The sequence below is a fragment of the Zootoca vivipara genome, chromosome 3 (assembly GCF_963506605.1).
Source record: "Zootoca vivipara chromosome 3, rZooViv1.1, whole genome shotgun sequence".
Lineage (NCBI taxonomy): Eukaryota > Metazoa > Chordata > Lepidosauria > Squamata > Lacertidae > Zootoca > Zootoca vivipara.
The window spans coordinates 99513477-99657655 of NC_083278.1; the positions used below are offsets into that span (position 1 = coordinate 99513477).

Below are 144179 nucleotides of genomic sequence, written 5' to 3' on the forward strand. Positions count from 1 at the left end.
AAACTATGGAATGGCATTTTGTTGAAGACAATGTCGTGGACAACAAACTACCATTAATTATTTGTAGTTTCTGTAATTCTGTACAGAATGTTACATGGCACCCAATCTCCGAGTGGTATGAGATCCCAGGGGTTTCAGGCGCTTACCCAGGATTCGTGTTTCCTTTGGGAATGAGGCACAATGGAAACTGTGGTGCTTTTGTGATACATGGTTTATAACCTGAGCTTACAATTGAGGGGTTCTCAGCAAAAAGGTCTCGTTTCTCCCATAACCACAGCCTTGGGTTCAAACAGAAGACAAGCGTTGCTCTGCCCGTTTTCCTGGCCTGCTGCTTTTTGCTTCACTGCCATTCAACTCTGCCTTTTCCTTCTAATTAACCGTTGCAGAGTGACTGGGCGGTATCCATTTCTATCTTGCACAGAACCCCTTTCCTTAGTCCTCTTAATAATGGCCCATCACCCAGGCAATTGCCTCATCAAGAAGATAGGCTGGCCTTTATTTTAACACTTGCTAGATTCAGCGGCAAGAAGGGTCTCAGCGTACAGCCTACTTCCCCAAACTCATAACACTAGGAAGATAGTCTCATATATCAGGCATGTCCAACCAGTCGATTGCGATCAATCACGGTCCGTGATCCTGATTGATGTCTCCCCCCCCCCAAAAAAAGAATGGGTAGATCACTGCCAGGTTGTTGTTGTTTTTTTAGTGGGAGTAGATCACAGTGTCTTGGGAGTTGGACATGGCGCGCACACACACACACACACACACACACACACAGAGAGAGAGAGAGAGAATATATATATATAGAGAGAGAGTAATCTCAGGGTCATGGGTTTGAGGTCCATGTTGGATGCATTGCAGCAGGTTGGACTTAGATGACCCTCATGGTCACTTCCAAATCTATAATTCTATGATAGAGGAAGCAGGTGCTGCCCAAAGAAGGGGCTTTTTTAGTGGTGCAACCAGTGCTACCGTAGGTATTGGGAATGCTTAGATCACCTTCAACAACTTTCCAGTTATAGAGGAAGAGTATTATTGTTGTTTCAAAATGCCCTTTCCTCATCCGCTGGAGCTGGTTTTAATTCGCTCTTATTGATTTGATGTCGCCAGTTCCCTGTTGCACGATCAGCGACAACAAAAAACTTCACCGCCTTTTGATTTGCCTCGGACTTATCCTTTCAGCTTATGCTGAAAGCCGGCAACAAAATTTGTTGGCCAACCTACCCCTCCAAACTGACGTGGGAGCTTGGAGTGTGCTTGAGACTCTTAAAACCTCAGGGTCGTGGGTTCGAGCCCCACGTGGGGCAAAATATCCCCGCATTTGCAGCGGGTTGGACTTGATGACCCTCCGGGTCCCTTCCCACGATTCTACGATTCTCTCGTGATTATTTTTTTTCTGGTAAAGAAATGCTACACGATGACAGCCAGGGTTCGGCAGCCAAAATTCATTTCTACCGGGGGTGGGGGGCGGCTATATAAGGAAGGGCCGAATTTCTCCTCAGGCTTCCGGCTGCGCGCGTGGCGCAGAGCTGCGCGTCGGAAAAAGCCCTTTCGCTCAAGTAAAGCGGGGGATGCAGGCAGGGAGGCAGGCCGACTGAGGCGTCCCGCCCTCGGCCTCTCGTGGGCAAGAGTCCCGCAGAGACACGGCGGCCTCCCTCAAACCCGCTCCGCTTGCTTCCCTCAGCCCACCCACCCCCCACCACGTTGGGGTGGTTCCTGCCCAACTCCTTGCCCCCTCGGCCCCAAGTAACAGCCACCCCGGACCGTTGCGGAGAGGCTGCCAAGCGATCCCAAGCCCCGCCTTCCACGCCCGCTGAATGGCCGGCGCGGCTGCCGCTCAGCCCAGGCCCCTTGCCGCCTGCCGGCCTCCCACGGACCGCGGGGATGGTGCTGGTGGGACGGGCGCTGAGGGAGCCTTTGGAACCGAGGCGGCGGCGGCGGCGCTGCTGCTGCTTGTGAGGGACGCTTGAGAGACTTCGTTGAGGAGGCGGAGGCCGCCCGTCCTCAGGTTTGGCTTAAGTTGTTTTTTTGGGGGTGGGGGTGGGGAGCCTCCCTTTCCCCCCTATTCGGGGGAAGTCGAGAGACTTTAGACGGAGAGGGGGAAGTCATGCCTCTTCCCTCCCTCTTCCCTCAAACTTTCGCCTTCTCTCTGCTCTTCCCTTGGCCCAGCAGGGAAGCTGCGGGAACTCCCAAGCTTTATATATATACAGTATATAAAAATCCCTCCGCTGCTGCTGGATGAACTTTCCTCTCTTTCTCTCTGCCTCTGAATCACTGTCTGGTCTATCACTAGTTTCAAGTAGGTAGCCGTCGAAACAAAATGAAAATAAAATAGAAAAATTCCTTCCAGTAGCACCTTAGAGACCAACTAAGTTTTTCATTGGTTTCGTGTGCACGCACTGAAACAGAAGACTACTGGGCTATCACTGATAAGGTAGTGGTGGGCACCTCAGAAGTTAATGGCTGGGCGCCCACAGCAGCGCCTCTGAGCGCGCAAAGAGTTCCTTCGCCTCTCGTCGTCAGAACAAGCAGCTGTGCCCCACTTCTGGGGGGGGGAAGTGGGGTGAGCTGGGGCTGTGAAGTCTTCTAGCCTCCCTTTTCAGACTGCTGATGGGGAGCTGGATGCCAGGGGATAAACCGGGCTGCCTGCGTGCCCAGCTGCTTAAAAAGCCCTTGCAAGCCTGCCAGAGGTGCATTAAAGGATGCTAGAGGTAAAGGTGGAAAATAATAGGTTATGGGGCTCATATTTGCCTCAAAGGCACACAGTCCTAAGTGAGGCTCCCCCCCCTCATTATGGTAGCATGAGGGCTACTTGTGATTATGGGCATAGGAGCCATCTCCTAGGGGCCAAGGTCTTTTTGGCACCCACCTAAACTATTTCAAGGGGTTCCCCCCCCTATTGAATGGGCATTGCTTTTCAAATGGTGTGTGTGTGTTTTGCATCATGTGATTGAATATGCAGGGTGGGTCTTACCTGGCCCCTCAATATTTTATTCAAGGTGGCGCCCCTGGCCAAGGGAAAGGCACTCTGTACGTGCTTGGTGGTCTGTTTATTTAATTTTTTGTATACCCGAGAACCAAATCCTGGTGGATAAAACAGGTTGTTTCCCAGCCCTGATTTGTGCCCTGTTAATCATACTGTTTTGCGGGCTTCATAGCTTTGATTTTCTCTTTAATGAATAGCAGTATGTAAATATTTTTAGGACAATCTCCCGTGCAGGAAGAGAGCAGAGACTAAAGTAGCACAGAAAGCCCTTAACATGACCATCTGCAGTGTACAGAGTCTTCATCCTGAAAACCCACCCCAAATATTCTTTTGCTCCTCATGCTGGCCAAACTCCCAGAACTCTGAACTGTACTTGAGCTGGGAACATGGTCAATGATCTCTTGCTTTCTGATAAGGGGAAAGCTGCAATTGCAGGGAAATTTAAAGGAGCTCAGTGCAAGGAATGATATGGCATACCCTTTTCATTGAGTATCTATTGGGTAGTTTATAAAAAGTTTATAAAATATCACAGACTGCTTTACCAACATCCAGATGTTTTCACAGTTTTGCTACTATCAATTTATGGATAAAAGGGAGAAGGAAGATAAGTTCTTACATTTTTGTACTGTATAAGATGGTAGCTGTTAAAGGAGGAAATGCTGGCAACACAATGTATACCTACAGATTACCTACAGATGACTGCTATACTCTCTAGTAAATTAAAACAAAACAGTGCCTTTAAGTGCCTGCTGTAGAAGTAGGTAATCACCACCTCTTTATCTTTCCATTAAACATTTCCTTGTATATGACAGAATACTCAAGAGTCAGCAATAAGAAAAGTACAGTATTAGCAAGTGGTATCTTAAGTTTCTGCATGGACAAATCCTTGTCATGAACTTCAGTGCCACAGTGTTACACCACTGAGCAATCATCTACTGAACTGATGTGTTTCATGTCACTACCTTATGGTTTCAGCTAGCTTGCAGGTAGCAAATTAAAACTTCTTCCAGTTTTCTGTGTGGAATGCTAGAAATGCAACACTTCGTTTTAAAGAGGGATGTTTTAAGTCACATTTTAATATCCCCTCATGTTAAAAGGATGTGTCTCTTGCTAAATGGGGGGGGGGGGAAATGACCTACTATAATGAAAAGTTCTTCTATTTTCTGTTTGTTTACATTGTGTGCTGGGAGAGTATTTTGGGAAAAACCCTGACCTCACTGAAGTAATTGGATGCTTTTCCTGCAATTTAAATAGGAACAAATTGTCACTCCCTTCTGGCTATAAACTTTCATTTATAGAGTCACTGACAGTTCCATTCCTGTTTCAGGTTGGTGGATCTTCAAGTCTGGATCTGCTTCCTTTGCATTCTGATGCCTTATATGATCAGTTAATGCATGTTTTTGCAAAATATTAGCCCACTGCATAATGCCACATGGTTTAATGGTTTCATAAATATGAAAATGAATTCCCGTATCAATATCATGACAGCTAAACCATCCCAATGTATTCAAGGAGAAATAAAATATTTAATTCTTATATATATCTTCTTGCAGTATATATAAAGAACTTCGCTGAAACAGATTTGTCAGAATTATTGTATTGTATCATGCCATAACTTGTAACCTAATGTTTAACAAACTTAAACTTAGAATCCTGTACAAGGGAGTAAGCCCTGCACAATGTAGTAAGTCTGAGTAAGCATGCATAGGACTGCACTGTTGGTTTATAAAAACTTTTTACTTTGAAAAAGAAAAGGAGGGAAAATGTGTGTAGGTTCACAATGCTGAATCAGAACACTTAGCCCAGCCAAAGTGATGAACTCATTTATTTTCCCTTGAGGAATTGAATAAGAGATGGGAAGTCATTGACTCATAAATAAGACCATTCAGTGAAATTGTAAACAGCATATATTGTGCCAGCAAATATTTCCAAAATCCTTTGCTTTTTGGAAAAAGCAAAGCAAATAATTTGCTGGAATCATAACTAACAAAACCCTCACAATAATAGGGGTCAATTTCAAGCTTTATATGAGTGATATCATATTCGTATCTCAGCTAAATTCTTGAACATTGAAAAATTATACCCTATTTGTCATGTTCATATATTGACTGGAACATCTGCAGAAAGTTTATTCCCACAAACTTCAATTTCCACCTACGTAGAGACTCTAAAAAACCAAAAACATTCTTGATACTGTTTGTTAGTAAGTGGTACCAATTGTTTTCGGTAATTATCCTTGGGATCTTTGAAACTCAATTTTAAAAAGAAAGCAATACAAACAAAATTAACACAAACAAAAACTCAGAAGGCACAGTTAAAATAGGAAATAGATGATCCATCCAAATTGTATTGGCAAAAGTTGAACTGAAGTGCTCTTACAGCAGAAGTGCTGTTAGGAGGGGACTCAACCCCCACGTCCTTTGTACTTGGCTTCAGACCTCCTGCACCCCGTTTATTTTTTAAAATAATATTTTGCTTTGCTTGCAAGCAGGGGTGCTAACTTGAATAAAATATGGGGAGGGAATCAGGTAAGCCCTGCCCCACAGAATCAATCACATGATGCAGCACGCACACCATTTGAATGCCAATGCCCATCAATTTTGTGGGGCCCTGCCCCCCTCAAATATTTTATGGGGAGCTGAAGGGACCTCGGCCCCTAGGAGTTGACATCTATGCTTGCAAGATTTCTGGGTGTGCTGTAAAGTGCAATTCAAGTAAAACCCACAACCCCCACCATCTTAATTGGATTGAAGACTTAAACTTGCATCTATACATATAAATTACAGTCCTGTTTCAGAAGGTTTTTTAATGTTTGATGTTTTTATATGTGCTGGAAGCCACCCAGAGTATGGGGCAACCCAGCCAGATGAGCAGGATATAAATAAAATAATATAAATAATAAAATTATTGTTGTTATGACTAGCATATGCAAACGTGTGTTAAGGGTCTGTTATGTTATCTTTTAGTACTTAGCAGTGTCCCTGGTTACAGCCATGTGAAAGGTGGAAAGTAGAGCTTACATTCCAAACTTTTGTTAGGCCTGATGCAATAATGGAATTTTACTTTTACCTACCTGACCAGAAAATAGCACTGACTAGTTGTTTTACAGTGCAAAGTGTGTTTATGTCCTTAGAAGTAAGACTAGTTAACTAACCTTTTTTGGCTAAAGAGCCAAAATGCTCTAAATAGATAAATAACTGACAAGTTCTAAATAATCTAGGAGTTAACCCTATAACAGTTTCTGTTGGAAAATATTGAAAACTGTTGTAAATGTAAATAATGTGGTAGATAATTAAACATTCTTTCAGCCAATAGTTGTTTATCTTGATCGTCTTTTTCTCATTGGTTTCATAATATAAACAAGCAATATCAGGCAAGCGTCATCCCCCAATACCTTTTAAAGAGCCATAGAGATCTATTTCTCACTTTGGCGTTCAGTGGCTCACCAAGAAAAATTGTCATTCTGTATTTACTTGAGTATGTTAATGCAGCTTGTAGACTGCTTCATGAGATTTTTTCTTTTGCTAAAAAGTGGTAAACATCCATTAAATAGGAGTGTGTTTGTAGTTTGGGGGGTTCGTTTGCTTTCAGAGGAGACACAGGTACCTCAGCACAGGCTTCCATCAGCATAGGCTGTTGGCTCAGCTACAACTCTATTTGGATAGTGATAACTTGATAAAGCTTTTCTATGGCTGTTATGGAGGTTTGTTTTGTGAATTTTGTAATTTCATGCGTTTTTGTGTGACTGTGTTAATATTAAAATGTACGGTATTTTATTTATGCTTATGTTTTTTAAAATGCTGTAAGTTGCTTGGAGACCTTTGTGTAACTAGTCTAATAAAGAATAATAGAAACATTAATTAGTTAAACTGGATCTTTTAAAGTTGCAGTTTGGATATGAAATATCCAGAGTAATAAATGGGTGGTATTTCCTAATCCATCTCTTGTCAATGGAGCTTATCAGTTTGCAAAATGATTTTACGGGAAAGATTTGTACCTAGCCCCAACTCAATAAGTTGAGATCAAACACTGGAGCATTATGTGTGTATGATCGCTCTTTGGATACGTATTACTGAAGTTGTTAAATTAAAATTGTAGTCCTAAACACACTTACTGTATTTTTATGTTGTGAACCACCCTGAGATCTACGGATGAAGGGGGGGTATACAAAATTAACTAATAATAATAATAATAATACTGGAGGACAAACATTGAACTTGGAAGCACTTATCACAGAGTAAACATGTTTACTATGCTGCTGTTTATGATATATAGGAACACCTTCTGCATGTACATAAGAATGAAGAAACAATTATATGGAATATTAAAAAGCTTGTTTTCCCCCTTCACAGCATAAATATGGCAGAGTTGCTAGAGTTTGAGGGAGCTATAAACTGGAAAGAAAGATGCATAGCTCTAGAATCCCAGCTGATGAAATTTCGCCTCCAAGCAAGCAAAATTAGAGAGTTGTTAGCAGACAAGGTAGGTCTTAAACATTCTTAATATAATAATAGTTATTGTTTTTAAAGAATCTATAATTAGCTTAATTAAGATCCAAATAACTTAATAGGTGTTTATTGTGTGATCAGGTTTATCTGGCTGTGGTAATCATTAAACTTTTATTCAAGTTTCCTATTATTTATATATTTATTCCTAAAGAAAATATATGTGTTTTTTAAAGAAGAAATACTGTTCTATATAGGAAGCAGGATTATGGTGGTGTACAGTCTCAATCAAACTAAGAAGATTCAGGTGCAAAATTAGAATCCTACATGCGTATCAGTTGCGGAATGAGGAACTGGTACACTTTCCAATGATCATTAGCATGTGTATGTACAGTGGAAGCTCAGTTTATGAACATCTCGGTTTACGAATTTTCGGTTTATGAACGCCGCAGACCTATCTGGAACGGATTAATTCACTTTCCATTACTTTCAATGGGAAAGTTGGCTTCAGTTTATGAACGCTTCAGTTTATGAACAGACTTCTGGAACCAATTACACCCATGCTTCAGGTTAAGTACGCTTCAGGTTGAGTACTCTGCGGACCCGTCTGGAACGGATTAATCCACTTTCCATTACTTTCAATGGGAAAGTTCGCTTCAGTTTATGAACGCTTCAGTTTAAGTACTCCGCGGACCGTCTGGAACAGATTAATCCGCTTTCCATTACTTTCAATGAGAAAGTTCGCTTCAGTTTATGAACAGACTTCCGGAACCAATTGTGTTCATAAACCGAGCTACCACTGTATCTGAATGTGAATGCTGTATTTCCACAATACATTTCTTTTAAGAATATGTTCATTTGAACACACAATTATATTCTGAAACAACTCTTCATGCTTACATTTTTCGTACAAGTAGAGCTGCACCAGACAGTAGACAGTTGAGCACTTTTTCTTGTCATGGACATTTCATTGTAAGAGTGTGTGTGTGTTTTGAAGCTAAAATAAGTTTACAAACCTTTAGCTATTAAGGATATTTGATTTGTATAGTATTTCCTGTTTCGCAGATAGGTTTTTATATAGCCATTTGGACTGCAAGGGTGGTCTGCTGCTGTTCCAGTTGGCAGGGAATATAGGGGAGAACTGAGCAAAGCAAAATCAGCAAAGTGCTGAAAATTTAATTAATTTCACATAAAGAACTGAAATAATATTTGAAACAAGAAAGGTCTCTTTATTCCAAGGGTGCAGAGAAAGCTCATAAGTGCCTTCCATTTCTCATACAGACTAAACATGTTTGTTTAAGAAAGCTGTAGGGAGAATATTTCCCATCCTTTTTTGCTGGCGGACCACAATATGATGCAAACAGACAAAGACTTGTGTCTCCAAGGTGTAAAGGATGTGCCTGAATGAATCTACTCCCTGACCTATCAAGCAAAACAAACAAGATAAGCTGCAGTATCTATTTTAGAATAATGTCTGAAGGCAAAACTATCACTGAGAGGAATTTGATACAGGGATGCCTAACCTGTGGCCCCCTCCCAGCTACAACCTGCATGGTCAGTGTTTAGGGATTTTGGGAGTTGTAGTCCAGCAATATCTGGAACGTTGCAGGTTAGCCATCCCTGATTTAATGCCTTGTCAGCACAAGCAGAAGGACACGGGTGGTGCTGTGGGTTAAACCACAGAGCCTAGGGCTTGCCTATCAGAAGGTCGGCAGTTCGAATCCCCGTGACGGGGTGAGCTTCCGTTGCTCAGCCCCTGCTCCTGCCAACCTAGCAGTTCGAAAGCACATCAAAGTGCAAGTAGATAAATAGGTACCGCTCTGGCGGGAAGGTAAACGGCGTTTCCGTGCACTGCTCTGGTTTGCCAGAAGTCGCTTAGTCATGTTGGCCACATGACTCAGAAGCTGTACGCCAACTCCCTCGGCCAATAAAGCAAGGTGAGCACCACAACCCCAGAGTCGTCCGTGACTGGACCTAATGGTCAGGGGTCCCTTTACCTTTACAGCACAAGCACAGATGAGAAATAGTTGGTAAGAATTTCCTCAAAAATGAGAACTATTAAACATGAGACAAATGTGGTATCTATACAATGTTGCCTTTTAAAATTATTAAAGAAGTTCTCACTCGGCAGGTTCAGTCTTTTGTTTCTTTCTGAATTCAGCACACATTGGATGATTAACAGCATGACCTTGCAGCATTTATGGGAGAGAATGTGGGAGCAGGAAGCAGACAAGGGAATACAGGCCTTCAGTAGTGGAAACTGGATCTTTTTCGTTCCATTATGTCTAGTCAGGGTGTGCTTTGTAAAAAGTTATATGCAAAGAAAGAGAATTTGTTGAAAATCTAAGCAGAAGTTGCTGCTGCAAGTGGGAGAGGTCTTCATAGGAATTCAAAGAATGGTGTAGAAAGTACCTCTACTGTAACATACTTATGCTGTCTGTAGAGCTCAAGTGGAATTTATTTTATTACTGTCGAGTTTTCTGAATCTGCAAAGTATTGCAAAATAAATAAAAGGAAAACTCCCTTCTCAGGGAAATGTCATGAGTGTTTTCCTGTAAGCTGTGTGCAGTTGGCATTTTACAATGGAAAATACATTGCCTTTCCCTTTTCTACAACATATGTTTTTGTCACAATTCACCTAATACACAAATTACCAAAGTGACAGTGTTGTCACTTATTTCCTCTATCAGGAGCTAGGGCATATATGACCTTGGTGAAATCTAGCCCAGCTCATTCATAATAGACTGTTACCAAGTGCTAAGCGATCAAGGAAAACGAAGGGTTGGGGCATGATAAGGTTAAATACTACTATAGGATTAGACCAGACTGTAGTCCAGTGGAACAGGCAGTGTGCCAAATTCCTTCCTGGAGTTCAACTCCAGAGAGGCCACCCAAGAGAGAACACAGAAAAGAAATGAAGGAGGTGGGTGCAATGTGTGAAACTAAGAACAGGTAACAGAGCATTTTTAAATCTGTCTCTGGAACTTCAATGTATATGCATTTCACACATAACCCTTAAACACACTCATGAAAGAAGGGAAAGCTATTCTATGGGTCGCTAACATGCAGCCTTGGGAATGTGTCTTAAGGGTGGATCTAGGAATTTACACCCACTTCACGTTCTCAATTTGAATGTCAAAACACAAGATTAATTAAAGTGGAGTGCAGAAGGGAAGCTCAGTTGTACACTAAACAATTTGCTACAGTATGGAAAACATAAATCCTGATCCTAACCTTGACTGTTTTATTTTCCTAGCATGAAGTTTGCCTAATTCGTTGATAATAGTGCACACTGCCATTTTCATTGAACTCTCCATCATGACCCCAACATGTTTCCTGAATAGGGATATAAATTTTATATATGTCACTGCCAGTTCAGTCTTTTTGAAAAATTAGGATTATTATTTTCTTAAAGACCTGTTTTTATCAGGTTAAACTCACTTACATTTGTCCCAGGGGAAAGATCATTTCTGCCTCTTAGTCTTGCACACATAGTCTCGCGCACATCAATATCTGCTGAACCACCATTACCCCTTATCCCCTTGTTGGAGTTCAAAGAAGAATGGTAAGGCAGTTTCTATTAAACAACTCAAAGTTAACATTTCATTGCATAAACGGGGTCATCCCATTGTTGCTGACACTTCTGAGTCCATAGTTCTTGGATGTTGAAGGACTGACGCAAAAGTCCTGAGGAAACTGGACCATTCCATGGGATCAGTTCCCCCTTGTAAGCAATGGATTGAGCAATGAATTGAGCTTCACCACATGCTGGTTTAAATCTCTGGCACTGTTAGACTGTGGAAAATAGAAGCTGTTCTTTCAGGTTTACTCTTAAAAGCTTATTTTGGACTTTCCAAAGTGGGATAAAAATACAGTTATATAAAATCAGTCAAATTTTGTTTCCTTGAATTCAAGTACTCAACATTTGAGATTATCAGCAATGTATTTTAATATAACCAAAAAAGAAAAACAGTTAATTAAATTATTTGATGGTGGTTCTTGGGAGAATCTGGGGGAAGGGTTACATTTTGTTTGAAATAATAAGTAAAAACAAACAAACTACAATATCTTCCTGATTCCCCCAGACCAGGAGTTGAAGACTCCTTTTTCCATTTCCTACCAATCGGAAAAGAAAAAGTATCTTCATAGCACAATAGTACACAGGAAAGGGGGAATGTCCTCATAGAACATTTATTTGGTCTCTTTTCCTACTAGAGATGAGAATTGGGGACAAACGTTTGCACCTGCTGGCCTTCCCCATGCACACCTGCAGTTTATTACTGCATAGGTATGCTGGGAAGATGGTAACTGTAGCAATGTTTTCAATTTTAATCAGGAAACATCAGCAGAAAGGGTTAAATCTGTTTGAACCCCTCTGCAGCCTGCCCCCTGTGTGGCACTAGTACACGCTAAAATCGTGTGACAACAGACCTCTTTAAGCAGGAGCAATAGTTTCTGTTTGTATAATCTCAGAACAAGGTGATTTTGTAATTGGTTACAGGGACCCAGGTGGCGCTGTGGTTAAACCACTGAGCCTAGGGCTTGCTGATCAGAAGGTCGGCGGTTCGAATCCCTGTGACGGGGTGAGCTCCCGTTGCTTGGTCCCAGCTCCTGCCAACCTAGCAGTTCGAAAGCACGTCAAAATGCAAGTAGATAAATAGGAACTGCTACAGCGGGAAGGTAAACGGCGTTTCCATGTGCTGCTCTGGTTTGCCAGAAGTGGCTTTGTCATGCTGGCCACATGACCTGGAAGCTGTACGCCGGCTCCCTCGGCCAATAATGCGAGATGAGCGCGCAACCCCAGAGTCGGTCACGACTGGACCTAATGGTCAGGGGTCCCTTTACCTTTACCTTTAATCTGGTTGCATCAATAATGAATTGTGTAGATAGACTTTTTTCTTCTGGGGTTCTTGTATGTGCCAGGATGGTTAAAAGAAGACAGCTGGGAAGAAGTACATATGTACTCTAAAGCTGTTCTGGGAATGGCCTTTAGAAACAATTATTTCTAGGACTATAGTCAAAGATGATGATAATTTTCACACGTGATATTTAAATTGGCTTTGTTTTAAATCCACTTATAATGTGAACATACATTGGTTGGGCAGTGTATTTTCTGGGTTTTTTTCTGAATTCCTTTCTGTATTAACAGTATTTGTTATCTAACTGTTTAATTGTTTTAGATCTTTGCTAGTTTATGAGACAATATTTTCAGTGGAAGCAGCATGCATCGTCAACATTCAGCTTGTGGACTTGTACATGTCAAAAAAAGCAATGGAAAACATATTTAAATACCGGTAAATAAGCAGAAAAGGCAAGTCCCTGCCTTCAAGAAACCTATGGTCTAAATAATGGACATGAGTACTATTATAAAGAGACTGTCTCAACTTGCCCCCCACCTTTAAAGGAACTCTTCATAATTTCTTTTCCAACTTCTCTTACTTAGCATTTCTATGACCTTTCCCCCCCTGGAGACAGCATGGCATTTGGGAAGAGTGTCTTTGGTATGAAGTATGACAGAAGTGCCATTTATGCATGTTTAAAAAGATATATTTAGCCTTTTGTGGTTTTAGTATCTGTTCAATAAGTTGTTTACTGAAGGATGGTTGTAAAAACAGGAAATGGTGAGGGGTAATTTGGCATTTCTATCCTTATACCTTATCAAAACAAAACAAAACCCAGAACTGGTAAAGGAAAAGTGTTTGGTAAGTGGAGAAGAGAGGGAGGGAGGCTGGAAATATTTGTAATATATTATTGCTAGCTATAGGAGAGTCTTATGACTAAATTTGGAGGAAAATGTTTGCTTAATAATTAGCTTGAGGAGTTGAACTTTGGCATGTTTGCCTCTGCTTTTTGGCAATCCGTTTTGCATCTTTAATGCGCATTGTTGAGAAACTTAAATAACTTTGAGACTACTTATGTTGTGTTAGCCATTTCAGTATAGAACCTTTGCTTGCACAAGAATAGCTGAAGCAGCATCCTGTGCCTGGCAAGTGGAACAAAGCAGCTGAATAATTCTACCTCATTTGACTATTGAAAGACTTGAGATAGCCTGATAACTTTTATAACTTGATAGAAGAGGCCATGGGGCCTTCATTCACCTTTGATTCCCTGCAAAGTCCCTTGCATGATTTAGCAGGGCTTCTATACATAGCCAGTAATCTGGTTGCCTGTAAAGAGAATTTCCTTTGAGTAACCAGGCAGAAAAGTTTTATAGAAACCGAGTTTTGTAAAATCATAATAAAAAAATCATAAAATCGTAGAGTTGAAAGGGACCCAAGGGTCATCTAGTCCAACTCACTGCTCAAACCAGCAACCATCTAGTTAAAATCCATGGGCACCGACCCATTTGGGAACGATATGAACGAAGACAAAGTTCCTAATCAATTTTTCCCCTCCAAACATCTTATTTAATTGCAGTGTCAGAGCAAACACTGAAGAAGCCATCTACATATTAATAAAAAGATGCTAATTAATAAAAATGACTACTGTAATGGCCAAAATGATTAATGTCATTATAGTTTATTGCTATATTTGTATAATGCAGTAAATGTTAAATATTTGTTTAATTTAATAATATTGGGGTGAGGAGCAGGCTGTTGTGTGATAATGCTAATACCTTTATCACTTACTCAAATGCAGGACAGGAACAAATAATATCACATTTTCATTAATGCAGATGAAGTGTTTAAAAATATTACCATTTGGTAAATTGGTTGTCTCTTCATTTACTGACATAGACTATATTAAGGAATAATTCAAATACACAGTAGAGGGGGGCATATTTGTTGTTTTTGGAACTAGATGGCATGCAGAATTTTTGTTGATGCAGCTAATGACAGAAGGAGAAATAGCATCTCTTGACTTTCAGGCCTGCAGAGTTTTAAGCCCAGCTGTTAGAAAGTACAAATTCTTTTAAAGTAAACTTGATCTGAAAATTATTGTTACAGAATAAACATGGAACCCTGTAGTGACGTGTTTGTAGAATCAATTTTGGAGTGCAATGTTATTTTAAAGGATCTTGGCAAAGAGAAGTAACACTGTATTGTGACATTAACTGGAGTGTCTGGTGTTTTCTGCTGGATCAAAACGGCTGGAATTTGATATATAATGATGATTAATATGGCTCATTCTGAGAAATAGAATCATTCCAATGAATTCTCAGTGCTTTTGCTGGGTTAATTGGCAAAAAAGAAAGGAATACATAAATATGTACAGTAGGTACTGGCACAGATCTGAGACTAAGATCCTGACAGAGCAGCTGCATATTGTAAAATGATAGCATTGGCTGTTGGAGGAAATTTGTGCCAATTTCACTCTTAAGCAAAAAGTAAATATTATATTGAACAGCCCCACACAGGACGTCTTCTGGAGATCATGTAATTTAAATACTCTGTTGGAATCTGAGTGGATGAAAAAAGATATCAGTCTTTGGGGTGTAAGGAAATAATGCAGAATGGAAAATGACAGTGCTGTCGGAGAGCACAGTGTAGTATAAAGCAGAAGTTTTCTCAGTAAGAAAGCTTTTATCTTTTCTCTCTTTTTTGGATTTTTGGTTTCACTGGTCTGTGTATCAAAACTGAAGAACTGTAAAACTGCAGGTCTTCTAATTGCCTAAGCTTTTGTATTAATTTGTGATAACCCAATCTATCAGCAAACTTGGTTGACCTTATGAAGACACTGTTTGGGTATGAGTGTGGTCATGCTTGGCAGGAGACAGTACGGTAACTTCTAATGCTGGTAAAAACACCTGATGTATTCCAATGTTCACTTTCTCAGTGGCAGAGGTACAGCCGTACCTTGGAAGTCAAACAGAATCTGTTCTGGAAGTCCATTCGACTTCCAAAATGTTCGGAAACCAAAGTGGCAGCTCCTGCAGCCAATCGGAAGCCGCGCCAGACATCCGGCTTCCGAAAATCCTTTGAAAATCAGAACACTCGCTTCTGGGTTTCGATCGTTCGGGAGCCGATTTGTTCGGGAGACCAAGGCGTTCGAGATCCAAGGTACGACTGTACTTTATCCAAACTGGCAAGAAGAAGCTAAGGGTAGAGGACCTAGTAAAGGTCAGGCGCTGTTGGAACTTCCTCTGGAGAACCTGGGAAGAATGCTAAAACCTTGAAGCTTCAGCACAAACCCTGACACCTGTCCTTAATTGAACATTTCCTGCCAAATTCCTGTGTGCACAATAACTTGTCAAGGAAGCTGTGGAGAAGGGCAAAGGGGGAACGAGGTTTTTCATTCCTTCACTCCTTATCTCAAGGGGACAGACTCGTGGTCAGGCAAAGAGATGGATATAGATAGAGTCTGCTTTGCTTTGCTTTTCGCTTTGATTAATATGAAAGGAATTTGCCTCAGACTTTGTAGAAGCTATGGTACATCCCAGTGCAGCGGAGGAGATATGTAACTATACCGACAATTGTCCTGACATTATATGTTGGCCATTGTGTTTGTCTAGTGGCCAGATTAAGGCCCATACATCTTTGCTTATCAATTCAGAGCCACATCAGCTGTGAACTGCAGCTCCCTTAGAATCCTAGCATACATTTGGAGTTTTGTGTCTTCCTGTGAAATCCATGTTCATAAGCTTTCTTGACTGCCTTCCATGAAAATGCACAATAATGATGAATATGTGATTTGTACTCTAGTTGACGCGGGTGGCGCTGTGGTCTAAACTACTGAGCCTAGGGCTTGCTGATCAGAAGGTTGGCGGTTCGAATCCCCGCAACGGGGTGAGCTCCCGTTGTTCTGTCCCAGCTGTTGCCCACCTAGCAGTTTGAAAGCACATCAAAGTGCAAGTAGACAAATAGGTACCGCTCCGGCGGGAAGGTAAATGGCGTTTCCGTGTGCTGCTCTCGTTCGCCAGAAGTGGCTTAGTCATGCTGGCTACATGTGTCTGCGGACAAACGCCGGCTCCCTCAGCCTATAGAGCGAGATGAGCGCCGCAACCCCAGAGTTGTCTGCTACTGGACCTAATGGTCAGGGGTACCTTTACCTTTTACTCTAGTTGAAGTGAGGTACAGTGGTACCTCGGGTTACAGACGCTTCAGATTACAGACTCCACTAACCCAGAAATAGTACCTCGGGTTAAGAACTTTGCTTCAGGATGAGAACAGAAATCGTGCGGTGGCGGCAGCGGGAGGCCCCATTAGCTAAAGTGGTACCTCAGGTTAAGAACAGTTTCAGGTTAAGAACGGACCTCCGGAATGAATTAAGTTCTTAACCAGAGGTACCACTGTACCTTGGTTTTCGAACTTCTCCGTTGACAAACGTTTTGGAACTTGAATGCCATAAACCTGGAAGTAAATGCTTCTGTTTTTGAATGCACCTCGGACGTCAAACTGGAAACACGGCTTCCGTATTGAGTTTTCCGTACCTGTATTAAGATTTCCGTTTTGAGGCTTCTATTTTGAGTTTTCGGTTTTTGAATGTTTCAGAACTCGAATGGCCTTCCAGAATGGATTTAGTTCGAAAACTGAGGCACCACTGTATTTGTAGGGACTAGCTACAATTGCTTTATCTCTTAATTCTTCCCTGTCTTGGCATCTCTTAATCAACTCTTACAATTCAACCCTTAGTAATTTGGCAGGAGCCAATTCTGACAACAGAATAATGTATATCTAAATAATGTATATCTAAATAGAAATTTGCCATGTAAATATTGAAAAAGAGAAAAGTTGAACACAAGATCCTAGACCAGGGGTCAGCAAACTTTTTCAGTAGGGGGCTGGTCCACTGTTCCTCAGACCTTGTGGGGAGCAGGAATGTATTTTTTTTGGGGGGGAGGAAATGAACGAATCCCTATGCCCCACAAATAATCCAGAGATGCATAAAAGCACACAATCTACTCATGTAAAAGCACCAGGTAGGCCCCACAAATAACCCAGAGACACATTTTAAATAAAAGGGCACATTCTACTCATGTAAAAACATGCTGATTCCCGGACCGTCTGTGGGCTGGATTTAGAAGGTGATTGGGCTGGATCCAACCCCCAGGCCTTAGTTTGCCTACCCATGCCTTAGACTGACCATTGCCTATTAAAGTATTGCAATCTTGCTTACCTAGTTGAGTCACCCAACTGTACTTACTGATATTACCAGGCATATATATATATATATATATATATATATATATATATATATATATATATCTTTTTTAGTTTAATGAAAAATTTCCTTTAGTTGGAGAAAATTGATAGCAAATATTTGAAGATCTGATTGAATGGAAGTCATAAACATAGAATAAAATATGATACAGTTTGTGGGATTACTAGAAACAAAAATGCTTCTAAATAAAGTCTAAAGACTTTCAGCTGAACTCTGTGAAATAGTATAAAGTGTTCTATGGAAGAGACTGCAGGGAAGCAGATTGCCTTTGCTTTTGAACTATTTTTCCTTAAGGCATTAGATATTTATTCACATGTGGCTTTTCTCTGTTCATTGTTGGAACAAAAATAACTCACAGAGAATTGTTTGATTAGTGTCAGATGTAGAGTAGTAATTTCCTGAGTTTAGCTGTATTTTAAAAAATCTGACTCGTTTTTGCGTCTTTGAAGAAGGTTTTACTAAGTATGATATATACTGTATATGTAACCATGGTTCCGAGTTTGGGCATTGGATATCAATCAGCCAAAGGCCTGGTTGAAGAGGAACAGTTTTGCCTGGCGCCTAAAGGTGTATAATGAAGGCACCAGCCAAACCTCCCCACAAATGGGGGCTGCAGAAAAAGCCCGTTCTTGTTTTGCCATGTTCCAGACCTCTTATGGAAGAGGCACACAAAGAAGGGCCTCAGAGGATGATCTCAGGATCTGGGTATATTCCTATGGAGAGAGGCGGTCCTTGATGTATTGTGATCCCAAGCCATTTAAGGCTTTATAGGTCAAAACCAGCACTTTAAATTGGCCCCAGATACTGATTGAGCCAGGATCGGTGTAATATGCTCAAACCAGATTGCCAAGTGAGCTACCTGGCTGCCGAATTCTACACTAGCTGAAGTTTCTGCACTATCTTCAGAGACAGCCCTACATATGACACATTGCAGTAATCGAACCTAGAGTTTACCAGAGCATAGACAACAGTAGTTAGGCTGTCCCTGTCCAGACAGGGGCACAATTGGGCCACCAACAGGAACTAGTGGAAGGCACTCTGCACTGTGGAGGCCACCGGAGCCTCAAGTGGCAGCAAAAGATCCAGACGTAAGTCCAAGCTGTGTACCCACACCTAAAGAGGAGTGTACAGTATCCCCATCAAGAGCAGGCAACCTCCCAGCCATTGAGTCTATGGAGCCACCCACTAACAGTGCTTCCATTTTATAAGGATTGACCTTGAGTTTGCATCCAATCCATTACCAAGATAAGACAATAATCTAGCATATCCACTGCCTCACCTGCAGCTGTAAAAAAGAAATAGAGCTGTGTGGCATCAGCATATTGTTGACAATGTACTCCAAAACTCCAGATAGCCCCACACAAAGGTTTAATGTAGATGTTAAACAGCACAGGGAATAAATTAAACCCTGAAGAACCCCACAATTAAGGTTCCGCAGGGCTGACGAACACTCCCCAAGATACACTCTTTGGAAACCAGAACTACCACAAAGCAGTGCCACCGACTCTTAACTCTGACAGCCACTCCAGATGGACACCATGATTGTTGTCATTGAAAGCCACTGAGAGGTTGAGGAGTATTAACAGGGACACATTTCTCATATGTGTGGTGTAGTGGTTAAGAGCGGTAGACTTGTAATCTAGGGAACCGGGTTCAGGTCTCCGCTCCTCTACATGCAGCTGCTGGGTGACCTGGAGCTAGTCACACTTCTCTGAAGTCTCTCAGCCCCATTCACCTCACAGAGTGTTTGTTGTGGGGGAGGAAGGGAAAAGAGATTGTTAGCCACTTTGAGACTCCTTACGGTAGTGATAAAGCGGGATATCAAATCCAAACTCCTCTTCTTCTCTCTCCCAACACATCATATAGGGTGACCAAAGCCGTTTCTGTGTCAAAACAGGGCCTAAAATGTGATTGAAATGGCTCTAGAAAATCAGTTACCTCCAAGAGCACCTGAATCTGGTCTGAGATCACCTGCTCAAGAACCTTGCCCAAGAAAGGGAGATTAGCAACTGGTTGGTAGTTACTTAGATTTTCTGAATCCAGGGAGTGTTTCTTGAGGAGTTGTTTTACCACTGCTTCCTTAAAGCAAGCAAGGACCACCCTGTCTTGCAAGGAGGCATTAATCACTACTGTCCCCTCTCTACTGGTTTTTATCAGCCAAGTATTTGCCCTGACTGATACAAGCACCTTGGCCACATCCTTGAGCATTACTAACTGAAACTCATTCAACACAACAAGACTAGACTGTGTTCTGGACACCCATGAGATCCATCTGATATAACTGTGGAGTTAAGATCCTGGTGGATGCAAGCAATTTTATCCTCAAAATGTTTTGCAAACAAATGACAAAGGGCAGAATTCAAAGTAGACCTGAGGAGATTGCTGCATCAGCACAAGGGTTTCTGCTTGTCTGGTGAAATTATCTCTCTCTCCCTCTGTACAGTACTCTAAGAGTTCTCCTGACCCCCAGGGTCATTTGAGGAGGGAGTGGGAGAAGGAGGGAGGGAGCCCCAGTGTGCTATTGGGACTTGTTCTGGCTCCTGCTAGCACAGCTATTAAGTTGAATCCTGCCCAAATGGTAGATCTCCAAACTGAATTAGAGAGGTAAAAATTTACAATAGAGAAGGAATATTAGAAGGGGTAATAGTTGCTTTTAATAGTTATTACATTGGGTGGCAGTAGTTAAGGACAGTCTGTAATAAAACACCTGAGCATCCTTCTTAGAGCTTTCACCAATTCCTCTTCCTGGTAGTTTTGTCAGCAAAAAAAATACCTGACTTGAAACATTAGCCAGTTTCTACCGTATACTGACAGCTAAAATATCTGTTTTTGAGCATACAGTTAGAGCACCTTGTGCACTGCATGAATTTGAGAGTGTTCAAATAAATTTCCAAGTTACAAGATCAAAGTTTAAATGCTGCCAGAAAGCTGTCCAATACTGTGAACTCATGCAAAAGTACTTAACATACTTTCTTGACACAGTCAACTTTACAAGGAGCTACAATTTGGTATTGGCATTAATTTATTAACTAGCTGAGAACTATTTTCTGAGTGCATGCTCCATTAACAATTCTAGTATGAGGGGAACGGGGACACAAGATCCTATGGCCCACTTTGGCTCATTAAACTGTGGCTAGCATTTGCGAAATATAATGTCTGAATGCTGTTGGATAAACTGGAATAGCTACTCTCCAAACACTTCCCTTAAGACAGGTTCAAATACAAAAGATCAACACTGAGTTTCATGCATGCCATTTGCTTATCAGCTGATATGCTGGCTTTAATGTCATTAACAGCCCGATCATATTTATGTCTATTAAGAAGTAAGCCTCATTGAATTCATTATGACTCCCGTGTAGATATGCATAGAACTACCCTGTTCAGTATAACATACAACACTTGCTTTTTACTTCGGTTCTTTTTGGAGTTACCTTTAGTCTCATTTAGAGATGCGGGTAGTACTGTGGGTTAAACCACTGTGCCGCTTGGGCTTGCCAATCGAAAGGTCGGTGGTTCGAATCCCCGCGACGGTACTGCTCTGGCGGGAAGGTAAATGGCGTTTCTGTGCGCTGCTCTGGTTTTGTCAGAAGCGGCTTAGTCATGCTGGCCACATGACCCAGAAAAACTGTCTGTGGAAGCAGATAAACGCTGGCTCCCTCAGCCTGTAAAGTGAGATGAGCGCCGCAACCTGAGAGTCGTTCGCAACTGGACTTGTCAGGGGTCCCTTTACCTTTATCTTTAGTCTCATTTATAGTTGGTTATGTGATACAAGCTATGAACCAAGAAATATCTTGTTCAAATCTTAGCTTAGGTCAAGGCTAAACTACAGGTGATACTAAATATGCAATTCAGAAGCACATTGGGTTTTTTTTAAAAAAAGTAGGTGCAGAGCCCTCTGATTTTTATCAATACCACAGTGCATAGGGATGGGACGTTTTATCCATCAATCCTGTCGTGACATTGCAATGCTCCCATTAGCTGGGGAGGGGGAGCTTTTACTGACCCTAATTGAAGTTCTTCTCACCCCAAAGTTAAGAGTCGTAGTGCTGTGTGTGGAAGGTGATTTTCTTCAGGATCCCGGCTAGGGAGGGTTAAACCTCCCCTCCCCATGTGCTAGGCTTTATGAGAATCACCTTCCCTGGAGCTGGTATTAAATTTTTTAAAACCTTGATAACCTTCCAAGTGATAGATTTGATCCACAGCCATGAAGTCTCTGGGTGGTCTAAGGTAGGCTGTTAACAATTAGGTCCACCCACCTTCGACTACAATATTGCAATAATATTCGTCTACTTTTATAAGACTGTTGTATGGACCCTCAAGTTAATGTATATGAATCTCTTTGATTCCTTAGAAAAAGTGCTATATATTATGACGAAGAAGAATACTTCCATTGATAGCAACCAAGGGAGCATGCATCTCATTTTTATTATTACTAAAATATCTCTTTACAGATGCAGCAGCTTGAAAAGCAAGTGATTGATGCAGATCGACAAGCAGAAAAAGCTTTTCAGCAGGTATGTTCATAATGCAGAATTATGTACAGTAGCAACAATGTTCTGAATTTAACCTAATGTAAATTTATTTTAAAGGCAAACCCCCCCCCCCGGTTCTGCCCCCTTCCGGGGCTGAAAACGACTCCTGCATTGGTGGTGACAACAATTGGATGAGTGCAAAATGGTCCCCACCTGTATTTATATTTTAAAATCATATTTTAACCCATCATTCAGTCAAGTTTTAATGGGCAATCAAAATCCATGGCTGGCAGGAGCAGGGCTTAATAGATCAGTATAAGCACCTCCACAGGCCCACCACTCCTGCCTGCCAGAGTGGAAAAATGGGGGGGGGGAGCATTTTTGCTATGCCAGCTCCCAGGTTGACACAATAGGGCCAGTTGAGAATCCAACGAATCCTGTACCAGCCCTATTTCAGGAGTTCCGGCAGGCCAACACTGACTGGCAGCAGCTCTCCAGCGTTTAAGCCACTACTAGCCCTTCTGGGAGATGTTATGGATTGAACCTGGGACCTTATACAAGCTGCGCCACTGAGCTATGGCTCTTCCCATAAACCAGGATTGTTACAGATGAATGCCAGAGATTTTCCACAGTGAAGCCAAGTTGTTTCTATTGGGACTAAAGCACTTTTGTATGTTTTAAAATCTCAGATAGGTGTGTGAAGTTCCCAGAAGCAAATAGAAGAAAGGAGGCTGCTCCTTGTCACCTAGTCACAAGCCATTTTTATGGTTGCTTGCCACAATTTCCCTCCAGTGCTGTTGGCATACATTTGTATTTTACCATAGGAATACACCAGAAAGCTCTGATTGGAAATAGAGCCCTTTGTGTCTACAAATTGCAAAACAACAGATTTGGGATCATCATATGTGATGGTGTGCACAATTTCCTACATGAACATGAAATTTGTATAGAAAATGCATCTAGTGTGAAGAAATCCTAGGTAGAAGTGGAGACAGTTCCATAAACTTATGAGATTACAAATTTGCTATGGACAGAAGCTTTGGGTCTTCAGATTCAATGTCTTAGAAACCCTGACGAGTCTGAATTTAAATAGGAAGATAATATCAACTGTGAGCAGCATGATTCCCTCTTGGTATGCCTGCCTTGTAATGCCTTCATGGCTTAGCCTGAGTGCCTCTGCAAATATGCTAGCAATTTATAGAAAACTGAGCCTTGACTTTTATCTTTAGCAGAGTTGTTAAGCATATTCAGCTTTTCCATCACTTGACCACATGCTCTATTATAAGCTATGCTTATATAAAAGGAGAAGAGGGTGTTTTAGGACTTAAATTTATTTATTGTTCTTTTTTAAAATAGACAAGCTCTGTGCCTGTAAATGTCTTTGTTGACAAATTATTACAAGGTTGGCCCTAAAACTTTTTAACTCAATAAATTGGTAGTTTGCAATCAGCTTCTCCTCTGCATTCTGTCTTTTATAAACATTCATGCCCACACATGGTACAGTATAAAGTAGTCAGGGAAGAGTTCAAAATAGTCTTGAGCAGAACTGGTTAGAGGGGCATGCAAATGTTTTTGCCCAGTGAAACTCGCACCCCTTTCTTTTCTGCAATTTTCCCCATCTCTTTGCAAAAAAGTGAAAAAAAATGTTCACAAAGGGATGGGTGTTAGGGGAAAAAGGGGATGCACTCTCAACAAACTACAGTTCCCATTATTCTTTGGGAAAACTTTAAATGTCTGGTGTGGGTATGATCCTCAATTAAGGCAAAACCTTTCTGAAGCAGTGCTGGCATGAAACAAAGCTACCTGTGCAATTGCCCGAGAATGTTGTCTCTGATGTCTGGATATTGTGAATGCTTTCTCTTCAGTTCCCTTCCTCCAAAACGTAGCAGATTAAGTGGAACAATCCATGTGAATAATTGTGAAAGAAATGCAAATGCTTTTAAAAGTCCAAAATTGCATTAAATCTGAACACCATAAAAGTTCAGCGCAGCACTAATTCAAATGATGTTTTTAACTTTGAGTACGAGACTGCTTTCCTTTATTTCATGGAATTTACTTTTAAGTAATTCCCCACCCCCTATTATTTGAGAAGATCTCACAAATAACGCTTTGATTGAATTATCCATGCAACGGTTACCAGGGCACTGTTAAATATTTAGCCAAAAACATAATACAATTAATATTAGACATGTTACATAAGCAGGACCTTCATAATGTGTATCTATGCTGGGAATCTTATCTGTTGTATCAGTTTGGTCACTCCATCTCAGATGTTGCAAAGATACAAAATATACAAAAGGTCAAAATGATCCATGGATTAGAGCACATTCTGTGCAATATTTGGGACTATTTCAATTTTTAGTTTTAGGGCAATTAAGGGGACACTTGATAGAAGTTTGTGGAATTATTTAAATGTTTTGGAGAAAGTAGAAAGAAATGATTTTCTTCCTCTCTCACAGTACCAGAACTTGTGGTCATCCAGTGAATCCATTCGCAGTAGATTCATGACAGACAAAAGAAATTAGTTTTTCACATAATGCATCATTAACTTATGGAATTTGCTGCCACAGCATGTAGTGATGGCTACTGGATTAGATGACTTTAAAGGGGGATTAGACAGATTCACTGAGAATAGATCACTCGGTGGCTATTAACTAAACTTTTGAAGATGTTTAGATTTTGAAGATGTTTTGAATATTGCTGTAATCGGTTCTATTAATCTCTTCCATTACCTTTTTATGTAGTTTTGTATTGCCTTTAACCTTTTTTTTTGTTAGCTGCATTGGTGGGTTTATCCTGAAAAGTACCATAGCAATAAACAAACAAACTAGGGTAACTAAGTGGAATACCTCTGTTCAGAGGCAGAATGCATGCAGTACTAGCAGAAGACCTTTATGCCCTGCTTGCAGCGTTCTGTGAACAGCACTGTCATGTTTGTGAAAAGTAGGGGGTGGTCATTGTGAGAACAGAGTGCTAGAACAAATTGGCCTGATCCAGCAGACTCATAACCTTACAATCCAGCTGCTCTGATTATTCATGGAAGTTCCTCCACTTTTTGCACTGGTTCTTACAGGATCCTGATTCAAAATTCTGGAATTTATGTTTGATGAAATGGGCCAGGAAGAACCGTGATTCCCTTACTAGGCTGAGTATATTAAACAGAATAAAATAAATAAAATAAAATAGCAGAAGGTGGCTGTACAATTTTACTATAAGGAATCCCTATGAAAACCACTGTGGAAATGCCATTTACAGTAAATAGTAGAAAAGCAAAGTAGATCTAATCTCATTTCACATAGTAAACAAATTTTAGAAATGAAGGTTAACTCATGTGATAACTGAGAGTGTTGAGATTGTCAGCACATCCAATGGTTCACTGTTCCCCAACCAGGGAATCTTAGCAAGGGGCCATCACTTTCTGTGTATACATGCTGGTGTTTTGCAGAGGGAACGTGCATGCAGCTAAAGCAGCTGTTGGATTTCATAGTTGGTTAAGCACAGTGCAATGGCAGATGCTAGTCTCAGCTCACAAATGCCCTGAGCAAGCAGGCAACAATATTGGTGGACTAGACAATTTGACTCAGAAAACAGTTTAACAGATTTCTGTCTTAAAAGTAATCTGCTTTCTATTTTTTCAGGAATAGTTAAAACATTTTCTCTATGAGTTCAAAATAAATTGCATGCTTTAAATAATCCCTGCTAAACTTTTTAATAGTAATTATAAAACACTGGTGTTCATTCACCATTGTATGTACTGGTGATTCAGACTATTCTTTGGAGGTACTGTACTCTACTCACAGAACTGTCCTCCTGATGGAAGAAGTGGAAGGTGATTTCTGCTTATTCCTCCTGCAATCCGTGGTGTCCACCCAAAAAGTTATCCCAGACAGCAAGAGTATCCTCCAGAACTGTGTGGGAAATAGACCTGGGGGCTGCAAAGGAAAGGGGGAATTACCAAAATTACCCTCCTCCCTCCAGCAGCTCAAGGCGGCATACATGGTTCTCTTCTTACTTTTATTTCTGTGGTGTAAACAGTTTTCATATATAGTGCTATGTTCTAACTTTTAGGTGCAAATTATGGAGGAGAAACTAAAAGCTGCTAATGTCCAAACCAGTGAGTCAGAGACAAGACTATATAAGAGATGTCAAGATCTGGAGATACTGGTGCAGGAGAAAGATGACATTATACATAATTTGGAAGAGCAGCTTGCAGAACAGGTTGGAAATTATATGGCTGTCCCTCAGTTACCTACAATTATAATTTGTTGTATAACAGATAAGAACCGAAGTAGGGAAAAGAATCCATACCTTCTAGATTTTCTTCCACTGAAAGGCTTGTTGGAAAAAGTACGGTAATCAGATTCTGTAAAGAAATCTATTCATATCTCAAATTTTGATCAGAAATGTAAATGTGGATTACTATATTGCATGGCATGCATCTGAGAAGGAGCTTTTAAATGGGACCTTTTCTAGTTCTTTGGGCCCTTAAAATTGTGTTTTCAAAAATTGTGTTGGGGACAAACTTTCTGCTTTCTTGAAACACTGTATTATTTTTATTTCTGGAGCAACTGTTCCTTTTTTTGAGGGGCGGGGTGGAATTCTTAGAACTTCATAAAGCAGCTTCACAGAAGATCAGACTTGAGACTGCCAACATATATTTATGTGTTGCCATAATAGCACTGATATCCAATCTAGTCCCAGCACAGCAATATCAGCCATAGTGTTGATGTACTGATGTCTTATTCCTGCCCTATAAAACTTGTACAAGGGCAATTGATGCTTTCTCATTAGCTGGAGGAGAGATTGGGGTCACTTTTGTGGTTGAGGATCGGAATTTTTAGTGGAGGTATTGGTTTTTGTTGTTTCTACAAGAGTGGCTTTTTGTAAGGGGATGAGAGTTGTCGGCTGTTTTCTTAAGCACCAGATATTGCTTTAATTGCATAATGGCAATTGTTGGGTGGACAAAAAAAGTTTCTTGGGGTCAAGAATGCAAGTTGCAAAAGAGCTGGGTCTGTCTCATTTTTTTCAGAATCAAATAAGAATACAAGAGGCAAAAATTATAGAAGAAAAAGCTGCTAAGATAAAAGAATGGGTGACTGTCAAGCTCCATGAGGTGAGTGCTGTGAGAAAAATGTATCAAAGATGAGCTGCAAACACTTGAAATCAATAGAAATGTACCAGTACAAGTAGGAAAAAAATTAAATGCTTGAAAATGTAGCCGGCATTAAATGGTTAGTTTTATTCATTATGACGTTCACTGATCCTCTGCCAACAAAATGGCAACTCAAAACTATGCACAGATGAAAATCTTAGTGGACTAATTCATGTTCCATTAGCACTCAACTGCCATTTCCCAACTTATCTATTCACTAGTAAAAATGAAAAAGTGAGTTATTAGCAGCTTTCCAAATAAGTACAGCAGTTTTACTGATATGTAAAAGTATTTACTAGTCCTTCTGGTCAGTCACACATATATAAGTCATCTGTGGGACATAGGCAGTTTGAAAAGAGGATGTGCTATCCCAGATGCAGTAACTGCTTTTCTCCAAAGCGTCAGAGAATGGGAATTTAAAGATATTTAGGATTCCCCCTTTCTGTGCATTCGAAATAAGAAAGTACATTTGATTTAAGGTGGTTGATGATGAAGAGAATGGGTTGGTTTTAGTGCCTTTTTCTGTCTTAAGATTTTATGGCAGCCATAACATGTAGAATTTTTCTGTCTTGAGATTTTATGGCAGCCATAACATGTAGAATTTTTTAAAATGAAGAAATAGGAACCTAGAAACTGAAATCACAGAATCACAGAATTCTAGAGTTGGAAGGGATCACACGGGCCATCTAGTCTTCAATGCAAGAGTCTTGCCCAACGTGGGGTTCCAACCTACGACCCTGAGATTAAGAGTCTCATGTTCTATCAACTGAGCTATTACTTCACTAAATAAGCATTGAGATCAACAACTGCAATTCTGATAAACTTTTGAATTATATTGTTTTCGGATGTGGCAAAGATATTACCTACTTGAAGCGGTATTTTGAACTATTCATACATATAAGATAGGGGGAAATGGCTTTTCTCTGGGTGCAATGTTTTTCAGTGTTTCTACTCATGAAAAGGAGCTTATGTCTATATGCTTTCAGCTAGAAGTGGAAAATCAGAACCTTCGCATGTTAAATCAAAACCACACTGAAGAGATGAGGATATTGCAGACTAAATTGCAAGGTAGATGTGGAAGATTATCTGAAAACAGCTTTAAGTGTTATGTACTGTGTTTCATTATTAGAACATTTGCCAGCATGCCTTTACATTGAGTATGTAAGTCAGGGGTAGGCAACCTAAGGCCTGTGGGCCGGATGTGGCCCAATCGCCTTCTCAATCCGGCCCGTGGACGGTCTGGGAATCGGCGTGTTTTTACATAACTAGAATGTGTCCTTTTAAAAAAAATGCATCTCTGAATTATTTGTGGGGCCTGCCTGGTGTTTTTACATGAGTAGAATGTGTGCTTTTATTTAAAATGCATCTCTGGGTTATTTGTGGGAATTTGTTCACCCCCCCCCCAAAAAAAATAGTCCGGCCCACCACATGGTCTGAGGGACGGTGGACGGGCCCACGGCTGAAAAAGGTTGTAAGTATTTATAACAGGTTGTATTCCATGCCAATGTTTGTGCCCCGGGCACAAGTTGGATGAGGGATGCTTCCCCACCTCTGAGCCTTGGCTACTGTTGCGGGCCCCTTTCTTGAACTTTGCTGCTCACAAAATCAGTCCTTCCACACACCGCTTTTTTCTCCCATTCGAGCCCAGGTCTGCTGCACTGGTACAAGCTACAAGTGGGTTGCCTCGACTCACAGCTAGGCAGTGCCAGGCTGGCTGCAAGCACCCTGTCCATGGCAGGGGATATGGGTGGATGGCCAGACACGTGGTGGTGGCGCCATAGCCCGAGGAGGCGCGCATGCACCACTTCTCTGTGGCTCTGTCTGGCAACAGCAGCAGTACCTCATGGAGGTGCCTTGATGGCTGGGCAACAGCCAGCACCTCCATCCTGCTCACAGCCAGCTTCCTCTGCCCATTGCCCTGAGCTTCAGTAGAGACGCTTCCACTCACTTCAGCACACTAGGGAGCGCAATACCTGCTTTGCCCCGGGTGCTAGCAACCCATGCTACACTATTTGTGAGAATCACCTGGTACATATATTTCTCATGTCCATAATAGGAATATATGAAGTTGGGACCCCTAGCTTCCTTTGCATTATTTATCCTTTGCAATTTTCATTTTTAGGTAGATGCCACAGTGGAATTAGATTACTTGTTTGTGCCATTTTCTAAAACCTAGACTTAAGATTCCTTCAGATGTTGTTTTTCTGCTTATTTTCTAACCATCTGCATAGGAAGTATCTAGAAAATTGCTATATGTACATTTTGTAATGTTGGAATTTTCAGATATGGATGAGTTGCTTGGATGATCATGAGACACGGCCACAATTTTTTATGTGGCTGAGGAATAAATTATTATTATTATTATTATTATTATTATTATTTGGTGGCAATGATTCCTAAATCAGCCTTGAGACACTTCTATGAAAGGAAGTTTCAAATGGCTTAAATATATATAATAGCTGTATCAGTCCTTCCACTTGCATATTCTCTTCTAGTGATAACTGTGAAGGCTCCAGTAGAAAGGACAAATATGTTGCTGATGCTTGAAAGAAAGCTTGTAAATCAGAATTATGTAGTCTTTGTCTCTTCTGATCTGTAGCAATGCTTACAGTCATTATCAGATTGAGGGTTTTGCTGATTTAAAACCAAATAAAAAGATTTTGTAATATACATTTTCAAAACCAGTATAGGAATAAAAGCTGCCTTATACCAAGTCAGAAAACGAAAACAATGAGGATCCCTAGAAGTCAAAGCATAAACAATTACAAGACCTAGAATAATCTATATATCTTTATATAAACTACATCAATGAAGATACAAAAACACAAAACCAAATAATATAAATCTGAAGATAGCACATCAGTAGACAAAAATCTGTTTCAACTGTTTAGTCTTTTTTTTTTTAAATTCAGTCTGTTTTCTCAGTTGTTCATGAAGAGTGTGATAACATTCAACTCATGAAGAGATATCCTGGTTCTTCTTGTTCCTTTCAGGCCAATAAAGGTTATTTTTTCTGTGCAGTTGTTTTTGTCTTGATGAATTGCTTTTTTGCCTTGATGAGAAACAGTTTTTCCCCTACAAGTGCATGTACAGTCTTTGAGTGAAATATTTTATGGTTCATCTTGGCTAAAGAATTCATCAGTGCAAACACAGCTGCTTAGAAAAATGAACCCTTATGGGTCAGAAAAGTACAAGAAGAACCAGGGTATCTTTTCAGGAGTTGAATGTTATCACTCTCTCCAAGGACAATTGAAAAAACAGACTGATTTTTAAAAAAAGAAAAGAAAAAGAAAGAAAGACTGAGTTTACTGATGTGCCATCTTCAGATTTATATTATTTCTTTTTGTGTTTCTGTATCTACACTGATGCAGTTTATTTTATTTCCCACTTCTTCCTTAAATTTTGCTCATTGAGAAACAGAATTGTGCGTGGGTGGGTGGGTGGGTGTATCTATCTATCTATCTATCTATCTATCTATCTATCTATCTATCTATCTATGTCTGTCACTCCCAACTGTTATTCTCTTTTTGTAATTATTAAATACATACAGCGGTACCTCGAGTTACAAACGCTTCAGGTTACAAACTACGCTAACCTGGAAGAGTTACCTCGAGTTGAGAATTTTGCCCCAGGATGAGAACAGAAATCGTGTGCCGGCGGCACAGCGGGAGTAAAAGGCCCCATTAGCGAAAGCATGCAGTTTCGAGTTAAGAACGGACCTCCGGAACAAATAAAGTTCGTAACTAGAGGTCATAGCTGCCAAGTCTCCCGTTTTTTGCGGGAAACCCCCGTACTTTGTTACCGTTTCCCGCTGTTAACCCGAATTGATTATATCCCGTAAATATCCCGTAAAGCTCCTGCCGGCAGCCATGTCCCAGCTCCCGGCTGTCTGCGCATGTCCAGACATGTGCAGAAGCGATTTCTGGTGCCCACACATGTAGACACAGGCAGCCCGGCACCGGAAGTCGATTCTACGCATGTCTGGACATGCGTAGAAGCGACGTCCGGTGCCGCGCCGCCGCTTAGAAGCGACGTCCGGTGCCGTGCAGCCGCTGATCCCGGATTTTTCAAGTTGGAGGGTATGCTAGAGGTACCACTGTATTATGAATTTATTTATTTCCACACTTTAGTCAATAGAAATATCAAAGAAAGAATTTCGGGTAAACATGGGTGCTAATATAAAAATTCTTGGATCTTACAGCATTCAAGATAAATAAGAAATCTTTTAGTGTATAACAACAGAATATATTGAATCTTGGTATTTGAATTATTGCTGCACAGAACTTCAGGGGAAGAAATCTGTTCCTTCAGCACAAAAGCCTGGAGAAGGCCAACGACTGAGCAGTTTGACTTTCGGATGCTTCTTGAACCGAGCAAGAAGTCCTCAGCAAGTTCCTAAGCCTGACGATACAAGCAGCTCCTCATCAAAGCAAGCTGAACTAAGTGAAGGCAATAGCAATCTAGGTATTTGGGGTATAATTTTCAGAATGATCAGTAATTCAATCCTAAACAGATTTACTTGGAAATAATTTACATTGATACCAGTGGAACTTTATTTCTAACTTTATTTCTAGGAGGGCTAGAGACTTAATTATTTTAAAAAGAAGCTTAGAGTCTGGGGACTTTGCTGGGGGCATGGTGCCCACAGATACTGGGTTGGGGACCCTGGTTATCAAACTGCATCATAACAAGCAGGTCTGTTGACCAACTTTGGCCAGAAATACCACCCTTTTAAAAACTACATGCATCTTACAGAACTCATGAGTGAAAACACAATCTAGGTGTTTCCCATGAATTGAAACAGGGATTGGGAAACTCAGGCCTGGAGCCAAATGTAGCCCACCATGCGTCTCTATGTGGCCCTTAGAAGTCTTCCCAGGCCACACATAGCACTGGCCCTGCTTTGTGACTCGAGAGTGTTTTTCCTGGAATGCCACCTGGTCTTGAGAGCGTTAAACTTTTGAAAATCTAATTTAAGTTGAGGAAGAAACTGACGCAGAAATTTATTTTTAATAAACTTCATAATTTTAAGCTTAGTCATCGTGTTCTGCTCATTGTAATATGTCATATAATATTTTACAAGGGTTGCATATTTTAATTTTCTGTCTTGACCAACAGTGTTCGTTTTATCAAAAATTTAAATGTGAACATTAGAACAGTTTCAGTCTTATCTACAAACTAATTAACCTGGGGTCCTTGCATTTGAATAGGAATAGCGTTCTTGTTTTTCAAATGCGTTAACATACTGGTCATAATACCAGCAACTGAGAGCTTAGGATAGGATGAACTCATCTGGCATTTACATTGCAGGGGTGCTACTCTGGATTTGCCAAGTGCAATGATGTTGCTGCAAATGTTTTAGGTTTGAAATGTCACTTAGTTTATGCAGAAGTACTCTGACCTAACTGTTTGTACCTTAGGTTGTAGGTTAAGAATAGTTTCTATTACACTTTCCTTCTGATCCTGTATACTTGGAAGTGAAAGCTGTTGCTTTTAGTTGGTTCTTACTTGAGGAAAGTGTACTTAGGCTGACATACACAGCAGCAGTTCAAGGACTGGATATTTGGGCTGCAGTGCAGAAGAGTCACAGCAGACAACTGGAGAAACTAGTAGAATGGTCAGAGGAGATACGCCTTTTCATTGTTATCATCCCCTCCTTCAGATTGTCTAAAGTAACACTGTATGACATAAAAAAGTAATTAGGCTAGTTGCAAAACCCCAGACAGAGCTTTCTTTGGGTTCACTTTTACACGCTGTGCTCTACATTTTCAGCCTGCAGATGAGAGCCATTTTTGAATGCTCCTCCACATACAAAATTAACTCCATGTACAAAATTTAACCCTAACTCCTCTGGAAATAAGATTCTAGCCTTGCCCTTCTCCATTTTTTTCTATACTAGTTTTCTATTTGCAGGAAGTTGTCATTTTGACAAAGCTAGTGGAGTATTAAAACCAACGTCTCAGTCTACAGGGATTTGGTCCACTTATTTGTAGATCTGACCATATCTTCTTAGAATGAAGCTGCCGATGTTTCACATAATATTGTATACTACTTGCATATTGTATTTTTCTGTGTAAAGACTAGGGTTTTTTTTAACCAAAAAATTAGGTTTGAAATTGGGGCTTGTCTTATACATGGGTAATGCTGAGGGGTGTTTTCTTAATTTGGAGTCCCTCAAAATAGGGGGCATCTTATACATGGCGGCGTCTTATACATGGAACTATACGGTAAGCTGTATATCACAATTATCTTGATTGAAAACAAAGGTGCATTTCAACTGATGAACTTAATGGTTATAAATTACAGCCTGCTGCCTTCACTAAAAGTAGTTTTTCCAAACATATTGCTGTTACTGTTTTTCCAGAGAAAGAAGTCCAGGAAACATCTCTTCTTGGCCAAATGTATGGGAGTAATAGAGTTCTGAAACCTCTACAACATAGCTCTTGTATGCCAGAACAAAGGCAAGCAGTAAAGTCAAAAGACCTAGATAGTAATGTATCAAAGAACTCCTGCATTACAGTAAGTGACTGGAGCTCTGATGAGGAGGAAGGAGGAAAAGGAAGATCAAAATCTAGGTGCGTATCCACTGTTTCAAGTCACACATCTGAAGAAGGCACAGGCTATAGCAGAATTGGAAGTGAAATGTATTTGACAGCATCAGATGACAGCAGTTCTTTTTTGGAAGAAGAGAGCTTCCAAGCTCAGGGAAACATATGCAAAAAACTATATTCTTGGCAACAAGGGTCTCCATGGAAAAACCAGAACCATCTAGTTGGAAAGAGCAACTTGGAATCCTTCAGTGAAAAGAAGGATCATGATAGCTTTTCAGATGAACTGAATAAGAGGTTTCAGTCCCACAGGCTAGATTATTCATCCTCTTCCAGTGAGGCAAATACTCCAAGTCCAATTCTAACGCCAGCTCTAGCTCCTAAGCATCCAGCACTGATGCTGGCAGCAGGCGCTGTGTCTGGCAGACAACTTGATTCTCCATCTAATCTGCCGCCTCCAAAACTGAGGACTCCTAGCATCTTTACTTTCAGTGCAGCATTGGCAAAAAAACATTTCAGCCAGCCTCCTCTATGTTCGGACAAAATGTTTGGCAGAAACAGAAATGCTATAAGCATGATACGTCCTTTTAAGCCTCAGGAGACAGACATAGATCAAGTGGATGGGGAAAGTACAGAAGTTTTGGAGAAGATGGAGATTAGTTGCAATGAGGAATTGTTTACCTATGACTCCTGCGAGACTCATTGTGTAGAAGCCTTGGACTCTAATGATGCAAGGAAAACTACAAGCAGCAAGCCACCTACTCCTCCACTGCATCGATTCCCCTCTTGGGTAAATGAAATCATAATCCAGTTTGTTACATTCCCACTTTTTTGGGGGGAAATTATCCTCTAAATGTTGCTATCAACATAAAAGTGGGCATATGTTGCTTCATTGAAAGCACATGTCATCTCTCATCAGAATTGACCACATATGAAATAGTTACAAGTGTTAATTTTTCAGTGCAATAAATAAATAAATAAATAAATAAATCTTGGTTTATACTTCAGAATATGTGAGAACAGATTAGAAGCTCGACTAGGATCAGTACAAGTTCATGAAATTTGTCATTGACTTCAGTGGGACTAACAATAATGTATTTTAAAACCCTTTATATTTTCCCTTCCTTTTCGTAACAAGTCATATAATTTTACCAGGACGCGACAGCACTATTAGATGAGTTGATTGAAGAGCCTTTACTAGATTTTCCACTTTAACTTTAACTTACTACTTATTCTTATTTAATCAAGGGCTGGGTGTGGGAAGTTAGTGTTTTCCATCTCATATAGTATGGCCAGAGTGCATTTAAAAACGAGCGAGTAGGAAATGCAAAGAAATGTATTTGCTGCCACTGACATGCACAGTTTATAATTTCCTGTGTTTTCCCTTCAGTTACTTTTTGATATTTAGAATATTGCTGTTTGCTGTGACTTACATAGTGAAAGCGATAGGGAGAGTTGAGGGAAAGAGTAGTACAGGTAGTTGTTATTAATATATGCAATTTTGTGGAAGGTTTTTTTTAAATGTATGCATTTGTTCTAAACACATTTAGCTAAACACTGTTCTAAACACATTAAGCTTCTGTCCTAAAAGCACCTTTACTTAAACAAACAAACATCCTGTTGACTTCAGGAACTATAATAAGTGCTTTGGAAATTATAGGTTAATTAAATTTTGATAGCAATATATAGTGGAAAACACATAAATGACTACTAAAGAGAGCTTATGGGCAGTATCCAACTTATTCTATCTCTGGAAGGATTTCTGCTTGCTCAGTGGACCTTTCTCCCCCATGTGCCATTCTGGGGGTTCCTCCAACCCTCCAGACCAAGATGTGGGGACAGCATCGGACACATATGGAGAGAGAAGAGGTGGGAAAGCTCCCTTGGGTGAATGGTAAATGGAAATCTTTACAAAGGTTGAACAAATCAATTAGATACCATCCTAAAGCTTAACCATGATTATTAAACAACCTTAAAATATTACCATATGAAGAAATTGGTATTCAACTACAAATATTTCAGTAAAGAACAAATAAAGCTATGTTGCTAATAATCAAAATAAGCTTTGTTGTACTAGTCAAAGGCCATGACAAAACCATACAAACACTATCAGGAAAAGAAATATCTATATAACTATGTAACTGTATGTAAAAAGCCGAGCCACTGCCTGAACCATCAAAATCATAAAATGCTGCTATTTTTTTTAAAAAAAAATGCAGCAATGTCTGAAAAAAATACATTTTATAACGAATAGCTTCAAAAATAGAGAACTAGAGCAGAAATATGCAAATACGGTAACAGATTATCAATTTTTGGCATCAGCTGTTAAAATGTTTCTTAACGTTGAAAAGAAACTTAATTCTGCTCCCAGTTGAATTTAGTTGCAGTGGGCCATAGGTGTAATGTGAACACAGCCTAAAGTTATGGAAAGGCTTAATCAAATGTATTCTAAAAACCTCTGTTTGTATATCAGGAAAGCAGAATTTATGCTGTAGCCAAGTCAGGCTTACGCTTTTCTGAGGCCTTCAACACGGACTCTTTCAATAAAAGTAAGTGTGAGAAAGCTGTATGAAGATTGAAATCTTAAATTTATTTATCAAGTACATATTTTTCAACTCATTGAGACTTATCTGAGGGTAACAGGATAAAAATTCTTTGCTCGCCTATTTGTGAAAATAAAAGGTCTCAAAAGGGTACAAATCTGTCTTTGGAAAATGTTTTGCTTATTTAATTATATATATTAAGTTATATATCTGATCAAGCATGCTTCTTATATTCATGACCGTTTACATTACTTTTTACTAGCTTTTAAAATTTGCTCTAATTAACTCCTTTTCTTCGTTCAGTTTAAAAATATTAACATATCAAAAATGTATAAATTTCATAGAATGCATTTTGTCCACATGTTGTTTTACCTTCTTAGAACTTGTACATCTGTATCTGACAGTCTAATTCAGGCATAGGCAACCTTGGCTCTCCAGATGTCTTGGATCTACAACTCCCATGATCCCTGACCACTGGCCCTGTTAGCTAGGGATCATGGGAGTTGTAGATCCAAAACATCTGGAGAGCCAAGGTTGCCTATGCCTGGTCTAATTATTCGGCTATTACTTTATTCACTGAAAAATTTCCCTAAGTAATTCAGCATTTTCAGAATATATATATATATTTACACACACACACACACACACACACACACAGTCTGTATATTAATTATTTTTTATTTCAGGTTCCACCTCTTCAGCTTCATATTCCTCATCAGGACTTTACACATCGCTAATCTACAAGAATGTGACTACACCAGTCTATACCACTCTTAAAGGGGTAAAATTTTGATTTAAAAGTTGTATTTAGGGGATGAACTCTTGCGGTCTATTTCAAAAACATTACATTTCAGAGGGGAAAAAAGTGCTTGAAAAGTTATTGGTACTTCTTTGGAATTGTTGTAGTGGGGATCCTACTGTTGGAATCCCAGGTTACAATGATTGACTAGTTCTTTTCCAGTAATCTTTTAGAATATGATGAGCATTAAATTGTTAAATGAAAATGGCAAAATATTTAAGAGGTGGAGCGTTCCAGTCACATACAGTATTATTATTTCATGCACTAGATGTGAAACCTGAACATACCAGTAACATTTAAATACAGTAGAGCCAGAAATACCAATGGAAAGAAAGTGAATGCGAAATACCAAATGTTGGATAACAATCTCCAATATTCCACTTAGCTGTGGCAGGGCTTTTATCTTCTGGTAAATGAAGGTAGAAGCATAAGAGGAGAGACAAAGAGCCAGCCACCAAACATTCCCATACCACAAAAATGTATAGGGTTGCTTCTATGGCATACCTTAATAATTTGGAATCGGGGCCCCATTTCTCCTTTGTACTGATTCCATAACCATCTGAATTTCCTTTGTAAATTGAATTTTATTTTATTTTCATTAATTTTATATTCATTATTAGAAAGCAACACAAATCAGCAACAACCCTTTCTTGGATGACTCTTCTGGGTCTGAAGAAGAAGACAGTTCCCGATCCAGTTCACGGACATCTGAATCAGACTCTCGAAGCAGAAGTGGCCCAGGTAGTCCACGGGCTATGAAACGAGGTGGGCATAAGGCATATGAATGCAATACTTTTGAATCAGTATAAGTGTTCTAGGGGTTCTCCCAATATCTCTCAATCAGTGCATTTTTGGACAAACAATAGCTTGGATGTGGTAACCCAGAGAAGCATTATGGAACATGACTATTGCAGTTCCTGTTTTTTTAGAGAGCTGGGAACTAAAGAGGTTTTCCTGTTTCTGGAACATCTCCAACCTTTCTAAAGGGAAAACTGTTACAGTAATAGTAATGTTCGTACAACTCACATTTGACACTGATTAAGCTCTAACAAGGCTAACAAGGATTGAATTTTGACAAGCAGGAAATATATTATTATCTGCTTTGCATTCAGGGGTCTCTCTGTCTTCAATGACCTCAGAAGGCGACTATGCTATTCCTCCTGATGCCTACTCAACAGATACAGATTATTCAGAACCTGAACAGAAATTGCCTAAAACCTGCTCATCATCTAGTGATAATGGGAAAAATGTGAGTAATGTACAGCCTCTTTTATTCCAGGCCCCTTGGTTCTTTAGGCTATATCTGCACAAGTGATATCCACACTTCTTAATACTTTCTTCCTACATCTTTCTCTATGAGGTTAAACCTGCATAATCTCTCATTATACCTGTTACCTTTTCTTGTACATAATAGGCTACTAAGAGAAAGAGAGTGGACAGAGGAGCAATCAAAATACAATTGAAAACAGCAGTACACTGACAATTTATGCCCATTTTAAAATTCCTGGACTTTCGAGATTTTCCCCACCCAACCACAGATGTTTGTGAGACAAAAGAATACAGCTGTAGGATTGCAAAATGCCTAGGAGTCTGATGCAAGATGTACCAAATTAGAGCATTGGTAGAGATGTGTTCACAATGAGGAACTGGAAATATATGATGGTGGGTTCTTTCTTATGGACAATGAAGCTTTTCCATGGCTTTGGCTTATTAACTCACACAAGTAAGACTTGCAGATCAATCAAGCTTTACACTTCTACATTACAGATAGTTGTATAGCTAAGGGAAGTAAAATAAATCATAATTACCCTTCAACACATTAAAAATGCCTTTTAAATTATAGGAGCCATTGGAAAAATCAGGATATTTGTTGAAAATGGGTGGTAAAGTAAAGACTTGGAAACGACGGTGGTTTGTACTCAAAGGAGGTGAATTGCTGTACTACAAATCTCCGGTAAGCAAGTACTTTATTGTAATTTGCTTATAGTATTATGAGTTTGAATGCATCAATTACTGCAAATTAGCCTACCATTGGGCATCTATTGGTTGGTTGCGGACCTTATGATAGAATAACAATGTCAGTTGACCACTGGAAAACTCTTCTCTCTTCAAAAGGGAGGGAAAGAGGAACATGTAGCAAGTTGGAATTTGGAGACTTCCCCTTGTGTTACCTATCTGATCTAAGCAAGCCAGCTTTAGCCGTGTTGGGAAGGACACAGAAGTCCACCACATCCTCAGTTTTAGTGTGTGCTTCCAAAAGCCCCAGAGTGCATTAGGAGTCTGGCCATAGCCACAGCCTGCCTGGGGACAGCTCATATGCCACTGTTGTAATTGCTCCTGTTGGGCCTTCCCGTGTTGCCAGTGGCAGAGTCTGCGGCACCCCTATGGGGCTCAGGAGCCCAGTTGTATCACCCCTTGCGTGCAGAGCTGGCAGCGTCTCACCCTTTTTTGAACACCTTCCCTTGTGGAGTGTTTCCTCAGCCTCCTCTCCTCGAGAGTCCTCCGGGCAGCCGCTGCTGCCGCCCCTGGTCTCTGAGCTGCCCCCCACCCGAAAGAGAGGTGCCACCTTACACTGCCCTACAGAGGCCTGGGACTTGTCTGTCCATTCCCAATAAAAAGGGCTGGCAGAGTGGTTGGCTGGGCTCACTTGCCCTCTTGCTTACTCTGAGGCCACCTCAGCTCCTGGCAACCAGCACCCCTTGACCAGCCTCAGAGCATCATTCACCTCCGGAGCTTGTAGCCAGGGCTGCTGCAACAAACAGCTGTGCAAGCCTTTGGGAGGCAGATACGCAAGAAAGCATCAGAGGAGGGAGGGAAGGAAAGAGGGACAGAAGCCACGGCACACTGGTCGAAAACCACTAGACTATGGTTATCTTTATGGGAACAAACCTAAGTGATTCATTCATGTGCTTCCTCTTCCTCTACTTGGTTACTTCCAAACCCTAAACTGTGGTTAGCCTATGTTCTCTTGAAACAAGCCAGCTTCATAAGTCAAGATTTTAATTTGGTTTCAGTAAACCACAGTTTGTCCAAAGTTGCAAAGAACAGGGCAAAAGCTTCCAGTCTCCTCTTTGCACAAGATCTAGTGTCTCCAAGGTTTTGGCCCTACCCAATAACACCAGAGAATAAACATGGGACCGTTTTGCCCAAAGCTATGCATGCCCCTTCCCCTATTGATCAGAAGTTTCTGAGCTGTAGCCTTTCTGTTCTCATCGAAAAGAGAATTTCAAAAGGAGATTCCAGTGTAGAACTGATGCATTAGAACTTGTCAAGAAATTTGATTCTGTCTGTTTGGGCCTTCATTACATATCTTTAGGCACCAGGCAAAAATGTTTCTCTATAACTAGATCTTTGGCTGACTAAACAATCTATGGCCTTTTAAAAGTGTGGGAGGAAGGGTTATAGGATTGTTCTTGTTCGTGTTTTATTATGCATTTTGTGTACTCATTTTGCATTTTTGTTATGAAATGCCCAGTGATCTTTGGATGAAGAGTGGTATACAGATTTAAGAAATGATAATAATTAGGCACATTTTTTATTTGTATGTTTAGAAATATGTCAGTCGCTTTACCTTGCCTAGGGCACATCTGTTAGGCACATCTTTTGGGGAGGAATTCTGTCCCCCCAAAATCCTTAGATGACCAGATAAATGGCCCATGACACATTCATTTTGAATGCAAGCATTCTTTAACAAATCAAATATGCACTCCTATCAAAAATGTCCAGAGACATGGGCATAGTCTGTTCAGAATTAGACTGCTTCAATAATAATAATATGACCCAAGTTCCAATAGCTACTGCTACTTCCTGTTATCTTCAGCAGACAAGGGCTAGACATAGCTTCTCTCTGGATTTAAGGAGGAATAACTCACATCTAGAGGTGTGTCTGTTCTTCCTGACCCAACAGCTAAATCCAGAACAGATTTTGTACCTTCTTCATTACAGAATGTGGTCAAATCAAGGTGGAGCATTCCACTGCACAGCATGCATTTGGTGGCATATGCTAATAAATGTTATGTTTTAAACAACTTGCCATGGAACAGCTGAAAGTTCCCAGACATAAATTGTCCTGTTGCTAGATTAGTATCCCACCCTCTGCATCCATAGGACGGGGATGCTCAATTTGAGACCCCACAGAACACAAGTTGGATCTGGAGCTAAAGCATATTCATAAGTCAAATGCATTATCTATTAGAGTTTTATGTGTGGTTTCTGTTTTCAATAGAACATCTTGTTGTGGCTGGAGGATCTTCTAGATGAGTCACAACAATAATTAAGATAACATAAGATGCTGACATTCTTCCAGAACATTTTTGAAAATTTCCAGGGCAACAACATTTGTAGCTGATGCCACAATGAGTTCTCAGCCAGGCTCTGGCTGTGTCATTGGGAGACATACGGTATCTGGCTTCACAGCTTGTCTTCTTAGCCCTTTGTTGGAGGCAAACCTTTTGGTGAGGAGGCACTGAAGTAGACAAGAAGGCCATGCTTTCAGTGAAGAAAGAGGGAAGCTGGTCCTTTTGATGTTTCTTCCATCCCTAGCAGTCCTTTCATCCCATCAGATCAATTAAAAGAGGGGAAAATCATTAGTCTCATTTTTCTCATTTTTTTCTCCTACAGAGTGATGTAATACGTAAACCCCAAGGTCAGATTGAACTAAATGCATCCAGCCGTATTGTAAGAGGTGATGGAAAGCAAACAGTCCAGGTACTTCATTAACTTTCTATAATGAAAGAATTTGGCCTTCTCTGACCACACAGGCAGAGGGACAAACCCCTTCTTAGTGGCACTTTACTGGTGTTGCACAATGAATTTTCAGTAGAACTCAGAGCACTTCCACTCAGCCGTTTATTGACTAGGTGCTGCTCATCCATAGACGTTTTTTGCAGCTTCTACATAATGTCATCCTCATCAAAATACCACCTCATTCCCTCTTCCTCATTAAATCCAGATTTACTGTTTCTGCAGGGGGTGTTTTTAATTACTGGATTTTCCATGAAAATAGTAAATCCAGATTAAAAAGGAAAATAATATGGGATGGCACTTAATGAAGACCAAGTTATTTAGCCATTGAGCAAACCCGCAGGCATGTGAAGCACTGAGTCCACAGTTAACTGCTCCAGGTGTCTCCAGAAGTGCATTAGAAAGCTCCTGTTGGGGTAGAGGTAGAGCATCAAGTAGAAATTTTGAAGGAACTTAAAATAACTTCTGATAAGATTTACAACATTTTTCAGGAGGCTTTGATATGCCTGGAATGGAAACTGAACGATCCTTTAAGAATTTACTCTGAGAATTTTTAACTATCTGTTGATGACTTGTAAAGAAACATTTGTTTAATTAAAATACATAATAGCCTCTCCCCCCAGTAGAACCAGGTTAACTTCAATCTCTTATTACGTACTTGATGTTTAAATGTAGGTACCAGTAGAATGTGGTTGGGATGATTTGTATTACCACAGTTCAAGGTTATTTCTTCCATCACTTTACAGCTGACCACTGAAAAACGAACCTATTACTTGACTGCAGATTCCCCAAACATATTAGAAGAATGGATCAAAGTTCTGCAGAATGTTCTTAAAGTACAGGCTGCAAGTCCACTTTTCATTCAACCAGATGTCAAACCTGCCATGAAAGGCTTGCTTACCAAGGTAGAAATCCTTATTCTCCAGTGCTATCAGCTTTGTTTTTGTAAATTAGCAAATTCTTAGCAGAATTAAGAGATGAAGGTGATTTTCAGAAATAGGAGTTTGGGAATATAGCAACCCCCCCAATTCACAGCCCAAACCTTTTCTAAATTTGAGTACAATGAGTTAGCTACTGCTGGTCAGTACGCTCCAAACAACTTTACTTTTGCAAGGGACAGAGGTCTGATGGTGGAGAGGGCTTGTTGGGGACAGTAAAGGCTTTGTCGATTTATTCTTAAACTTGGACACTCCTGAGCATGCCCAGAAGCGTTATTTCCTGGAAAGGTACATGGGGCTTCCAATTTCTTGTCTCCTGGCCCAGTTCATTGAATTGGAAGCCAAAGGAAATTACAATATTTTTGCACAACCTGTTACCTTGAGGATAAAGTTTGCTTGAGCAAGAACAGCTGGGAGCATTCTTCTCAAGGCTGGGTTTTTGTTCTTTCCTGGAAAAGCTCACCATGCTCCTGGGCTTTTTCTGAGAATTCCCAGGGGCAAACTAGATGTGACATGAAATGCCTCTTTGCGTTCAACTCTTAAGAAATACAAATAATATAAGCTTGAGGAACTAGCAGTTGTGATCAGAGCAGGCATGAAGGGGAAATTTAATCATTTTCTCTCCACTGCAATCGTCTGAATCTGATATTTGCTTTGTGGAGAAACCATTCCAACATTTCTATCATTGAAAATGGTCCCTTGTGTATTTAAAATGAAGTACAGGAATCTCTAGGATCATACTCAGTGCATACTAGGCATTCTTCAATTTATCCACTTGCAGGTGAAACATGGATATTCGAAGAGAGTGTGGTGTATGCTGGTTGGAAAAACTTTGTATTATTTCCGCAGCCAAGAAGACAAGGTATGTCTTTTTAACCTATTAAGGTATTAGAATTTATTTCTACTTACAGTAGTGCCTCGCTTAACAAACGCCCCGTAAGACAAAATTTTCGCTTAAAGAAAGGATTTTTCTAGCGGAGGTTGCCTCGCTAGACAAGTTCATTTTATGAAAAATTCGTCTAGCGAATCGCGGTTTCCCATAGGAATGCATTGAAATTCAATTAATGCGTTCCTATGGGCAAATTTTCTTTTAAAAAAAATTCAATACATTCCTATGGGATTCGCTAGACAAATTTTTCGTTATAAGAATAGACCCGTGGAACGAATTAAATTCGTCTAGTGAGGCACCACTGTACTTGTGACTTCAAGGTCGGAAGTCCCAGGTCATTTCCTAGTTCTCTTGAGACTGTGTGAGTAGGTGCAAAGGGGGTAATTTCATAAATTCAGCATTTATTATCAGAAAACAAAACTTGAATCTGTAATTCTGGATGAAGGAAACATTCGTAGGTAGGAAATGTGTGTATATTATTGCTAGGACAGCGGCAACAATAGTGCTAAACTGGGTGTATCCCCCAGGGGCGTAGGGACAGGCTCCAAGGGACGCCATCGCGGGTGCCACCCCGCCCCCAAAACGTGTGTCACGCCCCTCCGGGAGGCGTGCCCCACCCCCGGAACGTGGACCACGCCCCTCTGGGAGGCATGCCACGGCCCTGGAATGCATGCTCTGCCCCTCCGGGAGGCACGCCCCGCCCCCAGAACGTGTGCCCCGCCCCCGGGAAGCACGCCCTACCCCCAGAATGGGCTCTGCCACTGGTATCCCCTACATGCACATATACACAAACAACCTAGTATGATCAACTAAGTTGGTGTGAGCTTTCGTGTGCATGCACACTTCTTCAGATATCTGAAGAACATATCTGAAGAAGTATCTGAAGAAGTGTGCATGCACACGAAAGCTCATACCAATGACAAACTTAATTGGTCTCTAAGGTGCTACTGGAAGGATTTTTTTTATTTTGTTTCGACTAGGTCAGACCAACATGGCTACCTACCTGTAACTAGAACCTAGTATGATGTTTGTCAGTTTTTCTACCAGTATGCTTTTCTCATTTACCGTACCTGATGTCTTTGTTTCTAGTTTCCTTTAGGCCAGATAAAACTTTGGGAGGCTAAAGTTGAAGAAGTTGACCGGTCCTGTGATTCAGATGAAGATTATGAGGCCAGTGGCCGTAGCCTATTATCAACACACTATACAATCGTCATCCACCCTAAAGAACAAGGTCCCACTTACCTTCTTATAGGATCCAAGCATGAGAAGGTAGCAAATGGTTTCTATGTCTCTAGTCAATTTTTAATAGTGAACATAGAATAATGTATATCAAAGGGGAAAGTAAGCAGCATAGTGCTGATTCAGGCATAATGCTAAACCATAATTGAGTGTTACAAGAAGGAGCTGAAGTGAGCCTCAGGCTTCTTTAGTTCCCCTTTATCCTCAGAAGCTGAGGGTGTGTGTGGAATATTAACATCTTTCAATTTAAGTATTTATTATATGGTCTATAGATTGCTATACAGCTATATGGTATTAATCATGTGGGTGTGTATGCTGGAAGCAAAGCAAATTGGAGAATTTTAGAAATATTTTGATTATGTTGGGATGTAGAATGGGTTTTTATACTTAACAAAAATGGTTTTTTAAATACAAAATGTGGTATTCTACTAAATTCTACTCAGAGTAAATCTTCTGCATTAATTTCAGTGGGCCTCTTCTCAGTAAAACTTTGTTGAATACCAACAACTTACGTTTGGAAGTAGATTGGTCTACAATGGTGTGGTTTTTGCTTATGCCAGATTGTTCTAGTTAATTAATAAATATAAGCTAAAACTGATTTATAAAATGTTTTGTTTTCTAGGACACTTGGCTCTATCATTTGACAGTTGCTGCTGGAAGCACAAATATAAATGTTGGGACAGAGTTTGAACAGCTTGTCTGCAAGTTGTTAAATATCGAAGGTGAACCCAGTAAGTCAGTTTCCTTTATTGCAAACTAGTTCTTATTATATGTCTGTGTAGTTGTTCCAAACTTGGCAAATAAGAAAATAAGCTATTATTCCAGACATTTTTTTAAATTGTAAATACAATGCCACCTTGTAGTTTTCATAAAGCTCACATAGGACGTTTTCTCCCAAATACAAGAGGCTGCAGTCCTTGTCTATTGCATGAGGTTGCATGTTTGAATCCTGTATGGGGCATCTGCATATTCCTGCATTGCAGGGAGTGGACTAGACAATCCTCAAGATCCCTTCCAACTCTACAATTCTATGATTCTACGAGTTGGGCAACCTGTGGCTCTCAGCCTAATTTCACGCAGATGGGGAAGCCCAGAGGGAGAGAAGAGCAGGAGGGGAGGAACGCTGAAAATGGAGGAAATGGGTTAACAAATTCTCTCCAAGCAATCTTTCTTTTCCCTGGCAACCTGCTGGACAAAGAAGGGGGGGAGAAAATGGATGGCAGACAGAGAAAAGGGGTGGCCTCAGCCACTGCCAGCATGGATCCCCCCTAAAAAAAGTTCCCCAGCCCTAGTTAAGGGGAAATCGGGTGCAGTTCTTCAAACTGAAAACCTGGTATATGTAGAATGTTTTCAACTTGTTTCATTTGATTTGCACATATACCTATTTGATTTTATTAAAAATATCTCTTCAACGTACCTGTCATAGTTAGACTTGATAGAAAATCTTTGTCTCAATTAAGCCATCAAAGCTTTAAACTCTTGACACTGTCAGTAGCACTGTGATTTTACTAGACAGGAGTGGTGTAGCAGGGGCCTATTAACATTTTACAAAAATACAGTGATATTTCTGCCCCCTAGAAGTTTGAAACAGTACACACTGAAGCCTCCTACGTAGGATTTCAAATCATCATGTACATCATTTGGGGGTTTGCCCATTCAAAAATAAAATAACATTTAGGAAGCATTGTTGCTACTTCTTTCAAATAGTGTTTTTTTAAATGGTTGCATAATGCTTTGAGGAAAGAGCACAGGGGGGAATGTAGATTTAGTAAAAACATATGTGGTATTATGCTGAACTATTTGTACACACACATCTTGCCTTATGTGAAATGGTTCCTTTTCCCAAGATGACGACGACGAATAGTTTTGTTTATATGCCTCCCTTCCTCTCAATGGAGCCCAGGGTGGTGAACAAAACAATAAAAAGTATGTCACTTGTACATTATAATTTTAATACATTTTTAAACAGCATAGCTATAACAACAATATACAGCTGGACAATAATACTGTTAAGACTCAGGACATGTTTCAAAAGTATAGGCAGACAAATATGTTTGTAGTAGAGAACTGAAACTTAACTGCACAGGGGGACAATTGCATTTTCCCAGCAAAGAAATTCCATAGTTGGGTGCAGCAGAAGGCCCTGTCTCAAGTAACCATACCATGGGCCATGCCCTTGGATAAATTTGTATGTACAGGTATGTCTTAACTTTTTTGTAGAGCAGAGTTGGGGAACCTCAGTCCTGGAGGTTGAATGTGGCCCAGCAGGCCTCGTAGTGTATCTTGATTTCAGTAAAGGTTTTGACAAAGTTTCCCATGATATTGTTGCGAGGAACCTAGTAAAATGCAGGGTGAATGGGGTAACTGTTAAGTGGATTTGTAGCTGGTTGACTGACTAAACCGATCAGCTTGCCAACTTCATGTTAGGTCTCTCTTAAGAAACTGCAAAAGACTAGTTCTAAATAATTGTAATGTTATTACTTTAAATAGATGACTGTGTCTCTTTTTGTGTCCCAGCTTCCCAGATCTGGAGGCACCCTGCACTTTGTCACAGCAAAGATGGGATTTCTTCCCCTCTTACAACCCTTCCATCTGAAGCATTGCAAACAGAAGCTTTAAAATTATTTAAGGTAAAAAAAGTAACTTTTTCTGTGGTTGGGAATGATTTTATTCTTTTAGTATATTTTATTTGAAATGGTATAGAATGCATATTATAGTGCAGCGTTTTTCATGACTGCTCAGACAATAAGTCCCATGAGTTCAATGGGACTTCTAGGTAAGTGAGGCATTATGAAGCTAAACACCTAAAAACATTTAATAGCCTAATTAGAAGCAGCATCCCTTCTGAGTAAACTTACTTCTGAGTAAACACACATAGGATTGTGAATTTGAATACAGTCATACTTCGGGTTATGGCCGCTTCAGGCTGCATTTTTCGGGTTGCACACCACACCGAACGCGGAAGTCCCATAATGGGTTACTTCCGGGTTTTGGCGCATGTGCAGAGACACTAAATTGTGCTTTGTGCATGCGCCGAATCGCAACCCACACATGCACAGGTGTGCTGCTGCAGGTTGCGAATGTGCCTCCCGCACGGATCACGTTCGCAACCCGAACGTCCACTGTATTGACTTTCAAAAACCAGCCTTGCAGAAATGCCTAAATGTGCCCAGACATTGGCTTTGATAGTTTTCTATAGGGAAGGTGCTCCAGAATTATGAAGGAAGTACTCTCTCGTAGCAGTGCACGTGTGTTTCTTTGACTCCCTTTCTACACTTATGAACCACCTTGCTTCCAAAGTGCCAAAGTTTACAATTTCAAATAATGGCTGAGAGTGAGGAAGAGGAAAATATGCAAATTCATAATACAGCTCTTTCATGATGTTATATAAATAGAACTGGGGAAGTGGTTTGTGAAGGAAACATTTATGGGAGAGAACATGGCTCAGTGGTAAAGCAGAGCATATGCTTTGCATGCAGAAGGTCCTAAATTCAGTCCCTAGCATTGCCTCTTAAAAGATCAGACAGCAGGTCATGTGAAAGACCTTTGCCTAAGACCATAGAAGGCCATAGCCACTCAGAGTAGACAGCACTGGGCTAAGTGAACAAATAGTCTAATTTGGTACAAGGTGGCTTCAAACATTCTGATAATTCTGGGAAGGGAGGAGCCAGCTAGCAGTTGGTTCCATAGAACTGATTGCCCTTCTCCAAATTACTATATCTGTACATTAGCCACCCATTGTCAATGAAGACAAAGTTCTTTCAAGTTTAAATTACATATATCTTTGTAATTAAGTTTAAGTTGATATACAATCCCCCCAATTAGATTTAATTAAATTTAAAGTGCAAAATGGAAATAATTATTTTTCTCTTCTCTGTTGCAGACTTGCCAGTTGTTTATAAATGCTGCAGTGGACTCTCCTGCCATTGACTACCATGTATCTTTGGCCCAAAGTGCTTTACAAGTCTGTCTCACACATCCAGAGCTTCAAAATGAAATCTGTTGCCAGTTGGTTAAGCAGACAAGAAGGCGGCAGCCCCCAAATCAGATAGGACCAGTGCAGGTAGTGAACACTCTTACACCTGTCCTGAGGGATGGACTTTGATAAGTTTGTACCAAAACTTCTTGGTTACAGTGTGCAGGTGGAGGATGATCCAGGAGATTACAACATGGGTGGTCTCTGTACAAGGAAGGGAAAGGGGCATGGAAGGCAAAGTGGGCAGCAGAATAAAAGAGATGAATGAGTTCAGAAATGGGGCATCTTCTTTGGCCTACATTCCTGGTTGTTCAATGTCTACTATGTTCATAAGTCTACTTGTGCTTGGAGGCTATTTGATTCTGAAAGAAACTTCAGATTATGATGCTGATCTTTCTCCTTGACCAGGCCTGGCAGCTTTTAGCACTCTGCATTGGACTCTTCCTTCCACAGCACCCATTCCTTTGGCTCATCAAACTTCACTTGAAGAAGAATGCAGATTCCAGGTATACGTTACAGGAATATCAGACCATCAAAGGCTAAAGGATTGCCTTCTCTTATGAGCGAGTATAATTTAATGGCCGTAGAAATGCAGCAGTATTGCTTCTACAGATGTTCTTTTTCATGTTAATTATTGCCATTGCTCCATTGGTATTGGTGTTAATTTACATATTTCATGTTAGTTTCATGGGTTTGCCCATTTATAAAGTGGTAACTCCACTGAATGTTGAAATGGAGTCACCGGCATTACACTATCATTCTGTTTTTCAACTTTGGAAACTGTGATACTGGAATAAAAGTTAGTAGAAACACATGTATTTTACCTGATCCCTCACACCTATGTTAAAGAAGACCAGGAAAATATGAAAAGGACATTATAATATGATCTCAATCAAAAACTCAATTGTTGGTATGCATATTCACAACACCATCCTACGTTTCACGTGTCCAATTCGTATAACCATTCTTAGTAGGGGATGGGAAGAAAGAAGCAGAATAGATTGCCGTGTCACTTGTTAAAAACATTCTTGAACATATTGTTTAACCATTATATGTTAAAATAATCTGTTGAAATTCCTGCTTTTTTCAGTTTGTTATGAAGCCTTGTTTTGTGTTCACAGAACTGAATTTGGAAAATACGCAATTTACTGTCAACGATGTGTGGAAAGGACACAACAGAATGGTGACAGGGAAGCCAGACCATCAAGAATGGAAATTCTTTCTACACTTCTAAGAAATCCCTATCATCATTCCTTACCTTTTAGTATTCCAGTGCATTTCATGAATGGCATATACCAGGTAGCCGTGAACTGTAAAATGATGGTGTATTGGTTGTGCTGTCAGAAATATTTAAACATTCTATGGCTCTACTTTCTTCCTTGTCAACAAACAGATTGATAGTTTTTATCCATTGGATAAATCATTTTTGCTTTTCTTTTTAAAAAATGTATGGTTTGGATCTGAAACTTCCCTTCCACGGGATACCTTCTGTAAATGGAAGAGCATCTTTGGATACAACCTCTGTATGTACCAAGATTTTCACCACGGTACTTGCTTCTTCAAAATCTAAGCTTTGTGAGAACTTATTTCACTTTATGTTTCACTTGTTTTGTCTAGGTTGTTGGCTTTGATGCTTCTACCACAGTGGAAGAATTTCTAAACACACTCAATCAAGACACAGGAATGAGAAAACCAGCCCAGTCGGGTTTTGCTTTGTTTACTGATGATCCTTCTGGCAAAGATGTAGAACACTGTCTTCAAGGAAACATCAAGGTAAACAATCCCTTTAATGAGCTCACAGTCAAAATTACCTTTGAGTTGCAAAAGAAAACATTTTCCTTCTTTAAGTGTGTTTCATTTTTCTTGGCGCACATTGACCGCGGGGAACCAAACAAATGCTTGATTGTTTTAAGCACGAATGGTAGTTTTAGAAAGCTCATTAAAGATAGCTGTGGGAAGAAAAGGATTTATGGGAATATTTTTGGTGACTTTGTGATACATGGGAATGGTGTTATAACAGTTTCCCATATGGGTTTGTGGTGTATTGCTAAACAGGAAGTGGGGAAAGTTCTACACCACTATCCACACAGAGGACACACTGTTGATGTCAATATTTTCCACAAATATTTAACACAAATTTGTGGGGTAAGCCCTACAGCAGCTGTATGGCATACTTTACATGCACAATGTTTTCCATTATCATGATAACAAAATGGTCATAAGTGACATTGATTTCAGTGATAGCTCCAGGTCAGATGTCCCTAGGCTTTCTATGGACCTGTGTGTGTTTACTCATATCACTAAGTTCAATGGGGTTCACCCCCAGAAAAAATTGAATAGAATTACAACTTACGGTAAGTCTTTTAGTGATTATTGCTGTAAAATCAGGACTAACTAAAGTGTACAAATTCTGTTTAGGCATATTTTGCCATAACTATGTTCTGCCTTGTGGTTTTGCTTGTAGATCTGTGACATCATTTCTCGATGGGAGCAGGCATCTAAAGAGCAGCAGCCTGGGAAATGTGAAGGCACAAGAACAGTGAGACTGACTTACAAAAACAGGTTTGTAATATAAACTTGTGTCCCTAGGAATCATTGCTCTTAGATATATTTATAGTCTGTTTGCAGCCAGAGATGAGCTCTCATAACTGAATTCAGTGCCAGGGCTCAGGAAGTCATCATGTGAATTAATAGTTTAATAAGAAGTTAAGTCCATGAGCCAGGAATGGGGAACTTGTGGCCATCCAGATGATATGGGCCAATTCCTATCAAGATACAGATGCTTTAGCAGGGTTATTGTCAATTTAGCATTAAAGAGTATGTGAATTACATTGGCTTATGGAAATGAATAGTCTGTTTAAAGCTGGTAATTATTCCTTCAGGTATTTATACAGAGCATCATTAGCTTTCACATTATCTGACTTCTGTAACTGACCACTGAATAGCACATTTTCAAAACCTTACTAGAACTGATTGTGAATTTTATTTATTTCATAGAAATTATACACAGCTTAATTGAAAAAACCCTTAAAGCGGTTTACAAAAAGATAAAATAATAAAATTGAAGAAAAAATTGCCGTACTTTAAAATATACAAAAATTAAAATTCTAAAACAGATTAAAATCACCTCCACTTTCTAAGCATCTGGGTAGGCTTGTCTAAACACGAATGTTTTAAAAGAGTACAGTGAAGGCGCCTGTTTGATATCAATAGGCAGGGAGTTCCAAAGTACAGGTGCTGCTACACCAAATGATTGAGTTCTTACACATGTGGAATGAGTATTATGTGGCACCTGTAGTACTATTACAGGCATCCCCAAACTTCGGCCCTCCAGATGTTTTGGACTACAATTCCCATCTTCCCTGACCACTGGTCCTGTTAGCTAGGGATCATGGGAGTTGTAGGCCAAAACATCTGGAGGGCCGCAGTTTGTGGATGCCTGTACTAGTACCTTTTCACTTGGTTACTTTGGCATATGCATTATGCAATTTTCAATTTTGTAGTTTGTCACTCTTTCTTTTTGCAGGCTGTATTTTTCAGTTCAAATACGTGGGGAGACAGAAAGGGAAAAGCTGCTGTTGATGTATCAGACAAACGATCAAATTGTAAATGGGCTTTTCCCTGTAAACAAAGAGCTGGCACTAGAACTGGCAGCACTTATGGCACAGGTAAGTATCGTTCGTGGTTGACCAGAATTGTAATTTAAAAAGCACCCTCCACACATTTCTTTTGTAATATGAAATAGTAGATAAATCTAACAATTATATTTTGTATCTTGGGACTTCAGACAGCATACATGGAATTATTCTGTTTTTAATTTACAACAACGCTGTGAGGTAGACCAAAATTGTCTGACTGGCCCAAGGTCACCCAGTGAATTTCCTGACTGAATTATATTAGAATCCAAGTCTGCCCAATCAAAATCCAACGAAGCTGATTTGACTTGTATAACCAAGACTTAGGGCAGAGGGGGGCATGAAATAGGAGAAGCAGATGGGCAGAAGGTGGGCGCTGTTGGTTTACCACCCACCCAGTTGTATAATGGTCTCCCTGACCAAGATGTTGGAGGTAATATTGAACATAATGTTAGAGAACAATAGGGTGGTGTTTCTGAGTGGCTTCAGACCAAGGTTGCTTTGTGTGGTCTAGCTTTGGATTTCATGCCCTGCATGGCAACCATGGGGCTGTCACAAGTTGTCTATCAACCAACTCATATGGCAGTGCACAAACTGGATTTAATCTTCAATTCAGGATGAGTGGGGTGGTGGTTTGAAGGAATACCTAGATCCTTTGCTGGCAGGGGATGGTGGGAGTTGTAGTCCAAAAAATTTGGAGGGTACTAGGTTGTTGTGTTAGACTCTTCCATGCAAATTTTTTTTGTATGTGCCCCATTAATATTCAGCTATTAAATATGAAATAGCTCATAGATTCTTGTTATCACAGCTCATAATTGTATTTATTCAATAAATTTAATATAATTGGCAGATACTTGAGATTTATATAGACTGTAGGTACTGAAATAACATTGAAGTGCGGATGTATGTAAAAACAATCTTACAGTACCTATTTATTTGCATGTCCACTAGGTGGAGATTGGGGACTTTGAACGACCTTTCTCAACTCCAACAGGGCAAATCACTTCCCAGTCGAAATCTAATCAAACTTTAAAGCAAGTTGTGGAAAAGTTTTACCCCAAAAGATATAGGGATGGTTGTTCAGAAGAACAATTGAGGTATGCTACTAAAGGCTTTACTTTCACCCCACCCCCTTTAAACAAATGGCGAATAGTGCCTTAGATATTATAACAACTAGATTCTGGTTGCGGGTACTAGCTTTGTTGTATGTTTCACTAGAAAAGTTAACTTCTTTTTAATAGAAATACTTTTCATACATACATTAGCAAACAGAATGGGGAAAGTGCAGTTTTTAGTCTTTTTCATTTTTTAGTGTTATTATTTAATTAGATTTATTGTCTTACTTATTGCAAAAAAAACCCTCAGATCTCTGAATGATGGGCAATATAAAGTTTTTCAAAAGAAATGACACTATTCTCTGCCAAAACATATTCTAGGATTAACTGCCCTAGCCTTGTGACCTGTAATCATTTTCCGGGCCACATATCCCTATTCTCCAGTTATTTAGAAATGGTCTCCTGTCATTACACCATTCCTTGCCCAGACAAAAGTGCAAATTTTACTGAAATTTAAAACTCCACCAGCAGACTTAGAGTAGGCCTGGGCTTTGGGAAGAGAGAGAAAGGAATGGAGCACTATTTTCAGGTGGCCCATTTTATTATTCCATTTCTTAAGAGGCCAGTTTTAATTTTTAGGCTGAGATAGCAAAGAGGGATCATAATACTTAATTCTCACATGTTGCATTTTGATTTGAAATGCTATTTTGCTTCTCCCTCTCCCTGCTACTTATGACTTAAATATCCTTATGCTTAACGTCAACAGACAGCTTTGTCAGCGACTGTCAACAAAATGGATGGCTCTCCGTGGTCACAGTGCTGCAGACTGTGTGCGCATTTACCTTGCTGTTGCTCGAAAGTGGCCTTTCTTTGGTGCCAAATTATTTGCAGCAAAAGTAAGACTTTCTGGCTTTCTTTCTTTCTTTCTTTCTTTCTTTCTTTCTTTCTTTCTTTCTTTCATCAATTATGCAGGCAGGGCCACACAGATAAATGTGTATACCTGGGTCCTCCTGATGTCTTTGGACTCCAATTCCCATCAGTCCCAGTCAGTCTTGCCAGTGGCCAAGGATGATGGGAGTTGTAGTCCATCTGGGGGGGGGCATTAGTTCCCCACCCTAATGGGCAGGATTGCAGCATGACTGCAATCCTGTATGCATAATGAGACCCATGCACCTAATTGACCCACATTCTTTAATTTTAATGTGTCTACCCTGAGTTAAACTTGTAAGTACTGTAGTAGAGAAGTTGGTGCATGAGGCATTCCACTCCCACATCAGACAAATCTGCTGGATCTGTGGCCAACCAAATGTCTGTGGAAGCCTGCAAGCAGGACATGAGCACAACAGAAGTCCACCCACCTGCAATTCCCAGCAACCAGTATTCAGAGCTATACTGCCTCTTGACAGTGGAGGTAAAACCAAAACGAATTCATGGAGGACAAGGCGATGCTGTTTTAAAAGGGATGTGGTTTCTGGGGCAGGGCGGTGGGTTGTTCCTGGAAGTTATAGGCCAATTAATGTCTGTCCTGGGAGGATTAGTGGAAAGTATTGTTGAAGATAAAATAACCAAGCATATAGAATAACAATCCTTGCTGAAATAGAGTTAGCTCAGCTTCTTCAAGGGCAAGTACTGTCAACAAGCAGAAATATAGAAGCAATCCTTTTGACAATAGTGTACTTGGACTTTCAAAAAGCTTTTGACAAAGTACTTCATCAAAGGCTCCGGCATGAACTTAGCTGCCATGGAATAAGACGAGAGGTCCTCTTATGGATCAGGAATTCATTAGGAAGCATAGAGTAGGAATAAATGTATAGTTCTTCATATGGATGGTTGTGGAAAGGATTGTTTATTGGGACCTGTGCTTTTAAATGCAGTTCAGTGTTAACAAGTATAATGTCCACACAGAAATGGAACTACTGTATATAATACTGATATTGTTTTTCTCTGTCACCTCAGAAATGCAAAAATACTTGCATTGCTTGCCTTCAGTAACTTCTCTTTTTCTCGTATCTGACTGTCCTCTACCTCACTCACTAATTTAAAGCAGTGCTTCAGCTTTTATTCAGTTTCATAATTGTAGCTAATTTCAGTATATCTTCTTTCTAGCCTCTGATAATATCAACATTGGAGAGTTCTTTGATATGGCTTGCTGTTTATGAAGATGGCATAAACATTCTTGAATACAGCTCTATGGTAAGGGAAAATAGTTGAAATGTTGGGTAAAGAAAGGAGTAATACAAATTCTGTGAGCCATGTTAACCAATACAGTCTCTCTCCATTAATCTTTAACAAACTTGTGCAATGGATTAATATGTCTTGTGCACTTAGAATCTGAACTAACAGACTAAGCAGCTAACTATTAAAGGAATTGCTTAAAAGTTTGCATTTTAATAAGTACTAATGTGGAATTATGCTCTTAAGTGCCATGTGCAGTGTTCCGTTCATGTGTGGGAACTTTTGTGTCTCTACCTTACAGTGGCATTAACCCCAAAAAGTATTCTGAAAGGATGGGTTCCTCTGAAGCTGCACCCTATAAGAGGGGCTGCGGTTGCAAGAAAATATGTGCTAATTTTAGTCCATCTCTGCTTTTGTTTTTATTTTCCTAGTATTACTACATGCACACACACACACACACACAAGCATGCATTAATATATACATGTCTTTTAAAAAAGGTAAAGGACCCTTGACAGTTAAGTCCAGTCGCAAACAACTCTGGGGTTGCAGCGCTCATCTCGCTTTACTGGCCGAGGGAGCCGACGTTTGTCCGCAGACAGTTTTTCCGGGTCATGTGGCCAGCATGACTAAGCCGCTTCTGGTGAAACCAGAGCAGCACACGGAAACGCGGTTTACCTTCCCGCCGGAGCAGTACCTATTTATCTACTTGCACTTTGACGTGCTTTCGAACTGCTAGGTTGGCAGGAGCTGGGATTGAGTAACGGGAGCTCACCCTGTCGTGGGGATTTGAGCTGCCAGCCTTCCAATCGGCAAGCCCTAGGCTCACTGGTTTATATGAAGATAAATTTTCTGGATAGAAATACTTGGGCTAATGAGTGATGTGCTGGTAACCTTTGGGTTGTGTTCTACATAGGGCTGCCTCTGAAGGCTGCACAGAAGCTACGACTGGTGCACAGTTCAGTGGGCAGGGTGCTAAACAGCAGTATTAGCAGAACATCTATTACACCTGCCCTCCAAGGCATGCACTGGTTATCAGTTTGTTTCCAAGCTCAGTTTAAGGTGTATGTTACTGTGCAAAGCCCGTATCATTTAAATATCTGATGGAGCATCTTCTCCCATGTATACTTGCCCAAAATTTAAGATCAGTAGGGGAGGCCCTGCTTGCGGTACTGCCACCCTTTGATGTGGAAGGGATGGTGCCTCCCAGATATGGAACTGACTCTCTTAGGAAGTGCGCCTGGCTCCTTGATGGTACTTTATTTGCTGCTTAGTAAAGATGCACCTCTTCACCCAGGCTTTTGGGAGCACATGAATTATTTTAGATCAAATTGTTCGTTTCCCCCCACCGCCGCTCCACCTTCTTCACTGCAGTCATCTTTTGTGTTTTAATTCTGCTTTAAAGTGATATTTTAATATTGTTTTATATGTTTTATTGACTATATGCACCCTACCTGGGACTTTGCAGTGAAGGGTAGGTACCGGATTTAAATAAATAAATATGATGTAGTAGGACATGGGTTGCCAATCTATTGAGACTCATTTGGAGACTATGGAAACCATTGTGGGTACCACACACACTCATTGCAACCACCACTACACAGGTTAGGTTTTAAGAACAAAATAGTTGGGGAGGGGGGTTTACCCACCTGCAACAATTAGGCTTGAAAGAAGGCAAATTGTGGCAACCAATTTTCTGAGGCATTCATTGCCGGGGGGCAGGGGGGAATTCGGGCCCACAGCTGGAAAGAGGGCAGGGTTAGCTCTCCCTTTGCCAACTGTGACCATCACCAACCCGCAAAAAAAAAAACACCCTGTTGCAATTAGGTTTGGAAACAAAATACAAAACATTCTATTGCCTCCAGTACAAGGCTTCTTTCAAGACTGGTTGCAGCAGAAAGTCTTTTTCAGCAGGGTGTGTGTCGCAGTTGAAGAGAGGGCAGTTGAGCCTTCCCTTTGCAGTTGTAACCCCCCCCCAAAGAAAAAACTCCCTCGACTACAGTTAGGCTTGAAAGAAGCCTCCTGTTGGCTATTGGCTTCTTTGGGGCTTAAAATGGCAATGCAGGAGTACCTTTGACTCCGTGGGTCAAAGGATTTATGACCCACAAACAAACATACTACAACAAGGACCAAGAAAGGTCTTGGTTGGCATGCGTAGACTAAAGTATGCAGTGAGCCTGCCACAAAATAGCTTATGGGGACATATATGGTGTTGGTCATGTAATAGAAAGATGTCGGCTGCAGTTCCTGTAAACTTAGCTAACCGTAAGCACACTGAACACAACCAGACTTTCGTCTGAGAAGAAATGCATCTGACTACATGTTTAATTCTCCATATGCCTACATATGGAGATTCCACTAGAATCTTTTTAAAAGAAATTTATAATTATTAATTAGCATACTTTCATCAGATTTTTGTCATGAAGAAATTATATTCAAACTATAAAATCTATTTTTGCTCTTTTTCGTGCTTGCATGAAACATTTTATTTTTTCTTGTTTTTCAAGAGGTTAATAGTGACATATTTATATAAGAACCTAATGACATTTGGAGGCTATCAAGATGACTTCATGCTGGTGGTCAACAATGTGCACACACAAGAAAAGCAAACTGAAAAGTTGCTGTTTGCTATGGCCAAACCAAAGGTTGGTATGTTAACTGGTCCTTTGTTATCTTGCATATAGTATCATAGAATTGCAGAGTTCCACTGTAGTTTCTCATAAGGCTTAGTTTGCAGACATTTGATCATCTTGGTTGCCCTCCTCTGCACACACTCCTTGTCAATATCCTTCTTAAATTGTGGTGCCCAGAACTGGACACAGTATTCTAGATGTGGTCTGACCAGGGGAGAATTGATTAGTACCATTAGTTCCCTTGGTCCGGACACTATACTTCTGTTGATGCAGCCTAGAATAGCGTTAGCTTTTCTTTTCTTTTTGCTGCTGCTGCATCACTCTGTTGACTTATGTTAAACTTGTGGTCCACTAAGACCCCTAGATCCTTTTCACATGTACTACTAATAAGCCAGGTGTTCCCCATCTTATATTTGTACAGCTGGTCCTTCCTACCTAACATTTCTCCCTGTTGACATTCATATTGTTAGTTTGGAAACACCACTTAAGTTCAGCCTCTCAATATGCTGTAAGTTATAGCCCTGTTTGCTTAGAGTTGCAAGCATTTTAGATGTGCAGATGGTCTTCTACATCTCTAATTTTTGCTATTTCTTTTTTTTAGATTCTTGAGATTACACTACTGATTGCTAGTTATATTAACAATTTCCATCAGCAAAAGGGAGCTGCTAACCACCTTTCTGCTCCAGCGACACTGTCTCCACAGGCAGAAAAACAGAAAACTAAAGACATAGGGTGTCATCCATTTATGTTGAAGAACAGACCAACCAAAGGACCTACCTTGTTATGAAAAAATCATGTGCCTGTGAAAATGCATACTAGCTGAATGTTTATGTATTTTGGGTACAACATTGGAAATGGGAAGTCTGACTGAAGTTGGATGAAATACTAGTGGTGCTTACCATGAGCCAATTCTGCTCCCATGCATGACCTCCTTTTTCTCAATTACTCCAGAGGCACCCAAAGTATTAGGAAAACCAGACATATGGACACAAGCATTATATTTGTCTGCCTGGATAGGCAGAAGAAACACTGTGAACCTGGTTAATAATTAGTAGTTAGAAGTGCAGTGCTTTGAATACCAATAGTTTCATACATGGTCCTTTTCAGTTTTCTTAACTTGTTCCTGGAATGAAAACATCTAAAGCAAACTTCTAATTAAGCTGTGTGTCAATTCTGGAAAGATAACGTATCAGATGACAACAGCTACTGTTTGGGGTTAATATTGTTCCCATCAAAGCATTCCGAAAAGACATTCCATAGGCATTAGATTTGTGAAAGGTATTTCTTTTTTTAATGACATTTGCTCTTAAAACTGCAATTGCAGGAGTTCTGCTTAAAAAAATCAGTTTCAAGGAGGAGAGTGGTAGCATGTTGAATCTGAATGATGTGCTTTGGGGCCAGAATGTACCAAGAGAACAAAGGATAATTCAGACTGCCTAGTGTGAGGGCAATTCTTTGACATTATTTTTTTAAAAAAAACACACAACATTAACTTTCAGCTCCATTATACGTAAGGAACAGTAGACTTCACACTCCACCTGAAAGTCATTGAATGATAAGTAATCAAATGCTGAGGTATGTAGTGATGTGCTTTTACATGTAAATTGGGTCTAAGTGACACTGCTCAACTTGAAAACTTGCTTAGTGTTTAAAAAGCCTGATATCCAGTCTCTATTTTCAGATAGATCTCCCTTCTTTACCTTTTCCATCAGCTTTCCTTACCTTGTACAGTTGCACCTTGGAAGTCAAACGGAATCCATTCCGGAAGTCCATTCAACTTCCAAAATGTTCGGAAACCAAAGCGCGGCTTCTGATAGGCTGCAGGAAGCTCCTGCAGCCAGTTGGAAGCCACGGAAGCCCTTTCGGACATTTGGGTTCCAAAGAACGTTCGCAAACTGGAACACTCACTTCCAGGTTTGCAGCGTTCAGGAGCCAAAACATCCGAGTACCTAGGCGTTCTGGATCCAAGGTACAACTGTACTGTAAATCTGGTCTCTTAAATTGGAAGTTTAAATTGGAATCCAAGGAGCTTTTCATTTATTTATGTACAATGACTTGTAGTCACTGTAGAGTATGAGTATTGTGTTTGAGCTGATGCAGAGTATTGTCATCATTGTACACATGCAGATTATCATTTGATGCTGAACTCAAGTGATGGGTATGTGTGCATGAACTCTACTTTTATTTAGCTGTGTAAGAGCAATACGAAGACAGGAGTGCCTGGCGTGCTGTGGTCCATGGGGTCATGAAGAGTCGGACACGACTAAATGACTAAACAACAACAACAAAGAGCAATACAGTACTGTTGTTTAAACAAAAGACACATCTGTCTGGTCAGTTCCTAGTATTTGGCAAAGAAAAGAAGAGAGTAATCATTGGTGCTTTAAATCACTGCTTTATATCGTCAGAGTAATCTACAGATCGTATCATTCAGGCAATATTTATAATTTCCTTTGATAACTAGAATTAGTGACAAAGCCCCCCCCCCCTTTGAGAATATAAACTTTTAATGAAATGTACATATGAAGTCTCTGCTTTTTAATGAGTTGAAGGACATATTGGGCCTTTTCTCCTTTTAAAGGGTCGTAGATAAGGTTTTTTTTAAAAAAGAATGTTTTACAATATGGACAGGATCAGGCAATGTAATAGGTACTAAAAACAAAAAAAAGCTTCAGCCAACTAAGAGAGAGCCAGACCTAACTAATGTACCCCTAACTAATCATCTACCCTGTAATTGCAGATCCAGTCTGCCATCTAATACAAGATAGCGAAAAAGACAAACACGGGAATATAATGAGCACAGAAAGAGTATACACCGTGAAAGATCCCTAAAATGAGATATCTAGAATTAAAGTGAATAATATAGTGACGATTAACTAATGTATAACCATAATTAAATACTCAAAGAAACATAAATAACTCAAAAAACAAACAAAAAAACCCTTTAAATAACCCAAAGAAACCTTAACGAGTTGCTGGCTAAAAATCTTGTTTCACTGTAAATGATCTATCAGTTTCCTCAGAAGGAAAAATACACTTATTGCATTCGTAAAAACTCAAGGTCACTTGTCAACAATTCAAAATAAGAACTTTAAGGAAAACTGAAAGCTCCCAGGCAGTAAGGGGTAAGTTACCCAAAATAAAAAGTCCACGTTTTGCTTAAATCCAAAGTTAAAAAACCTATAAGAAGATTCGAAGCCAAGCTATCATAGTTTGTGGAAAAGATTCAGCAAAGGGCTATGTAAGCTCTCATAGTCTCTTCACTTTAATTCTATATATCTCGTTTTAGGGATCTTTCACAGTGTAGACTCTTTCTGTGCCATCTAATACACACAACTTGGGAATACTGTAGTTATGCATAAGGTTGTACCGTTAACCTCCCTGTTCACTTTCTCACTTGTTCATTATAAGCCTTTTAAGCTAAAGGGGTGGGGCAGAGATGACACTCATATTTCTTAGCCCCCCCCCCATTAAAAAAACCCCGTTACTATACTTGTACAAAACAATAAATACTTTTAAAGCTAACCGTTCTATATTTTTATGGAAGGGTTGGGGTTAAAATACATTTGCCTCCGCATCTGCAGGCTCTTCAATCTCCGAAATAAACTGAAAGTTTTATTTAGTAACTGCAAACTATGAGGTGCTAGTTAAGTTGCTAAAAGTGGTAGAAAGGTTAGAGCATTTTTCGATGTAGCCTGCCACCACTGGCAGACCCGTGTGTCATTTTGTTTTAATCTGGAAAATGAAAATGACACGTCAGAAACCATGTTATATTTAATTTTAAAATATCTATGTATATTCATGGTTTTTATCCTACATATAAAATTCTACATTAGTCGTCATGTTTGTTGCTTCTCTCAGCACATGTTAGTAGCAGCCCCCTTATGTTTCAGTTTTAAATTATCGGAGGAAATTGTTGTATCATACATGACCTCAATCACTCTGATCCAGCAGAGGAGATATGCACACATAAGCTGGCTTCTGTGTGCATACCATGTGCTGGATACCAGCAGCATCAACTTGATGCACATTGGGGTGATCAATCTGCTTGTGCCGGTCTACTGCATTGATTTCAGTAGGATACACATGCATCTCTGCATTCTTGTACAGCTAGTTTCACATACATTTTTTCTCATGTAACTAGAGCTAGATTGAGAGATCTTTATCAGTGATTGGTACAGGAGAACCATTTCTGTAGAGATGTTTAAACTGTATGGGTTCCAATTTATGTGATGCACAAATAATGAATTGCTGAAAAATAACTGCGGTTTGTTAAATTACGTGTAGTAAAGAAATATTGGAACAGAACAGGTACTGAAAGCGAAAAATAATAATTATAAAACATTAATTTATGTGTAAGAGTATTTGTATTTATTTTGTGGATATTTAGCTTTTAATGCATAAGGTATTTTTATATGAATGTAAACCACCTAACAAATAAAGGCATTGTCAAGGAAATCTGTAGTATTTTATGATTGCAGAATTCAATTTATCTGAAAAGGTATCGTACTTTACAGTCAGTTGGAGGATGGATTGTTCTTAAACCCCGCCCTCCCTGCTGTTGCAGTCCACGTGTGTGTGTGTGTGTGTGAGAGAGAGAGAGAGAGAAGTATTCCAACAACATGCTGTAGTCACGTTAAAAAGAGCCCCATGGAAGCAGTAGCAAGCAACTGAATCAATTCTAACTGCATAAACCTATACGTGTCTATTCATTGCGTTCAACAGGCTTTACACACTGCCTCGGAAAAGCTGGTATACCATTTGTGAGTGCATACGTGTATAGTGGACGCACACACAAACTTGTACACTGCTGTCAGCGACTCTCTTAAAAAATGACGGCAGCAGCCTAAGAGCATAAAATCATACAAAAGCCACCAGAAACGACGAACTGAAGGCTAAAAAGCAGATCCGACAAGCCTCCGGGGGTGACTGCCACCTCTCCGATGACTTACCCTAATTAAACATTTTAACTCTGGAGTCGGGTAGCAAAAAGCCACACAAAGGCAGAGGGGAAACTATCTGCAGAGTGCGGCAAGTGAGCGAAATTTAAAGAGCAACATCCCCGTAAAATAAACTGCAATTCTAATCTGTGCTGCAGCTAAAAAAGAAAAATCTACACACATATCGCTTTTTCGCACACGCACAATGCCCTATCGATCTTGCAAGAAGCCGTTTCGCAGAGTGCGGGGAAAGAAAACTCTCGGAAGCGGACCAAGCAGAAAGCCGGAGCCCCGCGTGTTCATGCTCCCGAAGAACTACAACTCCCATGATGCTCCTTCCCGCTAGGCCGCCGAGCAAACCGCTGTTTCTATGGCGACCGGGAGTCCACCGAGGCCTAAGGACAGCCGCGTCGTTCCGGGGACGGCGGGGCAGCGATGCCCGGGGCCAGGTAAAGAGCGGGGCAGTGTGGGGAGGGCTTGTCTCCGCCTCTGCTGCTCCGGCGGGCCTGCAGGCCGCTTTCCCTCAGGAAGGCAGGGCAGGGCTCGCCGCCTGCCAGTGTCCCGGCTTTTAGCTTCTGCAGGCCGCCTGCAGCTTTCCCGGAGGACGGGGGCATTATCTCACTCTCGACATCCGCGCCATGTCTTTCAAAGCGCTCTTATTCCGCTTTAAACGGGCGCCCCAAAAGAGGCCTGGGAAGTGTGGTTCGCCTGGGATACCAACCAGAGTAGGTGGGCCCAACTGGAATAAAATATTGGGAAGGGCCAGGTGAGCCCTACCCCACATAAGCAATCACAGGACACGGTGCACAATCACCATTTGAATGTCCATGGACTTGTGGGGTGGGTGGGTGGGTGGCTCAAATATTTTATTGGGGCGGGGAGGCAAAGGGTCGCCGGCCTTTAGGAGTTGGCACCTATGGACCAGAGCTACAGTTTCCATAAAGGCTGAACAATCACTCCCTCTTCCCTGGGAACTCCAAGAATTGCAGCTCTGTGGAGGGAAGTAATAATAATAGTAATAATAAATTTATTTATTTATACCCCGCTCATCTGGCTGGGTTTCCCCAGCCACTTTGTTGGGTGGCCTTCAACAAAAATTAAAAATACATTAAAACATCAGTCATAAAAACTTCCCTAAACAGGGCTGCCTTCAGATGTCTTCTAAATGTCAGATAGTTGTTTTTTATTTCTTTGACATCTGATGGGAGGGTGGTCTCCTAACACCCTGAACAAGCTACAGTTTCCTGTCCTTCTCCCCATCTCTTCAAAACTCAAAATTGTGGGTGCAACTCAGCAGTGATTTAATTGTATGCTTGTTTCTTATGGGGGGAAAAGTCCACTCCTCATCGGTACTGATACGGGGCCAGGGGGGAGGAGGCATTATAAAACTGGTATAGGGGGTGTTTTCCAGCACAAGTGCTGCATTATTTGTAAGGAACCTTCCTGGGGCTGTGCGTAAAAGGCAGAGGGAAGTGGGTTAATGAACACGCTACGAACATGCTTCATTTCTTTGTACTGTGAGCTTCCGTTCCAGCTGCACAAAATCCAGAGGTTTATGTATGCCTCCCTCCCAGTCGCTCAGTCCATTTAAACAAGAAGCACCATCACAGTTCAAGGAAACTTTCGAATTAGGCAAAAAGTACTAGAGAGCACAGGGAAGCTGATGAGGGGCATGACACAAGGACATAGCTGTCAAGTCTCCCGTTTTTCACGGGAAACCCCCGTATTTAAATCCATTTCCCGCTGTTATCCTGAATTGCAAAATATCCCGTAAATCCCCTGGATTTATAAGGAAGCAGCTCCTGCCGGCTAGGGAGGCTCCTCAGCTGCGTAAATGTACCAGCTCCTGGTTGGCTGCCTGCTCACTTGGCTTGCCAAGTGCTGCTGGAAATCGCCTCTGCGCATGCCCAGGCATGCGCAGAAGCAATTTCTGGTGCCCAGACATGCGGACATGGGCTGCCCGGCACTGGAAGTCGCTTCTGCGCATGTCTGATTTCTGGTGCCGCTCTGCCCGTGTCTGGGCACTGGAAATCGGGCAGAGCCAGCACTGGAAGTCGCTTCTGCGCATGTCTGGACATGCGCAGAAGCGACTTCCGGTGCCACTCCGCTGCTGATTCCTTATTTTCCAATCTGGAAGTTGACAGCTATGCACAAGGAGCATCCTGAGGACCAGACAGAGTGGCCTTGGGGGGGGGGTACAGGTTGGCTCACAGGGTAGAGGTTCCCTGCCCCTGTCATAACGGCTTGGGACCCTCATACTTACAGGATCGCCTCTCCTGGTATGCCTCGCGGAGGACCTTCAGGTCCACAAATAACAATATTTTTGAGATCCCGAGCCATAAGGTGGCTAGATTGGTCTCAACTAGGGCCAGGGCCTTTTCAGTATTGGCCCTGACTTGGTGGAACACTCTCCCACAGGAGACCAGGGCCCTGCAGGATTTGACATCTTTCCGCAGGGCCTGCAAGACGGAACTGTTCCGTCTGGCATTTGGGCTGGACTTAGTCTGACCACTATGTTTTCCCCTCCCTTATGGTTTTGATTTGGGCCATTTTAAAATGAGGCTGCATTTTTTTAAAAATTAAATCTAAATTGAATCCGCATTTTAATCAATTGTTTTTCTTTCTTTTACGTTTTATTGTAATTTTATTGATGTCAGCCGCCCTGAGCCCGGTTCTCACTGGGGAGGGTGGGGTATAAATAAAAATTTATTATTATTTATTATTATTATAAAATAAAAATAACTATCTTTTTCAGGGTGCTGTGAGTTGTTGAGAGTGCTACAAAATTTCCTGGGAAGAAGGATTTATTGTTAAACCACTCTGAAAATTGTAGCTGAGTGAGGAGAATGGGGGTCTCTTAACAACTCTTATCACTGCTAATAAACTGCAGTCCCCAAGATTATTAGGCAGAAGCCATAACTGTTTAAAGTGATATGAGACTGCATTAAATGTAGGGTGCAATTAGGCAGGAATAAAGCATCCAGACAAATATGTATGCTTATAGCAAGTGGGGGTGGGGTGGGGGAATCTAGTGCTAATTTACTAGCTTTCCCAGTATACCCGATGGGCTCCTCGTGACTTATAAACACAAGGCACAATTAGTTTCAATGAGGGAGAAATGGAGTAGAGTGTGTGGTGTGGGAGCAGAGCATCTTTATTAGAAGGTTGTTTTACATGAGGACTTTTTTATTTTTCCTTTGCTAGTGACACCTTGTGGGATATTGCTAAAGCGGATGTTGAAAAAAGAGAAAACCATGAAGGCAGCACAGATGGTCTGGAATGTTGGGAAAGATCACTATTCTTTATAGGAAATAAAAATGGGGTAACAATCTGTTTCATTTCACATTGTTATTATAGATATAAATTAAATAAATTTTGTTTACGTACTAACTGAAATTCTGTTATAGCAACAAGAAATATTTCCTACCTTGCAAAGCTGTATACTGTAATGCCTAATATTCATAGTGTTGCGATAAATGGCCTAACCTTAAATAACGCATGTTCTAGCTTCAGAGAGACTGACTAATCCCTAGAAGGCATCTTTTAAACCTAATTGCATTGTGGGGCAAGATGTTTTCAGCAATGGGGAGAAGAGAGTTAACTCCTTAATTTGTAAAGCCCAACTGCAGCCAGGGATGGGCAACTGCAGGCTAGATGAGGAAGGCCTGCTGGACAGCATCCAATCTGCAGGGTAGGAGATACTGTAGCTCTCCACCTTGGTCTGTTGGGTAATTTCATTTTTCAAAAATCATCAAGCAAAAATAGCCACCTCCTGTTTTTTCACAACTAGACACCAAAAACTGACAGATTCAACAGTACCTAAGTATGGGTAGACAGTGTCCACTTGCAATTTGTCTAATTTACAGTGCAGTTCTATTCTAGATGGATATACTTTAAGTGCCACTGATTCGAAAGAAAATAGTAGTTAAGTATGTTTATCCAGGACGGGAATGGTAAAAATGTTTGTATAACATTATAAAATTAGACTTAAGTCGTTGCTTAATTTATTTGTAGAAACTGTAAACATTAATTTTAAAGATAATTTTCAAAGTAAGCCACTTTACCCAGAACCTGATTTCTTAAAGCATGAAGAAATTATATATTGTTATTATGTATATTTCATGCATTCATTTTATTTCCATTCCATTACTTAAGCAATTCCAGTAGCAGGCGATCATTTGATCAACCTGTTATTTACAATTACCAATGGCGGATACAAATGGCTAAACTGATTGCTACTGTGATGCCTGTATTTTTAAGTTTCATGTTGCCATTACTAAATTTGTCATTTCTGATAATGGTAATAATAATAGCAGTGTAGATACACTCTGATAGAAAGTTGGCAGCTAACTTTCCTGTAATAAGATGACATATAATTGCCTACATTTGTAATTTTCAGGTATTTTATTAGAAATGATTAGAAGAATGCATTACAGCATGTAGAATGATATAATATTTATGCTTTAATGACATTACAATAGTATTCTTTGTTGTTTTTAATTTCTAGGGAAAGACTACTATTATACTGAGGTGCCTTGACAGGTATGTGTTTAAGTTTTGAGAAGTATCTCATATTTTCTGGGTACTCAAAATTCTAAATAACATCAACAGTTTCATTGTTGGAACATACCTTAACAGTGCGCCTTCAAACAGTGGAAATATGTTCCTCAAAACACTTGTCTAAAAACACTTATGATTTATTCTTACCAACACTGTAGCATTGCTCTCAGGGGCAGTCCTATCATTAGGTAGGTGGCTGCCTCAGGTAGGTGATGAAATGTATTGGACCTGCTATTCTACATAGCCCCTTTTGGATGACTATGGGAAGGTAGCAGTCCATTGGGTAAGACAGAGCCACCCTCCTGACCTTGGTGTTGCTTCAAGCTCGCTTGGACAGGGCACAGTGGTGGCGAGGTCAGGCCCATGTAGTTGCCCAGCAGAAGAGATCCACTGCTTCCACTGTTGTGCCCACACAACCTCAGCCTCACTGCTGCCATGCCCAGCCTCATACAGGTAGGTTGCAGTGAGAACAATGTTGAGAGGCTGGCTCCATGGCTCTGCCCCACCTCATAGGCTTCTGCTGTGGCCTCCACTACATATTGACTAGAGTGGTGCATCACATCCGTGATCCAGAGTCATTATGCTGGTTTGGGCCTATAGTCCGAAACACTTTAAAGAGTGATTATACTCAGAGCTGACCCATGGAAAGGAATGCATTTAAGTCCATTGATCTCAATGGGCCTACTCCGAGTATGGCTTAGTTGGATATTACTCGAAATTCTCTCCTCCTTTCCCAGTTGCTCTGCACCTCATATTTTGTAATGACACAGAATGGGAGACAGGAAAATGGTAACCCCTCTGGAATCCACCATGCATAGCAGTTTCTTCACCGCTTCCTAAGGCTGGCTATGATCTTTCATGCTTCACAGATTTCCTTTTCTCAGTATTTGTGATTGTATAGGTAACAAAAAAAAAAACTTTCCACACAGAGAGGCTCTTATTATGGTGTGGAATTCCTCTCTCTAAAATCTTGTGATATCTTCTTCTCCCTAAAATCTTGTGATATTTAATACAGTAGTGCAAGGTTTCAGTCGCTGGAGGTAAACTAATGAGGCATGGCATAGCATGACACATTGTATGCGAGGAAGTTGGTGTGCTTTTTAAAATATAAGGTATTAGCATATACCTTGTTTCTTTACGATGCAATCATATGCATGCCAACCCTCTTTCAATGAGACTTGGAGTACAATCCTAAGCAAGGGCGGATGGGATGGAGCAGCGGATTCCCAGCCTCACCTGCAACCAGCTCCTGCTGGGCTGGGAGATGCCTGCAGCACCTTCAGGCTGGTACAGCAGAGGATTCCAGATTGGGTTCCTCAGGAATTAGGCTGGCTCTGGATTTGTCACCAGCCCTGTTTTGCCCCACAACACCCCACTTTGGGGCCTTAAAATGCCTACAGCCAGCAGAAACACTTCCAACAGAAATGTACACTGCCCCACATTTCAGCAGGTTCAGAGGAGGCCCCCTGTGGCAGCATAGCCCCCCCAAAAAAATTGATGAAGAGCAGCAGAAAAAAACCCACCACATTCTAATTTCTTCCAGCATTGCAGATTTGAGGGGGTGGGGACGGGGAGGAAATATTGCTCTGTTCCTCCCAGCCAGGTAAGTAAGTATAGGATTGCAGCCTTTAATTTCCAGCATCTCTCTTATTTGCAAGCAAATAAAATTTCTGCTCAGCTCTGTATTTAATCCTCTAACCCTATTTTGCCAAATTTCCCAATCTTGGGAGTACTGTACTCAGATAAAACAGTTAGTTGTGCAACAGTTAGTTGTGCAAAAATATAAACAATTTACCCTTTTATCTTGGGTCATATCTTTATTGTATATTGCCATGTTCTAGTTTTTACATCTCAGTTCTCAAAAATGATTCACTAAGAGTGTGGGGTGGGTGGGCTGAATCCTTTTCAGTTTTGCCATCCCATGCAAACTCACTCCAAGAAACTTGGGAACCATTTTCACTGTTTTGTTTCCCCCTGTTGTTTGTAAAAATACTGTGTTGATAATAGGGCAAAATTAATTTTATTAATAAGGTTAAGGGGTGTGTGTGTAATCTTAATTTTTTCCAGGGATGAAATTCCAAAACCAACATTAGCTTTGGAGTATACATTTGGAAGAAGAGCAAAAGGGCACAATACCGTAAGTATACTGACAAACTAGATTATATAATCTCCTTTTGGTTCATCAGTAGTGTTATGTACCTCATCAAGCCTGCCCCTGGCATTTATGCAACCACATTCCAGACAGCACTCTAATTTGCAGTGGCCTTGATAGCTGGAGAAAGATGTGCATTTTTCAAACTTATTTATTTTAAAAAAATATCTATATACTGCTATTAATAAAAACAGCATTTTACAACAATCATACATAAAACCATGCAATAAAAACCAAATAAAAATTTAAAAAATCAGCTAAATATTATGGAAAGATGTATTCCATAATTGCCTGCATAAACCTAGTGAAATCATTGCTCTGCCTACTTTTGCCTCTGTTCCTGTCCACAACTAGCCTGTGGTCCCCAGAACATTTCTCAGAAGGTAATGTAGCTCCTAGGCAGAAAAAGGTTCCCTATCCATGACTAAGTGTGAAGTGTCTCTTAGAAGATCTTCTCACGTTTCATGTGTAAATCTTATATTCCAAAACCTGGTCAGCAAAATCCACTGCTGGCATTCTTCTAAACTCCTGATAAGACAACCCAACCTTCTCTGCTGGGTTTCTATCTGATGTCAGATCAATCATACAAGATGCATATTGCAATGTATGTTATGCATCAAAATCTTGTGCAAATGATTAATGCAAATAAACTTTTTTTCCAGCCCAAAGACATTGCTAATTTTTGGGAACTAGGTGGTGGAACTTCATTGTTGGACTTGATTCCCATACCAATAACTACAGCTCACATAAGGTAATGAACCAAGAACTTGGTAATTTCATAATTAATCTCCACTATCTTTTTATAACAGCTCAGTTCTTCCATTGAACTTCAAACTTCAACTTTACTCATTTAGAAATGTTTATTACTCTTCCTCATTTGTGGTCTCTAGGTTTTTGTCCTGCACATGTGGGACCTGGAATTGAATACATGGCGTATAGTCAATACATGTTCCACTGGCGAACAATAGTCAGTCATACCTTCATCTGTGTCAGTTTCACCACTTTGTCATTCATTGCGGCTGGAGATCTGTGCATACTTACCGGAAGTGAACTGAATGGAACTTACTTCTGAGTTGACATGTATAGGATTGTACTTCCAGTTGCTGTTTGAAATTTATACCCTCTACTATCTATAGAACTACATTCTGTAGTGGGGTGTGATGGTTAGAACGCTGAGCTGGGACCTGGAAAACCAGGGTTTAGATCCCCACTCAACTATGAAGCTCACCAGGGGACCTGGAGCCAGTTTCTATCTCTGCCTTACCTACCTTACATGATGGTTCTGAGGATACTAAGACGGGGGAACCATATTTGCCGCCTTAAGCTCTTTGGAAGAAAGGTGGCGTATAAATGTAGCAATAACATTTTGAAAAAATAAAGATGGTTTATTAAAAGAAAGATACCTGGCTCAGAAAGTAGCTCTATTTAAGGAAAAAAGAGAAAGACATATTCTCAAAACACCAACTACGAGAAAATACAGAAAATACTACTGTTGTGGAAGGAGACTAGCTTCTCTCCCAGCAGCTGTAAGCTTTATTCATTAGAAGAGGAAGAAGAAGAAGAAGAAGAAGAAGAAGAAGAAGAAGAAGAAGAAGAAGAAGAAGAAGAAGAAGAAGAAGAAGAAGAAGAAGAAGAAGAGTTTGGATTTGATATCCCGCTTTATCACTACCCGAAGCGGCTAACAATCTCCTTTCCCCTCCTCCCCCACAACAGACACCCTGTGAGGTGGGTGGGGCTGAGAGACTTCAAAGAAGTGTGACTAGCCCAAGGTCACCCAGCAGCTGCATGTGGAGGAGCGGAGACACGAACCCGGTTCCCCAGATTACGAGTCTACCACTCTTAACCACTACACCACACTGGCTCTTTCATCTATTCTTGCAAATATCCCAGAGCAACATTTTAGGTTTCCAACAATGCTTGAGATACAAGGGAGAGATAGGGACTGGTTGAAGACCAGCTGCCATTGCACATAATTGCTTAATGTAGATTTAAAACTAGCTTTCCTTTCAACCCAAACAAACCACCTAACCAATAAATTTTGTGTTGCCTGTCAATACAAGTCAATGTACTGGTTGGCTTCCTTCTGCTCTCAACGGGACATTTAGTGGGGAAAGGCTATATAGGGGCTATTGTGGAGAAGGCCCTAGTCCTCTCTTCTCAGTGTAGTTACACTTGAGGGAAGATATTAAATTGATTTCTGTGTGCATAACTGTGAAAAATCAAAGTGATTTTCATGTGGATGGGTAAGATAGTTACCTGGTGTTTTTTTTTACAGCTGCTGCAGATGAATTACAATTAAAATCAACATTAGGGTGTTGGTGTGGGGAGACGCGGACCACTTTTTGGTCTAAAGAATTTGAAATGATGAACTTAGGCTAGCCAGATGCTTTGGTCTGAAGTTCAAAGTTTCATGCAAGCTAGAGCTCCTATTTCCCCTGTTTCTTAAAAATTTTAAGAGGCTGGTTGAGACAGCTTTATTCATCTCTTAACTATTATAACTAAAAGTGTCACCTTGGATATTTGCCTTTTTTAGATGTGTCACTAACCCATGGTGCAGCACTACATCAACAATTGGAAGCAAGTGTCAGGTGTGCATGCTTCTCCACCCCAACACAGTTTCATTTTTGAACTAACCACAGTTTGTTGTTGTATATTTATTAATTTGTCCATTCAGTTTTTATCTCACGCTTACTCCTCAAGGAGCCCAGGGCTTAACTGTGTGAACTGCAAATAACTGGTTAGTTTAAACTATGATTTGTTGAAACAAGCAAGCATCAGTGCTTGTTTCCTTGTTACTTGTCAAGTTCATAACTCCTTACCTCTAGCAATGCTACTCCATCTAATTCTCCCAAACAGTTCACTCAGCCCATAGTAACCAGGTTTATAAATTCAGCTAATAAAATATCATGACAAAGAATTTATAGTAGAGTACAAATCATGTACCTCTTAATGAGGGTGAAAGAGGAGAGCGCAAAATATGGTCTAAAGCTAAACATTAAAAAACTCAGATCATGGCCACTGGTCCCATCACCTCCTGGCAAATAGAGGTGGCAGAAATGGAGGCAGTGAGAGATTTTACTTTTTTGGGCTCCATGATCACTGCAGATGGTGACAGCAGTCACGAAATTAAAAGACGCCTGCTTCTTGGGAGAAAAGCAATGACAAACCTAGACAGCATCTTAAAAAGCAGAGACATCACCTTGCCAACAAAGGTATAGTTAAAGCTATGGTTTTCCCAGTAGTGCATAGTTAAAGCTATGGTTTTCCCAGTAGTGATGTATGGAAGTGAGAGCTGGACCATAAAGAAGGCTGATCACCAAAGAATTGATGCTTTTGAATTATGGTGCTGGAGGAGACTCTTGAGAGTCCCATGGACTGCAAGAAGATCAAACTTATCCATTCTTATTCAGCCCTGAGTGCTCACTAGAAGGACAGATCCTAAAGCTGAGGCTCCAATACTTTGGCCACCTCATGAGAAGAGAAGAATCCTTGGAAAAGACCCTGATGTTGGGAAAGATTGAGGGCACAAGGAGAAGGGGACATCAGAGGTCGAGATGGTTGGACAGTGTTCTCGAAGCTACGAACATGAGTTTGACCAAACTGCGGGAGGCAGTGCAAGACAGGAGTGCCTGGCGTGCTCTGGTCCATGGGGTCACGAAGAGTCGGACACGACTAAGCAACAGTAACAACAACAAATCATTTTCTGGGCAAACATTGTTTCCATATTTAATGTAATTTGCTTAGCTTGTGTGGGTTGGGAAGTTTGTTTTTTGCTCATCCAAACTGCTGTTTAGATGCCAGTGTATGAGATACAACTTGTGTAAAGAACATAATAGATGTCTTTAAAAATGTTAGGATGTCTTTCTGTTCTTTTTGTAGGACATTTGCTATCGTTCTTGTCCTGGATCTTTCAAAGCCAAATGAACTGTGGCCAACCATGGAGAGCCTTTTACAAGCCACTAGGAAGCATGTAGACAGAGTTATAACAAAACTGGGACAAACAAATCCTAAAGCAGCTACTGAAATTAAACAGAGAATATGGAACAATCTGCCAAAGGATCATCCAGTAAGAACTAGTATTTTCTCCAGATGTCACAGGCTCATACACAGTTAAAGATAATCGCTTTGAGAATCATAAACAATTCCTTTAGATTTTTATGCATGACTGAAAATCCATTTGATGTAGAAGAACTTGTTCAGTGGAAAATTATAGCAATTTAATGAAAATTCAGTAGGAGCAGAAACAAGGAAAGAAGGTTTCTTATATATTCTTGTTAGACATCTAATGTGATTGTTATGGCATGTTACAACAATCAAAAGAAACAGTTTTACAGACGCAGTTTGATATTGATTTTATAATCTCCTTTTGAAATGAAGGTGAAAACTAGAATGTACAGAAGTTATCTGGCAAAGCAACTCACTGAAGCTACAGATTTGAGGAAAGGGTGTAGTTATAACAGCCTTCAGCACGACTCTATACTTTGCATTTATTCAAGTGTCTATCACAGACTCAGTGCCTTTTGATAATGTGACAACTAATTAAATTATAAAATTTCAGGGATGTTAACATAAGCCCTTGAAATTCAATTGCTAATGTGCTCTCTTGAAGAAAGTAAAATAGATTGCCGAAGATGCAATTGAAAAGGTGCCTGGCATCATGCATTCATCTTGTACAAATGTTGTGTGTATGCGGTGTCTAAACAACGTATATATATATATTCTATAGTGCACAATTCAAGGGTGTAAAAATAATACTATAAAGTAGCTATTAATGTGAGCAAAAGATGAACATGAATAAAAGACCCAATAGATACAGATTTGCTTCCTTTATGACTTTCAGTAGCCCAGTTCATCTTTTTTTTAAAAAAAAGAAATATTTTTCTCCCTTGCTTCACCTATCACACTGATCCTAACTCACACTCCTGAATGGAAGGAGTCACACCTTGCGGTGCATGAATTTCAACTAGATCATATATGATAGACGACCACCCAACAAGAAGAAACTCCTTCCAAGACCCCTGCTCAAGTTTCATCCATTGCAGCTTCTGTAGATGCAGAATTTCCATGTGCAGCTCAGTTGAGCTTATATTGGAGGAGAATAAGAAAGAGGATTTCTTCCTACCTCTGGTGGAGCAAATCCTAGCTGCTCTGCTTGTCTTGAGCTTAAGCATATGTAAGGAGTGAAACTTCAGGGATTCATTCCCTAGGCTTGCCTCTTTCCATAAGGAAGAGCTAGCATGGAAAACCATTTGTAAAGTCAATGTGCTCTTGCCACATTGGGGTTTTGGTGTACCCGTCTAAGTAGGGGTGAGGCCCCTTCACAGGTTGGACTGAGTTAGGGTGAAACTAATTTGAATTCTTCCTACTTAAGACATTGGTGACTTACTTGAAGTTTATATTTACCCATAATACATTAATGGCTGTACGGTCTTAAATTCTCCTTATTTCCAAAAAATTATGCAACAATGGAGCCCATGTGTGAACTATTTTGAAGCCATCTCAGCATGTTCTTATCTGAAAAAAGGGATTGCAAAAAATGTTATATAAGTATTGCCACTTTCTTAACAGGATCGTGAACTGATTGATCCGTTTCCAATTCCACTAGTCATAATCGGGAGCAAATATGATATGTTTCATGTAAGTAATATATCTGTTACAGTTTTTCCCCTCCGTTATATTGTGGTAGCCAAGAATCCTTTTTTATTGATACTTTCTCTCTGTGTGTCCAAAATCAGAAGATTAAAATGAACAAAATGGCAATTACAGCCATATGTAATTACCATCCATAGCATTCATCCTCCAGAAACAATAATAATATATTTATAATAATGAAGAAAATAAGACAAAATATGAATGACATATGCTAGGAATATACCAACAGTGAAATATTTAATTATGAATGGTATAGATTAAGTTTATCTCACCTGTAGTATACCACCATTCAGCTCCACAATAGAGTAAGGTTGAATTGTATCATATTATCTTATTGCTAATTTTTAGACCTTTCCATTGCATATTATACCCACTCTGCTCGCCAACCCCTTTTCCAGTACCCTTCCTGCATGCTTGACCAAACTATCCTCCCTTTACACCTCACCCACTCCCTCACCTATTCCCCCCAGCTCACCCCAAGCCACTGTTTGAAGTCCTGCCCTCCCCTTCATTAAACAGTCCTCCTTCTGGCCTGCTGTTTTTCATGCCGGAATTGGCATGGCAGCATAGGAAAGTATGGGGAAGGGCCGTGGCTCAGTGGTAGAGCTTGCATGCAGAAGGTCCCACTTTCAATTCCTAGCATCCCTTGGTAGGACTGAGAAACCCTAATGTGCCTCTGCCAGTTGGGTTAGAATTAGACGGTGAGTCTGGCTCTGTATAAAGCAGCTTCCTGTGTTCCTATACATTTCCCCTTTTTTTATGTTGACCTTCAGGTCCCATTCTCTCCTTTAGCACATGCCCTTTAGGTTATTTTGTAGAGTTATCTTTGAAGATGAACAGCCTGTTCATATGCGGCGGTGGCGTTTCTGACAGACAGTATTTATTTTTAGCTGAATCTTAAGCTTGCCTCCCCAGCAAATGTACGCAGCCTGCCATCACTTACCCACTGACTGGAAGTATAAACGTGTCTGAGATGACCTGCTCTCCCCAGAACTGAATTGTACATAAGTCTTCTAAACTGCTGCTATTGACAGCTGTCAACGGATATTAGCCACAATGGCTATATTCTGCCTCCACTGCCAGAGGCAGGATGCCCTTGAATACCAGTTCCTGGGAATCACTGGTGGGGAGAGTGCTTTCAGGCTTTCCATAGGCATCTGATTGGCCGCTCTGAGAACTGGATGCTAGAATAGATGGGCTATTTCCCTGATGCAGCAGGTAGTTCCCAAGAAGATGTGATGTATGGTGCCTTTTAATCTGGTCCCTACCTTGCTTGATCTTAACTTAGTACTATCCTCAAGTCCTTTTACTCTCTTACTCCTCCCTCAACTGGGCCAACCTCTGCACACTTGATCAATAGAAAACACTTCGTTGTACTGTACCTGTCTCTTCACAAGTGGTGATGATTTATCATCAGATACGTATGGTGATGCTGGTTCTTTCAGAGTCTGCTTTTAATTCATTTCTCATCCTTTTTGTTTTTATAACCACAACACCAAACTGCAGTCTTACCTTTCGTGCACTGTTTGAGCACATGCAGGCAGGACATGTATTTGGAGAAACATTCATTCTTGGTCCCCTAGGTGGCAGCATAGTGCATTCTAGGCAAGTCACCTGTTATTGATGCATAATTCCTAGTAGCGCAAGCCTAGGTTTCTTTGTTTGCTTCCTTTATTTAGCAGCCAACGTTATTGGTTGCTTCTGAATGGAGTATAAATGACATTTTTCCAAGATTGTTAAGCTGCATTCCTGTAAAGCAGAATAAATAAGCCCTTGTGAGGCAAAGCAAAAATGTGTCTCTTTGGGAAATATATGCATATACTATTGAAATCCTTTGCTCTTCCCTGGTCATCCTCTTGCTGTGCTCATCTAAGCTATGGTTTAGTTTAGCAGGTCATCTAAACCTGAGCTTGTGCTTTAGCTCTCTTCGGACAAGCTGTAACCAAGATTTATCCTATGGCCTACACCTTGTGCTGTGCCTGAGTGAGCTGAGCCATAAGCCTGGGTTTAAACAATACCAAACCATGGTTTAGCTTAGCATAGCACAATAACAGAATGACCTGCGAGGAACAAAGTGGTCAAAGTCTACTCTCTGGAAGCCCACACATTTATTTGTTAGCAAATGTTGACTTAGTGTTACATGCAAAGGAGGGCAATGTTATGTCGCATTGTGAAAAACTGTAAAATTATTAATTAGATTTTTTTTTCCACCCTAACCGCCCTCTTTTTTTAAAAGGAATTTGATTCGGAGATGAAAAAAATAATATACAAGACACTTCGCTTTGTTTCTCATTATTATGGAGCATCTTTAGTGGTATGTATATTATTGTATTTCATGGGCACAACCCTGCCACAACCCTTTCAACTCGTATTCATTTCCCAAACAAACAAAGAAAGAAAGAAAGAAAGAAATTAAAATAAAATAAAATAGCCCAATGTGTGGGTTAGTCTTACCATGACCTGATGATTGTTGGCTTGTGATGGCACAGAGGTGAATTTTTTCACTAGTAGCACTGGTATTGTGAAATGCACTCCCTACTGAGATATGAGAAGCCTCATCTGTATTGGCATTCTGCCGGCTTTTGAAGACATACAGCCATTCCTTTAATCTCTTGACCTGAGTCTCCTGTTTTAATTGCTGTTGTTTAATTTTGTTTTACTGCATATTTTATTTATGGACATTTATATGTTAATGTTTTAATGGGATTGTTTTATTGTGTGTTTTTGGTAACCATGTATTATAACAGTGTTGTGCAATAGTTTATTATTATTATTATTATTATTATTATTATTATTATTATTTTGGGGCATTAAGCGGTCCTATGATGAATTTTGAGTGACTCGGGAGTAGTATTTTACTATGCTTACTAGGAGAAACATAACACAAGTTTTATGCTTTGTTCACAGTTCACCAGCAAATCTGAAGCTCTGCTCCTGAAAACGCGTGCTCTCATTAACCATTTAGCATTTGGCTTTGATAGGAGGTAAGCTAAACAATTTCCTACAATTGGCAAGCTCTCCCAAAACCTTCTATTGGCTGGATACTGGCAATTTGTAAAAAAGGAAAAGGAAAAAATAAAATCTGTCAGCTTTTCTGTTTAATACAGGATTCTTGCTCATAGATCTATATAAAGGCTGATAAAACAGTTTCAGGAAAATGCTTTCAAATGGGCTTGTTGGTCTAGGTGGGTGGCTAACTTGTGGCCTTCCAGCATGGCCGATGCTCAGGAATGACTGAAGTTCTAGATCTAGCCCAGCAACATCTGGAGACACCACAGGTTAGCCACCCAAGGTCTTAGGGGTGTTTCTCCACTTTGGGTGTGAGAATCCTGGGCAAAATTACCATTGTGGGAAAGAGGCCTATTTTCATGTGAAGGACACACCAATAGCTCAGTGATAGAATTTGCATGTCCAAGTCCCTCAGTTTAGTTTATAGCATCTCAGATGACAAGGCTTGAAAAGGTCCTGCTGAAATGTTGGAGATCTGCTAATAGAGTAGACTCAGGCCCAAACAACGCAGAATGTTGATTACATGGTTTGTCCTTGAGTACACAGTATTTCTTTCAAAAACAAGGTGGGCGGTGGGTCCAGACTGGGCCTTTGGCACTGGGGAATTTAGCACATTTCCCTCTCCTCCAGTCCTGATCTGAATTTGGACCTCCATGCCTGCAAGGGTGGGTGAGGGGAGCTCCCATTCAATCCCATTTGTCAGAAGGACTGCTGCTGAAATAAAAATAAAAATTGGAGCTTTATAGAAAAAGCTAGGAGGGGAAATGGATCTGTCAAAGCTTCCATCAGCAGAAAGTAAACTTTTGCTGTCCATCAGTTCTATTGATTTGAATGGGACACAGTTGTAACGGGGGGGTGGGGGGTGGAATACTGAATTTTCTAAAAGAAAAGAAAAGAAACAAATACAATTACAGTCAAACAATACAAAATAAATCATAAATTAGGAAGGCGAGACAACTGGTGGTTGGACCAACTCAGTTCTCATTCAAGCAAATACATGTGTTTAAGGTCATAGTTGTAACTTGCCTTTCTTGGAGTGTGCTTTTTGTCAGTTTTGGTAAATTCTGATCTATATTCATTTTGTTCCGTTCATGGTTTTTAAGCAAATCCATGTCAGTGGACCAGAACAAGCCACTCTTTATCCCAGCAGGAATGGACTCTCTTAGTCAAATAGGTGGGTGATTTTCTTATCCAGCATATTATTATTATTATTGTGCATATAGCTTTTACAATTAAGAAAATACAAGGCTGAAGCGGACAAAAGTGAACAATGAATTCTGAAACGTCTACAAAATGTATTTGTGTATAATGATTACTTGAGAAAAACGATCAGAAAGTTTTAAGAAGGTACAGCAATGTTTAACAACAACGCTATACATATTTATTGAAAAGTAAGCCCTGCTAAATTCAGTGGGACTTACTCCCAGGAAAGTGTGTAAAGTACACAAAGGATTGCAGCCCTAGTATAACAGCTTCTATGTTGAAAGCTTAGTGCTTATCTTCAGGAACCTGTTTCTTACATATCTGCATAACGACCTTCCATGTAGGACATTTTGTACTTTCTTTTCATCAGTTTTGTTAAATTATTGAGGGGAATACATTCAGACAAGTAGCTTGTTTGCCATTTGAATGATGGAGTGACCATTGTTACAATTCTTATAATAACTAGGTCCTCCTCCTGCTTCCAATAGTGATATTGGAAAGCTGCATGCACAGACACCTATGGATCTATGGAAAAAGGTGTTTGAGAAGGCATTTCCACCAAAGGTGTGTATACATTTTTAGTTCTTTAATGTTCTTATCAACCTTATTTCTTTTCACGGTACTTGTTAATTCTTGTGGCTGCACTGTTGTGCCCAAGCCAGATTATTCAGAAGTAAAGTAATTTCATTGGGACTTCTAGTTACGGAAGAATTGAAACTTTAAGCTTGGTACTGGCTTTGCTTTTTGTGCACAGCTGTTTTCATTTCCTAATTCATTGATCAAGATTTAAACCTTGAGCCAGGGGTTCCTAGTTTAGATGTAATAGGAACCTGCAGCTTAACCCCCGCACCCAAGTGTTCAGCTGTGGACTGAGTGCCTGGGCACAATGCTGATTCTCACTGTAATAAATCATGGTTTATTAGGCCTGAACTTTTACATCTGAACTGGGACACTATGTCACAGAGAACATAGACACAAGTCACTTCTTGTGATCTTTGTAGGTTCATTCTTGTTGTGGCAAAATAAATGCAAGCTGATATAACCTTTGTGAACTGAAGGGACTAGGCCAGGGGTCCCCAGACTTACCCGCCTTCGGGCTGGAGGGCGGGGGAGTGTGCGCGCAGTGGGCCGGAGGGTGGGGGAGTGTGCGCCAGTGCGCATGCGCACACCCATTTACTGGCGCGGTGGCGCGCTTCCAGGCCGGAAAAATCGCCGAAAATTGTTTGTGCGCATGCGTATGGGCCTCCCCCGACCCGGAAGTGCACCTCCCCCGACCCGGAAGTGCACTGGAAATGACCTCTTCTGGGTCGGGAGAGGCCCATACGCATGCGCAGAAACGATTTTCAGCGATTTTTTTCAGATCTGGAAGCGCGCCGCCGTGCAGCGCGCTGCAAGAGCGGGCAGCGGGCGGCGGGGGTTGTCGCTGGCCGGATTGGGAGGCCAATTGAGCCGCATCCGCCCCCCGGGCCGTAGTCTGGGGACCCCTGGACTAGGCTGTTTCATACAGTTGTCTTTGAAACATGTGGACCTGCTGGAGGGGTTCACAGTGTCACCAGGATCACTTGGAGGTGCCTGTTACATGAACTAGCTTCTTTGCACAGAGGGTTGAGTATTTTACAAGGCGTGTTTAGCCCCCATAAGGAAAAATAGTGTATATATGTAGCACATCCCAGCTTGGTTGCAGTCATGCAACTGGTCCTTCATTACACATATAGAAGAGGGAGCTATATGAACCAGCCTCTGCAGTTTGTACAGGTTGATGCCTTAAACCTATCTATGGCAGAGATGCAAGCTCTAGGGATATTTCAAGTCACACCTGGGGGAAAGCATGGGGCTACATTTTACTCTTTCACCTGCCCTTATTTTAGAATGTCGGAGTTTTCAAAGAAGTCAAGGACCCAGCTCAAGATCCACAATATGGTGAATATGAAGTCGATGCTATGCGTGCTCAGAAGAACCAGGTATGTCACCATGCTACAGCAGTCGTTCAATAAAATAAAAATAAAAAATCTCACGGGTATTTCTCAGGTGCTGTAGAACTGCCCAGATGTATGTACCTTTGAACATTCATTTATAGCTGCAAGTCTCATTTTAACCATAAAGTTTGCTCAGGTGGCCTTGGACACACCATCATCTCTCAGCCTAACCTGATATTATTGAAGGTTATTCTATAAATAATTCAGATAATTCTTTTAAGCAACCTGCTTCTACAGCAAAGTAAGCCACACTGACAGCAGTTGCAGACGTGGAAGAACTTTGAGTGTTACCTCCAGGGTTTACCTCCAGGGCAGTTTTCCAAGTTGCATTTTCTAAAGGGGAAAGGTAGCTTTGCAAAATGCCACAGCATAGTTCTTAAACTAAAGTAACCCCATATTTTCTCTGGAAGTTTCATAACGCTCCAGCTAAGGTTACTCAAGTTTAGTTGAGGTTCACATCAGTGAACATGCCTACAAACTTGAGCCAGTAATTATCTAGTTGATTTCACAGTTTTATAGTATAGTATAATCTACAGCAAAATAGACAAACTCTAGACTACTTCCAGTATTGGAAAAATTTGTTTAGGCTGCCAGGTTTATTCCAGGGCATTAATTTAGAGTTACCTCTGCAAGTATTTCCATTTTAAGTCATTTTGCAAAATTAATCTCAGTTGAAATTATTTCTTGTAGATTGCAAGTAGTGTATAATTAATGACTAATGTAGTCCTCAGACATTCTATTGAATTGATTTTAATGTGTCACCCAAAATAGAATGTTCAGTTTAATTGCTTGTACATACATTTTTTGCTTTACATTCATATTAAGGTTATGATTTTGGATGGTATTTTTATTAAGTAAAATAGGCTACTAGTAAAAGTTGATTAAATCATATTGAAAATTAATATTTTCCCAGGTGTTTCCTAGTTTCAGTGCTCTTTTCTTTTATAAAGATTTTAATCTGTATTGATGCCATTGGAAGTTGCTGTAGCTTTTGTTGTTGCTACTATTATAGCGAAAAAATGGTAATAGACAAGTTTCTGTAAAAAGAAAATTATCTGCAGTTATTTCCCTAAAATTTCCATCTTGGAGTTCAGTTATTATAAGATTATTATAACATTTGAACTGCCCTTTATGAAAACATTTTGGGATTTTTGTATTTCATTTGATCTTAAAAGCTGCGAGATAACCCTGTATATATCTGCAAGAAAACAATTCCCTGGCTACATTCAGTTTTTAAATGCATTAGGATTTCCCATAATTATATGAAAATTGAGAGTGAAATGGCCCTTATCTCAAGAAGTAAGTATTAAATGCTTCAGAAAAGCTAATCTTTTTTCCTTCCTTTTTGTACTCCTTTGTTCCATACATAAAGCATTTATATAGAGAGGAGCATTTATGTTAAAGTTATAGCGTCAAACATAATGCTTTGTATTTCTGTTTCTTGAAGGTATTCATGCATGGTAGCTTTTTATTCCAATTGAAAAGTAGACTTTTGTGCATTTCTTCCTGATCATTTTATGTTGCTCTTTGGACTCAGAATGACTATCTGTAGAGTTTAATATACTTCTCATAGTGCTGCTGACATTAGGGACCACACACCTGCAGACTGTAACCAGACTCTCATTTCTTAGCAAGCTTTCTTAACAGCAATACATAAAAGAAACGGTCCCGTTCCCCCTACCCAACCCCCTGCCGGGCATCCATTGATCCATTAGAGCTTATTTGGACCTCTCTCTTTTTTTGGTAGTGATCTGCACCAGACACATAGCCTATTTCATCCAGACGTTAGAAATACACCATTGCTATAATACACCCAAGGCCCCAATCAGGATGCTTTTCCGTCTTTCTCGTGGTTTTCTCTGGCCTAACAGTTTGCTCACTGTACAATGATAGTTGTTCAGATGCTTGAAGGCCATTTAATTGTGCTGTTGAAACTTTAAAAACCTGAGCAACCTAAGCAGCAATTGTAGCTCCTTTAACCTAGCTCCCTTCCAGCACCCCCAGCGCAACCGAATACCGTAAAGAAGCATTAACCTGTCCTTCCCCGCAGCACTCTTGATACAGGTAAAATCATGATGTTGGAGGCATCAGGATCATTTGGGAGTACAGGCTTTAACTGTTTCCCCTCATCACTCCAGATGCAACTAAAATCTCTGTCTCTGAGCAGCTGATAGCAGTGGGAAATTGCATACAAGGGCCCAGTCCTATGTAACAGCCACAAAAAAGTGATGAAGGCACACGACTGTAACAACAATGTATTGATAAGTTTACAATTAAGTAGGATGAAACATCATTACAATTGCAAGGTGTGAATGAACTAATGAATACTGTATATGGATTGACTGGAACTACTAGTCAGATGCACAAGAAAAATTAGAAATGAGCACAATGCATTTCAGAAATTATATTTATTTAATAAATCCATATGGCACTTCTTTTAAAATACCACGGCAGCTTACAACTTATAAGAACAATTCAGAACCATATAAAATATCAAGCATTCACTACTTCCAAAGACACTTCTGTCAGCTAGTAATCCCAATAAAAAATGAGGCCTCTGCCAAGTTGTGCAAAATTACAAAAAGAATATGGGTGCTGATGTAAGTCAACTAAAAATGAAGTTAAGTGTGATGAAATGACCATGATCATATAAGTCTGATCTGCCAGAAATATAAACTATGTGGTTTTTGTAAGTGGTGGTGGTAAGTACCTTTCTGCTATCCATTCACCAAGGGCAAACCAATTGTAAAAGACTTGTGGAGATTTATGGATATGTGAACCAAATGGTGTTGTGCAGAAGAAAAACCCACCTCCACATCTGTGTGGTGCTCCTGTTAACACTGCAGAGTGCTCAGCACTGGCAGCTCTGCCAAACCCACTTTGGACAGGAAAAACTGAGTCCCGACACTTCCCCAACCCTTAAAGGGTGGTGCATACTGCTACGCCTATAGGAAAGATACTTGCAGCAGCATGCAAAGCATCCCTGCAGCATGGGGGTGCTCTAGACTGCGCTAATAATCAAGCGGGTCACATCAAGGGGTCCAGTTTCTAACAGGTGACATTCAGATGCGTTTGGAAGATTCCAAGCAACATATGGAAGCAAAGACTGGTTGGTTTGCCCCTGGAATATGGTGTTCATAGCTATATGCATTTGATGATAGAGCTCCCATTTAGCAAACTCTGTGTTGCTGGTCACTTGGGAGATCTGCATCCCTAGGCTGCACTTGAGGGAGCAAGTGAACATCATTTCTTAGTTTAGTAGCAGGTGGATAATTGCTCTTTGAAACCACAAGTAGTAGATAATGAAAAGTAAAATGATACGGGTACAATTAGAATAATGGACTTCAGTAATTTTGCGGTGGATCTCAGTATTAGAATGGCATATACAGCATGACATAAAAAGATAAACTGCCGTGTGTTTAGTGTTATGAAAGGCATACATGAGAGCTGCTTTAATCATGGCTAATTCGCTGTGTGCCGCAATCTGGATTTCTTTTACAACTCATTCATAATTAAGATATATAGATACCGCTGATACATTCCATGCAGTTTAGACCCTGCTGGGTGTTTGGGCTTATCTTGCATACAGTGTTTCTAAAATGCCATCTTTTATGTCTTTCATTTTTTTATGAATACTGATTTATATGCAATGATGATAGTAATGATAGCGGAGACTGGATGAGATCCAAAATTTGCAATATGTTGCAGAATAATAATAATTTATTACATTAGACGCTTTTTTCTTCAAAAATGAAACTCAAAACTAACTTACAAAAAACTAAACATTAAAAACTGTTTCAATATTTGTTTCCATTTTAGGAACTAGAACAGTACAAAAGAAATGCCTCTAAAACCTGGAAAGAAATGGAGTTTGATTCTTGACTGAGAAGATTTGAAGCTGCATTTCATACATTTGAGATTATGTTTTGTACACTTGTAAAATGCGTTTAAAAAAAACACCATCATAAATACTTAATTGTGGTCATTGTTGTTTAGTAGATTGTGCCAGAATCACTTCTCTTAGTTAAGCTCAGTAAGAGATGACTCAGATGTTGCAAAATATTTGAAGAAAAGCAGACACATACTGTGTCATTTAACATCAGATAACTGGTTTGTGAAAAGTTCAAAGGACATTCTGAACATTAATCTTAACAGCAGGTCGATGCCCTTATCCTCAGTTTCACCTTTGCTGCATCGCATTAAGGTCAGTGTGAGATTGTGAGATTTTTTTCCTCCAATTGAGACACAATTCTCTGGATTTTGCCAGCCTAATATGATAAAATTTGCATTTCTACTTAGACTATTGGAAGGTTTGGGCTGTTGGACTTTAGTTTTTAACCATTAGAAATTCTTTATGGATTTTTTTATTTGCTTGTTTGAATTGAAGTATTCAGCAAAACTATATGATCTTAAACAGAATGCAAAGGAAATTTCTATTTTTGTATGACTTTTGTAAACTGCTGTTTTGAACCTTTTTGACATTTCCACAAATTAATGCAGTTGGTCATTTTTAAAATAAAGATGATCCCCCCCCAAAAAATAATTTGCTCAAACACAATGTGAAGAGGAAAACAAAGCAATCAGTCGGGGGGGGGGGGGGGAGAAATAACTGCACCAGTCAGCTGTTCAGATAGAACTGGGTTTGGGGTGGAAAAACTAAATCCAGCACCCACCTCTTGAATACCTAAAAGGCAATATATGACTGTTGCTTTTCTTTAAAAGGGTGCTGTTCATGCAGCCCTGGCAGTTGAATTTGCAAGAGATACAGCTGGAAATGCATGCTGTTCTACAGCTGGATTGCTGGTTTTGTTTTTTTGTAATATTAGCACTTAAGGACTAAAAGTAAATAATGGGGAATGGTTTAGATTTCATAATTCACGCTGTACTTTCACACACTGCGAGAGTGAAAAAGCATACTGTATAGACCATTTAGTGTCACTTCTATTTCCTGGCAACAATTTTATCTCTTATTTTAAAACTGATAATTGCTAGAATTATGGCTGCTGGGACAAAAGCATATAATAGTAAAAAGTCCGATGTGAATCGGGATGCTGCACCGGGAAACATCATTTCAATGAACTGAACCCCTTGGGAGAAAGGACAGGGAGCCCCAGCCGCAGTGGAAACGTTGAAGTGACCTATCAAAAGAAAGGTTTTCAGATTACAGTGCTGGTTTGAAGATTCTAAAAGGAGACTTTTATATTCTCAGAAAGCCTTGCCACTTGGTTAGGGGCAGCGGCTCCAGCTATGGCAAGATTTAAGTCCATCCCACCCCTTCTTGAGGTGATTTGTCCCACTGGCCCAAGTAGCTGAAAGCACTTCTTCAGGGTCTCTGCTGAGATGTTCATATGGAAAGCTCTAGACTTCCAGGAAGCACACCTGTCCTTTCAGGATCAGCTGATTCTCAATAATAACTTTGCTATTGGTCATGGTTAGTGTGGAGAAAGTTTAACCAGGAATCCCTGTTGGAGCAGCATGCTAGGCCAAACTTTGGCCTGGCTCAGGGCATTGCAGCAGTAAAAAGGACCAGAGGGGGACCCGGTGGCTGTGACTGAGCTCCTCTCCAGGAGGTTGCACATTCACACAAGCTTACTAAACCATAGTTTGGCTTACTGTGCTGCCAAACCACGCCATTGTCTTAGTTTCTCCCATGTTTGCTTTTCCTACATATTATATATCACATGTTCTGAATGGAGTTACTTACTTTAGCCCAAGAAACAAAAATAAGGCACAGTTGCAGTAACCAACAAGTTTCTGTGTCCAAGCCTTTTGCAGCGCTTTGAGAACAATTTGAGTTCCCAGCACTTGTGCCTGGTGTTGACTAGTTGAAAACGTGTTGTGTTTGCAGATGTGCACCTGGCTTCTTCACTAGACAGCTTTCTGCAAATGCAACACACCTCTTTCCCCTGGCCTTAGACACCTGATATATGTGTTTTTGTGACTCACACTATTCCTGTTTTAATTCTGAATTTTAAATTGTTGTTTCCTGCCCTGGCAGGTAATAAATTTAATCTTCTTCATCTCTGTTGCTGGATCAGGGTAAATAGATTTTCTGGTTTCTGCTCTCTTACTGGAAGCCCAGATGACCTCAGTGGCGAAGATTGGCTTTTCCCACCTCTGGCTTGTTCACTAGCTATGGCTGTTACTTTGGATAACTTCCACTAATAGTTGCCATTCAGCCTGAGATAATTTCTGATGAAGGGCAGGATATAAATCTTATGAATAAACTATATAAATAAAATTAGAGGTAGTATGTTTTCTTTTTAGTACTTACCACATGTAAATTTTAATTCAGAAAACTCATTCACAACAAGAATCTCACTGGCGTACTTGTGGAACGTAAAGTAGCTTAGAATGTTAATCGGAGTTGGCATTTCCTCCAAATTCCTTCAGAAACAAAACGAAAGTCATGTCCAAATTATGTAATTTTGTTTCCCATCTCACAGCACAGCATATATTAAACATTTATAAGCCTCACGTATCTCAACAACGGAGGCAGAAACCATGATGGATTACATGGACCTTTGTTGCATTTTTATTAAGCTTATACATAAAAGGGGTGGGTGGGGTATTAGGGGAGGGGCAGTACTTCTGGTGGATGACATCATCGTGTTCCTTCTGGGGTAGTTTGTCCACCTTTGGTCCCCGCCCTGCACTCAGCTCTCGCCTGTAGTTTCTAGATGCTGTCAGCATGCAACAGCAGCCACACCTTGGGGACAGCTTCAACTGGCCAGCTAAACCAGGTGAGAGTAGCCATTGGGTCTCAAACCCTCGGTGAGTTAGGGACTTCCCCTGCCTGTGAAGACAGGCTCTGGCAGATAGAGCGGGCAAGACCGATACTGGGTCCAATGGTCAAGAATGCAGTTTCTGTACGTGGTGTAGAGGGAAGTGAGAGGCAGATGGAGCTCGTCAAGCTGGGAAGGTAACCTGGGAAAATCTCTGAACCAAAACCTCTGCTGCCCTGCAGGACTTCTTTAGGAGAAGAAACGGCTAAGGAGTAAACCCTACACAAATCTGGAGTAGAGTCCTAAGACAGTTGGGTGGCATCCCATCCGCTTCCTTCTGGCAACTCATATAGCCAAGCTGGTGCCAAATGTATTGCTCTGATTTCCTTTGGAGCACATCAGCGAGGTCAAGAGGGGGGTCTTGTTGTCTGGGCAGCCCAGGACATACACCCTGTCCAGGCTTGTGCCCCGGAGATATCACTTTGGAGCTGCCAGCGCAGCGGTTTGACTGCACCCCTGGAGGATAACTCCATTGTCTCTCGAGACAGGTGGATGCCAACTATACAGGTTATCTTGTTGAGCCAAATGCTCTCATTTCCCATCATTTCCCAGCAATATCTTAATCATTATAAACGCAGACCACTGTTTCAACAATATTGTGCAACTGTATCTTTATATTTGCAAATAACTCTTTCGCTTACCTTACAAGTCCAGTTCCAGCTAGGGCACCTGCCATGTTAAGTAGCGTCGCTACTCCACTGACCACATTGGGATTTTGAATGATGCCAAGAAAAGTAAGTGTCACCAGTTCACCTACTATATGAGGTACTACGAGGGCAGCAAAGAAATATCCAAAGCTAGAAGCCACCGGGTAAAATCCCATAGACCTGCAAAGAAAAATGGGTGTTTTAAAAAAGAAGCAGCACCAATATGTTTAATATTCCATCTTTCCACTCAGATAAATAAATTGGCCGTGACTGAGCAGAAGAGAAATGGTGGCTCTAGGGAGGTCAAGCTTGGCATGAGACTCTTAATCTCAGGGTTGTGGGTTAAAGCACCACACTGGGCAAAAGATTCATGCATTGCCGGGGGTTGGATTAGATGACTGACCCTCATGGTGCCTTCCAACTCTATGATTCTATCATTCTTCACAAGCCACAGCTGTGGGGAAATGAACATCAAGAGGCAGTTTGGGTAGAAGCCACATGTGGTGGTGGTGGGGCTTTCCATATGGCTATACCATTCTATGGAGTATTTTTCACTCCATAGGACGCACCTGACCATAGGACACACCTAGTTTTTAGAGGAGGAAAACAAGGAAAAAATGTATTTTGCTTTCTTGAATTGTCCTAGGCAAAGCAGCCAACTCCTAGAGGCCTAGGTGCCTTTGCCCCCCCCCAAATAAATATTTGAGGAAGCTTCTTTTGCAAAGGGGGAAAGCTCCATTTTTTTAGGATCAGCTCAAAGTTGTTGAGTTTCATTGCAAAGGGAAAAAATCCTGTTTTTATGGGGTTCAACTCACAGTTCTGCAGCTTCTCTAGGAAAGGGACCCATTTCTACAGTTTCCAGACAGATACAGTGGTGCCTCGCTAGACAAATGCTCTGTAAGACAGATTTTTCCCTTAACGAATAGGTTTTGCGATAGGAGGTTGCCTCGCAAGACAACAAGGTTTTCTATGGCCGCCGCTTCGTCGTGCGAAGCGTGGCCATTAAAACCTCTGATCACAAAACCTAGCGAAAGGGGCATTTGTCTAGCAAAAGGGGAACCAGCTGCAGCAAGGGAAGAAGGCAAAGGAAGATCAGCTGAGAGGCGCTGACAGCTGGTTCCCCTTTGTGTTCAGCTGGTCTCTGCCAGTTGCCCCGAGCAGTGAGGGGCAACCGGCAGAGACCAGCGGAACAAGGCAAAGGTCTTCCCCCGCCGCGTGTCCGATCCAGGTGGGAGGCAGCAGCGAGGAGAAGAGCTTCTCCCACCGCCGCCTCTCGCCACGCACAGCCAGCATGGAGCGCAGCTTCGGAGGTCTCCATGTCGGGGAAGGCAGGCGGGAGGCGGGAGAAGAGCTCCCGTCGCTGCCTCTCACCACGCACAGCCGGCATGTAGCGCAGCTTCGGAGACCTCCGAACCTGTGCCCCATGTCGAGGAAAGCAGGTGGGAGGCGGAGGCAGGAGAAGCTCTTCTCCCGCCACCGCCTCTCGCCGCGCACAGCCGGCATGGAGTGCAGCTTCGGAGGTCTCTGAAGCTGCGCTCCATGTCAGGGAAGGCAGGCGGGAGGCGGCGGCAGAAGCTCTTCAGGGACCAGGGACCACGCATTCGCTCCATAAGACGCACAGACATTTCCTCTCACCTTTTAGGATGAAAAAAGTGTGTCTTATGGAGCGAAAAATACAGTACTTTTTGGAGAAAAAAAGTGTGTCTTTTGGAGCGAAAAATACAGTACACTTAAAATGGCGATCCCTCCACCTGTCCCTCCAAATTGGAAAGGATGAAATGTTTGTCTGACTCACAGTAGCTCCATTTAGATTAACGACCATGTCTAATTTAGGGCCATGTCTAATTTAGGGCCATTTGTTTCAGTGAGTCTACTCTGTGCAGGAGTTAGTTGTTGCAACTCTTGGGCAAGTTTATTCTGGAAAATCAGCAATTTAGAGGTGATAAAATCTCCATCTTCAAATACTGAAGGTCTGCCATAGACCAATGGGTTCAAAGCAAAAGGATTTAGACTAAACACTTGGCAGATGCTAGGAGCCACACAGGGTTCGGAAACTGACAGCCTGAAGGGTCCTGAACAAGTTATAAGATTTTTTTGCTAGAGGCCAGATTTGGGATCTATTAGGGATGCTGAAGTAACGTGTTTCCTGCAGGAGTTGACGTCCTTTCCATCTCCTGCTAGATATCTGAGAAACCAGAGCCATACAGAATGAATCCTGTATTCAACAAGTAAGCTCTGTACAGAAAGATTCACCCGGCATACCAATTGCCATTGCACTTACCAATAGATAAGAGTACTAAATAGTGCAATGCTGATGATGCTAAAAGGCAGGAAATGCAGTATGTAGGCAAGCAACATTTGCCACTTCTGATATAAACCATCTTGGCTTTCTTGGTCTCCAACAGCCCGCAGTGCAGGAACTGAAAGGGAAACAAACAACTCTATACCGGAGAATAATAAATACACACGGTATTTCTACACATTTTAGGAGAATTTACATTCAGGATGTCCTCAGTGCCAGTGCTTGGGGACTGCATGGAGGGTGTGTGTGGCTTTAATAAACCAATTTAAAGATCAAATAAATACTATTTTTATCTGTTGTTGCAGAGCCCCTAAAAGATGGTGCCTACTCTGCCTATTTGGTAATCTGGTGCTGGGAGGAGGAGGAATAATAATTATCTATCTATCTATCTATCTATCTATCTATCTATCTATCTATTTCCACCCCACCCATCTGGCTGGGTTCCCCCAGCCACCATACCTGCCAAGTCTCCTGCAGAAAAATATGGGATCAGCAGCAGCGGCAGCACTGGAAATTGCACTAGAAGTTGTCCAGCGGCCATCTTGGGGGTGGCTGCATGGCAGCGGCGATCTTAGGGGTGGCCATGCGGCCACCTCCAAGATGGCCGCCGCCATGCGGCCACCCCTAAGATGGCCGCCGGGCATGCTTAGAAGCTATTTCTGGCGCCAGCGGTGGCCATTTTCTGGTGCCCATAGATGGGCAAACTGGCACCAGAAATATGGCTGCCGGCAGGAGCGGATTTAAGGGAATTCTATGGGAGAGGAGCTCAAACAGGAGACCGCAGGGAAATGGTAAGGAAAAACGGGGGTTTCCCGGGGAATACGGGGTACTTGGCAGCTATGCCAGCCACTCTGGGCGGCTCCCAACAGAATATTAAAAAAACGATAAAACATCAAACATTAAAAACTTCCCTAAACAGGGCTGTCTTCAGATGTCTTCTAAAAGTCAGATAGTGTAGCCCCACATGGAGAGCATTGCAGTAGTCCAAGCGGGAGATAACTAGAGCATGCACCACTCTCGCGAGACAGTCTGCAGGCAGGTAGGTATCTCAGCCTGCGTACCAGATGAAGCTGGTAGACAGCTGCCCCGGACACAGGAAGGGTGAAAAAGATTTGCATACCTTTGTATTGCTGTGTGAGATGGACAGGAAGCTTCTCATAAGCTTGATCTCACTGTCATAGCATCAAGGCGTCACCACAGACACATAGTCTCACACAAATATTGCGTACTCCATAGTCTCCAGCAGTCTACCTTCCTACTGCCTTGTCCTTTCTCCTATTGCTCAATTCCCAGCTCTTATCTAAGCCATAGCTGCCAAGTTTTCCCTTTTCTCGCGAGAAAGCCTATTCAGCATAAGGGAAAATCCCTTAAAAAAAGGGATAACTTGGCAGCTATGATCTAAGCTCACAACCTTACACAGATTTCCGTGGTTTTTGTCCCCCACCCCTTCCAGTGGGGAGGGCAATTTCACAAACCTCTAGGTTCAACTCGGACTAGACTATGTGTAAAATGCATGAATGCATTTAACATGTGAGTCCCCCCCTTTAAAAATAACAGCCTTGTTGCGGAGGGGGGAGGAATTTAGCCTGGGATGGATTTAACCCAGGCATCCCCAAACTTCGACTCTCCAGATGTTTTGGACTACAATTCCCACAATCCCTGACCACTGGTCCTGTTAGCTAGGGATCATGGGAGTTGTAGGCCTAAACATCTGGAGGGCTGCAGTTTGGGGATGCCTGATTTAACCATTTCCCCAGCACACACAGTGGTTTAGGGGCAAGAAGCAGTTCTCGCCCCTCCCCCAAGCTCTCTTTGGTGCCAAGAAATAGTAGCTTTATATGGGGTGCAATTTTCTTTGGGACCATAGTGGAGGGAAAAGGTTCATACCTGCCCCATGTGATACTAATAATCTCTCCCATAACCTTGCAGCATTAAATACATCCATTCATGTACCATGTCATCTCGTTGATTCACAGATTGATCAGAATGGCCCTCATACTGATTTATCTCAGAGAGCTATTCTGCAGGTTGCTGAGATAATGTGTGTGAATTTGACAATTCTAAAGCACGACATAGGTGTGATGACGATTAATATAATTTATTTCCAAAGAGTTATTGATGCAGTCCAGCCTCATGTTGCAGTGGCATAGCGTCTGTGCTCCAACATGCACAAAGGTTTCCAAACTAAACCCATAATGTAGCCATTGTACTGTTTTAGAACACCCTTTCTCCCTACAACCATTACTGATGCAATAGAGAAACTTACATAATGACAGAGCATTGAGTATTCCTGCGTGTGGTGGAGCGCTTACACACTGGTAAAGGAGTCCTACGCGATCTTGAACTGCTCCTTTAAGAACATCACTGGACAGTCTCAGAAGGAAGAATACAAGAAAGAGGCTGAAGAACAGATTTTGGAAGAGCCGCATCAGGATTCCGATCTTATCTCTGGATAAATTCCTTGTTGTCCTCCTGAAAGTGAAGAGGAATTACTGCAATTGCAGGCAAAGATCATTCTTGCTGTGAAGGAGACCAGAAATAGGAGGCCTTGCATTCATCGCTCCTGAGCTGTGCTCCCTCACCTGAGCAGAATCCATAGTTTGAAGAACACGTTGGGGGCCTTTTTGCATTTAAAGGGTATTGACGGCAGCTCCTTCACCTTGCATTTTGTTTCTTCAATCGCCTCCAGAGTTCTGCAAAAGATTTCTGAACTTTTATAGGCGGAACAGATGGTTTGAACTCTGCTGTAAGTCTCCAGTTCGCGCTCTTTGCTTCGGCAGTCTACTGATGTGAGATCCACTGCAAAAATTTACCCGACAATATTGAATTAGTCCCTAGCCTCCAAGTGTCCCAATTTCCCAGGGAGAGTCGCAGAATTACGAAAGCGATCCCAGAATGTCCTATTTCCCCCACCAGCACTGAGCTCGGGGAGGAAGATGAGCTGGCGCTTTTGTTGTGTGGTGGCAGCAGCAGTAGTGATGGCTATTATTATTATTGCAGTAGTAGTTCCTGTTATTAAATATTCATTCAATAACAATAATATCAGCAAACACATCAGAAGACAAACAACAGGCAATCTTAAAAGGCGCCTTGCTTTCATACCTCTAAGCCAGATTTAATATACGGTACACCTTATATTCATCCATATGATTGGGCTGTCATACATCTGGAATTTTCCGGACATAGCCAGTATTCAGCCCTTGTAAACAATTCTGTGCAGGACATATGACAGCCCATGTCAGGGTTTTTTGTTTGTTTGTTTTTTAGATTTTGCAAGAACTCCCCCCCCCCAAAAAAAGAAAATGCTCAACTTTTGTGCCCAGATTTTCACTTTTTTAAATATGGCAACCCTATCATATGAGGTTGACCACCTTCATGTTTTTGGACATAATCCTATGCAAACAAAACATTCTAGTAACACAGCAGAATAAAAACAAATGGCATGCTTTTCCCCAACCCCCAATTTAGCTTGTTCACTATAGATCTTTGAATTGAAAACAGTAACTAATAGCACTCTGCTCTTTGAATGCCTGTGATCATGCATAGTTTCCAACTAATGGGACCTCATTGAACTCCATGAGACTGAACAAAATATACTTGCATAGAATTGTTTTTGCCAGGGAACTGGAAGGATCTGTGTTTGTGAACCTAGTTGAGAAGCTCTTACCGTAAAAATCAAAAGGGCTGGAATGTTCAGGGCACGTGTAGCCACAGTTGGTAAAAAAAGTGATCATGTCTGATGAATCTCCACAGAAAATCAGTTCTCCAGAACTCATGATGCAGATTTTATCAAATACCTTGGGGGGAACAAACAAGCATTAATGTGCAAATGTTGCTACGATAAGAATATTAAAAAATAGAGAATACCTAATGACAAAGGAAGTGTACAGTTTTAATATTTGTGTGATGAGCAAAAGCTCTACACATCTGTGTGGTGTATTCCTTGAGTCAATTAAGTCCCTCTATAGCTTCATATTGTTGGCATCTGTTTGTCTCAGGCCATTGGAAGAGTGCGTATTCAGGGGTGAAGTCAAAGTGTTGGAGAGTTGCAGAACCTTATAGCAGAACTACCATTCTGATAACAAAACAGTAGGCTATAGCTGCAGAACTACCACACCAATAACAGAAATGTAAGATAGCATTTTTGAATAAGCTTTAAGGGTGCCTCCTTAATCTGGGATTATATTGATTTGAAAGGAGGTCTCTCCCAAAGAAATCCATTGTTCACCATCTGTTTTTCCCAACCTATGTGAATGCAATCTGTTGAAGGTTTAGCAATAATTTTTAAATGCTCGAGACCAAACCTGTTGTTGTTCCTGTACAAAGCATACCCATGATTAAAACGTGGTTAAATACAAGTATTCTTTACCTGAAAAAGTTCTGATCGTGGCTGGTGTATTGTAATAATCACTATCCTGCCTTTATGAGCAAGCTTTGATAGTAGCAACACAATCTGATTGGCCGTCATGCAGTCCAGACCTGTGGTGGGTTCGTCTAGCAAGATGACCTCTGAAAACAACAGGAATAGCTCTTGAAACCTCACATAATGGTGTGTTACTGCAGTTCTGTGTTAGCCTGATAATGCTCCTGGTTAGATTACCGCAATACTTCGTTATGTGCCCAGGGGTCAGCAAACGTTTTCCGCAGGGGGCCGGTCCCCTGTCCCTCAGACTTGTGGGGGCTGGACTATATTTTTTGGGGGGTGAATGAATTCCTATGCCCCCACAAATAACCCAGAGATGCATTTTAAATAGAAGCACACATTTTACTCATGTAAAAACACGCTGATTCCCGGACCATCTGTGGGCTGGATTTAGAAGGCGATTGGGCCAGATCCAGACCCCGGGCCTTAGTTTGCCTACCCACGGCCCAGACACTTAAGTTGGTTCTTTTTTTAAAAAAAGACTGCTAGAGACTGGACATTGTGGACATTTTTTCATCTGAATCCATTTTTGGCCCACTTATGCTTTGGTTGTTTGTTGTTGTTTTTTTGAAAAAGAGGAAACGCGTCATCAAAAAGAGGACACATATAGACATAACATTTAATAAAATCATAGAGTTGGAAGGGACCCTGAGGATCATCTAGCCCAGGGGTCCCCAAACTAAGGCCCGGGGGCCGGATGCGGCCCAATCGCCTTCTAAATCCGGCCCGCAGACAGTCCGAGAATCAGCATGTTTTTACATGAGTAGAATGTGTCCTTTTATTTAAAATGCATCTCTGGGTTATTTGTGGGGCATAGGAATTCGTTCATATTTTTTTCCAAAATATAGTCCGGCCCCCCACAAGGTCTGAAGGACAGTGGACCGGCCCCCTGCTGAAAAAGTTTGCTGACCCCTGATCTAGCCCAATGCAGGAATATGCAGCTGTCCCATCCCATGCAGGGATTGAACCTGCAACCTTGGCGTCATCAGCACCATGCTCTAACCATGCTCTTTCCCAACCGGGGCCCATATGGCCCCAAGATATCCCAAGGGGGCCACAGGTGAAAATTGCATGAATTGTGCATAAGTGAGAAGTGAAGGGGAAAATCTCTCTCTCTTTTTTTAGTCCTGACTGGCTGGCTATCCACTTGGCCAATCACAAATGAGTAAAGGAGCCTAGCACTCCTTTCTTGCCACTTGCCTTTTCCTGGAGCAGTCCTGGTTTGTTTCCGGCGGAAGATGGCGATCGCTGAGGCTCCTATTTTGACCAGTAGAGCCCAGAATCCAGAATCCCCAGTTCAGGTAAGTGGGGTGGCAATGGGTAGGACTGGGACAGCCAGATCTGCTTATTGCTGTCGCCAGTGCTGGACCCGGTGGCAGCCTGGGCCCAACTCTGCAAGGCGCAGGGTGCAATCCACCCCAGCAGATCAGAGCCTTCAGATGTTGCTGAGGGGCACAGGGCACATCGGCAGCGTCACCCGGCTCTGCAAGGCATGGGGTGAAATCCCCCCCAGCGCCTAGCCAAGCAGGGTCATCTGGTGCTGCTGACTTGCATCTAGTAAATAACCAAGTGTCTACTCAGAAGAAAGCCACACTGAGTTCAGTGGGCCTTACTCCCAGGTAAGGGTGTGTGGGGCTATATATTTTTTTTTTATCTAGGCAGCCAGGGCTCCTTCAGGTCTTTTTGCACCAGGTCAGTGAGGACCACTTGCCTTTCAAAATTATCCCCTATATACAGAATTCCCTGTGCGCCTTTTGGACTGTATCTGTAGGGTTCCCCCTCTGTGTCAAATGACTGGGATCAAATAAGTGTTGTTTACTTTTTATAATACATGGAAGATTAATCTCTCCTTCCTTGGAGGTTTCTAAGCAGAGGTTGGATGGCCATCTGTCATAGATGCTTTAGCGGAGTTGCCTATGTTGCAGGGGGTTGCACTAGAAAGATGACCCCTGGGGCCCCTTCCAGCTCTATGTGTCTATGATTCTATGCTTTTCTGCTTCAGCAATATTTCATTGTCTTTCTATCATTTCATTTTGTATAAAATTATAAACAATATAAATAAAACATGTTCTATTTACAAACAAGACATTTAAATAGCTACCTTTCTACCAGTAGGGTGGGTGGCATGGGCATAGCCAGGATTTTTTTTAGGGGGGCAGAACCTCAGGTTTGTATTGATTTTTTACTTATTGGGGGGCAGCTGCCCCCCTTGGCTACGCCCATGGGGGGCACAGGAAGGAAACAAGGTTGGAAGAGGGCCATGGTCAGAAAAAGGTCGTGAAACACTACTCTTAACAGTCTGAGCTATCTAGCTTCATTTGTATAGATATAAAACTTAAAAACAAATGCTCTAATAATTATAGTGGAACCACAATAATGATAACAGATTGCAGGTTCAATCCCCAGCTGCACATTCCTGCACTGCTGGTGGTTCGGCTAGATGATCCACAGGGTCCCTTCCAACTCTATGAGTCTATGATTCTATCTCACCATAGTAATCAAGCGACCTGTCCCTGTTCAGTTTGCTTTTTCAAGTGCTAGATGTTGACGGGCGACTTCAATGGCTCTCCTGCCCTTTCCGTTCTTTGACTTTAAACCAGGATTGGCTACAACACCCCCTCTCCGGATAGAGGACAGGCTGCCCTTCCTACAGAGGATAGTCCTTTGTAAATCAGAACGCACATCAACCCTATCCTGATCAGTGGAACCTCGGGTTGTGAACATGATCTGTGCAGGAGGCACGTTCGCAACCCGCAGCGTTCGCAACCCGCATCTGCGCACGCGTGGGTCATGCTTCGGCGCTTCTGCGGATGCACAAAGCGCAATTTAGCACTTAACTGCACACACACACACACACCGAAACCCGGAAGTAACCCGTTCCGGTACTTCCGGGTTCGGCGCGGAGCGCAACCCGAAAAAATGCAACTTGAAGCAGCTGTAACCCAAGGTATGAGTGTATATCAGTCAGCAGCCCTGCTTTGGGAAGGTAAAGGTAAAGGGACCCCTGACCATTAGGTCCAGTCGCGGACAGCTCTGGGGTTGTGGTGCTCATCTTGCTTTACTGGCTGAGGGAGCCGGTGTACAGCTTCCGGGTCATGTGGCCAGCACAACTACGCTGCTTCTGGTGAACCAGAGCAGCACACAGAAACACCGTTTACCTTCCCGCCGGAGTGGTACCTATTTATCTACTTGCACTTTGACGTGCTTTTGAACTGCTAGGTGGGCAGGAGCTGGGACCACAGCGCCACCCATCCAGAATATTCATATGATCATTAATTAGCAGTGCAATGTGGGAATTAGCCATGTTAGAGCACGGGGAGCTTGCACTAAACACTGTGCAAAGGTAATATTTGGTAAAAAAAAGATCTCTGGTAGCTGATCTAAGACCCAACCTGAGACTCTGAAGGGCTATTGACAGGATCACTGACAGTGGTGGACTTTGGGCTTTAAAATTTCAGTGGTACCCCTTATGATGCCTAAATTTGATGCCCCTCCCCACCTCTTGTTTGTAATTTTTGGCCCCCTGTCAGCTCACTGCCCAGGACCGGTCACGCTCCCCTAAATTCAACTCTGTCACTAAGCCATAAAACAGTTTCTTATATCCACTAGGGCAGGCTTCCCATGCTATTTAGAGGGATTGGGTTGCTGTAACAAATTCACCTAACCTGGGGATTTCTAAATCACAAATCCCATCAGCGTTCGAACTGGCATCAGCCGGTACAAAATACCTGCCAAGTAGGGGAGGACACGTTGCGCTCTTTGTTAACTACCCTTGTTAGATTGCGCCCCTGTGACAGATGAAAAGTTCTATTGGGGAAAAAGGTTGGGGGGACACGGGTGGTAGATGGATGTGCCAAGTGACAGTTAATCGAAAAGGACAGAGTGTTTGTTTTGCTCTCAAACACTAGGCGCCATACTCACTGGGATCTTGTAATAGCTGTGCTGCGATTGAAACGCGGCGCCGTTCGCCATCAGAAATCCCCCGAAATGTGTGGTTTCCAATTACACTGCATGCAACATGACTGAGACTCAGCTCAGCCATAACAGCATCAACCTGCAAAATACAGAGACAATTCAGGAAGAACCTGGGGTCTTAGATTGTCTACGCAGCAGCTCAAGCATCCTTTTGAGCAGTACATATTTTTTTTAAGCTGTACGAAATGCAAGTCCTAATTCAGAATGATCACAAAATACACTGCCCGGATAGTCTTCGAAATAGAAATATACCATCGTACAACTCCAGGTAGCTAATTCACTAAGCTATTATTTGAATTCGCATTCAGATGGTCCTGATTTCAGGGGCATAATTTTAAAGCAAGTTATGAGCCAAGAAGGCCCAATTTGAATCTCTCCAGCAATTCACTAGGTGGCCCAGGTAGGTCATGTTTTCTCTGCTTTAGCCCCACCATTGTAAACAGGGGTCTAGAACAATACTGACTTATCTTTTAGAGGTACTAAAAAGATTATCAAGAGAATGTCTGTTAAGTGCTTTAAATGTCTGCAGCTAAGGCATTCTGCTTTAAACAATCTCAAGCACCTGTATACAAATGCTAACCATTATTATAATCGTTCTTCACAACCAGAATACGCAGAATCCTTTCACCCAGACTTGGACCGGCATGGATATTTTCTCGGCAGGGTTGCTGTTGGGGGGAATCATTCCCATGAAGTCTCCCAATGCCCCTGATTCAATGCTTTTCATTGTGCTACTCGACTTGATTTAGCAGGCACCCCCAAACTGCGACCCTCCAGATGTTTTGGCCTACAACTCCCATGATCCCTAGCTAACAGGACCAGTGGTCGGGGAAGATGGGAATTGTAGTCCAAAACATCTGGAGGGCCGAAGTTTGGGGGTGCCTGCTCTATAGTTTACTGACAGAGTGCATTCTCTGCAGGTAGAATAGTCAATATTTTTGCAGAAAGGCAGGGATGCAAAACCTCTGGTCCTTCAGATGTTGCTAGATAAGCCTTATTACAGTGTTTCCCAAACTTGGGTCTCCATATGCTTTTGGACTACTGTTCTCATCATCCCTGACCACTGGTCTTGCTAGCTGGGGATGATGGGAGTTGTAGTCCAAAAACAGCCGGGGACCCAAGTTTGGGAAACACTGCCTTATTTCTTTCTCTGTTGGCTCTTACAGTTTCTTACTTTCTGCTTGCAGCCTTTCAGCCAGAAAACATCTCCCAGTTCATGCAACATACTCCTCATTCTCCACATCTGACACCATGTAGCGCAGGCATCCCCAAACTGCGGCCCTCCAGATGTTTTGGCCTACAACTCCCATGATCCCTAGCTAACAAGACCAGTGGACGGGGAAGATGGGAATTGTAGTCCAAAACATCTGGAGGGCTGAGGTTTGGGGATGCCCGATGTAGCATTTCTGGGTCCAACAGCAGGCCCTCCTTCACTGGGGGCCGGATGGCCGTCTTTCGGGAGTGTTATGGTTGCAGATCCAGAATCACAGATCCTGCATTGATCTGGAAGTTGAATTAGTTTACCTCCAAATGACCTCTATATCTCTAAAACACTATAATATCTTGTGAACTGTAGTTTTTTGGGGGGTTTCTTTTAGTGGGGGAGCAGTTCCAGTATGCTTTTTGATGGAAAGGATTGAAACAGCCTAACCATAGGAGCCAACTCCTACGAGCCGAGGTCCCTTCGGCCTCCCAAATAAAATATTTGAGGGAGCAGCCCCCCCCCGCCAAGTTGATGAGTATTGCCACTCAAATGGTGTGTGTGTGTGTGTGCTGTGTCATGTGATCAGTTATGTGGGGCATTATCATTTATTTGGTTCAAGTTGACACCCTTGAGCCTAACTGTGAGAGGATCATACAGTCTTGTCTTCAGTCTGCTAACTTTTGATAACATTATACTGCAGTACAGACCTTCTTTTTTATAAAGTTGCTGGAGTGCTCCTGGAGTGCTAGCAAGGCAGTATAAGTCAAAGACTCTTCTATGGTGAGGTAGCTTAACAAGGTATCATTCTGAAAGAGAAGGGGGAAAGCATTCAATTTAGCCCTGTGGTGATGACAACTGAAATGCATTGGGGCCATAGCTCTGTGGTAGGCAGAACAATCCCAGATAAGGCTAGGAAAGACAGAGACTCCTATAGAAATGCAATTAAAACCAACCTACCTGGAGAACATAGGAAAAGCAGTCCTGAAACTGCTTTGGCTTCAGCTCCTGTCCGTTGACATAAACTTGGCCAGAAAAGTTTGTTTTATGGCTCAGCCTTCCAGCAATGGCATCCAACAGAGTTGTTTTCCCCGATCCTAATGCAAATTGGAAAATTCAATATAAGTATTGCTATGAATGGGGGGGGGAGGCAGACTAGCCCATAATCCCTGGATCTAGTAGAAGTTTGAATTAATCAAGGTTTGATTAAACTTTGCCAAAAGCGCACTTCAGGTTAAGAATGGTTTTGGGTTAAGAACGGACCTCCGGAACGAATAAAGTTCGTAACTGGAGGTACCACAGTACTTGAAACAAATAACTGTGCTCATAAGTCTTTAACTCTATATATTATGTCTTTAGCACTAGTTTCTGGTTGTGGGTTCTAGTAAGAAGCAAAGGAGCGTCTGTAAGCCTGAAGTCTTTCCACCCCCATTGTAGAAGAGAAGCCAGGCACTTGCATTGCCACAGCTAAATTTGTATTAACCTGACTTCTATTAAATATGGTATTAAGTGAAGTTGGCGCAAGAATATACCAGATATCCTGAAACAACTTGGGCCAATGGATAGGGGCTAAACACTCATCAAGACTGGTTTATGCAGATCTTAAAGCGAATTTCTCAAAAATGGTACTTAACAAGATTTTATAAACGTATTTTAGGAATGCCTGATCATTCATGTTTAGTTAAAATGTAGGTGTATATACTACTCACCAGAATTTCCTAAGATCCCCATGATCTGGCCACTTTCTGTATGAAATGACACATCTTTAAGAATCTGCCTGTTCCACTTCTTACGGTATGATCGAATATCCCACCAGGGTCCCACACGCTCCCTTTGAGGGAAAGGGAGAGAAACTCATGTGAAATGACTTTGGAAAGAATTAAAATACAGCAGTGTTTCAAAAACGATCAAAGGATCGACAAAGGATATTGTTCTCGTTCTAAAAATGAAATGTTACGTGGGCAGAAATTTTCATAACCCTACAAGCTTTGTTTTGCAACTTGCATGAAATATGCTATGCCAAGATTTAACAGGTGGAGTTGCAGGAGGTGACAAAAAAATGCCTTTAAAATTTCCTGTATATCACTTTGGGAGCTTTCAGCCAACAAGCAATATTATCATTATTCATTCAATTGCATGCTTTCAAAAGAGACATGTGTCGAAAAGCTGTCTGCAATGTTGAACCAAGAACTGTGCTGGAACATTCTGATCTACATGTTATACTGGGAGGTATAGTTTAAGTAAAGTTCATATTGGAATACACATAATCAGTCTTGCCGTTTACTTACCTGACTGCATAGGAAACGTTCAGGATACTGAGACTGTCGTGCGACATTGAAGTCATCTGCCTGCCTTCACCCTGTGAGCCTGGGTTATTCTTTGCCATCTCCATGATGCAGACCCTAATAACTGGGAGGATTTTCCTAATGATCTCTCAGTCACTGGTAAAACAAACAAATTAAAGTTAAAACAAATTAAAAAGCAACTTCCCTGTAAACATTCATAACAAGCAGCTTCTAACTTTCTGTGACCCTGCTCTGTTACTTCTCAATTGTATAATAAACATGTATGTTTCTGTAGCAGATGATAGGTCAATCGTAATTATTATCTGATGAACCTTTACCCTTACTATAGCACAGTATTTCAGAAACAAGTGTGTTTTAGGCTATTCTGTGTTGCCTGTAAGGTGTGTTTCTGTGGTTCAGCACCTGCTTCACTTGGAACCAGTAATTTGGCAGTCATAAAGGCACCCTGAACTACACCCCCACCTTGCTTTTGAGAAACCGATGTCAGGTCTTAGTAGGCACAGCATCCTTTTCTGTGTGCTTCTTTCCAGTCCGCAGGGACCTCACCTGTTCTCCAGGAATTCTCTTTTTTTAAAAAAAATAATAACAATAATTTTCATTGAATTTTACATAAAGAAAAAAAGGAAAAGGAGAAAAAGATTTTTTTAAAAAAAGAAATACAAAAATACAAAAAACAAAAATAACAATATTATCACACCTTATCTCTTCAAACTTCTTCACTTCCCCTTCTTACAGTCCTTGTTGATAATTAACTCTTACCATTTCCAGATCTTAGCTAAACATCATAGAATTACGTCCTATCTCCCAATTCATGACCTTATTCTTAAATAATTTTTATTCATTTTATATAGAAAAGTGGAAGAAAAATAGAAAGGAAAAACCAAAACAAAAATAAAAAAAGACATAATCATATTATCCAATTTCTAATCTAAACATTTCGGACTTCCTCATTCCCCCTTCTTGAGTTCCTTATTAATAACTAATTGTTGCAGTTTCCAAATCTAGAATTACATTCTTTCTCCCAATTTAAAACTTCTTTTTAACCGTTTACCCTTCATACTTCTCTTTACCTTTATTACCCAATATTCTCTACCCCAAAATATTCATAATTAATTTTCAAAATCTTTCCCCCCCTTTTTATTGCCACCCTCGAAACTAAATCTACCCCCTTTCCTTGGAATCGATGTCTCCAGAGATTTCAGGCAGCTCCTTAATACTTTCCGAGTTCAAACCGTGTTTTATCCACCTATAAAAATTACCCCAATTCCTCCTCACCCCACTCCTGCTCTGTCCCAGTCTAAACTTTGCTCAGCCCTTCCCCCCCTGCTGTATTCCCAACATGTTATCTTCAATCTCATTCTCTTTCTGCCCCCCACCTGCTTCCTTCTCCCCCTCTCTCACTGGGGTAACAACCTTTTTGTTTTTCCCTTTTGGGGGGGACTTTTGAATCGAATCCCTTCCCTGTTCCACCCCTCCCACCGGTGAAACAGTCTTCTCTCCCGTAGTTATTGCATTTCCTTCAGGATTGCAGTTCTCCTCTGTCATTTCCAGAATTTTCCCTAAAATCAAATCACAGCATGCGTCTTCTTCTAGTCCTTCCCCTAGTCCTTCTTCCTCTTCTCCCTCTTCTTCCTCTCTGAATTCATATGGATCATCTATTTCAAAATTCAGTTCTATTAGTTCATCAGTCCTCTCATCCATGCTTGTTGCAACACCTTTAGGATTGCGAATCTCCTCTATCATTTCCAGAATTGTTATCAAAATCAAGTCCCACTGTGTACCATTCTTCTCACAGTCCAGAACCTTCTCTTCCTTCCTGTTAGTGCTCTCCGCCTCCATAATTGTGGCAGAGCAGGAAGTGGTATTGTTGTTGTCCTTGTTTTATATTTTCCAAATATAAAAAGCATAAAGTCCCGTCTGAACTGGATCCAACCTCTATTTCTTTACTTTTTCTCTTATTATTCAGTCTCAAATTCAGCACTGAGTAGCCTTGAGATTTATTTTTAAAGCTTCCTCTTTTACTTGTCTGCAGCTCTCAGTCTCAGACTCATACAGACAATCACATTCTTTTCTATTGTGACGCCATAAAGACGGCTAGCCGGTCCTTCCTTTGACCCGACTCCAAATTCACGGGGGGTTTCCCCTTGTCAAATCACAGTCTTTTGCAGAGATTTATGCACACTTTATCTTTTTCCCTTACTCTGCATCAGGAAAAAGTTTTTAAAAGAAAATTTCTGAGCTTTCCACAGCTTTACTGCATCGTCCATTACTCAAGTGGGGGGGGGGGCTGACTTCCCTTTTAAGCCTCCTCCCAGCGCCAATTACCCAGTCCAATTCACAAATTTTTGACTTACTTGATCCAAATCTCTTCTTTTTAAAGGAAAGAATCCGCCACTTGCAGGCTGTAGGCTTGGAGCTTTGCTTCGTGGAGGTAACGTTGGTGCTCAAAATGGCTCCCCCGACTGCAACTCCGCTGGCTCTCGGGGCTCTTACGAGCTTACTGGGCAGCGGGGGAGTCGCTCTGTTCTCCAGGAATTCTCAAGGATTAGAGGCTCTGAGATTGCACCTGCAAGATCTTTTAGTACCCTTGGCTGTAGCCCATCAGGCCCTGGAGATCTGAATTCATTTAAAGTAGCTAGGTGTTCCCTTACCACCTCTTTTCCAATCTTGGGCTGCAGCTCCCTCCTTGCATCATATATTCTGCTTTCTCCAGGTTGGGCATTGCTTTCCTTTCGGGTAAAGACAGAGGCAAAGTTGGTGTTGAGCAGTTCCGCCTTTTTCTGTCACCCGATAGCATTTCTCCATCTTCTCCACTCAAGGAACCTAATACTTGCTTGTTTTTTTGCCTCTTGCTTCACTCTCAGCTTCAGCCTGCCTGACCTCCTTGAAACTGTTGGCTATGTGTCTATTCTTTTCCTTTGTGATTTCTCCTTTCTTCCATTTCTTATACATGCCACTCTTACATCTTATATCATCTGTAATATTATGCAGCCATACCAGTTTCTTTTGGTGCCTCCTATTTTGTTTCTTGTTGGAATTGTCTGCATTTGTGCCTTCAATATTTCACATTTAAGAAACTCTCATCCATCTCTGACTGCCTTTGATTGTTTCTGACCATGGCAGCTCAAAGTTCTTTTAGCTTTTTGCAATCAGCCTTCTTAAAGTCCAGAATGCATGTCTGACTACACTCAATTTTCCCTTGCCTTTGTATAATGAAACCCAAGAGAATATGATCATCTCCTCCCAAGGTTCTCTGTACTTTCACTATATTGATCAGTTCCTCCCTTTTGGTGAGGACTAGGTCCAAGAGTAATGATCCGCTTGTTGCTTCTTCTACCTCCTGGGAAATGAATTTCCCCTCTCCTACAATATTTACCCATACATAGCTGCCAAGTTTTCCCTTTTCTCGTGAGGAAGCCTATTCAGCATAAGGGAAAATCCCTTTAAAAAAAGGGATAACTTGGCAGCTATGTACCCATATACTCTCAATCTGCCTTCCATGCTCCAAGTCATGGATCACTTCACAAATGTACACATCCTTTACATATAATGCTGCTACTCCTCCTTTTCTGTTTGGTCTGTTCCTTTTGAACAGGTTATACCCCTCAATTTCTACACTACATTCATGAGTTTCATCCCACTAGGTTTTAGTAATGCCTGTTAGGCTATACCGGTATTTATCATCCTTTATTAAGCACCCAAATTGCTCTTGCTTTTCCCCATACTCTGTGCATCAGTATAGAGACAACTGAAAGCATGAGATATTCCTTCATACACTGCTGTCTCTCCCCCCCTCTGAAGTGAGACACCTTCCACCACTAGACATCTCTTTCTTTTCTGGGGAGTGGCAGGAAATGTTCTGTGCACTGTACCTTCCACCACCATCTTGGTGTGTTCTGAGGTCTGGGAGCTGTTGTGCTTGTTCTTCTGACCAAGGATGGGTGTCTGAGGTGAGGGCATGGAATTGATTTTGCAGCTGCAGAGACACAGCATGGCTCCCGACAGTCCTGCTTTTTTGTGTAACATTCCTCCAAGGGCCCATCTCCTGCATTGGGTGATCTCCCTCCCTCCCTAGGGGCACCCTGCGTGCATCTCTGTTTCAGGACAATCCACTCTGGTCTAGTGAGAATTTCCTCATGTTGCCACAAAGTGGTAAAGGGGCCTCCCATTGCTGTACCTTCTCTTCCAGCAAGGCAAGCAGTCTGCATTTGTTGTAGACGAAGTTTTGCACGTTTTCAGACAGGAGGACAAACATGGCACAGGTGTTGCAGGTCACTGCAACTGCTCCCTCGCTGTCCATCATGCAAAACCTGAGTGTTCTGCCATTTTCCAACTGGCGCCGGATAATTCAACAAAAATTGCACAGGCGCAGTCTCTCCCCCACCAGCTCCTGGGAGCTTCGCTAAGGAGGTAAGATAACACTTTTATTGGGGACATAATGCATCTTGCTAGCTGCCAAATTTATGAATTTCAGGATTGCTATAATAGATGCCTCCAGTCATGTTTTTAAATAACAAATTAGGAACATAAAGGGTGGGGGACTTCCTTTGCAGGTCCTCAGATCCCTGGCTCTCAACAAACCAGGTGCTAAGCCGAAAGGAGAAACCTCTATAGTTTTTCAATGTATAATAAAAAAATACATTTCTGTAGCAGGTGATAGGCAAACCATAATTATTATCTGATGAACCTTTACCCTTACTATAGCACAATAGTAAGCACAGTATTTCAGAAGTGGGTGTGGTCCAGGTGTTTTAGGTTACTCTGGGTTACCTTCTTGGAGTGAGCAGGAGATGTGGGTTAGTCTTGAAAAAGAGAGTAGAAAACACACAATCGGTTGAAAAGGAGGTGAGCAAAAGTTACTGCTGTGGAGAACGAAAGGATGGAAAACTCTCAACAGGAACATGCCCTGGGGGAAGAAGAGACTGAGAAAGTGAGTGAAATTTAAGGCTGACACTTGGAGGGGAAGAAGGGTGCATGCACACAAAAGCTTATACCCAGAACAAACATTGTTGGTCTCTAAGGTGCTACTGGACAATTTGTTAATTAATTTATTCATTTTGACTGCATCAGACCAACACGGCTACCTACCTGAACTTGGAGGAGTGGCAGAGTGAAAGTGGTTTCAGATTTTAAAACAAAAATCGGACTAATAAATGGAATAAAATTAAGAAATACAGTGAAGGAAAAACTTCATACTTGAATTGAAAGATTAATGATTGAATTAGTGAATAGAACCTGTAGGATATGTTATTTGTTTTAATTTATTATATTTCTATCCCACTGTTCCTTCCAAAGGAGCCAAACACAGCAAACAACCAGCAATATAACAGTAAAGAACAATTCCAATACACGAGCAAATATCTCAACTGGGATTGCCAGTTTCATGCTATGCTATTCATGATTTAAATTGTACAACCATAACTGTGCAGCTTCTTAAGGCACATTGGGAATTTATTGTAAAGTGTGGAAAGCGAATGCATCCCTCAACACACCATGGGCACACATTCAAGAGCCAGAGACAACCATGAATTTGTGGTTCAAATGGATCAAAATCCCCAACCCTGCTGTAGCTGCTATAACATCTTGGTTTGTTACACGAGATGCGGCTCTAGCTGACGAATGTACACCATCTGTCCTTCCCTTCTTTCTTTTTAAAATAATTGGAAGCTTTATCCAAATAACATATTGGCTATGATTTCCATACAGGTAAATAAGAGATTCCAAGACAGCATTTTTTGCTCGGACGATGATAACAGCCTCTATTTCACATACAGTGGCAAATCAAATGTTCTAGAGGTCAGAGACCTCAACTACCAGGTAAAGTGGGGAATTTATTTAAATCCATAGAGTGAGGTAGAGTGCTTGGTAATCATCTGCTTAAAACATTTGAGCTGAAATTTTAAAAAGCAATTAGCGATTTTTTAAAAATCCTAATGAAAATTCATTAGCATTTTGGTTTGAATTCCCTTTATAAACACATTTTTGGTACACAGTTTTGACAAATGTGCACATTTTTGCAAGCAATTTTCCTAATATAATGCATTTGTTAATGCATTAATATATTTCATTTTTATGCACACTTTTCATTAATATATTTCATTTTTATGCACACTTTTCCCCTAATTTATGCATTTTGTAAATACTGTTGGAGAACTAAAACACAAAATTCAGCTAACTGGCTGTTTTCCAGTTCTCATATTGTTTCAAAAAGTGTGAATTTGATGGTCTCACCTTTAAAAGTGGGCTGAAATGAATTTCTCCCCCATCCCTATTGCAGGGTATAAATGGTTCCACTTTGATTGGAAGGGAATGCTGGCTTAATGGTGGGAGAATAAAATGTCAAGGGTAGGGTTTTCATTTTAATGCAAAACTACCAAGCCTGTACTTCCCAAAGAAATACACAGACCAAACTCTGGATCTCCTTCGAAATACACTTTTCTCTGAATTTTGTAATGCATTTCTCTAGCCAAAGAATATGTTAAAAGATAATAATGCATATTTTAGTAGAAGCAAACACATTCAAAATTGAATGTATCTAGGAATATCTTTAATACTGCAAAACTGCTTACAAAAATTCCTATAGTGGGGAAAATTGCATAACAATATGTGTGTGTGTGTAGAAATCTGCATGAAAATACAATTTTTCATGAAGATGTTTATATTTAATTTTTTAAGTGTATGCAGGAATAGGGCAAACCAAATTTAAGAATGGAAAAATAAGAAATGGAAAGAAACTGAAATTGCCAGATTTCTTCATCCATAACTAAGCGTGGTCCGTGATACGAACTCAATGTATTTCTCTTAGACCTCTTAACAGTCAATATGTGTCTACTCAGAAGTAATCTCCATTGAATTAAATTAAACAGACCTTATTCCCCAGTAAATTTGCAGTCAAAGATAGTCACACTGACAGTAGCTCTAGTAATGTTAAAACATAGGCCCATTAACCTAAATGGATCTGCTATGAGTAGAATTTAGTTCAACACAACCTAAAGACTTTTAAATGTGCCTGAATGCATTTCTCCTATGTCTTTTAACAAATTGGTATTGATTATGTTCATTACTCATTACTCTACATTGCAAAGCAGATACTTAACAGATCTGTCTGGGCAGCTTACTGGAGAAAGATACTGGCCTGATGATTTTAGCAGTCTCTGTTTCTGCAGAATCCAATCTTGAGACCATAAAACCACAGGACTGGAAAGGACCTTAAAAAACCCTTTTAGCCTAAGCTGAAACGCATTGCACTACTAAATGAATGGATTGTGTTTTTAAAAGTGTGTGGGGGGGTTAATATCTGCCGGTGCTCTTGCATACATGCTGGAAGGTGAAAGCAGGTTTATTTCTTAGTAACAATTGCATTATATCTCCACAAAGAGCTAGACTGCAATCTTGAGCATCTATATAACTTCCCTGTTTAGGGAAGCTTTTAATCTTTAAGAAATTAGTGTATTCTAATATTTCTGTTGGAAGCCGCCCAGAGTGGCTGGGGAAACCCAGCCAGATGGGTGGGGTATAAATAAATTATTATTATTATTATTATTATTATTATTATTAATTATTATTATTATTATTACTACAGCTAGATAAGAGGACATCCTTGCTTTTTAATAAAATTAAGGTTAAGCATTTAGCATGAGGGGTATTTCTGTGGCTACAGTCCTGAACATCACACCTGAAATTTCACCTGGAAAAGCACTGATTTGGGATTTGAATTTAGATATTGGTGGATTAAAATACTGTCCAATAGACCTCCACAGCTCTAGACTTGTTAGAAATTACAATGAACTCCCCCTTATTTCATTTGAAGCATTCTTACTCTACTTTTCAGATGATAAAGCCTTCTAGAGCAATTGACAAATCATCATCATCATCAAATGTCAGGCATTTCTACTTAACAAAAACACCATTCATCTTCCATAGGTTAATATAGCCTCACAGGTTCCCTGGTATGAGAAACTAGCAGAGATGAACATTCCTGGGATGTGTGGCCTGGACTCCGATTCCCATGTGGCAGCTATACAAAATATGAGTTTTAAAGTCAGAAGTGGGCGGATGCTGGCTCTCATAGAGAGCTCTGGTAAGAATTAAATCCCTTTTTAATCTGCGCAGTCTCAGCATTTGTTTGCTATATTTTCAAAGACAATAAAACAAGGGGTGGCCCTACTATCGAGCAGAGTGAGGCAGCTACCTCAGGTGGAGGGCAGACAGCACTTTAAGCCAGCCTGGGGTCTTCAAGTTCAGTGGAGAACCCTTTCCCATTACCACTGTCAAAGTAAGATTCAGCTGCCGCCAGTCTAACTACCTTCTGTACAAATAATTTAGATTTGAACAGATCAGAAAATGTGGATGAAATTTGGGGTGAAGAACCTAAAGCAGCCGTTCTCCCATAGATACTTAAACATCTGGACCTGTTATATTTGCAGCTTGCGGAAAGACGTCTTTGTTTGACGTGATTACCTGCAGGGACCACGGAGGCAAAATTACGTCAGGTGAAATCTTGATCAATGGAAAACCTTGCACTCGCCAGCTGGCAAAGAAATGCATTGCCCACGTACGGCAAGAGGACAGACTGCTACCCAACCTGACAGTCAGAGAAACGCTATTGTTCATTGCAAAATTGCGTCTCCCCAAGATGTTTTCAGATTCACAAAGAGAAAAAAGGGTAATTAGAATGAAAATTAAGTTGTCAAGAATGTATTTAATAACATTAGCTAAGTGGCTGTATGAGTTGTTTGGATAAAGAAAAGCTAATCTGAATGTGATTATTCACCTTCTTTTCTTTAATCAATGATAGAGCATGTTTTACCTAATATCTCCTCTTTTTTGGATGGCTTGCAATTTTACTTTGTTTTGTGCTCTTTGATGGAAAAATATGAATTGGCACATTGTCATGCCAAGTGCTTGTCTAACTCTGGAGAGGCATAGATAGGAAAAGAAATGCCTTGATAGAAAAATTGATTCTTTAAAATGCAAATGGCTACTGGCTGTGTGGGGCAGAGGGCAGGATCGGCCCTAGCAATGTTGGGCCTGAGGCAAAAACTCCAAGGTTGCGTCCACACGACAGCCCTTCAGCACTGCAGAGTGATTGCTTTTCAATTACCTGGAAACAAAGGGCTAGATACAACATAGTGCTAAGGTGAGCACTCTGTTAGTGCAAGGACTTCTCCTCGTGCAACGTAGCATTCTCCCCTATGCCCCCCAATCTGTTCTGGAGTTCCCTCCAACCTTCCCCAGAAGATTTGGGGACTCTGCAGGACACATACAGGAGAGCAGAGAGGAAATCCCATTGCACCCTTGTGCTAGTGCAACTAATCAGTCTCATACTGCCCCAAATTACAAACAGAAGGAGAGCTAGTTCAGCTTCCTGTTTCCCAGAGTGGTCAAGCAGATGCTTCTGGGAACTCTGTAAGCAGGACATGATGGAGATAGTATTCAGGAGGCATCTTTCCGAAATTAAAACAGTGTTTCTGCACAGAACTTTACATAAGCCAGAAGCAGCTCACTAGGTGGTAGCTAGCCACTATGCTAGCTTACTGGGAGGGAGAGGCAAGGCAGTGGAAAGGTCAGCGCAGTGCAAACGCACTGGTAGGAATGCTGGATTTAGTTATCACGGTGCATTTGCACTGTGTCAACCACCGTACCCTTCCTCGGCAAGCCACTGCTGAGTATAGCATTATATTCTACAGCCAGGGCTTTTTTTCCAGCTGGAGCTCAGTTCCGGCACCTCTCAGGTGGGTGCTGTTACCATTATAAAAGAACAAGGGAGGCGTTCATAGTGAGTTGCAGCACCACTTTATCTAGAAAAATAGCACTGTCTATGCACAGCAATGCCCTTTCCATGGCCAAGATCCTTCTATAACAGGCACCCCCAAACTCAGCCCTCCAAATGTTTTGGGACTACAATTCCCACCATCCCTGACCACTGTTCCTGTTAGCTAGGGATGATGGGAGTTGTAGTCCCAAAACATCTGGAGGGCCGATTTTGGGGGTGCCTGTTCTATGATGTTTATTTGCAAATGGCATTCCACGGTACTGCTATGAACACTGTCTTCTCATTAATTCTTCAGGTAGAAGACGTTATAGCAGAACTGAGATTGCGGCAATGTGCGAACACAAGAGTAGGGAACGAATATATCCGTGGTGTTTCTGGCGGGGAGAGAAGACGAGTGAGCATTGGGGTCCAACTGTTATGGAATCCTGGTAAGAACTTCCGAAAGCATCTCTGCTGTGCTTCCTTCCCAGGGCTGTGGTTTGGGTGCTGAATAAAGGAGGGTGCTGGCATAGCCGTGGGTGAATATGGGTGGCTACCTACCCCACAATGTTCTCTTTTAACTTTCAAGTGTATGACTCAAAAAAGGTTGTCTGTAGCATCTGGCCACATGGCAAAGTACATTTTACCATGTCTTTGTTACTCTGCATTTTCAGATACCTGCAAGGGCATTTACTAGCTCTACAAATGGTCCTTGATTTTCAGGTGGGCACATCATAAAGTTGTTTGTGGCCAGAAATACCTGTTGGCCAGTGTTTTATCCAGGCAACTGAAATGAGTGTACTGTATGTGGGGTGAGGGTCTTGTAGGTATGCGCCCATGCCCTGGGTGAATGTGGGATCAGGGTGCATAGCACCACAAGAAAGAGATGCTTTACAGCCATGGCCATTTTCTTAGGTTTAAATTATGTTTGCGCAGAAGAGAGCAAGCTTCCCTTTTCAAACCTTTGTCCCAACACAAGAGGGGTGGAGCAAGTGAGGATGTGATGACAGCAAGCAAGACCCCCATTCTGCCCCCTCTCTGGGCTGTAATATCATGGATCGGTAGAGCATGACACTCTTGATCTCAGGGTTGTGGGTTTGAGACCCAAGCTGGGGGAAAGGTTCTTGAATTGCAGGGCATTGAACTAAATAGGATCTCTTCCAACTCTACAATTCTATGGTTCTATGAATGCCTAAATATTTTGTGTGTCGTATGCATTTCAGGCATAGTCTTTTGCTTTCCAGATGTTGTTGGATGGTAACTCCCATTGGTTCCCATCAGCTCCAGCCAGGGTGGCTAATGATCAGGGATGATGGGAATTGTTGTCCAGCAACCTCAGGAGGGCAAAAAGTTGTCAAAACTTCCGTTTTTTCCTCATTAACTCATTAACATGTTAACTCACTGAGATCCAGCGCCGAGGGCCTTCTGGCGGTTCCCTCACTGCGAGAAGCAAAGACACAGGGAACCAGGCAGAGGGCCTTCTCAGGAGTGGCGCCCGCCCTGTGGAACGCCCTTCCATCGGAGGTCAAGGAGATAAACAACTACCTGACATTTAGAAAACACCTAAAGGCAGCCCTGTTTAGGGAAGTTTTTAATCTGTGATATTTTAATGTATTTTGGTATTTGTTGGAAGCCGCTCGGAGTGGTGGGGGTTACCCAGCCAGATGGGCAGGGTATAAATAAACAACAACAACAACAACTCATTCCTCATTAATTTGTCTCTGAAAAATAATCTGCCTGGATAAACTGCTGGAATAGGCCACCAAGCTATGTAAGAACATATTTAGGATGAAGGTGAAAGCTACCAACCTAATCAGATACATACATAACTCACTGCAATTAACTTTGCTTCCCCTTTGGCAGGAATCTTGATACTCAATGATCCCACAGCTGGACTGGACAGCTTTACCGCCCACAACCTCGTAATACTGCTGTCTAGGCTAGCAAGAGGAAATAGGTTAGTTCTTTTGTCAGTTCACCAGCCAAGATCAGATATCTTCCAGCTTTTTGATTTGGTTCTCTTGATGACATCTGGACTCACAGTCTACTCTGGTGCTGCCCAAGACATGGTCCAATATTTCACACAAATGGGATATCCTTGTCCAACATACAGCAATCCTGCAGATTTCTACGGTTGGTATAATAAGTTATATTGGGAGGGTTATTGTTTGTTTAAACTGAGGGTTTGCAGATAGCCAGCGATGATCAGATTATGTTGTCTGATTGACTATTGACTAGAAAACTTTCCCCTCTACCTTTAGAAGTGGCAGTGGGAAAGGCAGAAAAACAACACCAAAGTTTGATTTGGGAGCAGCCCTGGTGCCAGCAATAGGCCAGATCAGGTACTGGCCAAGGATCCCAGAAGTTTAGAAAGGCCCCTCACTGTCCCCAAGCAGTTGTGCTGCTATTCACTGCCCTCTCTCTCAATACCCGCCCCAAGATGCTTTTCAGTGGCAGGTGGCTGTACCATTTGAATGGGAGCCAAGCTAAGTTCTCATCTGCTGTGTTCATCTGCCATTTTAAGTTACCCTCCCGCACTAAAAAAAGCCCACCTCTACAACCTGTTTTCCAATATCTATAATCCAGGTACAGTCATACCTCAGGTTACAGAAACTTCAGGTTGCGCGTTTTCGGGTTGCGCGCTGCGCCGATCCCGGAAGTACTGGAATGGGTTACTTCCGGGCTTTAGCGCATGTGCAGAAGCGCTAAATCACACTCTGCGCATGCACAGAAGTGCCGAATTGCAACCTGCACATGCACAGACGTGGCGCTGTGGGTTGTGGATGCTGCGGGTTGCGAATGTGCCTCCCGCACGGATCACGTTCATAACCCGAGTGTCCACTTTAGATCTATAAACTTAAAGTTCCCCTGTGCCACCAGCATTACTTGGCCTGCCCTGGTTGGGGGTGGGTGGGCTGGGAAGGTGGAGGCCCTTAGTGGGCATCATACAAAGGACCCCCCTGAAGTTTGACACCAGACCAGTTTGGAAGACAGAGATAGATAGAGGCAGAAGGACAAGTTGATTAAAAGGGAGGCAGTTATGCAATGAAACAACCACTCTCTTAGGCAGGCATAGACAAACTCCAGCCCTCCAGATGTTTGAGACTACAATTCCCATCATCCCTAGCTAACAGGACCAGTGGTCAGGGATGATGGGAATTGTAGTCCCATAACTTGTGGAGGGCCAGAGTTTGCCTATGTCTGTCTTAGAGAAAGTAGTAGGGTTAGCAGTGGTGCTCTAGCCCTAATAATCTGCTTGTTTAGTTATAGAGAAAACAAACACCACATCTTAAAGAAGGATTAGAATAAACTACTAGTAGACTACATAATGCCTTGAATAAGTTGTGGATTACAATCCCCATCATCCCTACTTGCCATATATTGGCTGAGGCTGATGGGAGCTGTAGTCTATAGCATCTGCTAATGAACCACATTGGCTATCACTGGGCTAAACATTATCAAGAATTTCATGATGGCCTCTTCAAGGGTGGAACAGACTACAAGAGAAGCTGGCAGCCTCTCCTTTGTCAGAGTTTACTAAAAGAGTGAAGACAAACAATAGGTTCTTTAAATACACTATTAGTAGCAGGAGAGCAGCTGGGGAGGCTGTTAGACCCTTGGATGACAAGGCAGTCTAATGTATACTAAAGGAGGACAATGAGATTGTAGAGAAACTGGATGAATTATTTGCATCAGTCTCCGCAGCAGAAGAGAATAAGTTTCTGAATACCAGGTGTTGGAAATCACAGGAGGAGAGAATGCTCTTGAGCTCAGGTCCCACTTGCAGGCTTCCCATAGACATCTGGGTGGCAACTGTGAGAACAGGACACTAGATTTGATGGACCACTGGCCTGATCCAGGAGGTTCTCAGTGTTTCTGGATGGTCACCTATCAGGGATGCCGTTATCAGTGGGCACTTCATTTGATGCATGAAGTGTAATCCTAAATTGACAAGCAGGGAATTTAAACAGAATTGGAAGATGGGATTCAATTACCTCTGAAAAGATAACCGTAAATTCAGGTACGAAACTGAAAACGTTTGAGCAGCATGTGTGGGTTATATGATCTTACTCAGGATCCTGTCTTACAGTTGATTTGATCAGCATCGAGAGGCAGAGTGAAGAAAAGGAGATGGAAAGCAAGCAAAGGGCTCGCTCACTTGCTGCCATGTTTCATGAAAACATTAAAAATGTGGATGACCGCTTATGGAAAAGCAAACCAAGAGACAACATGGTCACTGTTTCTGCACAGAGGTAAAAACAAGAGCTGTAAAGAGCTTTGATGGCGGTATATCAAGGCAGTATATAAAGAAATTGGTTTCAGAATAAACCCATCTCCCATTTCCGTCCATTTTTGACAGCTCTACTACGTTCATTTTGGAGGAGAAAATTACTGTGAACTCTCATTCGGCCGAACAGTTGCCAGGATGGTTACAGCAGTTCACTGTTTTGCTAAGGTAATGTTGTTTCAAGCCCTGGTAAGAGTACAAATATCAGACAGGAATATTATTATTATTATTATTATTATTATTATTATTATTATTATTAATTCAACTTATACACTGCCCTATACCTGGAGGTCTCAGGGCGGTTCACAACAAGACCACAACATATACGGTAAAATCAAACAAAGCAATCACTCAATAACACCCCCCCCCCAAAAAAAGCCACATTCTAAAAGGGTGTTGGATCAACCAAAGGCCTGGTTAAAAAGGAACATTTTTGCCTGGCGTCTAAAGGTGTATAATGAAGGCTCTAGCTCAGGCATCCCCAAACTGCGGCCCTCCAGATAGATGTTTTGGCCTACAACTCCCATGATCCCTTGCTAACAGGACCAGCAGTCAGGGATGATGGGAATTGTAGTCCAAAACATATGGAGGGCCAAAGTTTGGGGATGCCTGCTTTAGCTGAACTTCCCTGGGGAGAGCATTCCATAGACGGGGAGCCACTGCAGAGAAGGCCCGTTCTAGTTGGTATACCTATTTAATTCCTGGAATATCAGTATCAGACATGACCATCTAACATGGTTAATGTACACTTCCTCCAAGCTTGATGGCATTATTAGTTATGGATATGGATTGAATGGTCCTCATCTTGTGTCCTAGGGCCAAGATTATAGGGATCTGGTTGGTTGTAGCAAATAGAAATACAGGTGGAATCTATTTAGGTCCAAAAGCACAAACTTGACCTATTAATCATGCTGAGTTAATCAGCAGAGGCCTCCCCAAGGCGTTTAAGGTGGGCATCATTCATTGTAGTAGCCATAGATATGTTCTCCATCCTGAAGTGAGGAGATAATTTAGGCTCAGAGTTGATAATGTTATTTCTTTTTGTAGCCGCCAGATCTCCAATGATTTCCGAGATCTCTCAGCATTGCTGATCCGCGGATTTGAGACTCTTCTAATGTCATTGTTAATGGGATTCCTATATTATGGCCATGAGAAAAGTCTGTCTATTCCGGATGTATCGGCACTTCTGTTTATGCTAGGAGCTCTGATTCCTTACCTGGTGGTTCTTGAAACTGTAGCAAAATGTAAGTTTTACAGCGTTAAGAGTTTTAGAAGGGTTTTTTCTTTCTTTTAGATTTTAACTTTTTTTAAAGACGTTTGAAAAAGAAGTTTTTAAAAAAATTCAGAAACAAAAGCAATGTTAAAAAAAACATGGCAGTCTGCAATTCTAACAAGAAACACAATGGTTTATTTCTGCTTTCTGCTATAGGCCATTCTGAAAAAGCTGTACTGTATCAGGATTTTGAAGATGGGCTGTATCCTGTTAGCCCATATTTCTCAGCCAAGGTAATTGGCTTCCGTTGTAGCAAGATGGCTTCCAATCCCTTCTGATCTATTGGAAATGTTTCTGGGACATGGAGAGCCATGGGCCACCATTTGAGAAGCACTGAACTATTAACTCTAGGAAAGATTATGATTAATTGTAGAATGAAAGCCAGTAATGGGTTGATGCTGTGCTGTAAGGAAGAAGAAGAAGAAGTGTTTGGATTTGATATCCTGCTTTATCACTACCCTAAGGAGTCTCAAAGTGGCTAACAATCTCCTTTCCCTTCCTCCCCCACAACAAACACTCTGTGAGGTGAGTGGGGCTGAGAGACTTCAAAGAAGTGTGACTAGCCCAAGATCACCCAGCAGCTGCATGTGGAGGAGCGGAGAAGCGAACCCGGTTCCCCAGATTACGAGTCTACCGCTCTTAACCCCCACACCACACTGGGTTTTGTTTTGTTATGTTATGTTTATGTTTTGTTAGTGTCCCAAAGAAGAGCCACAAAATGCAAGCAGCTGTGCTGATCCACATAATGAAATAAATAAATGCAACCCTCTCCCGCCCCCACCAGCAGCAGTATGTAGGATAATACCCAATTAATTAGGATCGGGTGACGGTCACAGAAAAAGGTGCATATAGAATCAATTTACATTGTAAAACACCTTGAGCTTTAACCAATGATCTTTAGCCAGCTGAAATGCAGCTTTTAAACAGTCTCGCAAAATATGTGTTACCAGCGCTATTTTTCTAGTAAAAGAGGTGCTGGAACTCACCATGAACTCTTATATTGACAATGGCACCCACCTGAGAGGTGGGTTCTGGAAAGTTCTGGCTGCGTTCTGCCACCTGCGTTATGTCAAGTTCTGGCTGAAAAAAGCCCTGTGTGTTATCTTTTAAGACATAAGCAGGAACCTCAGCAAAGAAAAGAAGTACCTAGCCCTTGCTTAATTTTTCCCTCTGTCTTTAATTCCTCCTTTGCTAATCTGTTCCAAACTAAAGGAAACAACAGAAGTCTCTTGACCAGCTCATACACTTGCCACATGGAAAATCCACCCATTATCCTGGCATTACCCTGGCCAGATGATGGCAATGCTCCTGATCTGAAAAAAGTAAAATGCCAGGACCTCTCTGCTATGTGTTCCCTCTCCACTGTCCCATCAAAATCCAGCATTAGAAAGTTAGAGAAACAATGTCCCATTTATGTCACAATTTTTGGGGGCCTCAGATATGGAATAAATTGGTCAATGGTGTTTCCTTTCTCAAACAGGTTTTAGGAGAACTTCCAGAACAGTTCTTCCTAATGATCGTTTACGGAGTTCCTACCTACTGGCTAGCAAACCTCCGTCCGGAACCAGAATATTTCGCCCTTATGCTGCTGCTGCTTATGCTAGTCACTTTCTGTGCCCGGACCATGACAATGTGGATGTCTGCCATGCTGCCAACATTTCCTATCTCGGCCTTCCTTTCCAATATTCTGTTCACAATGTTTTTGATGAGCGGAGGCTTCTTCATAAGCTTGGAAAACCTATGGACAGGTAAGCTGGAAACATCAGGCACCCAACAAGCAGAAAGCTACATGCACAGAAGCAGAGGAAGCAATGCCCTGCAACCTACAAATGCCTAGCTGGGATGCCATATTTCATGGGTGGAAAACCATTTAAGCATCTATACGGAAATATCTGAAGGCAGGCCTGTGTCAGGAAGTTTTCTGGTGTTCCATTGTCTTTTATATTCTGTTGGAAGCCACCCAGAGTGTCTGGGGCAACAGATGGGTGGGGTACAAGTAATAAATTACTATGATTCCCTTCCTGACAACTTTCTGGGGGTCACATGCTAGCATACCCATCAATTGCACCGGAAAAAACGGGACATCCTGTTTTTCCTGCGAGAGCATGGCAGCCATTTTGGGCACCATGTTCTTGTGCAATTTCGGGCAAAGATCTTGCCCCCGAAAAAGTGTTTATTTGGGTCCACGATCTATGTTGAATTAGGCTCCCTTTGCTTCCCTCTTTTTCCAGTTCCAGCTTGGATTTCTAAAGTATCTTTTGTCAGGTGGAGTTTTGAAGGATTAATGCAAGTTCAATTTAGAGGACGCATTTACCCGATGACGTTTGGCAATATCACCTATCCAATTCCTGGGAAACTAGTAAGTCACTTTTTTCTAGGTAACATTTCTCATGAATATAGCTATTCAAATATTATGCGCACAAGTTAACCACAATTTTGGGTTAGTGTTGCGTGCGTGTGTGCGCACACACACACACACACCCCAACCCACAACTTACATGCATTTAACTTGTGCACATTCAGCTTCATGGATGTTGCAAAAAAGAATAAAATAAATTTAAAAGGGTGGAAAGGGGACGCAGTTCCAGGAAAAATGACTTTGGCAATCCCACCTGCCAATGAACTCAGTGGGTTCTGACTTTACAGTAAGTCTGCTACTTGCACAAGGGTTCAGTTCTGGGAACTGTGCTCAGAAGCAAAAACACATAAAGCCAGGAGGGCCCCCTAAAAAAAAAAACCAAGCTGCTCCTCTCATTCTCAGACCACCTCCATTTGCTCAGATCACCTTTCCCGTGCTCACGTAAGAAAAGTGAGCATAAGTTGCAGGCTTACTGTACACGATTTTGGCTTTAGGTTTGACCCCTGGAACGTAACCCCTGTGCAGGTTGCAGACTTAGTGTACACAGACACACACACACACAGAGTACTCTGGAATTGTACCTTTTATATTTATATTATTTTATAATATTTTTATTGATTTTCCAATATCGTTCCAATAGCAGCCTCATTATATAACAATACCAATTTTATCCAACAATTATTAATGCCAATTGTTTCTTTTATTTTAAACTATGAAACACTGAGAGGCCTCTGTCGATAAGCCAGTATAGAGTTGCCTAATGAAAGGCAATTAGTCTTACTGAGCACTAGGGGCACTCATCTTTCTGCAACACCCTACAATTATAAACAGATGCACCTGGGTGCCAGCCCCCCTGACTATAGGTTGGTGGCAAGAATGCAGCTTCAAAGGAGCTCCACTCCGTTGCCATTCAAGAGGACTGCAAAGGAACTGCTGCTAGACACTGATAGTGTTTCCCCAAAGGAGCTACCTTTGGTTGCTGAGACCCCTTCGAGATCCATTTCTGCTCCCTCTCAGCATCCAACCCATAGCACTTTTGCCAGCACCCATCAGCTGATTGGCTCTGGTCATGCCCCTTTGAAGATGCACACTCCACGGACCATCATCTGATCGGTGCTGAGAACAGTCAATTCAGCTGCACAGGAGTTTTACAGGAGGGGATTTTGGGGGGAGGGGGGAATGGAAGGTCATGGCACCTCCCCTCAATTCACAATATGTACAGTGGTACCTCGGTTTTCAAATGTCTCCGTTGACAAACATTTTGGTTTTCAAATGCCATAAACCTGGAAGTAAATGCTTCGGTTTTCGAACACACCTCAGAAGTTGAACATGTTTCACGGCTTCCGCTGAGAATAAGATCCTGAGGCCTAGCTTTTGGCTGTTGAGTTTTCGGTTTTCGAACATTTCAGAACTCAAACGGTCTTCCAGAACGGATTATGTTCAAAAACCAAGGTACCACTGTATATGTATATATGTATGTGTGTGTATACATATACATATACATACACACACATACACACACACACATATTCCAAATAAAATTCCAATACCCCTGTACATATTTTCATATTTTTAAAAAGATTTTTCTTTCAGATTATCCCATCCCATTTTCCATGATGTCCCCCCCCCCCACTTGCTGTGCCCTGTCTTCCTTCTTTTTAAACATAATCATAGCACAATAGTCTGATTCTTTCTGTTGCTCCTAGTTCAAATCCTCCTTACGGATTCTTCAAGCTATAATATTTCTTTAAATTATCTGATAAAGGCTTCCATTCTTCAACAAAACAATCATCATTAAGTTCTCTTATTTTAGCTGTTAACTTTGCTGATTCAACATAGTCCATCAGTTTGGTTATCCATTCTTCTTTGGTGGGAACTTCTTCATCTTTCCATTTCTGAGCGTAAAGAATACAGTGTATATTCCTAGCAAGCCCCATTCACACAACCGAGACTCTTCAATCATGGCTAGCAGCTGAGGTGGGGGTAACTTTCAACTTGGAGCCTGTAGCTATTTTTCTTTAACCACCTGTGCCTGCTTATGTTTTGCTGTGGCTGCAATTGTCAAACGACGAATGATGGGGAAAATTTGGAGGGATGGTTGTTTTGTTAAAGCAGCAATAATTCCCTTCTACACACCTCAGCTGTGAATTTGCTGGAAAACAGTGTTTAGAAATTGCACTGCACCACCCCTCAAATGATGCTCATGCACTCATCAAGAGAGATGTCACAGTTCTTGCAATGACAGACAGTCGTAACTGAAGAGCCTCTTATCTGAACTTTATAGATAGCTTCCGCAAACCGTGGACACAAAGAGAAACAAGAGCAATGTCAAAAGGGGAATGGGTTTGCTTCTTTCCTGAAATGTATATGGAAGAAATTTTAAAACAGGACGGGGCAGCATTTAATTCAGTAGTGACTGGGGCCTATTGAGACTGGTAGGGCGTAAGGCAGGAGGCCAACAGTGGATGGCGCCACAGCAAAGGCAACTAATTCTATGTTTCTCCACATCCTCCTCCCTGCTGAGTTTTACAAGTACCAAAGAGCAAATGTGTTTATACCAACTTATACAAACTCAGACCATTGATCCATCTAGCTCAGTATAGTCTATCCTGCCTCATAGAAGCTCTCCAAGATTTTCGACCGGGGACAAATCTCCCTACCTGGAGACTGGACCTGAGATCTTTTATATGCAAAGCAGATGCTCTACCACTGAGCTGTAATACAGACATACTCCTCTCAGAACAAATAATGGTTTCATCTTCAGATCTACTGTTTCACTTGCATGCATTTACCGGATTTTTCGCTCCATAAGACACACTTTTTTCCTCCTAAAAAGTAAGAGGAACTGTCTGTGCGTCTTATGGAGTGAATGCGTGGGCCCTGGAGCCGAATTGCCCAGGGGCAAAAAGCAGATTGTGCTTGGCTTTTTTTTTTTTTAGAAAGAGCTAAAGGCTAACAAGAGGAAAGGAGAGTGTTTAAAGGAACCAGCTCAGCAGCTGAATTCAAGAGATCAGGGAGGGAGATAAAAGAGCTAGCTCCCTTCCCAGCCCGCCCCCTTGCCCAGGCCTCCATTGTTGTGTTTCCCCAGCTGACATGTGACTGGCTGATTACATTATCTGTCTGGAAACTGTAGAAATGGCTCCCTTTCCTTTTCTAAAGAAGCTGCAGAACTGTGAGTTGAACCCTATAAAAACAGGATTTTTTCCCTTTGCAAGGTAAGCTCAACAACTTTGAGCTGATCCTCAAAAATGGAGCTTTCCCCCTTTGCAAAAAAAGCTGCACAACTGTGAGCTGATTCCCCCCAAAAACGGGGCTTTCCTCCTCTAAAAAATTAGGGGCGTCTTTTGGTCAGGTGCGTCTTATGGAGCAAAAAATACTGTGATTAGTTGATTGAAACTCACTAATAAATAAACAAATACATTTTATTTCATTGGAATTCAAATTGATTAATTGGAATTTGATCGACTTACAGGTACTCCAGTCAATGGACTTAGACCTCCAGCCCCACTACGCAATTTACCTCATCTTGGTCAGCATTTCCACCACCTTCTTGGTTTTATACTACTTATCTCTTCGGTTCATCAAGCAGAAATCAAACCAGGACTGGCAATAATAACATGACACTATTGATTATGGTGGCAGGAGTGAAAGCAGGAGAGAGAGTTCACACGGGTCCATATTAAATGCCAGATCTAACTCTTGCAATAAAGGCAACACTTAAAATGGACCATAAACTCTTGTTTGTGCTTATTAAAATGCTGCAAAGATTACTGTATATTCCTGTGTGTGAGACTACTTTTTAACCCAGGAAAATCTTCTCAAAAGTCGGGGGTCGTCTTATACGCCGGGTCGTATTTCTTATACGGCGCGTATATCCCAAACTCTATATTTTAACTGGAAAAGTTTGGGGTCGTCTTATACGCCCAGTGCAGTGATTTGGATTAGCCACCAGATGGCAGCAAAATACAATGGGTTAAAATGCTGAATTTCTGTCCCTGCCACGTTCTTCTTGTAGCAGGGGATGAAGGAAGCCGGTTGTTGAGTAAAGTCTTCAGGATTAGATGACATAGATAGTTGTGTCACTGGTAAGATCTGTGTGATAATGTATGGAATAATAGCGGCAAGAGTACTAGTCGCGAGAAACTGGAAAGGCTGTAACACACCCAACATACCTGAGTGGCAACTTTTAATGAAAGAATATGCACAGCTAGCAAAATTTACGGGAAGAATTAGAGGGCAGACAAAACAGAAAATAAAAAAGGAATGGAGGATTTATGACGATTATATAATGAATAACTAGATATCCAAAATCTAATCAGCAGAATACAACTGAACCCAATACAAATTAAAGAATAGATAATGATGTAAATAGGTTAAGATTTGTGCGATATAATAAGGTTAAAGTTTACAAACTACAGAGAGGTAAACTGGAAGTCAAAATAAAAGAGGTGTAATTGATGTGCATTTAAAGATTTTCTCTGTTTTTGTCCAATACTTCATGTGTTGTTTTTGTGTGTGTGTTTTGTGTGTGTTCTTTGTTTTTTCTGTATTCTTTTTTTGTGTAAAAGAAATATGTGGATGAAGAACGCTTGTGTTTGTGTTGGTAATTATGTTGTTTGTTAATGTTTTTAACAAGAAAATTAATAAAAAACCTATTAAATTTTTTTAAAAGGTAATATCTGCGTGATTTACATATAGAAGCATAATTCAGAGAATGGGGCGATTTTCTAAAAAGGTTCTCAATAAGTCACAAAGTAATACACCTCTTACCTTTAAACTCTGACCCTCCAGATGTTAATGGCTCCCATCCTCCCTTGCATCTCAAGGCAGCCCTGTTTAGGGAAGCTTTTAATGTTTGATGGATTTCTGTATTTTAGAATTTCTGTTTTTTTGGAAGCCGCCCAGAGTGGCTGGGGGAACCAGATGGGCGGGGTATAAATAATAAATTATTATTATTATTATTATTATTATTATTATTATTATTATTATTATTATTATGCCTTTGGGCTGATGTGTGTTGGAGCCAAGCTCTGGAGGCTTAGAGGCCTAGTCACATCTGCCCTATATAAATCAACTGTGTCAAAGGATGGCAATAATCTAATCTAATCAATAATCCTTATTTGTATTTCTTTGGGGTAACATAGAGAATTGAGAAGACCCTTTCTAGGAAGAGTTACAGTACAACCAAGAATGCTTTGTTACGTAGCAAATTATTATTATTTATTTGAAGAGAACCTCAGGATGTAAACTGAATTTCTATTGCCTTTTGGAACCAAACTTTTGTTGTTATTGTAATCCAGGCTTTGACAACCTATCGTTTAATCCAGCTTTCGCCAACCTGGTGGTTGGAGCTGATGGCCAGCCCAAAATGTCTCAGGGCACCATATGCCAAGCCTGATTTAATGTATTTATGAGTTCAGTGGGGCTTGCTCCTAGGTAAGTGGGTACAGGATTGCATCCTTAGTAAGGGATGGGATATCATGCAATAAAAAAGGATTCTCCTTTTTTTTCCCCCTTGTTATTTATGCAAGTCTTTTCCCTTTTTTAAAAAAATAATTTTTATTGGTTTTATAATATAATACAAAAAGGAAAAAGACATAAAAGACAAAGACTTCTTATACATATCCATCCGCCTCCCCCCCCCCACAGGTCCCCTTCTGCCACAAGAGAATCCCGTGGGAAGTTGGAAGTCGAAAGCAGTCCAAATTAAAGATGGGTTTATCCTCTCCTCCCCTCCCTGTCCCCAAGGCCTCCTCCTGCCACCAAGAGACCCCAGTATAACAAGGTGGGGTAAGGGTTGGCATCCCTGTCCAATTATTTATAGTCCCATTCAATAAAATTATAAAAAGAAAAGAATAAAAGAAAAAGAAAAAAACATCCATTTCTAAATTCTTAGTTTATAAAATCTAATTTTTGGTGACTTCCTCAAATCCCTTCTTCCTGATTTTCCTAGTTTCCTAATAACGATTGCAGCGGATTCCTTACTCATGAATAAAATGATTTAATGTATTTATGATATAATTATTTTGAGCAATTCACAGCACAGTCGTGGACATGTCTACTCAAACGTAAGTCCCCCTGAGTTCAGTGGGGCTTGCTCCTAGGTAAGTGGATACAGGATTGCATCCTTAGTAAGGGATGGGATACCATGCAATAGAAAAGGATTCTCCTCAACCCCCTCTCCCTGCCCACCATCAAGAAGTACTTTACCACAGTGTTTTTCTATTAGACCATCACTCAAATTCTGCTGGAAAACTGGGAGCAGACTGGATAAGCCCTAACCTTACGTTAAAGTCATGCTTTAACCCAAAACTATTCAAAAGGACATCACCAGGTGCTATAGGAGAAACTGGGAATTGCCCCATATATTAACTTGTTAGTTTTAAAAGCAACTCAGCCCTTACAATTGATATGTCTTTTAGAAAGCATTGATATATTAATGTTGTTTGCTTATTGTTAACGCACACAAATATCACATTGTTGACAACACAGAAAGCCCATTGTTAAAAATAATTGTAGTCTATTCTGTTTTTGAAAAGTTCCAGAAAGAAGCAAGCAGTATCCTCTCTTGTAAGTTTTAAAAAATAAAATAAAACAAAACAAAAACATTACATTTCGGTTCTGCGGTCGTCGTGCTAAGGGCAATCCACAGCACCAGAAAACCACATGCAAGATAGATGTGCTCAGGGAGAAAGGATCTCAGGCACAGGGCAGGTGCAGATGCACATCTGGACCAGGGTGCTGATCCAGGTGCCGTCTTGATGGCTAGATACACCACTTAATTCAGATAAGAGATTAGGGGTAGTGGAAGGGACTGTCCATTTGGTTTCCTAATAATAGAATTCATAGCACAAAATAATATTTAGAAAAGGGTTGGTTTAAACAAATTCCTGACATTCGTTCTGCCCGGACACTGAGGTCCAGTACCGAGGGCCTTCTGGCGGTTCCCTCGTTGCGAGAAGCCAAGTTGCAGGGAACCAGGCAGAGGGCCTTCTCGGTGGTGGCGCCCGCCCTGTGGAACGCCCTCCCATCAGATGTCAAAGAGAAAAACAGCGACCAGATTTTTAGAAGACATCTGAAGGCAGCCCTGTTTAGGGAGGCTTTTAACGTTTAATAGATTATTTTATTTCATTTTTCTGTTGGAAGCCGCCCAGAGTGGCTGGGGAAACCCAGCCAGATGGGCAGGGTATAAATAATAAATTATTATTATTATTATTATTATTATTATTATTATTATTATTATTATTTATTTGCTAAGGTCCAATCCCAAATCTTGTGTCAGTGCATGCATGTTTAGAACAAGGTGGGCTATGTCTTCTTGTTCTTCTTCATTGTTTATCTTTATATTTGTTAGTCCATTTTCCCCCTTCAAAAATGAACTCCAAGTGATTTACAAATAAAAGGATTAAAAACAGACATAAAAGAAACCTAAAATACCCATGCTAATATGCATGAAAGAGGAAATCAACACAACCCCCTGAAAGAAAAGCAGAAAATTATGATACGGAGGCCTGAGTGAATAAAAATGTTTTCACATAATGGCTAAAGACACACAGTGATGGTACTAGTGGGGAGAGCATTCCACAACTAGGGAGCCACCACTGAGAAGGCCTGTCCTCAACAGGCCTCAGAGGACAGAACCAGATGAAGAATGCTTGCTGCCCCAAGCAATAAACAGTATTCCTGGCACCTACAGGTTAGAACAAAAGGAGCCAACTGAGTTTCCCTGGGGAGGATGTTTAACAGAAAGGATCTTATCACCAGTCATCGGCCAGCTCACCTCAGACGTTGAGGGTACCAAGAGCAGGTCAAATATTCACAACCAAGTGGCAAGGAGTGGTATTATATTTCATTTTCTAAAGCAGCCCTAGCATTTTCAATGGCAAAGTGACTGCTATCAGGCTTGGGATTTTCATAGTGTACAGGGGGGTTGTCCACAGAGTTTGCCCTCTTCGTTTCAGCGAAGGAAGCAAATGATCTTCAGCCATCTCAACCCTTGCTTTTTCATGCAAAACCATTTGCAGTCGTTTGCGGTCATCAACAGCTATCAGTCAGTCAATCACCCATTTCCACCACCCTTCTGAGTGATCCCCCCTCCCCATCCCCACCCCTCCCCACCCCTTCTCTACATAAGTGCCTGGAAACTTCCATTTCACTGTATCTGAAGAAGTGTGCATGCACACGAAAGCTCATACCAAAATAAAAACTTAGTTGGTCTTTAAGGTGCTACTGAAGGAATTTTTTTATTTTACTTCGATCCAGACCAACACGGCTACCTACCTGTAACCAGATCCTGACATTTGTTTCATGTGAGTCTTTGGACATTTAGTACCTTTTAAAAAAATGGAGAAAAGTTTATACCTCGGTTAAAACCAGATAAGCAGAGGTGGAAATGTTTTGGTTCGTTTGAAAAAAATTATGAACTAACCAGATATTTTTTTTAAGGAGTAAGCTTAGAAGGACAGAGAGATGAAATCATTTTATTGTGTGTGTTTCTGGTGAGGGTACCTACATTTCTTCTAGGGCTAGGCAATGTTTCATTGAGAACCACCAGGTCTCAAGCCAAATTGGAAATCACAGCACCCAGCTTAGGAGTCATCCCTCCAGTGAATGGGCAATGGCTGAAGCAAGGGACTGAAGAGGAGGTTGAGATTCCTGCATTGCAGGGGGTTGGACTAGATGGCCCTTGGGGTCCCTTCCAACTCTACAATTCTGAGTGGCACATGCATACACAGCAGCACATACCAAAGGGTGACGACTTCGTTCCTGCCTTCTGTAGCAGCCAAGCACAAGTGTGTTTGTATGTGTGTATGAAAAGTGAAAAGTAAACTTCAATGATTCTGAGACTGTCTAACTTTGATTTGTTTTTTATTTTTAAAGAGAAAGTAGTAAAGCCAGACTTCCTCAGTCTTTCGTGGCATCATTAAACTGTCAAGATAGTGGGCCATTTGGTTCTTAATTATTCTTTTTATTATATTTAAGACACTTTAAAAAATGATTTATGCTTCTGCATAATGTTCTGTTGTGATTAGGATCTCTTTTCTAGTAGTATCCAGACTTCTTTCTTTCTTTCTTTCTTTCTTTCTTTCTTTCTTTCTTTCTTTCTTTCTTTCTTTCTTTCTTTCTTCACACACACACACACACACACACACACACACACACACACAGACTAAATTCTAGGCTGACTCTCTGTTGTGAATGCAGTATGAGGCTCAACCCCCCTCTTTTTAAGGGGGGCACGTGTGGAGGGAGAGAAACAAAAGGGGCAAATGCAAAAGCCGTATGGGACCGCTCAGAATTCAAGGGGCAAAAGATATAAGGATATGACATTATCATTTACTTCCTCCTTGAGAGCTTCCTTCCTTTTGTGAAATGAGTCAGGCAGCTGACACCGCTTAAACAGTCTTTTTAACGTTTCAAAATTCCACCCTCTAAATGTTCTGCGAAAGGGACTAAGCTGTGTGAATGTTTCAGAGGTGGTGTTATGACAAAAGGAGAGACGTACATACAATAGGACTCGGTGAGAGCAGAGCTACAACAGCTTTCTGGTACTTTAGAGCTGAGACTCCTCACAGGAGGCGACCATGCACACGCCGTTCCATTAAAAACATGTGCCAGGTCTCGTATTAATACCCCCCCCCCTGTCCTTATGTGCACAGGAAGACCGATGGATTGCTAGCGTACAGATCAGGAATCAGATGCATGCAACAGCATCCCAATCTGTGGGCAGGCTGTAAAAAGTAATATACCACCAACATGGAACAGCACAATCCTGGACATGATGACTCAGAAGAAACGGCACTGTTTCCAGTGGGGCTTAGTGTCCCTAGTAAAGATGAGATGGGTGGAAATTCTCCCCATGGATGTGGTTCCCCAGGCTAAAATGGCATATTACATTTTGGGGGAAACTGGAGGGGGAAAGTTCTACGGAAGATGTGAAGGTTAACTGGTGCTGAAATAATGTTGAGGCTAACTAGGCAGGGCTGGCTCTAAGGCAAGGCTGGGTGGCGCAATGCGCCAGGGCACCAGGGGGCGCCGCGCTGCTGTGCCTGCGGCAGCCGCGCTACACGCTGCGCTCGCCAGACAGCCGCACTGCGAAATGGGGGGGGGCACGCCGGAGGGCTCTTCGCACCAGGGCGCTAGATACGCTTAAGACGGCCCTGTAACTAGGCATGCACCTGATGAGTGCTTGGGTGGGAGAAGAGTGGGAGACTCATTTAAGCTGAACTTTTTAAGAAAAGGAAAAGAATGATGTATAAAATTTCTAGGTTACATTTATTTGTTTTAGCTTAAGATGCTTACAAATTCATTTCTCCGCCCCAAGGCATGGAAATTGTAAGCTTTAACTTTTGCATCACTGAAGCAATAAACACTTTCTACCATCTCAAATGTTGTGGCCACTCGCACCCATACTTTCCCCTGGTCCTTCAGCTGAATCCCCCCCCCCAAATTAGTACAGTGGCGCCTCGCTTAACAAACGCCCCGTAAGACAAAATTATCGCTTAAAGAAAGGATTTTTCTAGAGGTTGCCTCGCTAGACGAATTCGTGTTACGAAAAATTCGTCTAGCAAATCACGGTTTCCCATAGGAATGCATTGAAATTCAATTAATGCGTTCCTATGGGCAAAAAAAAAAATTCAAAAAAATTCAATGCATTCCTATGGGATTCGCTAGACAAATTTTTCGTTATAAGAATAGACCCGTGGAACGAATTAAATTCGTCTAGCGAGGCACCACTGTACAAGCAAATGCATTTATGCCATGCTATTTAACAGCATAATGGGACACAGGTGGCGCTGTGGGTTAAACCACAGAGCCTAGGGCTTGCCGATCAGAAGGTTGGCGGTTCAAATCCCCGCAACGGGGTGAGCTCCCGTTGCTTGGTCCCAGCTCCTGCCAATCTAGCAGTTCGAAAGCACCTCAAAGTACAAGTAGATAAATAGGTACCGCTCCAAGCGGGAAGGTAAACGGCGTTTCCATGCGCTGCTCTGGTTCACCAGAAGCGGCTTTGTCATGCTGGCCACATGACCTGGAAGCTGTACGCTGGCTCCCTCAGCCAATAATGCGAGATGAGCGCCGCAACCCCAGAGTTGGTTACGACTGGACCTAATGGTCAGGGGTCTCTTTACCTTTACCTTTACTTAACCACATAAAAGCTCTATCAACTTCAGCATTCTACTTCCAACAATAACCAGTCAGATGGAGGAACCAGAAATCGCACACACGAACGAGGCATTTCACAGCACCACTGGGGATACAATTGCACAAGCACATTTTTGGCGTGGTGGGAGCAGACCTGCATTTGAAGACATGTGCCTTCCGCCAGGATGTGCAATTTCGGCCATTTTCAACTCCTCTGGAAGTTAACTCTGAGCCCATCTAATATCCTAGCTTGAGCATGGGACAAAACTAATAAAGGGAGTTTAATTGACAGGTTAACACACTCTAATAGCACCCCATAAATATCCCCACGGAAATCTACAATGAAAGAAAGACTGCTCTTCCTGCCCAGTTTGAATTTGCACTGGTTTGGCGTCTGCCACATTGAACATGCACACATTTCATTGGATGCCACACTGAACAGAGGAAAGGCGCAAAGGATGTTTCTCTGTAAGTACAACAGAGGTGTGTCCTTTTCCCATAGCTTCCTCCATTTTGTGGTCCTGTCTCTTTTTCAGGTCCTTCAGATGCGGCAGCCGTTTTGTGTTATGCCACACACTGTGGAGTCCATTACTTCCCCCCCCAAAAAAAAAACCCCAAATGTGCCCACTAGACCCAACACCTGGGTTAACTTTATAATTTCTAAGCTTCCATGCTTTAAATACACAAAATAAATACTGCGTTCCCAAGGCAAGACAACAAGTGGCAACTGCTAAATATTCCAGTTTTAATTACATGTGAGTAAAACGAGGGCACGTACAATAACTCTTCATACCAGGATAGTGAGCTGCAAAATGTGGGGGGAAATATTTGGACAGAATGCTTATGGGTTCCATTTTCTGCATTTCTTTGTATAGAACATTCTGGCAAGAATATACAGCCTAACAAGAGAAAGCGCTTTGTGTTTGCTTCCCCTTAATGGTTTCTTTGGCCTGCGTTCCGAAAGTCAGCTCGTGTTTCTATTTCAAGATGCATGAACTTCACTATATATTTATCTGAGCAAGTGAAAACACAATCTCCTCCAAGGGCAAGATTACTTGTGGATTATAGAACATTGACAGTTTCTTCATTCTGTGTGTCTAGAATACTTTCCTCTCTCTCTCTCTCTGGGCCGTCATTCTCCATAAACATCAGAACAACTTGAACTTGATCATAAAAAACCATTCACACAAACTCTTGTTTGGAGGTTTTGATCCTGTTGACTTTATGGTCCCATAAACAGGCATGAAGATGTGTGTGGGGAAAATAAATAAGCCCTCCATATTTGTAGCTTGTGGTACTACACAAAGCACTAAAACATGGTTTTTAGTACCCCTACATTAAATTCTAGCTTTTGATGTCTGGAAATAAAGATGGTAATACCTATATCCCATGTTTTGCTGGCACAGGGAGATGATATTTGATATTTTCTATTATATTTGGTGGAGTACAACCAGACCCAGCCTTACAGAACTGGCCTCCACAGTCACTTACGAACCCATTGTTAAAACCGTGTTTATGGAAGACAATCTTACTCGGCTACGAGTGATCGCCAAAGAAGAAGAGGACATTCGAATTTGTTAGGGCTTTCCAAAATAATGATTTGGCTTTTGGAATCCCAAAGCTGAGCATGGAGGCTGTCTCCTTAAGAGATGTATGCAGTATGATTGGCACCAAAAAGCCATGTCCATGTGGCAGCCAGATCATTTGTAAGGACCTGATTAGGTGAATCAGTGGTTTTTCATAAAACATCTCCATGTCCCAAGGGAGCTGAGACATCAGCAGTGCCAGATTTAGGGGGGGGGGTTGGGCGGTTCTCCCACACAGGGCTGAAAAATATTAGTAATATAGAGAAGATCCATGGAAAAAGTGACTGTGGAAATATTGTGAAAATAAGAAATATGCTCCCTGCTCCGTTTCCATGTATAGAAGCTGAATCTTCAAAACAGGTGACAAGGGTGTAAGGGACAGGCCACATGGAACCATCAGCGCTGAGTTTCAACAGAGGGAAATAGGGGGGGGGAGCTTTAGAGGAAACCCTGCTAACTCTTCTCCCCTGCCAATAGGGATGGGGGACAAATGCAATTCAATTCACATTCCAATGATCTAATCTGCACTTGCTGAAACCAATTGTGAACCAAATCACACCCAGCCTTCCAAAGTCGCTCTTCTCTGAATTTTGCAACGCAGTTCTTCCACCAAGGAATGTGTGCAAGAATGCATATACTCTGCTAAAGTGTGCAAAAAAACCCCGCACAATTTGGTGAAAATAACAAACGTGCATTATATTGTGGAGGATTGCTTTGCAAAACTGTGTATATTGGGCAAAACTGCGCACACAAATGTGTATATCAGGATAAAAAAATTCCTTCAGTAGCACCTTAAAGACCAACTAAGTTTTTATTTTGCTATGAGCTTTCGTGTGCATGCACACTTCTTCAGATACCTTCTTCAGATATTCTTCAGATATCAGGATAGTTTGGCACCAAGACACCGAAAATAGTCCAGCAGGACTTTAAGAAAAGAATTCTCAAACTCTGTGTAGAAATGTGGAAAACTGAATTGATGGCTGGGGGCGGGGGGAAGGAAGCGGAGGAAAATCAGAATTGGGTCCATTCCTATCTGGCACTTGAGAGGGCCAGCTCACTCCTGCCAGCCCTGAAAATCACACGCAAGTACCATACAGTGACAGAAAAAGTAACAGAGCACATATTGTGAAGCAGAAGGTCTCTGCTAGTAGTGGTGGCTGGTGTCCATTGGAACTGGTAGGGCAGAGGGCAACAAATTCTAGCTTTGTCCCCATCATTCTGGCAACACTGAGATGGAGGAGGAGGAAGCTAATAGGCAGGACCAATCATTGGGGCTGATTGTAAGTAGGATAAGGTTGCCAGACACCCCCCTTTCCCAGGGACAAATCAGTCCCCTGACAAAATCCACCTACTTAGTAGGAAGTTGAAAAGTGTTCCCGGATTCATTGAAAAAAATCTGGTCACCTTAAAGTAGGAAGGCAGGCAGGCAGGTGAAGAGCAGCTCAGGTCAGACTGAGGTTGTTGGCACAGCGCTCCTTTTGCTCCCCTCAACTGGCAAGGGGACTATGTGGCCTGGTGCAGTTTACGATAGATTCCCTCCCCCCTTTAAAAAGCTGTATTTATGGGGGTAAAAGGTAAAGGTACCCCTGACCATTAGGTCCAGTCGTGGCCGACTCTGGGGTTGCGGCCTTCATCTCGCGTTATTGGCCGAGGGAGCCGGCGTACAGCTTCCAGGTCATGTGGCCAGCATGACAAAGCCGCTTCTGGTGAACCAGAGCAGCACACGGAAACGCCATTTACCTTCCCGCTGTAGCGGTTCCTATTATCTACTTGCACTTTGACGTGCTTTCGAACTGCTAGGTTGGCAGGAGCTGGGACCGAGCAATGGGAGCTCACCCCATCGCAGGGATTCGAACCGCCGACCTTCTGATCAGCAAGCCCTAGGCTCAGTAGTTTAACCCACAGCGCCACCCGCCTCCCTATGTATGGGGGAGGAGGGTCTAAAAAGAACTCCCTCCTGCATAAAGACAACTTTTTGTTGTTGCTTTTCAGCAAGCTAATGGAGTTCCTTGGACCACCCACTGCTTGGGATGGTAAGTCAAAGCAACTAAAAGATGCCTCTCCGCCTCTTTGTCCTGGAGGTGAGGCTCCAGCTACAGTTTCATCCATACTGACTTTTACGGTTGCAAGGTGGGCGAGAAGCAATAATGTGCGTGCATTTCTCTGACATGTGGCTTTTTAAAAAAAATTAAAAATAAAATACCTGTGAGCCAAAGATGAACAACAACAGTTCATACAGAGCTAGCAACCATTAATTAAGCAGACAACGTTTAAAGCAGTGGGTTGAGATGTATTTCCCCCCCCCCAGAAAAAAAAGCTCCTTAACCCTTTCAGTGGTTTACAGCTGACTGCAAGGTAGCTGATGAAAATATATATCCCTTCCTTATAATGCGGCATAACTTTTGGAACATTGGGGTGTCTGTGTTTTGAAATGGCAGCTGAGCTTGGTGTTTTAACGTGGAGTGCTCTTGGCAATACTGAAAAGCTACTTATCCTTTTGTTGATTCCCCCACTAAATTCAGATCTTACATATTTACTACAAACTGCGGCTCAGCTTGAAATGATTTGACTTGCACTTCTTTAGAGTACATGTCGAATTTCTTGTTCCTACTCTTGACAGGAAAGTGAGCTTTAATAGGTTTCACGAGGAAAGGGGTCTATATGGATGTGTGCGCCTGGAAGATTGACTCAATGTACAAAAACACATTCGCTATATTGGTTTTTGCCTCATCTAACTTGGAAACCATTTCCTTCCTTCCTTAATTAATACTGGATGACTACCTTAAACACTTTTTACATAAGTATTTTGCTTGAATGAAAGTCGATTTCCTCTCATCCCTTCTCTTCTGTTTGCTTTTCCATAAATATTCTAGCAAATGAGTTTGTTGGCAGCTGAGTGTGGAGAATCGGCATAAATATTCAATCGGAGGAACACGATTCCAAGCGTTATAGTCAACCAATAGGAAAAGGTGATCTATGGAAACACCTCCAAGTGTACAGGATGCATATTCAGATTTCATTGCTTAAGCAGACTAAGGATTATTTGCAGAAAATATTTAATGAATTTTAAGTAAGATAGAATTGCCAAGAATGGCTAAATTCACCTTCAGGTTCAGAACTTTAATATTCCTCCTCCTCCTCCTCCTCCTCCTCCTCCTCCTCCTCCTCCTCCTCCTCCTCCTAATAATTTATTATTTATACCCCGCCCATCTGCTTCCAACAAAAAAATGAAATAAAATAATCTATTAAACATTAAAAGCCTCCCTAAACAGGGGCTGCCTTCAGATGTCTTCTAAAAGTCTGGTAGTTGTTTTCCTCTTTGACATCTGTTGGGAGGGTGTTCCACAGGGCAGGCGCCACCACCGAGAAGGCCCTCTGCCTAGTTCCCTGCAACTTGGCTTCTCGCAACGAGGGAACCGCCAGAAGGCCCTCGGTACTGGACCTCAGTGTCCAAGCAGAACGATGGGGGTGGGGACGCTCCTTGCGGTGCGTTTAGCATTTCTCAGCTATGAACAATTTCACAAGCGTTAAAATCGGTAAAAAGTCTCGCTTCAGCCACAAGGCAAAACCCACCCCCACATTAGCCAACCAGAGTTGAACCATGCAAGTCAACCCACAAGAAGAGAACAGATGTATAAAATATTCTGTGATTCGATACAATAAGCACACAATAAGGGATGCAAACGAGGAGGAGGAGATTTCAAGGAGCACTGATCCTAAAAACATTAAGACCGACGACAACAAAATATTTAAATATATTGGTAATAGGAGCCGACCTAGGAAGGTAGATGGACCTTTCAAGGGAGACAAAGGTGTGCTAAAGGAGGACAAAGAGATTGCAGAGAAGCCAAATTAATTATTTTCAGATCTTTTCACAGTGGAAGATGTAGCCCAGGGACAAGCTGAAGTTGGGGATGGGGAGATTGGGGATTTGGAGATACTCACGGGACATTGAAGGACATCAAAGGGGTAGAAGACGGTACACAGGAGCCAGGAGAAGGAGACACATCTCCAGAACCAGTGGAGCCCCCAGTTCCATGGATATTGGGGGTTCTGAGGCATCAGGAACAGTGGGAAGTGCCCTTCAGGAGACTGAGGCAGGCAAGCGAACACAGCCCAGCTCACTAGTGGACCAGGTGACGATCATGAGACTTGTTAGGTCTGGGAGGAGGTTGTGGTCACTCAGCTGGATTAGGCTCAGGGCTCAGGTGAGGATCACATGCTTTGTCAAGTGGAGAAGCACAGCTGCTCAGCTGGAGCAAACTCAAGTGCATCAAGCAAGTTTGAGAAAGATACAAGGGAAACAGAATCTGCTCAACTTTCGCAATTGATGGAACACAGCTCCATGCTTTGGGAATGCCACTGGACCAGCATGACTTCAGGACTTACCCCAGGTGTGCCAGCCCTGGATCTTCTACAGAGGTGGGAACCTGGCCTTACAGATTAATTTTAAACTTTGTCTGTTGTCTTGGACCTGAACTGGTATTTGACCATTTGGACTGTCTGACTACTCTCTAATGTTGCCCTTGGGATTGTGTGTCCTATCAGGAATTATTTCAGGGTATGCTGAGGTTTAGGACATAGAGTTGGAAGGGACCACAACGGTCCTCTAGTCCTAACTCCCTGTAAGGCAGGAGTCTTTTATACAACAACAACAAGTATTATTATTATTATTATTATTATTATTATTATTATTATTATTATTATTATTCCCAATACGTGGCCGTCTTTGGGTGTCTTCTAAAAGTTGTGATGGGAGGGCATGTGATGGGAGGGCGTTCCACAGTGACGGTGCCACTGCCGAGAAGGCCCTCTGCCTGGTTCCCTGTAACTTTACTTCTCGCTGTGAGGGAACCACTAGAAGGCCCTTGGAGGACCTCAGTGTCCGGGCTGAGTGATGGGTGTGGAGATTTCTCCTTCAGGTACACCTGGCCGTGGCCGTTTAGGGCAACAATATTGGTTGCATACCTTTGAAATATCAACAACCTCAGATATGCTGATGACACAACCTTGATGGCAGAAAGTGAGAAGGAATTAAAGAACCTTTTAATGAGGGTGAAAGAGGAGAGCGCAAAATATGGTCTGAAGCTCAACATTAAAAAAACGAAGATCATGGCCACTGGTCTTATCACCTCCTGGCAAATAGAAGGGGAAGAAATGGAGGCAGTGAGAGATTTTACTTTCTTGGGTTCCAAGATCACTGCAGATGGTGACAGCAGTCACGAAGTTAAAAGACGCCTGCTTCTTGGGAGAAAAGCAATGACAAACCTAGACAGCATCTTAAAAAGCAGAGACATCACCTTGCCGACAAAGGTCTGTATAGTTAAAGCTATGGTTTTCCCAGTAGTGATGAAAGGAAGTGAGAGCTGGACCATAAAGAAGTCTGATCGCCGAAGAATGGATGCTTTTGAATTATGGTGCTGGAGGAGATTCTTGAGAGTCCCATGGACTGCAAGAAGATCAAACCTATCCATTCTGAAGGAAATCAGCCCTGAGTGCTCCCTGGAAGGACAGATCATGAAGCTGAGGCTCCAATACTTTGGCCACCTCATGAGAAGAGAAGACTCCTGGAAAAGACCCTGATGTTGGGAAAGATGGAGGGTACAAGGAGAAGGGGACGACAGAGGTCAAGATGGTTGGACAGTCTTCTCGAAGCTACCAACATGCGTCTGACCAAACTGCGGGAGGCAGTGGAAGACAGGAGTGCCTGGCGTGCTCTGGTCCATGGGGTCACAAAGAGTCGGACACGACTAAATGACTAAACAACAACAAGGGTGTGAATGTAACAAATAAAACAAACAAATCAATAAAGGGGCTAGCACAAATAAGTGGGGTGGATTTTTTCTGGCCACGTTATAGTTTCAGCATTGCAAGGAAAAGAAGACCCCTGCTGGGTTAGACCAAAGGCCCACCAAGTCCTGTATCTTGTGCCCATAGTGGCCAACCAGATGCCAGTGGGACGCTTGAAAGCAAGACATGAGCACAGTAGCTCTCTCCAGCTATTGTTCACGAGTAGCTAGTACTGAATGGTAGTGAATCCCATCATTTAGCTACACATTCTGTGAAGAAGTTCTTCCTTTTACTCGCCGGAATCTTCCATAATACATCTGCAGTGGATGACCCTGGGTTCCAATTTTAGGAAAGTGGAAGGAAAGACCTTGTCTTATTGACCTTCTACAAAACAGATATAATTTTATCACTCCCCTTTCACATCTCCTCCTTATATACTTTTTTTTTTTTGTAAATAAAAAGAGCCAATTTTTTTAAACCTTCCCTTGTAGAGGCACACAGTTCTCTCTATGGAATACCACAATGTTAATGAAAGTGAAAAATGGGTTAATTTTCCATGAGTCAGCATGTAACCCATTCTCCACAATGTTGCTGCAGGCATCTTATGGCTGTCTTATTGGTGCTGCTGGGCAGAACTGGTGGGTAATGCTGGGTAGATTAGGGGCTCAGGTTACAGCATTCAGGGTGGGATAGAGCAGAGAGTGTGGAGCACTTTGTGAAGAGGAATTGGAAGACTGTGGAAGACTGAGGACTATGTGAAGAGTTGCAGGACTTTTCAAGCAACTGAACTCAATACTTGAATTGTGCACTTTGGCACGGCAAGGATGTTGTAAGCAAAGAACCCTCTCTGGGCTCAGAGAGTGGAGGCTACTTGTAACATCTGTAAACAGTTTGTTTAAAAAGAATGTGTTTGGTAGGGTTGCCATATAAAGTGAAAATCAGGATAGAGTTGTTGAGCTTTTCTGAGTTTGGGAGCTTTTTAAATGGCATTTTCGGCACGATTTAACCCCTGATGCCAGTTTGCAAGAACATTTGCACAGTTTCTGAAAAATAACCCAGGACGCCATTTTTCGGAGGCGAATTCCTGGAAAATCAGGACATATGGCAGCCCTAGTTTGGGTGTTGGGCTAGTAAAGATAGCTCTGCTAAACAGCTGTTTTCTGTGATGGTCCTAACCACTTGACTGAGCTTCCACAGTATGCACACACAACATGCAACACACCTTATGTGCAATGGGGCATATGAAGAAAACAGTTGTCACCTAGTTAATTCTCTGGACTCTCCACTGACAATATCTCAGGGATCCTTCAAATAGGAATGTTCTATATTTTCCAATAAAATTTATTTATGTTTATTTATATACCATTTAACTACCATGGTTTCTAAGCAGTGTACAAGAAATACAACACAGAAAGGTAAAAAGTCTAATTGAAGAGCGAGCACACATGACAAAACCTCAGTGGAACTGAGAGGCAAGTTAGAGGTTCCATGCGACTAGTAACCTTAGAGCCCAGAAAATGCAGAGAAAACACATCCAAATTTCAGTCAACTTCTCAAATTACCACCACTAACAGTCTATTTTCTTTTTCTTTACCTGCTTCTTCTTTTGTCAACAAAACAATAATCAGATCCCAGGTATGATGAGCTTCAAAAGGCAAAGGCAAGGTAGCTGATTAGGGAATAATTTACCACAAAGATAAGCAAAAAAAGAGAAAGAAAGAAAGAAAGAAAGAAAGAAAGAAAGAAAGAAAGAAAGAAAGAAAGAAAGAAAGAAAGAAAGAAAGAAAGAAAGAGAAAAAAGAAGGAAATACTAATTTTCTTTGCTGACAAGTAGAATACAAAATTAAGGTAACTGGTCTTTAGATTCCTAAAAAAAAAAAAACCAAACCAAAAAAAACACCATACATGCCAGTGTTTTGCTGAACTTAGTCTGTAATGGCGTTTGAAACCATTTTGGTATGATAAGAAGCCAACTCAACGCTGGCACAACATTCATTTTATTCTTACTTCAATGGTCGCAGCTTTCCCAGTCTAACAGTTTCACTCCTTTCTGAATGAACAAAGCCTTCACTGCTAGTAATCATTTAAAGTGATAGTTTGGCTAAGTATTATCTTTATTCAAAAAAAGCAATTCATTTCGCTCTTCCCCACCCCACCCCCTCTCCTTCCACCGGTTACAATGGGTCTTAATACAGTCAACTGTTTGGGGTGTGCATTATCTCTGATGTGGTCTTTTTAAAAGAAAGAATAAAGAAGAGGGTATGAATATTTAGCTTTGTGCATTTCATGGAGAACTCATCAGCACTTCCATATAATAAAAAGTACATTATAGCTGCTTTGTAATATGTTCAATGCCAGGAGCCTGATAAATTTCCACTGAACACACTCATGTGCACGAGTAACAATAGCAAAGCTATAAATTACCATAATTTTTCTGCCCCCTGCAGTTAGTGGTACAACAGACACTTTCCTGAAGGTGCTGCTTAGAAAAGATATTCTTACGAACACACAAAAAAAAACCTGCATTCCTGGGCATGCTCAGTACTGTCTTCTTGGTGCTTTTCATACCACAAACACCTTAGACAGGTAGATGGGGAAAAGAAAATGCAGAAAAGGCTGGATTTGTGTGCCTTATTAGTTGTTTACATCTTTAAAATATTGTATTGTTTAAAAAGCCATCTAAACACTGAGCATTCACCAATTAGATGAGGACTTTTTTGTGGGGAGTTTACCTTGTGTATGCCCACAAATACTTACCTTCACCTCTTCATTTATTTGTGAACTACAGTCCATTTCAGATGCATTGAGTTTTATCTTGAGTCACAGGTAGATACAGAGAAGGCTTTTGGGGGGGGGGCAGGAACGGGTGATAAACAGTGAGGTCAGAGGGTGATGCAATGCAGAAAAGTATAGGGAGTGTGCATTATTTAATTAACAGTGGTAGGTCACACACAAAACAATGCTGATAACAGCTATCCTAGCATTGGTAAGCTACTTAACACAACTGATTGGATCGAACCTTTGGGTATATTGCAATTCAGAGATTTCACATTTCAGTCTCCCTTTGAAGTTCCATTTCTCTGGGACGACCACTGCAAGGTCACTACAGGGTGTCCTGGAAGGTTTAAATGTTCCCCCACTGGCATTTAGATCTGATATTCCTGTTGTCCGATTTGTTTCCATTTATTCTTTTGCATAGAGGCTGGCCTTTTTTTTTTGCGCTATACTAAAGCAGTAGGGGATTGTTGGCGGATGAATGCATATACTGTATATCACACTGGAAGATGGCCAAGTGAATGAAGCCTTGATGCTGTGAATTGTGGGCACCGGTCACAAAATGGCTGCTTCAGGGCATGGAAAAGGAAGAAAGTAAAGGTCAGATAGACATATATAGCTGCTTTAGGATTGGCAGGATTTTTGCGCAGGATTTTCCCCAAGCCATCCAACTGCAGATCAGGAATGTCTCCATAGGCTGACCTGTGAAATCACAGACCCAGCACATGTCAGTGCCACTGTGGATCTTTGGTGCCATAGTGGCTTCTGCAATCAGTGCAGTTCACAGAAACTAATTTTATGGCAGTTTGGGGAGAGAGCAGGCCTTGTAAAAATCCCTGCTTTTGTGCCATAGTGGTACTTGCTCTGGGTCACCTGACACCCCCCCAAAAGGCTTCCCTGCTGTCAGGGGTTGTTGGGGCTACTCTTGAGTAACGACCCTCCACATTTGCTTGTCTTTAAGATGTTTTTATTTGTGCATATTATTTACAGTGCAAAGTGTCCATAAATCATGTCTGCCTCAGTCTGAGTCGGAACCTCGCAATGGCTGCTTTCTGTTTCGCGCCCAACATAACAGCCTGGGAACCCCAAAGCGCCACCCCTTGCTCCTACGGGGAGCCATTCATCTCAATTCAGGCATGGGGGGGAGGGCCTCCCTTCTGACTGTTTGCCGGTCCCTTCCTCCACAGCTTTCTCTCCCTCCCCTTGGAGCAGGGGCTCTCTGAGGCTGCCAGAGCCTTGGGTCTCTCTTTCTGTTTCCTGGCTCTTGTAATCTGGCCCGCTGCTGGACTTACTGCTCTGCGAGGAATTCGACCTGATGGGGGGGGCTGTTCCCTATAAGCCTTCCCCCTTACACCTGCCCTACACTACCACTTCCCTTGAAAACACCTACATTTCATCTTTCCCCAACCATATCAACTGCAGCCGTTTCCTTAGGGCCGTCTTAAACACATCTGGCGCTGTGGCACAGAGATCCTTCCGGCACCCCCTCCCTTTCCCAGAATTTAGAACTTGGGGCCCAACTTATGGACCACCTTGCAGCCTCGGGAGCTGCCGCCCACAGAAGACACCGCTGTTGTGGTGGCTGTGGTGCAGCTGGCCAGACCTCCAGAACCCTGCGCTCGCTTGCCTCCTCCTCTGCTGCCTGACAATGACAGCCCACTGCTGGTGCTCTCGCTGTTGCCCAGTGGGCCAAGGAGCAGGAGGCGGTTGCCACGCCGCCACCTGTGCCCTGGGGAGTGGTGGTGGTGGGGTGC

General features: G+C 41.5%; 4 protein-coding genes across 5 annotated transcripts; 3 read left to right on the forward strand and 1 right to left on the reverse strand.

Moving 5' to 3' along the window:
- The first annotated feature begins 1507 nt into the window (after positions 1-1507).
- Positions 1508-62862, forward strand: PLEKHH2 (pleckstrin homology, MyTH4 and FERM domain containing H2). Its single transcript, XM_035111207.2, has 30 exons — positions 1508-2008; positions 7339-7468; positions 21984-22046; positions 26073-26222; positions 27034-27117; positions 28143-28224; positions 31438-31620; positions 33521-34494; positions 36178-36253; positions 36934-37028; positions 37667-37811; positions 38159-38295; positions 38890-39000; positions 41667-41753; positions 42536-42694; positions 43509-43589; positions 44706-44885; positions 45478-45586; positions 47373-47485; positions 48739-48918; positions 49240-49337; positions 49953-50130; positions 50449-50604; positions 51296-51393; positions 52358-52499; positions 53418-53563; positions 54288-54417; positions 55628-55714; positions 58202-58339; positions 58929-62862. Exons 2-30 carry the CDS (start codon positions 7346-7348, stop codon positions 59112-59114), a joined length of 4491 nt encoding a protein of 1496 aa, XP_034967098.1. The 5' UTR covers positions 1508-2008; positions 7339-7345; the 3' UTR covers positions 59115-62862.
- Positions 62863-63440: 578 nt separating this feature from the next.
- On the forward strand, positions 63441-85947 carry DYNC2LI1 (dynein cytoplasmic 2 light intermediate chain 1). The gene is made up of 13 exons (XM_035111203.2): positions 63441-63716; positions 66472-66589; positions 67775-67809; positions 69895-69964; positions 70642-70730; positions 73859-74045; positions 75548-75616; positions 77868-77945; positions 78539-78615; positions 79744-79814; positions 80310-80407; positions 81712-81804; positions 85639-85947. Exons 1-13 carry the CDS (start codon positions 63703-63705, stop codon positions 85699-85701), a joined length of 1062 nt encoding a protein of 353 aa, XP_034967094.1. The 5' UTR covers positions 63441-63702; the 3' UTR covers positions 85702-85947.
- A 65-nt stretch (positions 85948-86012) lies between these two features.
- ABCG5 (ATP binding cassette subfamily G member 5) lies at positions 86013-103692 on the reverse strand. The gene is made up of 13 exons (XM_035111202.2): positions 103441-103692; positions 102862-102983; positions 102113-102249; positions 101863-101961; positions 99898-100030; positions 95923-96062; positions 95221-95350; positions 94136-94352; positions 93820-94025; positions 91533-91671; positions 89246-89431; positions 88094-88206; positions 86013-86957 (listed from the first exon to the last, which is right to left on the reverse strand). The coding sequence occupies exons 1-13, from the start codon at positions 103542-103544 to the stop codon at positions 86761-86763; spliced, it is 1923 nt and encodes a 640-aa protein (XP_034967093.1). The 5' UTR covers positions 103545-103692; the 3' UTR covers positions 86013-86760.
- A 4499-nt stretch (positions 103693-108191) lies between these two features.
- On the forward strand, positions 108192-125994 carry ABCG8 (ATP binding cassette subfamily G member 8). Of its 2 annotated transcripts, XM_035111199.2 has the most exons (13): positions 108193-108388; positions 109165-109275; positions 111382-111538; positions 111885-112123; positions 113529-113661; positions 115076-115345; positions 117303-117465; positions 117573-117668; positions 118548-118744; positions 118930-119006; positions 120254-120521; positions 121005-121132; positions 124605-125994. In XM_035111199.2, the coding sequence occupies exons 1-13, from the start codon at positions 108338-108340 to the stop codon at positions 124743-124745; spliced, it is 2031 nt and encodes a 676-aa protein (XP_034967090.1). In that variant the 5' UTR covers positions 108193-108337; the 3' UTR covers positions 124746-125994. The 2 variants fall into 2 exon arrangements, with proteins under 2 accessions (XP_034967092.1, XP_034967090.1); XM_035111201.2 differs by lacking the exon at positions 109165-109275 and having other exon boundaries at positions 108192-108388.
- The last annotated feature ends 18185 nt before the right edge of the window (positions 125995-144179 follow it).

Excerpts from the sequence above, each read along its gene's own strand:
- DYNC2LI1 (XM_035111203.2), top strand. Across the intron at positions 67,810-69,894 it reads ATACTGAGGTGCCTTGACAG|GGATGAAATTCCAAAACCAA; the intron begins GTATGTGTTTAA and ends AATTTTTTCCAG. Across the intron at positions 70,731-73,858 it reads ATAACTACAGCTCACATAAG|GACATTTGCTATCGTTCTTG; the intron begins GTAATGAACCAA and ends TTCTTTTTGTAG.
- ABCG8 (XM_035111199.2), top strand. The coding sequence starts at position 108,338 with ATGGAAAACTCTCAACAGGAACATGCCCTGGGGGAAGAAGAGACTGAG. Across the intron at positions 118,745-118,929 it reads TCTTGAAACTGTAGCAAAAT|GCCATTCTGAAAAAGCTGTA; the intron begins GTAAGTTTTACA and ends TTTCTGCTATAG. Across the intron at positions 120,522-121,004 it reads CTTGGAAAACCTATGGACAG|TTCCAGCTTGGATTTCTAAA; the intron begins GTAAGCTGGAAA and ends CTCTTTTTCCAG.
- ABCG5 (XM_035111202.2), bottom strand. The coding sequence starts at position 103,544 with ATGGAGATGGCAAAGAATAACCCAGGCTCACAGGGTGAAGGCAGGCAG. Across the intron at positions 96,063-99,897 it reads ACAGCTATTACAAGATCCCA|AGGTCATCTTGCTAGACGAA; the intron begins GTGAGTATGGCG and ends TGTTGTTTTCAG. Across the intron at positions 94,353-95,220 it reads CAGCCCTTTTGATTTTTACG|TGGATCTCACATCAGTAGAC; the intron begins GTAAGAGCTTCT and ends AAATTTTTGCAG.
- PLEKHH2 (XM_035111207.2), top strand. The coding sequence starts at position 7,346 with ATGGCAGAGTTGCTAGAGTTTGAGGGAGCTATAAACTGGAAAGAAAGA. Across the intron at positions 31,621-33,520 it reads TGAAGGCAATAGCAATCTAG|AGAAAGAAGTCCAGGAAACA; the intron begins GTATTTGGGGTA and ends CTGTTTTTCCAG. Across the intron at positions 54,418-55,627 it reads CCAAATTATTTGCAGCAAAA|CCTCTGATAATATCAACATT; the intron begins GTAAGACTTTCT and ends TCTTCTTTCTAG.